Genomic DNA, 144179 nt, shown 5'->3' on the forward strand with positions numbered 1-144179 from the left:
TGCGCGATGACGTGAACGGCACGTACGACGGGACGAAAAATACGACGTCCTATACACTGCAATGCAACCTTCCGACGTGGAAATCCTTTCTGAGCATGCGCGAGACTTAGTTGGCCGAACAAGCCTACACACGAGCGAACAGTCCGCTGAAACCTTGTTTCAGCGGACAGTTTTTCGGAATTTCCGTAAGACCTTGTTCGTCCAACTGTCCGCTGAAACTGTCCGCTGAAGCCCCACACACGAGCGGACTGTCCGCCCAAACACTGTTCAGCGGACAAGGTTGGGCGAACAGTCCACGCGTGTGTACGCGGCCTAAGTGTATCTAAAGCTTCATGCACACACTTCGATTTTCGAATGAGCGAACGTCTGTTTTTTGAGGCATGCTAGCCTCATGTCGAAAGTGAAGAGGTTACTTACAATACGAACATTTTTGTACAACAGAATACAATTTCAGAAGTGACGTAATGTGCTGAATAGTTTTATATGAATTCTTTCATTTCTGATCATGCATAGTCTTGCTCTTACGATTTTTTTCCGTACGAAAACCATACTGATGAAATGAAAATCGGATGTTGAGGTCACACCCGACAAAGATTTTTTAGTCTGCACATCCAGCTTTTGTCAGATGAAAAAACGAAATCTGCTGTCGAAAGCACCATAGTAACGATACTAAAATCGGCAGACAGCTCTTCGTGGTGCCCCCTGTTCTCATTCCTCCAGAGTTGTGTCTCACTAATACAGTAGGTGTGGTACTTGTCAGATAACCAGGTGAAAACAGAGGTAAAAAGCCTAAAGAAATAAAACGAATGCAACCACCACATCTAACGATTGGTATGCTGAAATATATTCAATTTTTGGTTTTGGGTTTAATACCACTTTAACTGTGCTGCTTTAACCGGTTCCCGACTGGCGCACTCTGATGTACATTGGCAAAATGGCACGGGCAGGTAAATGGGCATACAGGTATGTCATTTAAATTTGCCGCCGTGCCATCATGTGCCTTACGGTTCACTGCGAATTTTGCTCATTCGCGATTCGCCAAACCGGCAGACTTCTGGCACTGCAGACATATTTATTTACATTGTGAAGAACTTTGACCCATGACACATCCATCATGGGGTACAGGACAGCCAATTGAGATATTTCAGCACATGGACAATTGGATATACCCCCTACCTTATAAATAGACCTGATCTGACAGACATTTTACATTCTGTCTTTTGTCAGTGTAGGGAAAGGACGCTGTGTGGAGCAGGGACAGTCAGTTTAATCACTAGCTAATAGCTATTACTATTAGGTCCACAAAAGTCCTTTTAAGGACTGGTATACGTGTACAGTATATAGGGTTGTAATACACTAAGAATATACTTTCTTTCAAATATAGAAAGTATATTATGGTGCACTGCTGACTGCTGTGCTGCTGAGTGCTCGCCGATTCTGCAGCTGTCTTTTATCAGTGTAGGGGCTGAGGGACAGTTTGGTGTTTTGAGCAGGGACAGTCTGCAAATCACTAGCTACTAGGTCCACAAAGGTCCTTTTAAGGACTGGTATAAGTGTACAGTATATAGGGTTTTAATACATGTCTAATATACTTTCTTTCAAATATAGAATGTATATTATGGTGCACTGCTGACTGCTGTGCTGCTGAGTGTTGTCCGATTCTGCAGCTATCTTTTATCAGTGTAGGGACTGAGGGACAGTTTGGTGTTTGGAGCAGGGACAGTCTGCAAATCACTAGCTACTAGGTCCACAAAGGTCATTCTAAGGACTGGTATAGGTGTACAGTATATAGGGTTGTACATATATAATATACTGTCTTTCAAATATAGAAAGTATATTGTGGTGCACTGCTGACTGCTGTGCTGCTGACCGATTCTGCAGCTGTCGTTTCTCAGTGTAGGGAGGGACAGTTTGGTGTTTGGAGCAGGGACAGTCTGCAATTCACTAGCTACTAGCTAGCTACTATTAGGTGCACAAAGGTCCTTTTAAGGACTGGTATAGGTGTACTATTTGGTGTGCAGTATATAGGGGTGTAATACACGTATAAAATACTTTCAAATATAGAAAGCATAGTATAGTGCATTTCCACTGTGCAGCATTGTGACTGCTGAGCAGTTCTGCAGCGATACTAGTGACAAACGCAATTAAAAAAAAAGTATTATAACTGGTGTGATAGACCAGTGGCCCCCCAAAACAACAGATTGAAGCGGAGTGTTATATACCTTCTTCCACATACATACTGCACTTCTCTAGAGACTTTTGTCACAGGGTCATTTAAAAAATCACAGGCAGAGGAAGAGGCAGGCCCTTCCGCAGGGCGGTAGGGGTACGGCAGGAGCAACAGACTTCAGCCAAAGTGGCAAATTGCAGAAGATGCATTAGATTACATCAAAGGACACACCAGACTTGGTTGAGTGGCTCACTCAGCCTTACTCTTCTGCACCCTCCTCATCCTCTCGATATGCACCCTCTTCTTCACTCTCTGCTATGTGCACCCCATAGAAGCTACCACCAACACCACCACCATATACCCTCCGCTTGAGTCACAGGAATTATTTTCTGATCCATCACAAGACATTGCCGATGTACAGCCACTCTTGGCATTGGATCAGGAAGAGGAGGTAGCAACAACCGCCACTCAGCAGTCTGATGACAGTACCCAGATCAGCCCAAGAGGAGGTTGGTCCCCGATGTTGCTGCCTACTCCGAGATCTCTAATTATAGAGATGGGGAAGGTGACGTCGATGATGACGTGTCTAGTGATGTCACGTGGGTGCCTACAAGAGAGGAAGAGGAGGGGAGTTCAGAGGGAGATATGGACCAGCAGATAAGTAGAAGAAGCAGGAGGAACTTAGATTGCACAGGAGGGACAAAGCATACTGCTAATGTATCAGGGGTGAGGCATAAATCATGTACGGTCACATCTAGCGCTCCCAGGACACTGACACATGGCTCCACAGTGTTTGCTTTTTTTAACGTGTCCGCTGCTGACAATGGTGTTGCCATCTTCAGCCTTTGAAGTCAACGCATAAGTCGCGGTAAGCCCAACACTCACCTAGAGACGACCGCCTTAAGAAGGCACATGAGCTGCCATCACCGAGCCCAGTGGAAGCAGCAGAACCCACAAAGCCACACTCCAGGCTCTCACCGTCCAGCCTTGTCTTCTACTTCTCTTTCTCTTCTCTCCTCACAATTGTCCTCCACTCCACCTTTCATCATGCTGCCCTCACGTTTTTCTGGAAAAAGCAGGTTTCCGTGGGCCAAATGTTCAAGCGTAAATAAAATGATTACGCCGAATAACCCTCTTGCTCAATGGTTGATGGCTGGCTTGTCAGAACTGATAGCCCGCCAACTACTGCCATGTAAACTGGTGGACTCGGAGGCCTTTTGAAAATTTGTGACCATTGAAACACCACAATGGGAGGTCCCAGGAAAGAAGTATTTCTCACAGAAGGGCATCCAAGAACTATATGGCCATGTTCAGCGGCAAAGGAATGTATCTCTGGCACACAGTGTCGGTGCCAAGATAAATCTCACCACAGACACGTGGTCTAGCAAACACGGGCAGGGAAGGAATATAACTTTTACTGCCCACCGGGTGAACCTTCCTTATGGCCGTCAAGCAAGTAACCCGTGGCACCCGTGTAGATTTGGTTTTACCGCCACAGATTGCATGCAGGCCTGCCTCTTCTTCTCCTCCTCCTACTCCATCCTCCCTTTCCTCCCCGGCTGACTCCTCCTTTTCCGCTGCTGTCGTCTCTTCCGCTGCACCGCCCAAGATCCCCAGAACCTATTTGACATGCCAAGTGAGACGTTGTCATGCTGTGCTGCATCTGTTGTGCCTGGAAGCCAAGAGCCACACTGGCCCTACACTCTTTTCAGCTTTGCGTTCACAGGCAGATCATTGGCTAACACCGCTCAATTTGACAGTTGGTAAAGTGGTGTGTGACAACTGTGCTGCTTAGCGCATTGAAACAGGGCAAAATTACACATGTGCCATACAAGGCACACGTCTTAAACTTGGTCGTGCAACAATTCGTTGTCAAATACCCTGGGGTCCAGGACATCTTGTGGCAGGCAAGGAAAATCTTGGCCCATTTCAGAAGATCTTACACGGCCATGGCTTGCCTTGCTGACATTCAGCGGCGACACAATCTGCCGGTCAGACGTCTTATTTGCGATTACCCGACACGATGGAACTCAACCTTCTATATGCTTGATAGGCTGCTCCAGCAGAAACGTGCAGTTAACGACTACCTGTACGAAATCTGCGGCAGAACAGGTTCTGGGAGCTTGGTTTTTTTTCACCTCGCCAGTAGCTGCTCATGCGCGACGCATGCAGACTTCTGCGGCCATTTGATGAGATCACCAAACTGGTCAGTCGCAGTCATGTCGCCAACAGCGACATCGTACCTTATGCCTTCTTTATGGAGCGTGCAATGCGTCATGTCATTGATCAAGCCATGGAGGAGCAGGAAGATGAGGAAGTCGCAATGCTGGATGAATTCCCAGGGGTGGGCTACTCTATCTGAGACAAGTCAACAACAGGAGTCTGAAGAGGAGTCAGAGGAGGAGGGTGCCGGGGCAGATGAGGAGGAGCAAGAAGAGCATGCTTTAAACCTTTCTGGGATCCCTGTTGTTGTCTGTGGATGGGCAGAGGAGAATGAGGAGGACGACATTATCCTGGATGATGAGCAGGAGCCAGGCCACCACACCGCTTCCAGTTTAGTGCAAATGGGGGCTTTCATGCTCCAGTGTTTTAACAGGGACCCCGTATAAAAAGCATAAAGGTCAAGGACCAGTACTGGGTGGCAACGCACTTAGACCACCAGTACAAACACAAAATGGCAGAAATGTTACCACCATCACAGAGGGCTGTCAGAATGGAGCACTTCCGGGCCTTGCTTCAAGAAATGCTGCATTCTGCTTTTGCGTGCGCTGGCAGAGGAGGAATTCCCACTCCCAGAGAAAGTTGCAGGTACCAATACAAAAGCGCCTGCAAGAAGGGGGCGGTTTGAAGATGTGTTGGTGACTTCTGATATGAGATCATTCTTTCAGCCGACCCATTGACAGGTCTCATCTGGATCCAGCATCAGGGAACGCCTAGACCGACAGGTGTCCAACTACATCGGGTTAACGGCCGATGTGGACGCTCTGAGGAGTGATGAACCCCTGGACTACTGGGTGGGCAGGCTTGACCTCTGGCCACAGCTTGCCCAATTTGCAATGGAACTGTGGGCTTGCCCCTCGTCCTGTGTCCTGTCCGAAAGGACGTTCAGAGCAGCAGGGGGGATCGTGACCGATAAGCGTACTCGCCTAGCTCACGGCAGTATTAACTACCTCACATTTATAAAAATGAATGAGGAATGGATCTCGGAGGAATTCAACACATGTGACCAATAGACTATGTATATGCATAACTCTATAAACGATTTATTTAATCTAGCACACAGACCTTTTTTCTACCTTTGGCTCACGTCCTTGTACAAAAAGAGCACAATGTACTATATGCCCATACCCTCCTTTTTGAAGAGGTTGAGCGGTGTCATATTTTTGAGTCCCGCAGCGAGTTTCTGGTATCAGTGCTGGTGTCGGTGCTCTCTATCTTGGTGCTGGTGTCAGTGCTCTCTATCACGGTGCTGGTGTCAGTGCTCTCTATCACAGTGCTGGTGTCAGTGCTCTCTATCTCGGTTCTGGTGTGGTCTCAGTGCTCTCTATCACGGTGCTGGTGTCAGTGTTCTCTATCACAGTGCTGGTGTCAGTGCTCTCTATCTCAGTGCTGGTGGGGTCTCAGTGCTCTCTATCACGGTGCTGGTGTCAGTGCTCTCTATCACGGTGCTGGTGTCAGTGCTCTCTATCACGGCGCTGGTGTCAGTGCTCTCTATCACAGTGCTGGTGTCAGTGCTCTCTATCTCGGTGCTGGTGTCAGTGCTCTCTATCATGGTGCTGGTGTCAGTGCTCTCTATCAGGGTTCTGGTGTGGTCTCAGTGCTCTCTATCATGTTGCTGGTGTCAGTGCTCTCACGGTGCTGGTGTCATTACTCTCTATCACGGTGCTGGTGTCAGTGCTCTCTATCACGGTGCTGGTGTCAGTGCTCTCTATCTTGGTGCTGGTGGCAGTGCTCTCTATCACGGTGCTGGTGGCAGTGCTCAGTCTGTATTGCGTGCTGGTTTCAGACAGTGAGGGAGATAGCAGCAGAGAAGCCAATCAGCAGGCAGTGCCAGCACCATGGCAGAGGATCAGCACTGGACTGGCACCTCTGGACCACCGCAGTGGAGCCCTGCATAGGTGGGGGTAAGGGCCGGGCAGAGGGAGGGGCTCAAGCACATGCTCCTCATTTAAAGTCCCAATTCCCTCCATATATTGCAAACATTTATAATAAGGGGCCCCCCAGATATTCAGCCTCTTCCTAGAGAAATTAGTATAGGGTGCAGTAATACCCACAATAGCTTATTCCCAGAAAGAGATACATGTAAATAAACACACCAACACCTTGGACAAAGTCTTTTGTTACATAATTAAAAAAAGTAAACAATGTCATCAGGTGATGTAGATACCGCATCAACCACAAAGTCCTGCCGCCACAACGACCCACCTCTCATTGATGGTAAAAATATAATGAGTTTGTTTTAACACTTTGCTGTACTGCTAACAGGTTAGGTCTCTAAAGCTTATCCCTAGTGGGAAATGCCCCCTTTCATTTGTGCTTAGTAGTGATGTGGCCTTTTATGTTAACCACTTTAGGTCTGTCGTATAGCAATTTTACTGCTAAAGGGCAGCACCTGTGCCTGGATCACGTATGTATATGCAATCCGACACTTACAGGTAGGGGCGTGCATGCGAGCCGCTGGCAGCTCGCTTTTCCTGTGACTACACACAGTGGAATCTGATCGGTGGGTGCAAGGTACTCAATTACTTTTTTTGTTTATAGTGCAAAAAAATAAAATATTTAGGTACAGCGTTACATGAACACGCAATTGTCAGTTAAAATTATGCAGTGTTGTATCGCAAAAATGGCTTGGTCATGATGGGGGGGTAAATATTCTGAAGGTCAAGTGGTTAAAGGTCGTTGAGCGCTAAGCTAAACACTTTTTATTACAGTATTTATTTGAGAGTAGATATGTTTTACTGCTCATATGATGCTGAATCTACTGATTTAAGCCAACTCTGGAACTATTCGGGCACTGCTCCTGCACACAAAGTGGCATAATGCATATGTAACTTCCTTTTGAAATAAGTGTGAGATATTTCTAAGCTCATTCATTATAGATTCATTTGAACTGCAGTTGGCCTCCCCAATAGACCTGGCTGTTGGCATTCCCATAGTAGTAGTAATAGTACTATACAGGGAGAAGCTGTTCTGATATCAACATAAGTCGGTACACATTAACAGGTGGTTTTAGACTTTCAATGTGGAGGGAAAGTGTCAGGGAAATAGGCGTAACCTCGCGAGGTACGATCGTGTTAACGCGCATCAGCGCACACGGAGGCGCAATGTGGTTCCTAGACGAACGCCCGATGCTGCGGGACGAACGCATAACGTTACACGTCGTAGGCGTACGAACGCTATGGCGCGCACACGACGTAACCCAGGCACCGTGCCTATTTAAACGTTCACCTGACAGTGCCACATCGCTGGATTATCGTCAGCTTCTCCTGAGTACCTGTGCCCGTGATTCCTGCTGTTTGATCTCCTGTTTACCGACCCGGCTTGTTTGACCTGCTTCTGTTGTTCTCGTGGCTCCGACCTCTGGCTTGTACCCGATATTCCTTGTCTGCTCCCGGCACCCGACCTCGGCTTGGCTTGGCTCCTGCTCTCCGGTCTCCAGCTCAGGACCCGTTGCTCTGACCTCAGGACTGATCTCCCGTGTTTGACCCTCGGCCTGGCCTTGATCCTGCCATTGGACTTCCTTGCACAGTTGCCCCCGGAGACTGGTCTTCTCAGCTCTTTCATCTATTGCTGCTACCTGGCAACCTGTGCTACTATGGGCACTGCATCCCTGTGTCTTCTTCAGGGTTGTACTGCACTCGGCCGCAAGGGGAGCCCTCTCAGCATCTCGGCCTCCCTACCTTGATTGTGACAGTATAATCCAGCCATGTCAGAGGCCGACAGAGGTAACTCCCCGATGGAGGCCATCCTACAGGAAGTTATGGCCCTTACCCCAGCGATTGAGGGACTCCAAGAGAAGTATCTCCGGCTGAAGGAACATCTGCAGCACTCTCCTGAGTCGCCCATCCCCTCCGGCCAAGGTTCTACCACTATAATTACAACTCCTCCAGAGCCACGAGTCCCTGCACCAGAGTATTTTCATGGGGACCGAAGAAAATTTAGATCCTTCAGAAACTCATGTTATTTATATTTCTCCCTGCAACCTCAGACTTTTGCTTCTGAAGTAACCAAAGTGGGTTTTACCATTTCCCTACTAAGGGACGATCCCCAGACGTGGGCCCACGGCCTACTAGAGCAACGCAGCTCTTTCATTAATACTTTGGATCAGTTTTTTCAAGCTTTGGCTCGCTTATATGATGACCCCTTTCGGACAGCTACAGCCGAAGCAACCTTGTACTCCCTTCGCCAGGGTGAGCGGCCTGCGGAGGACTATACAGTGGAGTTCCGTACATGGTCTACAGATTCTGGCTGGAATAAGGCAGCTCTAAAATATCAATACCGGATGGGGTTGTCTGAAGTCCTCAAGGATGAGCTAGCCAGATTAGAGGTTCCCCCAACACTTGAGGATCTTATCCGACTTACCATTCAGCTTGATAGGCGTCTACGGGAGCGCCAGTCTGAACGCGCTCGGACTCTTTATCCTATCCAGGCTCCACCTTCGGTCTGCCCGATGGCAACCTCTGTTCCGAATGGCCTGTTCCGTCCCTCCTTAACCACTGAAGAAAGACTTCACCGCCGACAGGCACACCTTTGTTTCTATTGTGGGGAGTCAGGACACCTTATAAACAACTGTCCCACAAGACCAAGTAAACCGATCCTCTGTACTCCATTTCACCTCCAAGTAACGAAGCCCGCTTTGGCCCATATCACCCTTCCTGTCACGTTGATGGTGGCAGGTCAAGAAGTTCGCTTACAGGCAATACTTGATTCTGGGGCCTGCAGCTGTTTTTTGGATTTAACCTTAGCCAAGAGTCTTGCTCTCCCACTTCTTCTCAAAAAACAAAGACTGACTGTCCGTCTGGCCGATGGCTCCCTACCTAGCTCTGGCCATGTCACCAGGGAAACAAGACCCATTCTAACAACCACAGATTCGGGTCACCGGAGGTTTCTTAAGTTTGATGTCCTGTGTTCTCCTATGTTTCCCGTCATCCTAGGAATCCCATGGCTGCAGGCACACAACCCTCGGATTGATTGGTTCAAGAAAGAAATATCCTTTACTTCCGCCTACTGCCAACAATATTGTCTGGATTCCGAATCTAGAGACTTGTCCAGTTGTTTGACCGTTCAACCCATATCCAGTCCAGCTCCTAACATACCAGCAGCTTACCAGGAATTCAGAGATGTGTTAGACAAGAAAAAGGCAGATATCTTACCTCCACATCGTCCCTATGACTGCCCCATCGAATTATTGCCAGGAGCTCCCATTCCCTTGGGCCGGATATTTCCTCTTTCTGAGACTGAACTTGGGGCCCTGAGACAGTATATAGACGAGAACCTGGCAAAGGGATTCATTCGTCCCTCTTCATCCCCTGGCGGTGCAGGCATCTTCTTTGTAGAAAAAAAAGACAAGACTTTAAGACCATGTGTGGACTACAGGGAATTAAATAATATCACCCTTAAGAACCGCTACCCACTTCCGCTCATCCCCAAACTTTTCCAAAGATTCCACACTTCCCGTATTTTCACCAAACTTGATCTACGTGGAGCCTACAACCTTGTCCGTATCCGGGAGGGGGCACGAGTGGAAGACGGCATTCAGAACAAGATTTGGGCATTTCGAATATTTAGTCATGCCTTTCGGATTGTGCAATGCCCCAGCAACCTTCCAGCACTTCATTAACGACATCTTCCGGGAGTACTTAGACCACTTTGTTGTCGCTTATCTTGACGACATTCTTATCTTTTCGACCACTCTGGAACTCCACAGAATACATGTTAGGAAAGTATTATGCATTCTTAGGACCCATGGATTATTCGTTAAAGCCGAGAAGTGCGACTTTGAAAAGGAATCCATTCAATTCTTGGGACTCATCATCACCACAGGTGGAATTGCCATGGACCCCCAAAAAGTGAAATCTATCCTAGACTGGCCCGCTCCTTCTGACAAGAAGGGCGTTCAGAGATTTATTGGGTTCGCAAACTTCTACCGAAGATTCATAAGGAACTTCTCCACCATTGTAGCACCCATCACTCAGACCACTCGTCAGCATACCAAGTTCCTTTGGTCCTCAGCAGCACAGTCCGCCTTTGACCAGCTCAAGACCCTCTTCACTACTGCACCAATTCTGCAGCATCCAGATCCCGCCTTACCCTACGTGCTGGAGGTTGATGCCTCAGAGGTGGCAACAGGGGTGATTCTATCCCAGCGTCAAGGCCCCAAGGCATTACTGCATCCCGTAGCTTTTTTCTCACGAAAGATGAGCTCCCCGGAAAAGAACTACGATGTAGGGGACCGGGAACTTCTGGCGATCAAGACCGCCCTCGAAGAGTGGAGGTATCTCCTGGAAGGTGCCGCTCACCCCATTCTGGTTTTTACTGATCACAAAAACTTAGAATACCTCCGCACGGCCAAACGTCTAAGACCTCGACAGGCCCGATGGGCTTTATTCTTCTCGAGGTTCAACTTCCATGTAACCTATCGCCCAGGATCAAAGAATGGCAAGGCAGATGCTTTGTCCCGAATGTTCCCAGATTCCCCAGAAAGAATCCCACCCAGTACAATTTTGTCTCCTCAAAATTTCCTACTAATCCAACCGGATCTAAGAGCTTCAATAGTGCAGGCCTCTAGCCAGTGTACGGAAACAGAAGTTTCTTCCCTGAGAAGCCAAGAAGGGCTTCTATGGCATCAGAATAAAATTTTTGTTCCTCAGCAAGCCAGGTTACTCGTATTAAAGACCTTTCACGACCATCAACTAGCCGGCCACTTCGGAGTCCGGAAGACGATTGATCTTGTGCAGCGGTCCTTAGGTGGCCTACCCTAAGATCTGACTGTAAGAAGTACGTTGACTCCTGTACAACCTGCCAACGTAACAAGGGGTCTAACGCTAGATCCTGGGGCCTGCTAAGGCCACTACCAGTCCCAGAAAAACCTTGGAAAGAAATCTCCATGGATTTCATTGTGGAGTTACCTCTCTCTGAAGAGTATACTACCATCTTGGTGGTGGTGGACCGTTTATCCAAAATGGCGCACTTTTTGCCAATGAAAGGGACCCCCTCTGCCTTGGATACTGCAAAAATCTTTATAAAATAAATTGTCCGATTACATGGTGTGCCCGACAGCATTGTATCGGATAGAGGGGTACAGTTTACCTCCAGGTTTTGGAAGGAGCTCTGTAAGTTGCTGCCAATTAGAATATGTTTATCCTCGGCCTATCATCCACAGAGTAACGGTCAAACGGAAAGAACCAACCAGACGCTTGAACAATACCTACGATGCTTCTGTTCTTTTTCCCAGGATGATTGGGTTTCCTTGCTACCTTGTGCGGAATTCGCTTATAACAACTCAGTGCACGCCTCTACCAACCAATCACCCTTTTGGGCAAATTATGGGTTCCATCCTTCATTTTTACCCAATACCATTCCTGAATCCACTGTCCCAGCAGTTCAAGATAGAGTAAACCTCATCCAAGCAAATTATCAAATGCTCCAGGATACCATGAAGAAGGCTCAGGAAGAGTACAAGAGACATTATGACAAGAGGAAGAGAATTAACCCTACCTTTAAGATAGGGGACAAAGTGTGGCTTCAAGCAGTGAACCTGAAATTGTCATGTCCATCTCGGAAGTTGGGACCCAAATTCCTGGGTCCTTTTGAGATTAAACATGAAATTAACCCTGTAGCATTTGAACTTGCTTTGCCTAAATCTTTCAGAATCCATCCTGTGTTTCATGTCTCTCTTCTCAAACGTGTCATCTTCAGTCCTTTTTCAGGGAGAGAAGAAGTGCCCCCGCCTCCGGTTCAGGTTGGTGACGGAACTGAATTCGAAGTCGAGTCTATCCTTGACTGTCGTCGGAGAGGTAGGACAATCCAATTTCTAATTAAGTGGAAGGGGTATTCTGCTGAAGAGAATTCTTGGGAACCTGCAAGTTTTGTACACGCCCCTAGGCTCATACACAGGTTTCGTAGCCTTCATCCCGAAAAATGGGCTCGTTTAGGCATCCGGAGGCTGCCCCTTGGGGGGAGGCACTGTCAGGGAAATAGGCGTAACCTCGCGAGGTACGATCGTGTTAACGCGCGTCAGCGCACACGGAGGCGCAATGTGGTTCCTAGATGAACGCCCGATGCTGCGTCTGATCGAGTGCGAGTACGCGGTGTAGGACGAACGTATAACGTTACACGTCGTAGGCGTACGAACGCTATGGCGCGCACACGACGTAACCCAGGCACCGTGCCTATTTAAACGTTCACCTGACAGTGCCGCATCGCTGGATTATCGTCAGCTTCTCCTGAGTACCTGTGCCCGTGATTCCTGCTGTTTGATCTCCTGTTTACCGACCCGGCTTGTTTGACCTGCTTCTGTTGTTCTCCTGGCTCCGACCTCTGGCTTGTACCCGATATTCCTTGTCTGCTCCCGGCACCCGACCTCGGCTTGGCTTGGCTCCTGCTCTCCGGTCTCCAGCTCAGGACCCGTTGCTCTGACCTCAGGACTGATCTCCCGTGTTTGACCCTCGGCCTGGCCTTGATCCTGCCATTGGACTTCCTTGCACAGTTGCCCCCGGAGACTGGTCTTCTCAGCTCTTTCATCTACTGCTGCTACCTGGCAACCTGTGCTACTGTGGGCACTGCATCCCTGTGTCTTCTTCAGGGTTGTACTGCACTCGGCCGCAAGGGGAGCCCTCTCAGCATCTCGGCCTCCCTACCTTGATTGTGACAGAAAGTCTGGAAAGTTTAAACTGTTCTCTCTTTGAAAGCAAAATTAAAGGTGAGCTCCAAAGAAAGTCAGTCTTTTTTATTAAGACACCAGACCCAGACAACACATCTAGGTACTGTACTCTCTGAGAATTTTTGCAGACTATATTGTGTTATGCAATTAAGAGTGGACTAGCACCTGCCCTGATTAGGCAATAAAAAAACAGTAGTACTGATGAGGTTGTTGCTTTGCTCAATCTATTTAAGAAACTTCTATTGTTAGGTAGTCAGTGCCTAGCAATGCAATTGTGTACAGTGCTACCTCTCCATGTCCCAGTGTGACTGTTAACCATAAACAATATTGCAGGAGGCTAATATCAAGAGAAATTCTGCTGCTTTGACTGGTTTATGCAGATATACATGTAACATTTTTAATACCAAGGAAAGACTTTAGTTTAGACATTGGAAATGGGAGGAGAAGAAGAGCTGAAAGTGTTAAACCATTTTGCATTGCGGTACAATGTGGCAACAAGTGAGTTACATACGTTCTTTAGCAGAGGATAAAGTGTTCATATAGTTTCAATAGATGTATTTGTGTATAGAAGAGGGGCTAACCAGATAATAAAAATAATCTGTAAGGGTCTTCTTGTTTTGAAGTCCTATGCTGAGTTCCCTTCATTATTGAGAAATTCAATCAAGAGTTTACATTTGGAGCAGCAGAAGTGCCAGCAAAGGCCTTAAAGTGCATGCTTCATATGCCCATTAAACTTTATAGCTGGGCCAGATACATGCTTAATTTTTTTTCAGCAATGCTGTAAGATATAAACACATCACCAGGCCAAACCACTGTATTAAGAATATACCTTTGCATGACCTAAAGTCCGTAACTACATTTACAAAATATATGAGGAAAGCATGGGTTATCATTAAAGCAGAACCGTATCTAATCTATTAAATTTTAAAAATATAAATACCTCCCAAAAATCTCATCAATCTTGTAGCCCTGATCATTAAGATCCCTGTTTCCCATTTATTGCAGCGATATCCTTACTCTCCCTTTTTAGGTAGATAGCAGTTTCTGATCCTGGAAGAGGGCAAAGCAATCTACTTGTGCATCAGTAAATTCCTAAGCATGCACACAGTGCCAGTGCTGATCTTTGCTATGTGGTATCCTAAGAACTTACACTGATACACCTCTCCAGATGCCCTGTCCCACAGAGGCCTTCTTTGGACTCACTCCCTCAGACCCAGTGGACGAAAAGGAGGTGGTGTCGGACTTCTCCTCTCCCCACAATGCACCTTTCAGGTACTTCCCACACCTCCCTCTCTTTCCCCCTGCTCTTTCGAAATGCACTGCATTCGTCTTTTCTCTTCAGTTTGTCTGAGGGTCGCAGTTATTTATCGACCTCCTGGACCAGTGTCACGCTTTCTGGATGACTTCTCTGCATGGCTACCCTATTTTCTCTCATCTGAAGTACCTGCCATCATCCTAGGTGACTTTAACATCCCAATCAATGTTAATACCGCTACCACTTCTAAACTACTCAACCTAACCTCCTCTTTTAACCTAACACAATGGCCACAAACCACCACTCACTTCAACGGTAACACTCTCGACCTCGTATTCTCCCATCGCTTCACCCCCTGCAATCTCTCTAACACACCCTTTCCTCTCTCTGATCACAACCTTATCTGTTTCACTCTCTCCTTGTCTCCTACATCCCATGCTGCCAACTTACAAACCACTACCTGCAGAAACCTTCACAACCTAAACCCTTCCCTTCTTCACTCTGCTACCTTTATGAGAAAATCGCACCCCTGTCCTGCCCAGACCTAACCACTTCCATCTACAACAACACGCTGTCATCCTCCCTAGACGTACTTGCTCCTCTTTCTACACACAGAACAAGGCTCCGTCTGCCACAACCCTGGCAAACAGACGACACCAGAAGTCTCAAGAGACACAGCCGTGCTCTTGAGCGAGCATGGCGTAAATCTAAGTGCCTGCAAGACTTTACCCTCTACAAATATGCCCTTCTCAAATACAACTCCTGCCTCCACATTGCTAAACAAACCTATTACAACACTCTCATCAAAACCCTCTCATCCAAACCTTGTCAACTCTTTTCTACCGTTAATTCCTTACTTCACCCCCCACTGCTTCCATCCACCAACTTGCTTACCGCTCAACAGATTGCCAACCATTTCAATAGCAAAATTGACACAATTCGCAAGGAGATATCCAGCATTCAACTCCCTCCCCTACCCAACACAACAGGTCCAACACCACACTCAATACTCTTCTCTTTTTGCCCAGTTACCAAAGATAAAGTAAATAAACTCCTCTCCATGGCCCACCTCACTACCTGTTCCCTGGACCCTGTCCCCTCACAATTACTGCTACCACCTTCCCACTCTATCCTCAACTCCCTAACCCACATCTTCAACCTCTCCCTCTCCTCCGACACCTTTCCTTCCCTGCTCAAACATGCACTGGTTACCCCCATACTCAAAAAACCCTCACTAGACCCCACCTGTTTGAACAACTTAAGACCCATCTCCCAGCTCCCATTTGCCTCCAAGCTCATCAAACGCCTTTTCCATGACCAAATGAGTTGCTACCTCATGGACAACAACCTTCTCAGCCCCCTACAGTCTGGCTTCCGGCCACAACATTCCATTGAAACTGCCATACTAAAACTCCACAATGACCTACTAACTGCTAAAACCAATGGGCACTCCTCGATACTCATACTTTTAGACCTCTCTGCTGCCTTTAAAACAGTTGATTAACTGCTCCTCCTCAGCAAATTACGCTCCCTTGGCCTCCGCTATTCTGCTTTATCCTGGTTTTCCTCCTACCTATCTCAGCACACTTTCAGTGTCACTTACAACTCCATCTCCTCCGCTCCCCTTCCTCTTTCTGTTGGGGTACCCCAAGGTTATGTCCTTGGGCCCCTCCTATTCTCACTCTATACCTCTTCCCTGGCCAAAGACACCCAGATCTATCTCTCCATTCCTCAACTCACCCCCTCAATCTCCTCACAGATCTCCAACTTACTGAATGACATATCAATATGGATGTCACACCACTTCCTCAAACTCGGTCTTTCTAAAACTGAGCTTGTTATATTTCCTAATTCACAATCCCCCCCCCGTGACTTCACCATTAATATCAACAACACAAACTTTGGTCCCTCCACACATGCCAGGGTCCTGGGTGTAATCCTTGACTCTGACCTCATCTTCAGACCCCATATACAATCACTAGCTAAATCCTGCCACCTTCACCTCTGCAACATCTCCAGAATTCGACCCTTCCTGACTAATGACACCACAAAGCAACTCATTCTCTCCTTGATTATTTCTCGCCTTGACTACTGCAACTCTCTCCTTAATGGCCTACCCTTAGGCAGGCTATCCCCACTTCAGTCTATTATGAATGTTGCTGCTAGACTAGTACACCACACTAATCATTCCGTGACTGCCGCCCCTCTCTGCCAATCCCTTCACTGGCTTTCCCTACCCCACCGTGTAAAATTCAAAATGCTAACCATAACATACAAAGCCATCCACAATATCGCCCCCAACTACAACACCAACCTCATCTGCAGATATCGCCCAAATTGTCCCCTCCACTCCTCCCAGGACCTCCTGCTTTCTAGCTCCCTTGTTACCTCCTCTCATGCTCGCCTTCAAGACTTCTCCAGAGCCCCTCCCATCCTCTGGAACTCCCTGCCCCAGTCTGTCTGATCAGCCCCTACCCTGTCCACCTTTAAGAGATCCCTGAAAACTCATTTATTCAGGGAAGCCTATCCCACACCCACCTAACTGTCCCCGAGCCACCCCCATCAAATTATTCTCTGCAGCTATTACCTTTTGTAACCCCACCCCCTCCCTTTAGAATGTAAGCTCTACGAGCAGGACCCTCCTGTACCTTTGTATTGTACTGTAATTGTGTTGTCCCCCCTTATACATTGTAAAGCGCTGCGTAAACTGTTTGCGCTATATAAATCGTGTAATAATAATAATAATATCAGTGGAGAGACAGCCTACATCTTTATGGCATAAAAATCCATTCCTGCTCAGCACTGATGCCAAAAATTAGGAAAATGTGTACATGTGCAATGTGAAGCACAACATTCCAACAGATGACTCACAAAATTCTGGGCTGCTTTCCCAGCCAAGCAAACGCTAAAAGCATTATCTTTTGTGGATTAATGTTCACACACTTTCTCTGGTTGCAGTTTTTTAGCCAATACACTTTATACCACCACTGCAATCACCACCATTCATCACTTCACTCACTTCACGTGTATAGATGTATCTCATTAATTAATACATTTATTTCACATGGTTTCATCTTCATACTGATACTGATTGACTTCATACTGATTCACATGGTCGTGACATGGTCGCCTGGTCTTCACCTGGTTGTTGTCTCTGGTCTGGATGGGACTCCTCACCTCAGCCCTGGGGGTGATGCTCATCCTTGTCCTCTGCCATCCCTTGGACCTAAGATTGGGCGCCACCATTGGGCCGTATTGTAAGTTACACACCTTTATTTTGAGAGATTGTCCTCCGTTTAAAGGATATCCTATATTTACAGATATTATTATATATTTAATTTCAGAGCATTTTACTCCAGATGATTGGCATGAGCCATGAAAAGTGTGTTGAGTTACATCGAACTGATGCCTAGACAAGTTTGGCTCACCTTGAGCAAATGATTATGTTCATTGAATTTTCTTGAATGGATGAGTGTTTTTATGTAACGGTACTGCGTATTATGTTTTACCTTATTCTGTATAACTATATATTCATACAAGTGTATCATAGTATATTGTGTCCTGCATTTACAGATTGACACTCTCTATAATGTGATTTGTTATTAATAAATACATTTATAAATAATTTGAATAAGGTATCCATTCAGTGACCTGCCTCACACACAGTCCCATTCCGTTCTTCTTTCTGTTGCTAAAAGCATTATAATATTTATTATTATTGCTCCTATCACCTAATACCAAGGTTCAATAAAGGTCTTCTTTAAATAAAGAACTAGTTTAAAAAAGTAGAAACAGAAGGGATAAATGAAAAAAAAAATGAAAGTTGGAGTAAGATAAGTGGTGGAAAGTGTTTAGGTTCAAGCTAACCTGGACAAAGTTGGCCATTCATTCAAAGATTCCATTTTCTAAACCAAACTGGGCTCAACCTTGAGTGGCCCCATATATCACAATGTTCCTATAAATGTGCACGATATGGCGATTTGACACTTCAGTGACATTTTTAAGTTAGAAGAAAAATATTAATTTACTCACATCTACCAGGTAATTTGATTATTCAGTTAAAATCTTGAAGCTCTCTGAAACAATGATCAGCAGATGAAGATGGCAAATGGTCTCCTATGCCCATTACTCTAAGGATTTTTTTTTATTCTATTCCTGACCATTCTCTAGCTAAAATTACTCCCCCACCCCCACCCGCATAGCCTTAACCCTCATCTAATCATCTTCTATTTGCAACCAAACAATATTTATTACTTTTTTAGTGCTATGCTATCCTGAAAATTCATTCAAATAGAAGTATTGCATATTATATTAGACCAGTTTGGCCCAACACAGGTCCCAATTGAGCGAGGCATTTGTTTTTAGTGCATCATTGTCATATACAGTAAACATTTACAGAAATAGACCCCAAGATGATTAAAAAAAAAAATTAATTGCTAATTATAAATAATAATAATATTAATAAAAAATATTTTTATTATTATTAACCACTTGCTTACTGGGCACTTAAACACCATTCTGCCCAGACCAATTTTCAGCTTTCGGTGCTCTCACAATTTGAATGACAATTACTCAGTCATGCAACACTGTACCCAAATGAATTTTTTGTCCTTTTTTTCCCACAAATAGAGATTTCTTTTGGTGGTATTTGATCACCTCTGGGGTTTTTATTTTTTGCGCTATAAATGAAAAAAGACCGAAAATTTTGAAAAAAAACGCATATTTCTTTGTTTCTGTGACAAAATTATGCAAATTATTAATTTTTCTTCATAAATTTTGGTCACAATTTATACTGCTACATATCTTTGGTAAAAATAACCCAAATTAGTGGATATTATTTGGTCTTTGTGAAAGTTAGAGAGTCTACAAGCTGTGGTGCGAATCGCACAAAATTGATCACATCTGATGTACTGGTGACCTATCTCGCTTCTTGTGACCCGAACAAGTCAGAAAAGTACAAATACCCCCCAAATGACCCCTTTTTGGAAAGTAGACATTCCAAGGTATTTAGTAAGAGGCATGGTGAGCTTTTTGATGTTGTCATTTTTTTCCCACAATTCTTTGCAAAATGAAGATTTTTCATTTTTTTTATTTTTCTCCACAAAATTGTCATTGTAATAGGTTATTTCTCTCACACGGCATGTGTATACCACAAATGACACCCCCCAAAAAATTCTTCTACTCCTCCTGAGTATTACAATACCACATGTGTGGGACTTTTTCACAGCCTGGCCACATAGAGAGGCCCAACATGCAGGGAGCGCCATCACGTGTTCTAGAAGCATAAATTACACATCTAACTTGTTGACTATTTATTACACTTTTGAAATACCAGGACAATGACACGTGACACTGATGACAGATGGCACTGATACGTGGCAATGATGACACTTATACGTGGCACTGATGACACGTGGCACTGATGACAGATGGCACTAATATGTGGCACTGATGACAGATGACACTAATATGTGGCACTGATGACACGTGGCACTAATACGTGGCACTGATGACACGTGGCACTAATACGTGGCACTGATGGCACGTGGCACTAATACGTGGCACTGATGACACGTGGCACTAATACGTGGCACTAATACGTGCCACCGGTGACAGATGGCACTAATACGTGGCACCAATGACGCGTGACACTAATGACAGATGGCACTGATAAGTGGCATTGATGACACGTGACACTGACAACAGATGGCACGTGACACTGACAGGTGGCACTGATGACAAATGGCACTGATACATGGCACTGATGACAGATGGCACTATGTGGCACTGACACGTGGCACTGACGACACGTGGCACTGACGACACGTGGCACTGGGGGCAGGTGGCACTGGGGGCAGGTAGCACTGGGGTGGATGGCACTGGGGGCAGGTAGCACTGGGGTGGATGGCACTGGGGGCAGGTAGCACTGGGGTGGATGGCACTGGGGGCAGGTAGCACTGGGGTGGATGGCACTGGGGGCAGGTAGCACTGGGGTGGATGGCACTGGGGGCAGGTAGCACTGGGGTGGATGGCACTGGGGCAGGTGGCACTGGGGTGGATGGCACTGGGGCGGATGGCACTGGGGCGGATGGCACTGCTGGGGGTGGATGGCACTGCTAGGGGAGGATGGCACTGCTAGGGGAGGATGGCACTTTATTTTATTTTTTTACTTTTTTTTCTTTCACAGGCAGAACGGCTGCCGCTGCAGCCGTTCATCTCTCCCCTCTCGCACTGTCTGTGCGAGGAAGGAGAGCGGCGCTGAGAGATGATCTCATATGTAAACATATGAGATCATCTCCCATTGGATACGCCGATCACGCTGTAAACGGCCGCTGTGATTGGCCGTTTACAGCGATCTGTGTTTGCCTGTCCCCGGGGGACACGGCGAACACAGAACTTCCGCGATGCGCGCTCGCGGCGGCGCGCATTGCGGAAGTAAACATCACGCCGTCCAGGGACGGCAACCCGGACGAAGGCGCCTGCTCTACTGCCGTCATTCGGCAATAGGGCGGGCGCGAGGAGGTTAATATTAGTATTATTAATAATATTATTATTATTATTATCTACATAGTTTTACTATAAGCTAATGATGAAGGCATAACATGTAACAATGTCATTAACTCACAAATATAATGTCATATATCTACGGTAGTTACATTTTTATAATATTTTTTAATATTCAGCACCTTTAAAATGACAGTAACAAATATAATACACATCAAAATGTCAAGCAGTTATTCTTCCTTCACCATTTACATTATTTAGTAAGTAAACATTTACATTTTATGCAATTTTTCATGGTTCGTTTTTTTCATGATTATTTTTTAGGAGGAAAAAAATGAACATCTCTATGAATAAACTATATCACAAGAAGCACATAAAAAAGCCTGCTGTGCAGGTCATCGTTAAACTTCTCTGTCCGTAATGACAACTGTGACCTACAGAGGTAGCCCTTTCCTAATAAAGAGATGGCAGAACAGTACATGGGTTCATTGTTTCTTTCCAAAATGAATAAATTGCTAAGCAAATACATAATCATCACAGCACTGACTTTTTATTGAATAGGCTGCAGTGATGACTGTCATTTTAAATGCTGAATTTCTCATTTTCTCTGTGCAGCAGAGGCCATCTAAATAGTATGCAGATCACTGCTAGTCAAATAAATTGTCAAGGAATGAGGGCACTGTAATATTGATACAGGAGAAATTAATACATATCTATACTCCCTGTTCTAATTTGCCTTTTTGTCAGGCTTCTCCTTTTTTAAACAAAATACTATATATATATATATATATATATATATATATATATATATGTTTTACACAATCAGGTTTTCAATTAAGGTATGCAAAATCACCAAGGATAAATAAATATACATACACATTGATGGGCAAAATGAATGTCTCTAATATTGATAATAAATAAATATCATTATTTTAAATGTGTATGTAACAAAAATTGTTTTATTTACTAAATATGTCATTAATTAATATCTATAATTATACACCATTTTCACCATGGCATTTGGACAGTTTGAACCATTTTTTTTAAGCCTGACATTTATGTTTGCATGTAAATAAAGGCAAAATGACAAACAAAGAATACAATCTCATATAGTAGAATTCAGCAGTAAAAGAGAGATAGCCCGCTTGCTGCTCCCAATCACCAAGTGGTTGCTATAGTTACAAGGTCAGGAAATATGCCTTATCCCCAGTTGTCCAAGGCTTGCACATGTCACTTCTGAAACTATGAATTTTATATACAGGTCAGGATAAGAATGCCTAAGAAATAAACAGAGAACTGGACAATAATTGCAGATAATGCTTTTATATCTTTGCATCTTTTGGAGATGCAATTTTTTTTCAGGGTTATGTGTAAAACCAGATAGTTGTTTTTAATTTTTCAGTTTACATTTACTTATTTTTTACTACAAATTTCTCAGTGTCTTTATATATATATTTTTTTACATTTTTAACTATTTGCTCACTAACTTATTGAAATGGCAATCTACAAACCTAATTTACAATCTTAAGAATCAGCTATTTTAATTATTTTATAAAGAATTTTTGTTGTTACAATATGAAATCAAAAATGGAATAATCTACTGACATGCTATTTGTCAGTATATAACCTGTAGTCAGTGTATGTATGCATAATATCCTGTGTACATAATTTTTAACTCAACTAAATTGGAGATTTTTGAAAATATTCAGCAATGATAATTAAAAGGCCCTAAGGATACTAAAAAGTGCAACATCAGGTAGGTCAAATACATTTAGAAAATTACAAATGTGCATGTGTTATTATATATATATATATATATATATATATATATATATATATATATATATAGTGTTTTATTATTAAGGACATATATAGCATGCTTTGATACGTTTTTACTGATATACATAGATATGGTGCATGGATATTTATATGCTTTCAGTAACTTAACGGTAAATGTCCAATTGCTGTTGTTTGAGATTTCTGAAAAAAAGCAATAGAAAATATTAAAAGAAAAATATTTTACTATTAGTGTTTTTTTTTTCCATTTATAGTTTTTTATGTGGTGTTGCTTAACTTGCTTATATTTTTTCTAAATTTTAAAGGCGTCCTTTTCTACATTGTTCATAATTTTAAAATCCTTGAATAGAGCAAAATGGGCATATAAGACATAATGGTAGATATATTGGTCCACCTTTCCTTTGGATTGATGCCTTTGTTCAGATGAACCTGTTTTTCCTTTCTTTTATGTTGGTCAGAAAAGATTAGTCCTCACATTGATAACAATCCTTCCTATTTTTTTTTTTTTTTTTTTTTTTTAGAAAGCAGCATTCAAATGAGAAACTAAGTACATTTCTTTTCAACAGGCAATTTACCCCATGATGAGATATGCTTTCACTTTATTCTCTGACATTCTAGCATCTAGCAGCACAGCAGGTATCCAGAGGTTAGGCTTCAAATAAAGGATAACTACATTCTTACATTAATAGATGCCATTGTATGAATTTGTCATATTATTGCAGCATTTAGTCCCTTTAATTGTGCTTTTAAAATTATACATGATAAAGCTGTCCAGACTGAGGTTACAAAATATCCTACCCATTCTTTAATAATAATTGCTCTGTTTCTAGAATGCTCTTGTGGGTTTTTTCCACACTCTTTATATGATTGAAGACCAAAGACGATTTGAAGCTTCTTACTTAAACACCATTTTAACCTTTGTTTTTCTTTTTGGAATATCATTTAATAATATTGTAAAAAATAGTGTGATTTTGCTACTGCAGTATGCACACGAATAAATACTTTTTTCCCCTCATTGTACACATACATATACACAAACTATATATATATATATATATATATATATATATATATAATGTTTACATTAGGTTTAATTATATTTACTAATTGAACAGTATGGAACTTGTTTTTTTTTTCTATGACCTTTTTGTATGGTCATGCGAGGCTAGGTTGTATGTCTTCTGGCCTACATGCAACCTTGCCTATTAGTCAGTCCCCAAACCATTGATGTGAACCATCAGCCCTATGATTTCTGTGGTTCATTCATTTTGTGGTTCTCTAACGATCTCTGCCCTAGCTCTAAATCCTGCTTTTATTGTAGACAGAGCTGACAACAGGCAGCCTTGTCTTTCATTTCCTTGATGTACTTTGTACTGCAGTATGGCTTTTGTTAGTATTGATGCAAACATTACCATAAACCACCACCTAGGGACCAGAAACAATTGACTAACTGTTTTCAAATCCAATACACTTAAGTTGATCAGACACAAAGTTTAAGTACAGTTTGCTATAACAGCAACTATGCTGTGTGGCCTCAACCTTTATAGACTGAAAAATAAAGGTCAATGGCACGTAGCTACTTATGTCAAGACAGAGTACAAAGCTATGTATAACAGAAGTGTACATATAGAACCTGAAATCATTTCCTTTGCCAGCCCTGCTTTCACCAGTGTATCACCCTCCATGTCCTCAACACACAGTTGACAAAAATATAAATGTGTTAATATAATATTTATTGAAAAGGTATGATTTGATTTTGATGGTGCACTGTTATTCATTTCAAATTGACTTGCATAGAATTTTTTCCAGTAAAATACTAAACAGCAGGCTAACAATCACTGGACTCATTAAAACAGAATATTTTGCAGCATATGGACAATTTTCAAAGTTAGCTGTGTGGTAAATGCAAAACAGTGGCTGACCCTTTTTGTGTAAAGAGCAGTGAAAGGGTCATTTGCTTTTTAAGCATCGTTAGATCCAGATTCAAGCCTTTGTAAAAAGGGCCATTCACTTTCCATATGATGCTTCAAAGATGTCAGCTGAATCTTTGAAGTTTTTCCCTAAATTAAGCAGAGAGAAACATAGAGTAGAAAAATTGCAAATATGATGTTATAAGAAAAAAAAACTCATAATATTATGGTAAAAAATTCATGGCGTTCGTAAAAAAAAAAAAAAAAAAAAAGGTGTCTTTTTTGCAACTTCTGAAACTTACGAAATGCTAAAAGCGAATCTGTGCAATCCTGTAATTTTCCATGTTTTCAAAAGGCAACAAAAATATTTTAAAGAATGTTAAAAAAACATGTCATGTTGCATTTTAGATACTATGATCAATACATTTAGTGTTATTGTTACACACAATAGGTATTTTAAACATATATAATTAAGCTTAAAATACTGCACATCTGTATAAAACCAATGTCTTAAATACATATGGTATCTACTACAGCTTACACTGAATTCACATAGACAGCAAAACCAATACTTTTGAAAAAATGTGCTTGCATTAGGAGGCATTTAAGTGGCTATATATTATATATTTATAATTTAGTAAAACTGTACAGTATTTAAAATAAAGCTTCATATAGCAAGCCAAATAATAATAATAATTTATTGTGTGAACATCTTAAAAGGATCTCAGTGAAGTTTACTCCATCCTCACAACAGATGCTGGAAAGTAAAAATGATTTAGGCTTTGAGTTCAACGTGTCATACCCTCTTTGACATCATTTTATTTTTTAAGCATCATCCAATGGACCGTGTAAGATATATAGGGGTTGATAGCTTTGGCTATAGAATTTATATTCAGCTCTTTGGACTGAAATACCCTGTAATAGGATTTTGTGATAGACTTTCCCATGTTTTTTTTTTAATTTATATCCAAGGTAAATACTTGGATGAATGGTTCTTAGTTACATATGCATCCTAATTTAATTTATAAGGCATAATTAAATTCAAAATATTAATGTAGTATTACTGTATTTTACAGTCAATAGGAGGCATCATAATTCCACTTCATAAATGTAGTAAGTGAAAAAATTTAAAATGTGTTGAGAAATTCAGTGAGTGTATTATGCATTTTGCTGGGGAATGTATGCAGAGGAGTGTTAATTATACAAGTGCACATTTTTTTTATATTTAAATGCATTTTTTATGTAATCAGTGATGGCTAATAAAACAATCAATATTATTACATTTAGATGATTTAAACTGTATTTCAGGGCAAAATGTAAAAAAAAAATGATTTGGTACATCTCTGCAATACAAATTAGCTGTTGATCTGTCAGTAATCAGGTGTGTTTCTAACTTCCTGCTTGAGCAGACAACAGATTTGCTTAGCTGAAATCCCAAGCAGCATTTTTAGCCTTAGCTTCTGAACTACGGAACTCCACCTATTCCTGACCCCTCTCTGTCCCATTCCCTGTGCTTACAATAAATTCTGCTGCCTTGACTCCCAGGAATCTGTCTGCTCACTGTGTGTAAGAAAAGGCATTTTGGGAGATGTAGTTCTGGGGGCAGACTTATGTCAAAAGAAGTTGTCTACCCAGCAGCTACCACTTGACAAGTTTACAAGCCTGATGATGATGTCACAGGGAAAATAAAAGCTGCTTCTGACTATAGAACAAAAACAATAATGCTGGGACATACTCTAGAGATGGCGAGGGAGGTTGGAGTATAAATCTGAGTAATTCCCAAGTTGTATATATTTAAGCCCAATACATTCTCATTTTAAACTCTCTTCCTTCTTCAAAGCTTGGTAGTATCTAATTGGGCACAGTTTTCCTTATCCATAGTTATATGGGAAAATCAATAAGTGATTTGCAGGTTTAATTTCAAACATCTATTACCTGAACAAGATGCTTCCAACAGAGAATCATTCCAGGTACAGCTTTAAGCAAACCTCCTGGCAAACAACTGCATACACAATTGGCATACATATAAGTGATTTGTAATTCTGCTCATCAAGCCATGTGATTCTCACATCTTTGTCACACTGCAGTAATTTTGTTCATACATTCAGATTGTCACAGTGTGGGATAAGGCTCAGTCTAGTATAAGCAGTAGTAGCAGCATAAGTGTTCAAGCCAAATTCAGTAGCTAAAGATTTCAAGAATGCATTTTTGCAGTAGCAACAAAGAGCAAATAACTGGCATAAGCACGATAATCTGGCAAACAGGAAGTGTAGGTGCATGGTTTAAATAGGAAGCTCATAGGAGGAGCTAGAGATTCAGAATTCAGAAGACAACTGGGTATCAGTGAAGACTGATCAAGAGACCAGTCAGGGTACTATTCAGAGCTTCAGGTGGCTCAGTAGGAAGTTCCACTTCCACTTCCAGGCACAATAGAGACCTTGGGTTCGGATCTGGATTCTGAAAGTGCCAACTTCAATCCAGAATTTTTCTTTGATGTCTTAGGGTCTAATGTGTGAGGAAATATCTGACAAAATTCTCTTGTTAGCCTATGAGCATGAACATATTCTTCCTGTTCCAAATCTTCTGATCCAATATCTCCAATAAACCCAATATTGTAATTTTCTTAACCATAAATTCTTCATTGCCTTGTACATCAACAAGTGAATGGGGTGAAAACATTATCCCAGAAAAAGGATTTTTGCTAAAAGGGACAATATTGAGAAATGAAAAACAGGGGGAATCTTGATACTGCCAGGAAGTTATTTTTGTAATAGTAAATGTTTATTTAACATTTTTAGTACAAAACAAAGTACAAGAAGGGTACAAAGAGTTTACATGTGCTACAGTGTATGACAAATCAAATGAAAGAACAATTATTAAAAGGCAGGAATGAGCGAAACATTCCCAGGTTTGATTTGATGCAGATGCAGTGAACATTACCAGTTACTGGTAAATTCCAGATCCTAAATGTGAACCCCCTTGAAATTAAAGTGTTTCTAAAGGCAGGATATTATTGTCTTAATGCATTCCCTGCATTAAGGTAAAGCATGTTCCACTAGTTCTAATTGCCTCCCTGACCCCCCTCTTATATTTATCTGAGAAATAAGAGATGAGCGGGTTTAATCATGAATTCAGCTTTGGCTGTTTGTGTTTTGGTGAACACCTGAACTTTGCCTGTCTGGCCCCTGTTTGCCAAAGCCAAACATATATAAAAATAGTGAAATAAAAAAGGTATGGCGCTAAACCCTATCAGTGATAAAATAAATTAACTTATCAAGCCCTAGTGTTTGTTTTTTATATATAAAAAAGGGGAGAGGAAAGAAAAAACTGTTAGTGCTACCGTGCAAAGATATCCTAAAGCAATTTTGTCCAAAGCAAACTATGTGTAGATAATGTGTAAATAATGTGAAATCAACATTCACATTTCATTATAATAAAACAACAAATGAGTGTTAATTGTCCTGTGCGTATCAAGTTATTAAAAACATTCATTAAATGTGCAAAAAGGTGAAATTGTTATTAGTATTCGATGATATATTAGTTGAAAACAGATTGTGCAAACATGTGCAAGAAATTGTGCAAAAAGACAACTACAGATCAGAGCAACCAAGGATCAGAAATCATTCAACCAAAAAACCGCATAAAGGCGTTAAATGTGCAGATCAACAATGTTTTCAACCAATAATCGCATGAAGACGCTTCTGAGTCCAATATAAGTCCAAAATTAATATTTGGCTTGATAGTGCTGCCTCTTCGGATTATTGTTGTAATGATTACAAAAAATCAATGGGGGGTATTTGATTCACTTGTGCAAATAGTGTGGACTTTCACTTAGAAAACTTCATCCCCGGTGCGCCACTCTGTGCTATGGTATATAAATGCTCTCACCAGAGTTAATGCCCTCGTGGGGCTAGATGAACCTTCACAATGTAAGCCACTGTGTCGCTCTCTGGCTGCTGCAGGTGCACTGGGTGAAGCTTCGTTGTTCCGTCCGTGTAATATCCGACGTCGGATATTACACGGACGGAACAACGAAGCTTCACCCAGTGCACCTGCAGCAGCCAGAGAGCGACACAGTGGCTTACATTGTGAAGGTTCATCTAGCCCCACGAGGGCATTAACTCTGGTGAGAGCATTTATATACCATAGCACAGAGTGGCGCACCGGGGATGAAGTTTTCTAAGTGAAAGTCCACACTATTTGCACAAGTGAATCAAATACCCCCCATTGATTTTTTGTAATCATTACAACAATAATCCGAAGAGGCAGCACTATCAAGCCAAATATTAATTTTGGACTTATATTGGACTCAGAAGCGTCTTCATGCGATTATTGGTTGAAAACATTGTTGATCTGCACATTTAACGCCTTTATGCGGTTTTTTGGTTGAATGATTTCTGATCCTTGGTTGCTCTGATCTGTAGTTGTCTTTTTGCACAATTTCTTGCACATGTTTGCACAATCTGTTTTCAACTAATATATCATCGAATACTAATAACAATTTCACCTTTTTGCACATTTAATGAATGTTTTTAATAACTTGATACGCACAGGACAATTAACACTCATTTGTTGTTTTATTATAATGAAATGTGAATGTTGATTTCACATTATTTACACATTATCTACACATAGTTTGCTTTGGACAAAATTGCTTTAGGATATCTTTGCACGGTAGCACTAACAGTTTTTTCTTTCCTCTCCCCTTTTTTATATATAAAAAACAAACACTAGGGCTTGATAAGTTAATTTATTTTATCACTGATAGGGTTTAGCGCCATACCTTTTTTATTTCACATTTCATTTCCCTCTCCTCCCCAACAAGGAAGTGAGGGCTTCAGGCACAGGCAGCTCTAACCCAGCATATTTCTTTTCCTTCTTTTAATTTTACCACATATTCCTATCACAGCGGAGATTTGTTTGTCCATAGCGCGACTTTATTTATTCATTTATATATAAAAATAGCTTTTCTACTGCTTTCTATATAAGTTTCTTGCTGTCACTGGAAGCCATGGGTTCTTGCACCTGCAGCCTCCCTAGGAGCCACTGACATCATGAGGGCAGTGATAGCAATGACATCACTGTGAAAATATGAGCACTGGCCATTTTTGGTTAATAATGTCACCACTATCCCTATCTCCTTAGTTAGAGAGAGAGAGAAAGCACAGACATTAAGCATGCATTGGCAGGCTGTAATTTTTGAGTGATTAAGCATAAATGCTAACTGGAAATAAAAAAATTAGTCTTGATTCAGAGACCAAAGAGGGAAATATATTAGCGTTTAGCAACACAGCTAGTAAACTTTTTTTGGAAGGCCTCATATTCTTAGGAAATGTGCAGACATATTGCATCTGGAAAATATAAAATGTGCATTTGTTTAAAATGTAAAAGAAAAATAAAATCACTAATTTGTAGTATACCTTTGAAGCCTTTGTTGGATTGACCACAGTTTCTGAGGGAGAGGGGGGACAATTGGAAATAAAAAATATATATATATTCAATAGAAGACTGAAGAAACATTTTTACTGATTTGCATCACAAATATTAGGCCTGTATGGACAGACTGCAATTTCTGATTGGAAATATTACATCTGGAAATCTGTACATTTAAATTTAGATTGCATTCACATGAGCGACCAGGGGTAGATAGTTTTCTGCATTCAGAAGTGGCCAAACATTGCCCCTGGATGCAGCTGCACCCAGTGCTAAGGGCATATGCAAACAAATTGATTAGCTGTGACCAGCACCCAGGGTCAGTTGGAACCTCTCTTTGCATGTAATCGCTTGGAGGAGAAGTTACATGTGAATGAACAGTGGTGGTCCTGACTACAGGCATGCCCCAGTTTTAAGTACACAATAGGGTTTAATTACTAAAGCTGGAAAGTGCAAAATCAGGGTCCCTTCTACATAGAAACCAATGAGCTTCTAACCCCAGATTGTTCAATTAAGCTTTGGTAATAAAACCCAGCAAGCTCATTGGTTTCTATGCAGAAGTGAGCCTGATTTTGCACTTTCCAGCTTTAGTAAATAAACCCCATTGCATACTCAAAAGTGGGGTATGCCTGTATTGATTTCTACAAAGTAGAAACGTGACAGCTACTACTGATAGCCACTGCTGTTCACAAATTGTGAGGTTGATGTATTAGGTAAATAGACTGTGTGCTTTGAAAGTGCAGTTTCACAATTTTTTCTCAGAGCTTAGTGAATGTAGTAAAGCTCCACTGATTTCCATGATCCAATAATGTGCAAGCAAACATGCTGTTTTTTTATATATATATATTCCTTGCACTTGATTAAGTATTCTTTGCAAAGTTAGGCTACACCACGTTCACTAAGCTCTGGGGAAAATGAGTGCACGTGTACTTGCAAAGTGCACAGTCTATATGCTTTTAGTAAATCAACCCCACTGTGGGCATGCAGCTTGTATGTATCCCACCTGCAGATTCTTGCTAGCAGCCATCCCTGCCCACTTATCTGGTTGTAGCTTTGGTGTCTTGATTCAGGGATTGATGAGGCAAACATTGTATAGTTTTGCATCATGGATATTAGGCCAAGCTGAAATTTCTGAGTGGGTGAGCATGCACATTGCATCTGGAGTAAAAAAAAAACAGTATCTTGTTTTGGAGACTGAAAATGAAAAAATGTTACAGATTTGCATCACAGATATGATATTTGAAATGGACAGGCTGCAATTTCTGAACAACTGAGTGGTTACATTACATCTGGAAATAAAAACATAGTATCTATTCATATAGAATTTAAGAGAAAAAAAATCACAAATTTGTAGCACACATTTGATTCCTGTATTGGGTAGACCACAGCTTCGGAAGAAAAGAGCAAGTATATTGCATCTGAAAACAAAAAATGAACACATTTATTAGAAGACCCAGGATTGAAAAGTGTAACAGATTTGCACCACAGATATTAAGCTTGCATCAACAAGCTACAGTTGTTGAGTGGCTGAGAGTGCATATTGCATCTGGAAATAAAAACATTGTGCCTTGATTGAGAGACAAAAAAAGGAAAACATTTTGTAGTTTTGCAACGTAGCTATTAGGCACTTTTAGAAAGGATGCAATTTCTTAGGGAATGAGTAGGCATATTGCATTTGGAAATATGTTAGTCTGTTTGTTTAAAATGTAAAAGAAAAAAAATTGTGCAGATTTGCAACCTACCTTTGAAGCCTTTATCCAAATAGGCCACAAAGTATCAGAGTGAAAGCAAACACATTGTAAAAAACAATACATTTATTTTTAAGGAGACAGAAGATGGGAAAATGTTACAGACTTGTAAGAACAGGCTGCAATACTGAGCAAGTGGGCTGGCATGTTACATCTGCACTTAAAAAAAATGTGTTTCGTTTCAGACACTGAGAAGGGAAAAAAATTACAGTTTTGCACCATGGATATTTATTCTTTTTGGAAAGGCTGCTATTTATTAGAGAATGAGCAGGTATATTTCATCTTGAAATATAAAATTAGTGTCCATTTGTGATTCATTGATCAAAGAAGAAGTCAATTGAAGAACTATTTACAATGATCAGAAGCAAAAGTTACATAGTCCCTCTACCACAGCCGATGAAGGGATTTGGAGTAGAAAACCAAGGGTTTCCCAGAATGATAGGACATTTGGGTGATTTATTCAGCTGAAAGTCTCTTTTAAAGGTTGGGCTATATTTAAAGTTCAATAGGAAGAGTTTCATGGGAAATTGGCTCTGTAGATGAAGGTGAACTATCAACAGTCCTAGAGGCGATTCAGTTCGCATTGTGCGCTATAGTATTTCATTCATTCATTCAGTCTCCATATCAATAGTTCCAGCTTTATTTCTTGGTTATTTATCATTGCTGTAAGCAAATTCTATGTTCATTAGCTTTCCCAGGTTTCAGAGTCCAACATAGAAGAACAAGGAATTGTACAGCTCTCAGGGATGAGTGGGTTAGGAATGATGAAACGAGATGGTAGAGAATATATACGCATGTTTTTCTTGAATTAATAGTTAGACAGACTGGTTAATGGAGTTTTTTAATAAACACTTTAGAATGACTCATGGCAAGTGTCTCTTTAATTTGTTTGGACAATTAATCGCTTAATGTCCAGAGTCACTGCAGTAAAGACATACGTTCTCAGAATGCCATCTCTCTTTTTGCTGAATATAAATAAATATCCTTTTTTTTGCATGAACATTTATGTTGGATTGTATGTTGGATTGTAGGAAAATGTAGGACCCTTCTGAACTGAATGGCTAATGGAAAAGCGTATGCCTCCTTTACTTTTAAACATTCCTTGTCTCTTCTCCTTTCAATTAGTCTTTAATACATGTTTACACATAATTGGATGAACATTTCAAGGTCATTAGAAGTCTATACTCAAAACCTTGTATTTATAACCCTTTGTACAGTGGCTTTTTTGATGTTCTGGAGAAAGGTACACTGTAAGTGCATTGGAGTCCACAGAGGCTCCATCTTGGGAATATAAATCTTGTACTTATCTCTGCAGATCATAGCTCTCCTCTATTTTAAACTTTCTATAAATTTCGAACTTCAAAAAATGTTTCTTGGTAAGTAACACCAAACTTTTTCAACTCTTCAATCTGCACCTAAATGGACCATGGAGCTGCTACAGTGGATTCCATGTTGTGGCCAGATTACTCTCTCACAATATGGGATCAGGATTGGTTTCCAGTAGCTGTAATAGCAGTCTAGTTTGTGGTTATTAACTGTCTGGATTCACTACACAAGCAGGTGGTAGCAGCAAAGATAAAAGCAGGACAAAGGTTGGTGATAAAGCTGAAGTCACCAGCCATAAGTATCAAGTTTATAATTGGGAGTGATAAGATGTATTGGTAATAAGGACACAGTGTAGCAGTAGCAACAAGAAAGAAGATACTTGTATAGGCACAGTAATTGTATAAACAAAAAATGCAAATGCATGGCTTAAATACAAAGTTTAGTGATAGAGCAAGGATTTCAGAATTCAGAAGAAAACTAACATTTGAGACTAATCAAGAGGTCAGGGATGGCGTCATACAGAGTTTCAGGTGACTTAGTAGGAAGAGCTAGTGCCTGGCACAACAGAATGGATCTGGATCTCAACACGTTTTCTACACCCCTGTCTCACTGCATAGAAAGCTTTTTTTACTTATTGCAACTTCATGTCATTGCCAGCTGCTGGGTTATATAATATTACTGTTGTTAGTTGAGATGAATGAAGTGTTGAGTTTTAATTTCTGTACAAAACATTTGCAAACTTTCCAAACTTTTGACAAAATTTCCATTTTGTCAAAATGTATTGGAGTCAATGGGACAGGTAACATTGAAGTTATTTGTGTTTTAAATGGCTCCAATGCAGTAGATAAGCTCTTTCAACTATCATGAACCTGTTCTTGTGCCAAAATATGGCCCCTATTAGGCTATTTTTTTTTCCACAGAAATAAAAAAAGCTGTGAAACCAAAAACTGGCAAAAATTAATACCGTATATACTCGAGTATAAGCCGAGATTTTCAGCCTCTTTTTTGAGGCTGAAAGTGCCCCCCTCGGCTTATACTCGAGTCATCGCTGTCTGCCCGCTCGATCAGCGTGTCGAGCAGACAGACAGCGGCCATTCTGATTCAAAAGCCGCGCCTCCGGCTCCCCCTTCGCCTGTGATAGGCGGAACACTGAATTTCCCAGCAGCCTGTGTTCCGCCTATCACGGACTTCGTATCATCCTCGTACTACGGACGAGGATGATACGACGTCTGTGATAGGCGGAACACAGGCTGCTGGGAAATTCAGTGTTCCGCCTATCACAGGCGAAGGCGGCGGCGCAGCTTTTGAATTTGACAATGGCCGCCGAGGCGCCGACGAACGAAGAGGGCACGGGACGGAGGCAAGGCACAGGACGGCACGGCACGGGACGGGACGGGACGGGACCGGAGGCAAGGCATGGCATGGCATGGCGGCGAGGCACGGCGGCGAGGCACGGAGGCAAGGAGGCTCGGCACGGGACGGAGGCTCGGGACAAAGGCTCAGGACACAGGTAGGCTGGACACACACACACACACACACACACACACACACACACACACACAGATGGATACACACACACACAGGGATGGATGGATGGATGGAGACACACACACACAGGGATGGATGGATGGATGGAGACACACACACACAGGGATGGAGACACACACACACAGGGATGGATGGATGGATGGACACACACACACACACAGGGATGGATGGACGGACACACAGGGATGGACGGACACACAGGGATGGACGGACACACAGGGATGGACGGACACACACACAGGGATGGACAGGCATGTCTTACCCTCGGCTTATACACGAGTCAATAAGTTTGCCAGTTTTTTTGGGGGTAAATTGGGGGCCTCGGCTTATATTCGGGTCGGCCTATACTCGAGTATATACGGTAATCAAAATTACAACAACACTATTAAATAAACTAAATTACCATAAAAGGGTTGTAAAAATATTTTTTTTTTTAATAAAAATAACAAACATGCCTATACTTACTTGCTCGTTTTGCACAGAGCAGCCCCAATCCTCTTCTTCTGAGGTGCCCCGCCAGTGCTCCAGGCCGCTCCTCCTCATTGGGTGCCCCCACGGAAAGCTGCTTTCCCTGGGGGCACCCATGTGGGCTCACTCCTGAGTCTCGCTGCTGTGTCCATTCACACAGACAGCTGAACTCAGCCCCGCCCCCACTCTCATGTCACTGGATTAGATTGGCAGCAGTGGGAACCAATGGCCCCTGCTGCTATCAATCTGTCCAAAGAGGAGTGAGACAGTGGCTGGAGCTACTGCATTCATGCACGTTGCTGAATCTGATTGGGATCAGGTAAGAAAAAGAGGGGGTCTGGGGGGAGCTACAATACAGAAGATTTTTCACCGTAATGCATAGGATGCATTAAGGTGAAAAACCTTGAGGCTTTCCAACCACTTTAAGAAAAGCAAAAACAATAGCAACCATTTAATTTCTACTATTTACCCTAACCATCATGTAGTTCATTCAAAATGTTTAATGCAACAGGCATTTCACAGAGTCAGCCTAGGGAAACGGTATATAGGTTTCATATACTGCATTTCAAGCTAAGACTATGATGTGTGGGGATGTGTTTGTTGACTGTTTGTGTATATGTGCATGAGCGGACCTAAACAGAATGGCTAAATGTTATTTTTTTATCAATTGCAACTTCATATTAGGCTGTTTCAGATCTATTTCACTGATAATTCACTAAAAATATATTCATGTTCATCAATAAAAAATATTCATACTGTTGACCAAAATCTGGTCCCCATATTCATCTGGATTTCTTAGCAAAGCATATTGACAAATTAGTTCCCCACTTGTTTAGTAGATCAATCCCAATATTTTAGGTGTATGGCTTTCTTAACAAATGTCATATAAAGCTATTGATGGGATGCTTCTGTTCCTTCTCCAGATACATTTTATGCTGGATGCTTTTTTTAGGGTAACACAAATACCAGTGTATCAGAAATTCCAAAAACAACATACAATTAAGAATATAAAGCACTGTTCCTGTAACACCTTTAAACTTAAACAAGGCATCGTCTAGGACTAAATCCAATAATTTCAAGATGAAAACATATAAGCATATATGTATGGTAAAATTAAAGATTTGTAAAAAACAAATTTCAAACAGAAAAGTTCATATAATATGTTTTTAGAAAGCAAATGTTGCATAATGAGTTCATACTCTGAAGCATTTTATTGATCCTCTTTACTCCATGTTGTGCTATAATGGAGTGTAAACCCTACCAACGATGGTCACTAGTGTGTCAATGTACTTGTACTTTACTTAGTAAATGACCCTGAACAACTTTATTCCTGCTGCGAAAAGTGTCCATGTATAATAAATGTAATGAATAAAATAAACATTTTTTTTTTTTTTAAATTATGAATACTGAACACAATACATTAAAATGAAAAGCCACAAAGTTAACAAATTAGCAGGATCTTTGTATTCTTGACAACTAAAACCAGATAACACAAATTTATATTTAAATTTTAAAGCATGGTTTGTTAAAGCTAAAATTATATTAGGCGTATTTGTTTCATAAATAAAAGATGTGTTTAAAATTATTTATATACTGATAGACATAATATATGAAATATAAACTGGTAAATATAACTGTAAACTATCTAGAAGAAACATTGCTATAAACATTAATGGACTGTTTAGTGAAATAAACAGACTATTTTTAATGGCTGTGATGAATTTGTGTTTGCTTTACTCATGAAATCATTTACATATGTCCACTTCTGGAAACAGTCATGGCTCTGTTTGGTCCACCTCTTCCTGTCTTCCTCACTTCCATATCCCACAGAAGGTGTATAGGGCCTTATTGTTCAACTGACAAAAGTGTGACCATGTATTGAATGGGCAGAATATGAAAATGTGTGTGCCAGTAAATGCAAGAGTGTGCGTGAGTGTAGTGGCAGTGAGTGTAAGAGTGTGCAGGGGTGCAGTAGCAGTGAATATAAAAATGTGTGTGGGTGCAGTGGCAGCAGTGGCGAGAGCTGCAGTGGTGGCAAATACAAGAGCGTGCATCCAGTGCAGTAGTACTGGAGTAAGTGTGATAAATTTAAGTATCCCTGTTAGTGCAGTAGCATCCACTGCAAAAGTGTGTGTCCTTGCAGTGCAGAGTAGTGGCAGAGAGTGGGGTTGTGAGCATTGGTGCACTGGGGAGGCGAGGGGTCATGCACAGCCAGGAGTTGAGAGACAAAGCGAGCTGTGCACGCTGTTCACTTCCTGGCCAATAGCAGAGTGAACTCAGCATGGACATGAGCTGTTGACATTTTTTTATCATAAAAGTGGCCACGGTCAGCAGTGAAAGTCCAAAATACTACTGTAGTAAACACACCTGTCTGTAGCTGGCTGGACATAGGGGCTAATTGCTTGTAAATAAAACCCAACTATAGCACCTATTTTTTTATTATTTAAGATATCTTTAGCTGCTTAACCACTTGAGGACCGCCGTATTGCCATTGTACGTCAGCACAATGGCACAGGCAGGCACAATCACGTACATCTACGTGATTGCCTTCCAGCGGGTGGGGGGTCCGATCGGACCCCCTCCCGCTGTTTACGGCGGTCCGATTCGGTCCAGGAGCGCTCCGTGATGAGGGGATGGCCATTGGTTTTCGGCCACCCCCTCTGGATCGCTCCTGGCCAATGAGAAGCTTCCTCCCCTGTGTATTGTTTACACAGGAAGGAGGAAGTGATGTCATTCTCCACGGGGCGGTCTTTTTGACCGGACTACGAGGAGAAGAGTAAAAGTAAGTGTGCACCAACACTACACTGACATGTAGGTACACACAGGCACACAAACCCCCCCCCGATCCCCCCCCCGATCGCCCCCCGATCCCCCCCCGCCCCCCCTCCCCCCCCAGTCACAGTGTCACTGATTGCATTGATCATTTCTTTACTGATCAATGCATTCAGTGTCAGTTGTGACAGTAAAAACTGTCAGGACAGTTAGTGTTAGGTCCAGGGTAGCCCCCTATCACCCCCCAATAAAGATTTAACCCCCTGATTGCCCCTAGAGTTAACCATTTCACCCCCTTTTGCCAGTGTCACTAAGCGATCATTTTTCTGATCGCTGCATGTGTCGCTAGTGTCGCTAGGTAGCTAGTTATTTTTTTAGGTTCACCGCCAGGTTTTTATATCGCTAGGTACCCCGATATACTACCCAATAATGTTTTTAACCCCCTGATTGCCGCTAGTTAACCCTTTCACCCCCTTTTGCCATTGTCACTAAGCGATCGTTTTTCTGATCGCTGCATTAGTGTCGCTACAGTCGCTAGGTAGCTAGTTATTTTTTTAGGTTCACCGCCAGGTTTTTATAGCGCTAGGTACCCCGATATACTACCCAATAATGTTTTTAACCCCCTGATTGCCGCTAGTTAACCCTTTCACCCCCTTTTGCCAGTGTCACTAAGCGATCATTTTTCTGATCGCTGCATGTGTCGCTAGGTAGCTAGTTATTTTTTTAGGTTCACCGCCAGGTTTTTATATCGCTAGGTACCCCGATATACTACCCAATAATGGTTTTAACCCCCTGATTGCCGCTAGTTAACCCTTTCACCCCCTTTTGCCAGTGTCACTAAGCGATCGTTTTTCTGATCGCTGCATTAGTGTCGCTACAGTCGCTAGGTAGCTAGTTATTTTTTTAGGTTCACCGCCAGGTTTTTATATCGCTAGGTACCCCGATATACTACCCAATAATGGTTTTAACCCCCTGATTTCCGCTAGTTAACCCTTTCACCCCCTTTTGCCAGTGTCACTAAGCGATAATTTTTCTGAACGCTGCATCAGTGTCGCTAGTGTCGCTAGGTAGCTAGTTATTTTTTTAGGTTCACCGCCAGGTTTTTATAGCGCTAGGTACCCCGATATACTACCCAATAATGGTTTTAACCCCCTGATTGCTGCTAGTTAACCCTTTCACCCCCTTTCACCAGCGATCACAGTATAAGTGTCACTGGTGACGCTGGTTAGCCAGTTAGTTATTTAGGTTTCCCGTCAGGTTTTTATATAGCGCCAGGGACCCCCATATACTACCTAATAAAAATTTGAACCCCCTGATTGCCCCTAGTTAACCCTTTCACCACTGATCACCGTATAAGTGTTACGGGTGACTCTGGTTAGTTTGTTTTTTATAGCATTTTATATTCAAATCCGGAAGGCAGTGCTTGGTTTTCGGGGTCCCGTACGTGGCTAGGCTCCCAAAAAGTCCCCCACATGTGGTATCCCCGTACTCGGGAGAAGCAGCAGAATTTATTTTGGGGTGTAATTTGACTTCTGCCCATAGCATGTGTGAGCAATATATCATTTAGTGACAACTTTGTGCAAAAAAAAAAAAAGTTTGTAATATTCCCGCAACTTTTGGCAAAATATAAAATATTCCATGGACTCAACATGCCTCTCAGTAAATAGCTTGGGGTGTCTACTTTCCAAAATGGGGTCATTTGGGGGGGGTTTTGTGCTATTTTGGCATTTTATGGCCTTCGAAACTGTGATAGGTAGTGAGGAGTTAAATCAAAAATTTGCACCCTTAGAAATCCTGAAGGTGGTGATTGGTTTTCGGGGTGCCGTGCGCGACTAGACTCCCAAAAAGTCCCACACATGTGGTATCCCCGTACTCGGGAGAAGCAGCAGAATGTATTTTGGGGTGTCATTTCACATATGCCCATAGCATGTGTGAGCAATATATCATTTAGTGACAACTTGGTGCAAAAAAAAAAAAGTTTGTAATATTCCCGCAACTTGTGGCAAAATATAAAATATTCCATGGACTCAACATGCCTCTCAGTAAATAGCTTGGGGTGTCTACTTTCCAAAATGGGGTCATTTTGGGGGGTTTTGTGCTATTTTGGCATTTTATGGCCTTCGAAACTGTGATAGGTAGTGAGGAGTTAAATCAAAAATTTGCACCCTTAGAAATCCTGAAGGTGGTGATTGGTTTTCGGGGTGCCGTGCGCGACTAGACTCCCAAAAAGTCCCACACACGTGGTATCGCCATACTCGGGAGAAGTAGCGGAATATATTTTGGGGTGCAATTCCACATATAACCATGGCATGTGTGAGCAATATATCATTTAGTGACAACTTTTTTTTTTTTTTTTGTCATTATTCAATCCCTTAGGACAAAAAAAATAAATATTCAATGGGCTCAACATACCCATCAGCAATTTCCTTGGGGTGTCTACTTTCCAAAATGGGGTCATTTGGGGGGGATTTGTACTGCCCTGCCATTTTAGCACCTCAAGAAATGAGATCGGCAGTCATAAATTAAAAGCTGTGTAAATTCCAGAAAATGTACTCTAGTTTGTAGACGCTATAACTTTTGCGCAAACCAAAAAATATACGCTTATTGACATTTTTTTTACTAAAGACATGTGGCTGAATACATTTTGCCCTCAATGTATGACTAAAATTTAGTTTATTTGATTTTTCTTATAACAAAAAGAAGAAAATATCTTTTTTTTTCAAAATTTTCGCTCTTTTTCCATTTATATCGCAAAAAAAAAAATTTGCAGAGGCAATCAAATACCATCAAAAGAAAGCTCTATTTGTGGGAAGAAAAGGACGCAAATTTCGTTTGGGTGCAATATTTTTGTATTGTAGGCCTGTAAAACAAAAAATGTTAACAATATCCATTGTAGAATTCCCGTCAAGGTATTAGGGCTTCAGACATAGTCTGTATTGTCCTACAACCATTCTATTTTTTGGACACTAGGTGTCGCCAGTGTATCCATCCTCCAGTTGCTGGTTGTGACTTGCCAGGCATTGCTAGGTCATGCTCTGGCCTTGTTCTCCCTTTCAGACCGCACCGGAAGTTAGACTTGTTTACTTCCGATTGCTGTATCATTGCGAACAACCAGCGTGGGTGCACTTCCGGTTCGGGGTTATTACTATAACAACACTAGGTATTGTATTATGTACATTTACATGTTCTCCATATGCCCTGATAACCTGTCTAGCTGGTTATGATGCCGTCCGCTTTCCACGCCCTATGTCACTGCCATATGTGCTTAATTTGTTTGTATACTACGAAGTAGTGTTTTTTGTCATAGAACTATATGGGTGGTATACATTGACATCGAGGCGTGGAGCGCACGCCGGGCTGCCATTTTGCCCGAACCGGAAGTGGGCATTCATTATTCACAATACGAATCCAATGTCATCATTATGGATTATATGGGTGGAACGCATCCGGACCGAGTCGTGGAACGCACGCCGGTCCGCCATCTTGCCCGCTCCGGAAGTGGGTATGTCTGACACACAGGGGGGATTTCAATTGTCTTACTGTGTATTATCTATATAATGCAGTGGACAGTGGTTGGAGCCCACCCCAGATGATGACCTGTAGGTCGAAACGCGTCGGGAGGACTCCGCCACTGCCTATTTTTCCTCTGACATGCTTATTGATTACAACAGAAATGTGAGTTTGATATTTATTCTTATTAAAGCCATTTTTTGAAAAATGTTATTACGCTATGTCGGCTCTACCTTTTTATTTTCATGCCTGAATTGTTGCCGGAGCTGTTTATATATACAAAAACGGTGATCACACGCAGCCTGTTATACCGAATGAATCGTTTATGTTTGGACTCCCCCTGTGGTGGAATGCTGAATCTAAAGTTGCAGTAACTGGGATTACAAGCTATTACTGACCCCTTAGGCATATGTCTATTCGGGTCATATCCATCTGGTAAGCCTGTGCTTCTTACGGTGGTGGGAGCTACACTGGGTGAAATCACTTCTGGTCACAGTAAAGTGGGATGCCTGTGGACACTGAATTTCATTGGGACTTGCACTTTATATGCCTTTTGCTTCACCAATTGACCACCACCTATGAACTTTAGTGTTTTTATTATTTATATATTTATGTTGATGTTCACTGCACATTTTTTTGTTACCCCCTTTTTTGGGGTTATGTCACAGTAAGGTTGGAATTTTTTCTGATATTATGATATATATTCACATGTTTAGTCCTATCGATATATAGATTTCAATGTTTATATACTCACTTCTTTGTTTTGTATACATGTTGTGACATCCCCATACCTGGGGCCACGTTGCATTTATTTGTTACAGGTATATGTACACAGTAGTACTTTTTTTTTCACGTTTTGCTAATTTCAAGGGTTACATTTATATATACTTGGCGCTTACACTTTACATTCTTGACGTCTTCTGAGCTAAAAAGATCCCAGTTTTAGCGTGTTAGCAGCCTTGTTTTCAGTTTTCCTTTCTCAGCTTTTCTCTGTTGTTGACTATTGCACAGTGTTATTGTGTACATCAGGCCTGTAATTCTTAGCAATAACACACTTAAATCTGTCGAAACAAGAGTCTAGTAGATATCCTGGGTATGATGAACTTTGAAACACAAAATCATAAATTATAATATCATGAATAAATATAAATAATTATAAAAAATAATAATATAATAATAATAAAATAAATTTCCCCACTATTCACTATCGCTCAATTCTGCAAGTGTTCTAATTTATTATCGCTGTTTTCTAGCTGGTCTAAAACCACTTTTGACGTAAAGGGACACTTTTTGGTTGCTATGGACAATCTCCAATTTCCAGGCAGAAAGAACAGTATACCGTATATCATATAAAACTGCATGCAGGGTATTGGACAAAGCCCTAGGGACAAAAGGGATGTGAAATAATTTCATACAGTAATGTAATCTGTAAGATTACAGTGTACTGTATGTGTTATGATTTTTCACTTTTTTGAATTTGCCACCAGGCTCCGCCCCATGTGTGTCGATGCTCACTTTGGGCAGAGGAGAGAGCCTACGGATACCGCGGAGGGACATCGCAGGATCCTCGGGACAAGGTAAGTATACAGCAGCAGGATCCCGCAATGCAATCCCAAATGTGGCTCAGGGTTACTGCTAATAGTACTGAAATTTAACCCCAAGCCACACTCAGAAAAACCATCAGGGAGGTTAAGCTGGCAATGCACTAGTGGATTTTGGAAAAAAAAAATTCATAAGAATATTTGTACAAACATTTGTACAAAGTTTCTCATTAGTACATTCAATGACTTAACTTTAAAAAAATGGTGTGTAGGAATTTTTTTCTCGGCCCCTCCCACCCTCTTGAATTATTTGTTTCAGTACTTTACTCCCCCCTCCCCTACACTCCCTGGCCCCCTCCCCATTTTTTGGGGTTTACCTCCACCTCATTTTTGACACTGTAGTTTCATTGTTCCTATTTAGCTTTGGGACCTCGAATCCCAGAACCCTTATTCTGGTATTTCTCCATGTTTCTGCCAACTGAGGGAATGAGGGCATTTATAATGTAAGAATCTATACATTGGGCAACTAAATGATATCATTCTTAGTTTAAGCCTCCAGACAGAAAGTACTGAGTCCCATTCTTTATTTACATGAGCCACCTGTAACATCCTGTAATATCCATGCAACTTGCGGGATACTGTGACCTTGTGTATTTATGTTCAAATGTCATTCTGTATGTTCCTTTGCTTTTCATTGCTAAACTGTAAATGGAAGAGCACTGCTTGTGTGTGAGCCTATATGCTTAATAAAGTAATATGTATTGGTGATGCTTTTACATGACTGTATTGCTATGGAACAGCCTTTGCAATTGCACAATGCTTAAATAACACATTTTAAAATGTAAAAATCTGTACACGATGTAAAGAAAAATGAAAGCATAAAAGATAATTGTAGTGGAGAGTGGGAAAATGACTGGTCTGAACCAGTGTTTGGTTCTCATGTTTCTGCTCTAATCTGTGTCAAAGATCAGCAGTAAAGAAAATATGATATATGTGGTTATATTACTAGTAGATATATGTAGATATCTCCTTCCTTGTTACAGCATTCTTTGTTCCAGGATTGGGAGGTGAAAGCATCACCAGAACGCACCTGCTGGTTTATATAGCATTTCCAGGATAGGTTCCTGCCCTGTTTGTAGATCATGGTCCCTATTTAGCTGTATTCAGACTAACAACTGTTGACTGAGCATTACATTTATTTCCCAGCCCATTTATGTTATTTTTTGCTTTTCTTTTTCTCCTTTTACCAACTTTAGCTTATATCTGACTGTGCTTGTTCACTACCCAGCCTGACCTTTTGCCTGTCTCTGTTTGTGATATTGCCTGTCAACTGTGTACATTGATCTGATTCTAATTCTCTTTAGCTGCCACCTGCACAGGTGTGTCAGGCACCGGTGTGTCTGAGGATCCCAAGCTGTTACACCCATCAAAAAAATCCATCATTCTTTGAGGCCATTCTCTGGTGAAGATCTGGTGTATGTGCCTACATTCTTTGCCTAATTGCAAGGACTCTTTTCAGAGTACAGATAGCAAAGATTGTCCAATATCTATTTTTTCCTGAGACTATCTGGTTCTCGCTGCCCTTCTGACAGAACCCTTTTAAACCATTAGAGACATTCCCCTCTACAAGTATCTACACAAGGGTAAAAACCTAAAAGACTGGGGTATCTGGCACTACCTCTTGTTAGAAAAAATCCGAAATACCAGAAAAAATAATATATAAACATTTGTAGGTGAACCCTGATGACACCAGTAATCCCAATATCACATTGACTTATTGAATGAACTCTCCTGTGTCTCAAATGACAATCTCAAATATCTAGTTTCCACACCATGGAGATATTGACCTCTGTCAAGAGAAACACGGTTCAATAATCCCAAACCCACTGATTGCAAAAAAATCTATGTAAACTAAGTAGTGTGATACCCCTTGCGATTCAAACCTAAAATCGCATAGGTTTACTCCTTGCGATTCAGACTTAAAATAGCACAGGTTTAGTAAGTGTGACCCTATCTTAAAAATATTATAATAATAATATATAAATATATTTTCATTTATGTTAAAGGAAACCAAGTTCTGGATTTCCAAAAAGTGCTATGTAAAAAGGATCTATCTAAATAACAAATGCGATACTCAGTGCGACTTGAACTTAAAGTTATACATCAATACCCTGTTCTATTTCTACTTGTTCTGCTTTCTTAGTTAGTAGACCTTTATACTATTGTGATGTCTTTACTTGTTGGCTCTTGTACCCTTTAATTAAAATTAAAAAGACCAAAAAAAAAAAACTCTATCCATGATGAAGGCTCCCCGCTGACTGTCGGCTCCGCTGACTGACATTTCTTAAATAGGTAAGCGACAGGGCCACCTGCCAACATCACCGGGTGGCACTGCCCCCATGTGACATCACTGACCCAGCATGCATCCGTTGGTAATATTTCTATGATGTATGTTAGAAATATATTAGTAATTGATAACTTTTCAATAAAAATTATAATTTTCCAAAAGCTTGTGGCACAATATGATATTTTCAAAAGACTTACTATGCCTTTTAAAAATTACCTTGGAGTCTTTGCTTTACAAAATGTGGTCAATTTGTGGGTGTTTCTCCTGTCCTGGCACTTAAGGAAATATGATAGGTAGCCAGTAAATTAGACACATAATTTAGGATCCTTGAAAGCCCAAAGTTGATTTCTGGATTTTGGTCTGAATGTATTATACACCTGTGTGTGTACACATATGTATAGAGTGTTGCGCTATTAATCGCAAATTACTTGTGATCTCCTAATTGTGATAATCTTTAAAATATATAATATATATGTGCATAATCCATATACATACAAACATATGCAACTCCTAAAAAGTGCTCGTGCACAAACCTGTAGCGGTGAGGGGGGATAGGAAAAACCTATACCCCGGATCTAGGTTTTTTCTATCCCCCTCACCGCTACATGCACTATATGAGTATTTTTATTAGTGGAAATGTGAGTTGAATGTATAACATGTTTTAAAGGATTAAAGTTTTAAAGCAGTATTACACTATGGTATGCCTCATTGCTTTTTATATGTGAACCATGAGGAGGCTTGGTGGATAAAATTAAGAGACAGCTGTGAAGTCTATGGTGGAAAGAGAGTCACAGTGAGAAGGATCCATGTGCAGGAGAAAGGAGAGATCCAGATCAGCCACTGTTAACATTTCAGGCTTAAATCTGAAGCCCTTAAGGTGAGGGTACATCTGATGGGGGGAGGAGAGCACTGATGCATGAAGGCACCTGTCACTTTATCTGCTAAAACTGATTTTTTTGTTGAATAGATGGACTTGATAGTTATATATATATATATATATATATATATATATATATATATATATATATATATATATATATATATATATGTATGCACATTTTTATCACTTTGTTTGAAATTCACGGATGCACAAGCACTTTTTAGGGCAGCACAGTGGTGTAGTGGGTAGCACTCCCGCCTAGCAGTAAAAAGCGTCGCTGGTTCAAATCCCAACCACATCGCTACCTCCCTGGAGTTTGCATGTTCTCCCTGTGCCTGAGTGGGTTTCCTCCAGGTGCTCCAGTTTCCTCCCACACTCCAAGGACATGCAGGTAGGTTAATTGGCTTCTATTCAAATCAGCCCTAGTATATGAATGGGGTACTTGGATTGTGGGCTCCTTGAGGGTAGGGACTGATGTGAGTGTACAATATGCAGGGATAGGGACAATTGTAGACACTCACTCAGGATAGACTAGTGTCTTTATTCAACCTTACTAACTATGTATGCATATGGATTTTTATATTATATATTGTAATTTCTTTTAACGTGAATCGCAATTAGGAAATCGTAAGTAGTTTGCGATTAATAGCGTGACACACTATACATATGAGTACACACATAGGTGTGTGCACGAGCACTTTTTAGGAGTTGCATATGTTTGTATGTATATGGATTCTGCACATATATATTATATATTTTAAAGATTATCACAATTAGGAGATTGCAGGTAGTTTGCAATTAATAGTGTGACACTCTATACATATGTGTACACACACAGGTGTATAATACATTCAGGCTTTAGTTATTCACACTGTGGGGAGGTGTGGGAAGTGTCAGCAGCTGAGATACATTTAACCTATAGTTTCAACACTAGCAGCGCACAAGGTCCCACCCATTTTGCTTTTTCTGGATTTTGGGCCCATCTATCTAGACTGTGAAAAAGTCTCACAAGTTTTCCCAAAAATTGTGACAAAAAATGACAACATCAAAAACCTCATCATGTTTCTTACTTGATATCTTGCACTGTATATTTTCCATTTGGGTAGTATTTGTACTATTCTGGTATTTTAGAGCCAAGGAATTAGATTAGATTTGGCAGGCAGTACATCAGGATAAATCAATTTTCAAATAAATATACCATAGTTTGTAGATTCGATAACTTTTACACAGACTAAATAATAATTTTGGCCTACGTTTATGAAGAAATATTATTCATTTGGAAAATCTTATAAAAAAAAAAAAAAAAACTAAGAACAACGTATTTTTTCTCAAAAGTTTAGTTCTTTGTTCCTTCATATATAAAAAAATAAAAATAAAAACTGGTTATTTACTACCGCCAAAATAATACTTTATCTGTCCCAAAGAAATCATATTAGATTAATTTGGGTAAGGTGTTGCATGACTGGCTAATTGTCGTTCAAGTGTGACAGCACTGAAATCTGAATAATTGCCTTGGCAGAAAGGGGTAATACAGTCCCGTCTTGAAGTGGTTGATTCCTAAATGTATTTTGTAAGCGCATAATGTGTAAGAACCTGAATTTGTCTTAGTATTAGTTGTTATCAGTTCAGCGTACAGTAGAGTTCCAACTGGGCAGAAGAGCAGGCACTAGAAGGAAGCTAGTCCATTGCACTGCAGTGCTCATGTACTAACAAGGGACATGCTGATAAAAGGAGAGAGAAGCGTGACAAAGAGATGAGTTCATCAGTCTGCTACTCCTCTTTTCACTGTCCACTGAGGGATAGGAAGAGACCTCCAAGTGTTACTTAACTACAGCTTAAAAAAATCCAGACAGAATTGTTCTGTATGACAAAGCTTTGTAAATTCCAAGACTGGATAGACAGAAATAGACAGCTTTTATACATGTGTAGCATGTGTGCATCTAGCTGTTTTCCTGGGGTTAAGCTTTAAAGTGAAACTGCACTCTATTTACACCCACCAAGGGTCAAACTTCAAAGGATGCCTGTTGTTATTTTTATTAAACAAGTCCTTTTTGTGACTCTCCCTGATTCAGTTTAATTGTGTTAGTGGGGCATTGCTCCTCCTGACTTTAAGGCTAAGTTTAAGAAAATTATATTCCACTGAGAGAAATAAGAGTGCCAAATCCTGGCCACAAGGCAGTCTCAATGGATGGTGGAATTGCAGTTTGCAACAGTTAGCCAATAAATCATATAAAGTCAGGAATCAGTAAATAAGTAAAACTAAACTGGAGAAAGACACGTTATTTTTTATTGGTAAAACAATGTGGTAGGAGGTATCTTGTGGCATCTGCTTAAATTTAGCACAGATTTATTTTACAGTAGCAAAAAGAGCAATAACGCAAATATATGTTGATGCAAAGTGTTATCATAACCCTCACTCACTCCTCCTGCTTCATGATATTCTACCTATATTCAGTAATCTAATCTAAACTATGTACACATCTTCTTGCTGATCCATACTTATTTCTGCTTCATTACAGTACATACTTTTTTTGTAACTATTGTTATTCCCGTTTGGCTGTTTGTCTTTTATGTTTTTACCCTTTGGGAAAACCTTATTGTAAATCTCTGGTATCAACTCATGTCACAACTTTCTAGTGTTTGATACTTGCCATAATAAATATTTGATCAGTTTATCTTGTATCTTACCTATTGTTTTCAAGACCTTGCATGGACACTATTGTTGTTAAACTTTTTTGTAGACAAAATAAAAATTATTGCAACAGAAAGAAGCAGATAAAGCATCCTTGTCTTAGGTAAACACTCTGTAATAGTAATCAAATAAAAATGAGGATATTAGCCCGTTAACATTCACATAGTATGCTGCGTATTGGTTAAAGTCATCTGTATTGATCAGCAACCACACACATTGTCTAAAATAAATACTGAATATGTAAATTTGTATATGTTTTCTAGTATAATTTGTAAAACATTTTTCTAGATACAAACAATTAAAAAAGTGATAGTAAGAAAGATGCTATTGTAAAATGTTCATAAAAACAAAACAAAGAAAACATGATTTATCTGTCCAATCAAAAGCAGGTGCCTGTTTGCAATGGATATTTTGTCACCATTGATTGAACGCTAAACAGTAGTGCAGCACCAATATGCAAAGTAAGCAAATACATATGCAATATGTAGCATATAGTGACATATGAAATAACATATGCAAAATTGTGAAATAAAATAATTGAAAGACCAGAAGTGACAACAAATAAAGTCCCACAGTGTGTTTAGGTGAAAAAAAAATAAAGGCAAGAAGATCTTGTTCCAGCAGCACCGATGAGTATGGATGTATATCTCAAGTGGTGTTCAAATGACCAAACACCATCATCAAGTGAACTGAAAACTCATCAGAACAAAAGACTGCCATTACAGTAGAATATTCGGCTGAAAATAAATTAAGTCAAACAGTGCTCAAGTGACCAGTCACCAACATCAAGTGAATTCAAGACTCACCAGAGTTAATAACAACCATTACAGCAGCATAAACACCTTGATAAAATCTTGATAACATCCTATTGGACGAAACACGTTGGCTGGAGATGCTGGTTCTGATGCCACACTGCTGCGTGATTTTTGGTTGGCAGTTGCTTTACATGTGAGTTTCTTGGATTGACTGCTCTGCTTTTATGCAATTTTATGTAATTTTATATGTATGGTGAACACATTTACAACACTATGAGATACTCCTTTTGGCTCCTGGTGAAATGTATTCCTAGCTGGAATGTACTAGAAGGTACCACTGGGAGCGAGTTGCCACACTGATTCCTATTGGATTTTATACATATTTAGGTATTTATGCTGCTGTAATGGTAGCCAATAACTCTGGTGAGTTTTGAATTCACGTGATATTGGTGACTGGTCACTTGAGCATCGTTTGACTTAATTTATATTCAAGTGAATATGCTGCTGTAATGGTAGCCTTTTGTTCTGTTGATTTTTGAATTGACTTGATGTTGGTGTTGGGTCATTTGAACACCACTTGAGATATACATCTGTAATCATTGGTGCTGCTGGAACAAGATCTTCTCGCCTTTATTTTTTCACCTAAACACACTGTGAGACTTTATTTGTTGTCACTTTTATTTCACAATGTTGTATAAGTTATTTAACATGTCATTATATGTTACATATTGCATATTTATTTGTTTACTTTGCATATTGGTGCTGCATTACTGTTTAACCTCCCTGGCGGTATGATTAGTTCTGATTTTAGGTGCTGAAAGCGGTACAATTATTTTGCATGGAAATTTGGCGTTTTATATTGTAGGCCTGCAATTCTTAGGAATAACTCTCTTAAATCTGTTCAAACCAGAGTCTAGCAGACATCCCGGGTATGATAAAATTTATAATATAATAAATAATGATAATAAATAATAATAAAAATTATTCCATATTGTAATCAAATCCAAAAACACAGAAATGTGCTAATTTGCAGAATTGTCGCTGTCATTAGATTTAGTGTTTGATGATGAATTTCCCCACAAATCATTATCGCTAAATTCTGCAAGTGATTATAATTTATTATCGCTGTTTTCTAGTTGGTCTAAAATCACTTTTGACATAAAGGGACAGTTTTTGGTTGCTATGGGCAATCTCCAAATTTCAGGCAGAAAAAACTGTATTTATAATATAAAAGTGCATGCAGGGCACTGGACAGACCATTAGGGACAAAGGGGGTGTGTCATTTTTTTATACAGTACTGTAATCTGTAAGATTACAGTACTGTGTGTGTTTTGTCTGTTTTTACTTTTTTGAATTTGGCGGTGATCTCCACTCCCGTGCGCCGTAACGTCGCAGGGAACGGAGCTCGGCGGCACTCGGGCACTGTGTGAATCGAGCGGGGGACAGCTCGCTCACACAGCGCGGAGGACATCGCTGGATCCAGGGGACAAGGTAAGTAAGTCTCCCTGTATCCAGCTATGCGATCCCGAGTCTGGCTCGGGGTTACCGCTTATGGCACTGAAATCCCAGCCCGAGCCAGACTCGGGATCACCGCCAGGGAGGTTAATACTTATGTTTTGAGGTTAGCTATACTAACTTCTGTGCTAGAAGCCTACCTACCACTTTTAAAAAGATATTTTTTTCACAGTGTAGATTTCACCGCATTCATTAATGGAATGGTATTGTTGGTTTTATTGTAGATCTTACATTAAAAAGCCTTAAATTCAGCAAACTTTAATGATGTTTTTTGGATATACCTAATTACTAGCATACATAACATACATAGCATACATACATACATTGATACATACATACATACAAACATAGCATACATAGCATACATAGGACATATATGAGCAGACACTGTAGAAAAGAAAAAAGTATTAAGTCAGAATATATACATATATAATCATAATATCAAAGAAATGATGGTCTATGACCCCAGCCCTCTTAAATAAAAGAGTTGGGGCAGATTTTTTAGTTGCATGGTGCTAAGATATATATCATTGATGGGCTTTATAGCTGAGGGTCAACAGAGGTCCAGGGACCTCTGCTTGGAGGCCAAGTGCAATCTCATAATAATATATTATATTTATTAGAAAAGCTAATTAAAATTAGGAAGCTGGCAATATGCTATTTGCCTGAAATTGGTGAGTTTAGTGATGGATGACAAGCTTTAACATCTATTTTACCAGTGGAACCCTATGAAATGAACTAAGCATTGTTGTCACATTAAAAAGAACAGTATCTGTAAATAAAATCTATTTTATTTCTAATTTTGTAAATTGTGTTCTCTAGTTATGGAATTTGTCTATTATAATATATAACTATTGCTTACTCCCTGTTTGCATTTACTGGTGTTGATTTTACTAAGGGAGCAGCTACTGTAGTGGTTCTCAACTCCTGTCCTCAGGACCCACTAACAGGCCAGGTTTGCAAGATAACTGAAATACATCACAGGTGATATCAATTGCTGCTCAGTGATTGCAGTATTCTAGTCTGCATCTCCCACCCCAAGGTAATACAGGCATTCCTCACTTTTAAGTACACAATGGGGTTTATTTACTAAAGCTAGAAAGTGCAAAATCAGGCTCACTTCTGCATAGAAACTAATGAGCTTCCAGGTTTTATTACCAAAGCTTAATTGGACAATCTGGGGTTAGACGCTCATTGAAATACGATTTGAAAATTGAACATTCTCTATTCTTTTTACACATCGACCCCAAAACTTTCTGCAATATTTTCAGCCATCAGAAGCACAACAACAATTTGTATGTGGTCAGTGCGGGGGGGGGGGGGGGGGCAGAACTATCACACAACCCATGACGATCACTACAAAATTAAAGATAATGTAGATTATACTGTTAAAATTTTACTTTTTGTGCATGAACAGATGTCATTTAATGAAATCACTGACTAGGTTTTTAGTACTTTCTGTAATGGCTATAAAGGCTTTACCATTGAGCTGATAAATGTTCTCACCTGCCATGAACAGTAGGAACCTAACACATTTTAGTAATTACAAAATTTATTTTACATTAAAGTAGAAGTCTAGCCAAAACTTTTTCACCCAGATAAAATAGGAAGGGTTACAAAAGCGTATCAAGTTTTTATTGATATCTGTATGCTTGCTGGGGAGATTTTTCCTTACTCTCTGTTACAGGTGGCACCAGAAAAAGGCATGAATGAAATTTTTCCAATAGGTAGCAATACAAAGCTTGTACAAATCCCTGAAAGCTGTAGACCGGTTTACCTTATATATATATTTCTTGCTGTATGGGTTCCTCCATTTATTTAGACTTGAGACTTGGAGACTTAAAGCGATATTAAAGCCTTATTTAAAAAAAATTATAATAATAAATAACAAACATGTTATACTTACCTGCTCTGTATAATGCTTTTGCACAGAGCAGCCTGGATCCTCCTCCTCTTGGGTCCCACGCCAGCAATCCTGACTTCTCCTGACTTCTCGTGGCTTCTCTTGGCTTCTCCCTCCTTGGCTTCTCCCAAGCAGATGCACTCTAGAGCCGCGGATTTTTATGCCCATTCACACATGGAGCAGTGGCTTGGCCCTGCCCCCTCCATCTCTTGGTTGGCTCACTGGCTGTGATTGACAGCAGTGGCTGCCAAAGGCCAATCAGGTGTGAGTCCCCAGAGAGGGGACATTGCTGGATCGCGAGGGGACTGCTGCACACAGAAGATTTTTTTACTTTCATGCATATAATACAAGAAGGAGAAAAAAACTTGTGCCTTTACAACCACTTTAAGGAGGTCCTGCCCCCTTTAAAATCCACCCCTAACTAAAAAAAAAGTTTTGAACTGACAGTGTTCTTATGTCTTTGTTCTATGTCAGGGCTCAATATAAATGCCTCTTTCAGTTTTTAATGTTTCAATAGTCAGTCTTCTGCTTTTTTTCTGAATCTCAATATTAAGGCTAGGTTTAGGTTCACACATGTTCAGCTGCGGTTTGCAGTCAGTTTTTAAAAGGAGTCCAGTGCAGCTTTGTTCACTGCTTCAGGTGCGGACCTAAAAATGCACAAGACTCTATACATAGGTCCGTAACCACGAACCCACTCCATTTCAGGCTGGTTTGGTTCACATGTTATGCGAATCAGATGCAGTTCAAAATGCATCTGATTCACATATATTTTTTTTTTCTCAAATTTTTTATTTAACACAAGACCACCAGTATACAGGGATCAGAACAAACAACAGTATAGACAACAATACAACTGTAGTTAAACAAACGGCTATACATCTATACCGACTCAGGCGGGATGCTTGTCTCTAAGACTTCACCATGAGGTGGGCCTAGAGCGTAAGGCCACCTGAACACAAATTACTTCCATGGCCGACACTGTCCCCTCCGGGGAGGGGTATGGCTCATCTAGGCGAGGAGAGCGGTGGCGTGGCTGACCCTGTAGGTGTGGTCTTGTCTCTTTTTTCTCTAGGGTCTTTTCTAAGGTTAGAGTTCTTACAGATTAGTGGACCGGGGTGGGTCCGGGGGGGATGTAACAGGGCAATATGGGTTGGGTCATAAGAAGGGGAAGATAAAAAGGGGGGGTTGGGAGGGGGGTCCATCAGGGGGTACTGTGTAATTATCCTGAGAGGGTTGTCAGTCAACTCTCCTGAGAGCACAGCCTTCATTAGAGTATCTGAAGACATTCCATGCCTGCCAGGTTTTAGAATATGTTTCCTGCCGGTGTTGGGTGGTGAGGATCAAGTCCTTCAGTCGGCTAATATCATCTACTTTATGTAGCCATTGGGCGGTAGTTGGTGGGTTCGGGGATTTCCAGTTAAGAGGTATGCACGTCTTAGCTGCATCCAGAAGGTGCCGTATCACAGATCTTCCATATTTCTGGGATGGTATATCCGTCATGTGGAAGAGAAAATAGGCCGGTGAGAACGGCACCACTCGGTCAGTGATTGTCTGGGTGATAAGCCACACTTCTCTCCTAAAATTATACAAACTGGGGCAGGACCAGAATATATGCAGGAGAGTGCCCTCGTCCGAGTGGCACCTCCAGCACCGGTCCGAGGTCGTCGGGAAGATCTTATGTAAAAGAGCGGGGGTTTTGTACCAGCGTGAGAGAGTTTTAAAGTTTGTTTCCTGTTGCCTGGTGCATAATGAGGATTTGTGGGTGAAACTAAGTATTTGTTGTTTCTGATTGTCTGTGAAGGTACTAGCTAGGTCTCTTTCCCACTTAGTAAGATATGGGGGCTGAAATCTTTCGGGGGTTCAATCAGCATCGCGTATGTTATGGACAATGCGTGGGTGAGGGTCCCGCTCTCCGTGCAGAGTTTTTCTAGGTTTTTTAAGGGGTCTCCGTGAATCATTGGGAGGTGGCGGTATGTTCTTAAGAAAATGGGTAAGCTGGGAAGCTCGCAGAAAGTCTAGGTTGTATGGGCCCCTGGGGTCCATCAGTTCTGTGTATGTCCTCCACCTACCCATTACACTAAAATGGGATGCTTGGAAAAGGCCTCGCCTACTAAGGTCCCGGAATTGTTTGTCCGTGAGTCCTGGGGCAAAATTCGGATGTCCAATTACAGGTCGCACTGGCAAGTCATGTGTTGACAGTTCTTGGTTAGTCAAAGGGTGCGAGCAAATTTTCGCAGTATTGCCTATCAGGGGGTGTCGTTTAAGCCCATTGGGTATTCACATATATTTTAACCAAGCCTAAATTCTATATATCACATACATTTTATAGTAATAGCTAAAGTATGTACAATGTAGATGGCACATAACTGATATATGATTGGTCTCTTATACAACTGGAAATCATTCATGATATTATGAATAGAAGTTTTACATTTTTAATTCCTCTCAGTGCCAAAACAGAGCAAATTGAATTGTGAACCTGAACAACTAAGCACAGTCCTTATGCAAAATTGTGTTTGTTTTCATTGTTTAACATTTCTATGATTTCTACTATTAGGCAGTTGATGTGTAGCTTACATATACAAAACCATTTCCTTTTGGTTTGTGAGACTGTGATTTATTTTATTGTATTTACTAGCATTTTTTCATTTTTGTGATTCATTATGTCTCATATACCTCATACAAAACTAAGAAAAATGGTTTCTTTTACCAGACGAGTTTATGAAGTTTCCAGCCTCTCTAACAATGAATGCATGAAACATTTTTTTTTTTAATCATAGCCACTGTATTACTTTTCCCATCTTACCTCCATCTACTGTCTCCTCAGCACCTGTCAATCACAATGAGTTTTTACCCTGCCATAATTTAAGGTTAGCTTCAAAGAAAATTAATCTAGAAAAAATAACATGCGGTTTGTTCCACAGAAATAACATCCATTTCACTTGTTCCTCTTAAAACTAATCTCACTGTCTATGATATTGGCTATTTTCGCTAAATGTAGCAAAATTGGAATCTGAATCAAAGCCTACAGAGGACATGGAGAAAATAAAGTGCTTGTTTCACAAGTGTTTTGTATCAAATAAATTAAAAATTGTTTCAAGTGCAGTAACTCATGAGAATCAGAGCTTTATGACCTCTGATTCCTCTTTAATACAACTTGATTGCTGCAGGCTGAATTTGACATTAGTGAATACTATACAGGTAGGTTTTATATATAAAATGTACCCTATATAAACATTGACATTGTATGTAAACAACTATATATATATATATATATATATATATATACATATATATATATATATATATATATATATATATATATATATATATATACATATATATATATATATATATATATATATATATATATATATATATATATATATATATATATATATATATATATATATATATAAAATGTGTATGTGTACCAAATGACACACACATGCACACAGTGCATCGCTACTACATTGATAATTCAATGCTATAGTTAGTGCTATGTATACATGCAATAAAATTCAAATCCATTAAAAATTGACAATAAATGTCCCATGAATCAATATCAATCTTGATAGTAGTACTCCAGTGTTATTATCATATCACTGTGCTTCTCAATAATTCGTATTGCTTGTGCACACCACCACCAGCTATTTAATCTGCTCACCACAAGGATGAGTCAGGAAGACTAAAATTAACTCTTTATTTTAGCTCCCCAAACGTCTTTTCTTTCTCTCAGGACTCAGCTGTTCAATTTCTCCCTTTCATGATCTCCACTCCACCCAATGTGTTCTTCACAGATAGGGGGTTGATCGCTGAGATTATTCAGCTGTTCCTCCACTTCATGGGACTCATGTATCAGATAATCAAATACATAGACAACATAGTGCTCTCTGCTATAAGGCTCCATGCACACTGGAGCTCATAAACTGCAGTTTATTGGAGTTTGGGAGTTTTTTTTAAAAGCCCATAAACTCCACTCTATGTTAGCCTATGTGTCCATGCACACATGGGCGTTTTTCAGCTTTAATGAGCAGTGGAGTTTATGGGCTTTTTTCTGAACGCCAGAAATTCGCGTTCAAAGTGCCGTTTTTCACTGCCAAAAAACGACAAACGCTGATAAACGCTTATAAACGCTCATAAACGTGCGTTAATTAGTGTTCGGCATTCTATTTTTTCAATGCATTGTGGGAGTTTGGAATGTACTGTGGGTTTTTTGGAGTGTCCTCTGTGTATTTTTATTGAAAACGCCCATAAACGCTAACGCTAATAAACGCTCATAAACGCTAGTACAAAACGCTGTTAAAAGCAAGTTTTTCAACCAGCGTTTTCTGCCAGTAATCTGGCGTCCAGAAAAAGCTTTTTTGAGCTTCAGTGTGCATGGAGCCTTAAACTTTTATTTAAAACTTTAAAACCCCGCTAAAAGAGGACACTTACTAGATATAACAAAAAAATTAGCTTGTTACATGTATTGAGAGTGTCCACTCACTCACCACTGTGGCTGTGCAATGTCACAGGCTCGGAATCCTCTCCTCTGCACATGTATAGACCTCTGAATGATCTTGCTCTGTCTGCTGAGGAAGACAAACCTGTGATGTTGTGCAGCCACGGTGCGTAACACTGGAGCACTACTATCAAGATCGATATTGATTTATGGGACATTTATTATGAATTTTTTATGAATTTGAATTTTATTGCATGTATACATAGCACTAAATATAGCATTGAATTATTAATGTAGTAGCACTGCACTGTGTGTATATGTGTTTGTCGTTTGGTACACATACACATATAATATATATATAGATTTTTAAAGTGTAGTGATTTCACTTAAAGTGTACAGCGGCTGCAACTTTGCACTTGATTAGTTATTAGGGTGGCGCTGATTATTTCACACATTTGTATGTAAACAACTCTGATTGTAAATTGACATGCCTAAAATGTGTTCAAGTTCAAACTCAGTAAATATTTTATTTATTTGCTTACCAATAAAAAGCACTGTCTGTTAGTTAAGAAATCCTATAAAATGGAAGAGAAAGATTTAATTCACACTAGTCACAACTTTCAGGTTTCAGCTTGCTTTGAATGGCTCTATGGCCAAATATGATTTTTCTTAAAGAATAAATAAATGCATATAAAAAGATAAATAAATAAATAAAAATAATATGTAGAAAACAACTCTACATGCCCTTTAAGGCTATGTTTTCACTAGTGCAACTCCAAAGTTGCCTGATTTAGAGTGCGACTTTGATGGAACTCTGAGAGTGACTTTGATATGTCTTTACACTCTCTGAGACAGAGTCGCATCAAAAGTTGCATCAAAGTAGTACAGGAACCTTTTCAAAGATGCTGAAACTTTAAGTCGTAAAAATTGGAATGGGTGCCATTGAACTCAATGGGTTGTGACTTGTCATGTGACTAGTAGAAATGGAGCCTAAAGTGGTAATAAACTTTTAAAAATAAAGAAACAAAAATGTTCTCTCATGCAAGGCCATATCTTATCATGCGTTAGTTTAGGAGGTGCATGTTTAGGAGATATTAATTTTACCTACAGGTAAGATTTGTTATAAGCTTACCTGTAGGTAAAAATGAAAATGTGGAGTCTACTACCACTTTAAGACATATTAAAGTCAGCGCGTGTACAAAAAGTAAAAAAACAACCCCAAGGGATCCCACTGAGGTAAGTTAAAGCCTCGGTCTGTTTTTTTATTGCCATGTGTTTCCTGACTGCAAGGGTAGTAGATGATAGGAAATCATTTCAATTGGAAAACAGGCAATAATACACTTTTGGCAGAGTGAGGAAAAGTTAGATATTTGGACAACTATTTTATAGCTGTCTGCGCCTTCCTGTCCAATGATGCCTATCCCCAGCGGACACAAATAGACCTAAAAACCTGACATCAATTTTAATTATTTTTAACATTGCCCTAGTCTGTCCAAAACTCAGACAAATTTGCCTAACATCAGGAAAGAAAATAGCCTGGACTAGGGTTCCCAATCACAGAACTTTGGAGTTTTTTTTTATTTTATGGGAATATGTTTATGTTTTCAAGTACATTCTACCATTATTTGACATGAACACACATTCAGGTTAATATATAGGTTAATATATTTTAGGATGGAGACATTTTTAAGGCAACATAATTATCATCAGATTTTAGGCCATGAAGGTCAGATAATAAAATAAAAACAAAACAAAACAAAACAAAACTGATCTAGGTATGGCAGATACAAGTATCTAGGTATAACAGATTCCAGAAACCACTGAGGTTTTTTCAAATGTGGCCAAATTTGGCCAAAACTTGTCAAAAAAGCCCCCAGATCCTGAAACTGAAGTAGAAATATATTTAGGGAAAACATTTATTCACAGAATATGGCTAAGCCACAGGAAAAACTACGGTGTACAACCTTGAAAATCAGCATGTATGCTGGTTTTCTGTTTAAAAATTGAAAAACAAAAAATTCTGGTGGTTCTAAAAGTAAGAACATCAACAGAAGAGCAGCACAAGACAGGAAGGCATGAGCAGATAATTTTTAATCCCCTCCTAGTGCAAATCAGCATGATCTAGATTGAATTTTAAATGGGGCAGGCCAGCTTTCTTATCTCTAGCTATAAAGACTCAACAAGTGGAAAGCAGCATATAATGAAGATAAACAAATAGGCATAAAAATGGACATGATTTCTTACCTGACATCAGCTATTGATGAATTACAGTTTTTTTTGTAACAGTAGAGATGTCTGCACTGTGTCTAAAATGAAATTATAGTTTACCTTCAGGTAACCTGCTTAGAGTGAAAAGATTTACAGCAAACTTTATTGGAGATTCTTATTTGCTCCATCTAATAGATATCTGATTCAAACTGACTGCTATGCGAGATGATCTTCCTTTATTATAACCAAGAATTCTTAGTGTTGTAGCAAGGGATGGAACAACTGTGGCACCCCTTTAGTCTTAGAAGTCTTTGAAAGTATTTAAACAGAAAACAAACTTCCATTACAATGGATGCTTGTAATTTAACCTAAATCACTCTATACATTTTTTAATAAATCAGTGAGGCTTTAACACACATATGAAATTTGATTTTTTTAGCAATGCTCTGCACACATCTATTGTAAAAAAATACTCTAATATGCTATATTTTTGAGAAAATATTTGTATTTTGGTAGTATTAGAAAATTATGGCAGTGACAGATTGAAAGGAAAATATATTTTGAAACTTTAAATTGCTAAATGGCGAGTGCAGTATTTATATGTCTTTATTATTATTTTGCAACCTGCTTTAACAGGTAATGCACAAAATCACATGCATTATTTATTGCTTAAGAATAACAACACACTATTTATTTTATCTTTATTTCATTTTTTACTTGTACTGATGTCTGTCATGTTTTCTGAAGCATGGTATAGCCCAAAGCCCCATACATATGATCAGAAATTCTTCCAGCAAAAGTCGGATGTATGCTTTTGGTCAGAAATTCCGACCATGTGTATGCTCCATCGGACTTTTGCTGGCAGAATTCCAGCCAGCAAAAGATTGAGAGCAGGTTCTCTATTTATCGGTCGTAAAAAGTTCAGATTCGAAATTCCGATCGTCTGCTGTGCAAAATTCCCACGCATGCTTGGAAACAATTCGACACATTCTGCACATCTCGGCTTGTTGTAGTGTTGTACGCCATCGCGTTCTTGACGGTCGAAAGTTCAGAGAACTTTTGTGTGACCGTGTGTATGCAAGCCAAGCTTAAGCGGTATTCCGTCGGAAAAAAGACCCACATTTTTTCCAAAGGAAAATCCACTCGTGTGTATTAGTATTACTGGGAAGCTTCAATTTGCACATGAAAAACTTACCAACAATAGTAATGCTCAAAAACAACAGAATAATAGTCATGGTAATAGTTTATCTTCATAGTTATTGTAGTTATCGCAGTTAGTCTTTCCTAGAGTAAACCATTTGGATACCGAGTTGAAATGTGGATACATGTGGAACAAGCACTGTGAGCAGAGATGAAGGTTTTGTTCAGCACTGCTTCAATAAATGTAGGATGAGGATAAACAAAAAATGGAGAGAGTAGTGTAGGCTTTCAACAGCGCTGCTAACCTATGGCGGTCTGATGACAATTATAGGTATACAGAACATTCCATTTCCCTAACCATAAAAGCCTTGCCAAGGAAAAGGAAATATGTACTTTACCTATTGTATATACTCCTGCATTGCAATGAATCATGACAGATGTTACAACCCCTCCTATTAAGTTGAGTGATGAGACAGAAAAGACAAAGGTTAGGCCTTTAGGTTAGGATATTGGTGTCTGCTGGATATCATCCAAAATCTTAAAATGCTAGCGTTAATTGAAGCGTAAAGTTTGTGAATCTCATTCAAGGAATCAATCCATATTTGGAGGATTGTTTCACAATCCATGGCCAAAAGGACAAACTTTCAAGCTTGCAAGCTATAGCAGCCGCTAGTGATAATTGTAAGAGAATCCAGCAGGTTGGTTGTACCCAAGTTGATCAGTCGACTTGGTACATTCAGCCTGCTCATTAATGGTTTGAATCTCGGCTGGTTCCATGTAAGGCCGGCCTTAGGTATAATAGTAGGAGAAAAGGAGACTGTCTGACTGCTAATTCACTGTGCTCTCAGACTACCATTGTATGTGCATCTCATCTTGACTGCCAATCCATGTGCATCTCATCTTGACGTGACTCCCGATCGCTATCCTACTCCAATCCAGGGCTACAGCGGGAGGGCCTGAGCAGCCATTGACCTCCTGGTTAACTTCAGAGGGAGATCTCAGTTCTTACCGCTGTAGCTCAGGGATGGGAGCAGCAGAGCAGCCAGGAGTCATGCGATTAGCCTGAAGATCCCTGAAAAAAAGGTATTTAGAGGCATTGATTTAAAAAAACACTTACACTGTGCATTATCACTTGATGCAAGAGAGAGGCTGGCAGTGAAATGGGTTATTGAGGTTACAAAAACTTTAATTGAACAGTAGAAGCTGATTGGCTACCATGCACAGCTGCATCAGATTCTAAGTGCACCAGTTTTAGTAAATCACACCCACTGCATCTTATACAATTTTACTGTAATGCTTTAAAGCAAACCCAGGGTTATGTTTTTGCTTTTTTTGCTTTTTTTATCAAGCAATATTGGTACATCCATTAAGGGCGCACGGGCGCCACCCCCTCTCTACAGCAACCACCCTCTATAACTCATGCCTTTTCGGATGCCGGACACCTTAATTATAGTGGTGAGGGGTGTTTTTGAAGCACCTGAATAGAGCCATAGGCTCTAATAGGCTTCAAAAAAGGTGGACTTGTGGCACAAAGCATTGCACTTGGAGTACACCCAGGTGTGTTAGAAAAGCAAATGAATATTAACATTAACACTGAACCACCTCTCTGCCAATCAAGTGCGTGGGTCTGTTACCTGTCACCTGATTACCTGAGAGGACATGTGCTGCAATTGGACACCTATTATGAAGAGGGGGAGGTGCATGGAAGACACAGGAGCCGCTGTCTGACCTGCTGTAAGGTCCCACAGTGAGCATGCGGGGGGGGGGGTCACAGTGGCAGCATTTGATGGGGCACAGTGGCAGTATTTGATGGGCACAGTGGCAGCATTTGATAGGGCACAGTGGCAGCATTTGATGGGCACATTGGCAGCATTTTATTGGGCACAGTGGCAGCATCTGATGGGGCACAGTGGCATTATTTGATGGGCACAGTGGCAGCCTCTCTCTGCATCCATACCTTTGATAACTAAAACATCAGGTGTCTCCCGCTGTGTCATGCAGTCTGTTTGGCAGCCATCCATTGTAACAAATCCCCGCCTCCTCCTTGTCCATGATAGATGGAACACTGATACAGTTTCCCAGCATTGTATTAATGTTCCTCTATCATGGACGAGGAGGAGACGGGGCTTTGTTACAATGGACGGCTGCCAAACAGACTGCATGACACAGCGGGACACCCGCTCTTTTAGTTATTAAAGGTACAGCTGCAGATGAGCACAGTGAGGCTGCAGATGGGCACAATGAAGCTGCACCCTCACTTGAGACCATCAATTGAGTATAAGGGGGTTTTCAGCCTAAAAAATGTGCTGAAAAACTCGGCATATACTCGAGTATATATGGTACTTTTGAGGGGACAGCAAATTTACACTGTTATACAAGCTGTACACTCACTACTTTACATTGTAGCAAAGTGTAATTTCTTCAGTGTTGTCAAATGAAAAGATAGAATAAAATATTTACAACAATGTGAGGGGTGTACTCACTTATGTGAGATACTCTATATGTTGGTTTTTTCTGCCACTTTCCCTGGTGAAGGGTAGCTTTGTGTTTTCAAAACATTGCATTTCTTGTATGACATGCAGAACTAATCTCAATAAAGGTGGTTTTATTGCAAGAAGACTGAGGAGTGCTGGCACAATCTTTTCTAATCAGTGAAGTTACAGATTTCTTACCAAATAGCAACCTCATCTCAAACTAAAAATACTCAGAGGACAAACTATATCAGAGAATAATGGAGAAATGAAGATATTCATCAGACATAAGACTCTCATACAAAGTGTCCATGCAGTCAATAAAGTCATCTGGATTTGTTTTCAGCTCAAATATCCACAATAACCAAGCTAGGAGTACTTAATTGCTATGAGTATGTGTCTGCTTTATAATCCAGAGATAGCTTTTTCATGTTTAGTTACTCACTCATTTTATTTTACTTTCCCATTCTCTCTTCGGTCTAACTGTGCTTCAGACAATTGAAGTTCCACATTTCTCATAGACAAAACCCCCTTTGTCAAAAGCAAAACCCTTCTAATCCCCGGACAGGAGACGCTTCAGAGGGCATATCATCTCAATATACACATCTTTGAATGGTGACTCCAGCATTGGGAGGAAACTATTTAACCTAAGGTCTCTAAAAATCACATGTGACCACACAATGAAGTTGAATAAGAAGTGGTTCAATCTTAAACCGCATAACGGCTTCTTTACCCATAATGAGGTAGGCATGTGGACCTTTTAGTGTAGAGTGTAGATAAATTTAAAAAAAAAAAACTTTTAGATGTGCTTCTTAGCTAGTGTAATGTACCGTACAGTGATATAGAAACTAGTAGTCACTCACATACATACACACTTTGAACTGGGTGTTCTTGTGTCTTTATACAACCTTTCCAACTATCTAATTATGTAATCCACTTATTTAAAACTTCTGTGCAAGGCACAAATTCTATTGATATCACTTAAAAGAAGATGTTCATTATATAACCCCTGGCAAAAAAATCTAGAATCCCCACTCTTGGAAAAAGTTCATTCAATTGTTTAAACACTTCAGCCCTGGAAGATTTACCCCCTTAATGACCAGGCCATTTTTTTGCGAAACGGCACTGTGTCACTATAACTGACAATTGCGTGTGACGCTGTACCCAAAAAAAGGACGTCCTTTTAACCCACAAATAGAGCTTTCTTTTGGTGGTATTTGATCACCTCTGTGGTTTAAATTTTTTGCACCATAAACAAAAAAAGACTGACAACTTTGAACAAAAAAACAATATTTTCTACTTTTTGTTATTATAAATATCCCCAAAAAAAATACAAAAAAAAATAAATAAAATGTCTTCACCAGTTTAGGTCAATATGTATTCTACATATTTTTGGTAAAAAAAAAAATTAATAAGTGTATATTGATTGGTTTGCACAAAAGAGTCTACAAAATAGAGGATATATTTATGACATTTTTTCATTATTATTTTTTTTTATTAGTAATGGCGGTAATTTTGAGTGGGACTGTGACATTGTGGAGGACAGATCAAACACTTTTGACACTTTTTTGGGACCAGTGACATTTATTCAGTGATCAGTGCTATAAAAATGTCCTAATTCCTCTATGAATTACACTGGCAGGGATTAACACTAGGGGGCAATAAAGGGGTTAAATGAGTGGACTGACAGGGAGTACAGAGAGATTGCCGTTCCTAATCACTAGGAGCAGACAATCACACTGTACTCCCCTGACAGAACGGGGATCTGTTTGTTTACATTTACAGATCCCCATTCTGTATCTCTGTGGAGAGATTGCTGATGGCCGGTGGTGCACCTGCTATAGCTGTTAAAGGGACTGACATACAGCTATGGCAATTTGCAGGATCAAACCGACCTGCCGTAGTATAATGACAGCGACTGGTCGGCAAGTGGTTAATTGTGTAAAAAACAAACTAATTACAAACATGCCTCAAAACTATTTTTGTTTAACATTCCAACCTTAAAAGAATAAAAAAGAATTAAAAAAAAAGAAAACTTTAGTCAATTGCAACAGTTTTTGCAGATTAAGCAGAGGAAAAAATAAGAAATCACTCAGTTCTATAGAAAATAAAATGGAATCATAAAGAAAAACGCTACATCACACCACTAGTACATGGATGGCATGGATTTAACTATCAACAAACAGTAGTCTTCATCAATCCAGCTCCACCTTTCTTTTATTGCAGTTGCCAGGTCAGTTTTGCAGGTTTTAGGCATGTCTGTGATTATATGTTTTTTCCTTACAAAATTAAACAATTGAATGCACATTTTTGAAGAGTTGTGATTTCATTTTTGCCAGGGGCTGTACAAATTTCATAGAATAAAATTGTATATCACAAATACAAACTTCCAGCCCAGGTTTTGTCTAGCATAGTGTTTTCTTCTTCTTCATATGGCTTTTTCTCGGTGCTGCAAATATGTTTTCCATCCTATGGCACCTTAAAAAAAATTTTTTTCTTCTTCAGCACCTCATCTATACACCTCTACAGTCGTTAATGGTTGAGTTACAAATAGTGTTAGTTTATTGAGGTTACCTCATTATACTTAAAGTGACTGTAAAGTCTTGTTTTTTCTTCCTATAAAAATAACAAATACATTATACTTACCTGCTCTGTTGCAGTGCATTTGCACAAAGCAGCTCTGATCCTGCCTCTTCTGTGATCAGGGCTGGTGTAAGGATTTTTGACACCCTAGGCGAAACCTCATTTTGCCTCCCCCCTGGCCCCACCCGTGACTCCACCCTATTTGCCCTGCCCATGTATACCCAACCTTTTTAATGAAGCACCCATCAAATGCAGCCTCCCCAGTGCCCATCAATGTAGCCTACCAGAGCCCATCAATGCAGCCTACCAGTGCCCCTTAATGCAGCCTCACCGGTGCCCATCAATGCAGCCTCCTCAGTGCCCATCAATGCAGCCTACCAGCGCGGATGGCTGAGACACTCGTAGACATTGCTGGACAGAGAGGGACCTCAGGTAAGTATTGATTAAGATAAGTGCTACATTTTGCATCATGTGTACTTTTGAGCAACATATTGGATTATAACTAATATTTATAAATAACAGTGATTATGGTTCAAAATAACAGGTGGGCAGGGACAACACAAGTATGGCCCTTTGCAACAGTGACAATTGGGGATTTGAGTAGCAAGGCAGAATGAAAGCTGTTTAGACCCAGCATAAATGGAATACTTTTATGTTTACTCAATTATACATTTTATGTGCAGCATTGTAGCTTACTATGTGTATTTAGAACTCTTACCTTTTAATACTGGGACCCTGGGTAAATTTCCCACGGGTTTCTCTCTGTGTAAAACTTGTTTTTTGTTTCATCATTTATGCATATGTGAGTGTTTCCATATGATGCTGAATCAAACTGTCGTGTAAAGCTGAACTCTAGAATTCTGAAAAAAATAACCTTGCATTGCCCCCCACAATGCAAGTAACGATGAGCCAAATGCATAGGGTCCAGATTATGGATCCGAAAACTCATTGATATAAAAGGGAACTGAATCTTACATGTCAGTAATGGTCATTTTCTAATAGGCAAAGGATTGTCAAACAAAAGGCATGGGGAGCTGGGCAGTGCCCTGGGATACATACACCAATGCAGAATTTAATTTCAGGTGGCTTAAAGAACAACATTAAAAATAAGAAATCCCTTTAAATTACATGCTTGGGGATCCATAAAAGCTGTATGCGGTTTTACAGACCATTACAATTCCCAGGGGCAACATCAGTGACACTGTATTGTGACATCACCTTATTCATTGGCTTACATGCAGCAGCAGCAGCAAACCAATAATTGATTTTCATTCAAAAAAACAAAAAACAAAACCTTCATTAGGTAGTAGACATGCCTTTTTTTGTGTGCAACAGTGATAGACTAAAATTGAGCACTGGAAGTAACAGAAACAATATAAATAAAAACCATTGCAAAGTATATTCTTTGAAATAATATAAAGCTAAAAATGTCAACGTCAAATAAATTGCCAAACAGCATCAAAACAATTCACATTGCATAGCTTGTTATCTATTTTCAGTACCACACTGTATTGTGTACAAAGTCTAAAAAAAATGTCAACCCAAACTGTGTCAAGATACCTCAAAGCCAAAAACCCGCATTGCAGAGATAAGGCAGCTGTAACAGCATACAAAAAAATTGCAGTGCTACAGTATGTTTCAGAGTCAACCGCATATGGCAATGTAGCCATAGTAAATGTAAGCAGTTTGATTAGGGCTCTGAGACAGCAATGTAAGAAGAAGTGATGGCCATGGTAGAGTTCAATCACTTATTAGGCTGTTTGTTAGCAGATGTAGTTCATGCTGAATTTTACCCAGCTGAGGTATGAATATCTAAAATATCTACAAACGCCTCTGGCCTGCCTCCTTAGGTTTTGTAAGCCAGAACACCTAACCAGGAAGAGCTTCACCACCAGGGTGAGGATGTGTGCTAGGAAAGGGATGTGTGTGAACTTTCCATACTGAAGGACAGACAACAGGTTGGTGCCATTGTCACACACAACATTTCTTGCAACAAGATAGTGTGAAGTTAGCCACCTCTGGGCCTGCCCCTACAAAACTGACAATCTTTGTCCCAGTGTGGCTCCTGTCATCTAAGCATACCAGCTGTTGAAAAATTGCATGCCATTGAGCCATCATATAGCCTCTTGGTTGCTTGGAGGGAACTATTGGTTCTGCGGGAGACTCACCAACAGAAGGCATTGAGGAAGAGGATGTGAAGAATACTGGTCTGTCACTATGTGTCAGGAAACACAGTGGAGCAATCAACTCCAGTAGCGTGCCTCATTCTGAATCCTTCCTGGCCACCTACAAAGTGACCCACTGGGCAATAATCAAGAAGATCCCCACCCAAATTTGCTGGATCATGTGTCAGTGGTCAGGTGGACTCTGCAGCTGATTATATGGTCCAGCATCGGGGAACATTACCTTCCATGTAATGATCAATGGCAGAGTTGGCCTTATGGGTGAAAAAATGGCAGCCAGAAATCTGCCACTGCACTGTACGTCACAGGCCACAATTTTCAGTCTACACCAGACTCCACAAATTGCTAATAGACCCCTTCCTCATTACTATACCACTTCTATTACTTTCAACCTACTTTTTCCTTTAAGGTGGCCATAAACTGTACCATTTGATTGTACAATATATCCTTAATATCTACCATCAGCAATGTACTGCAAGGGCCTGCCTGATTTGATACAAATTGAATTGATTGTTCAGGTGGGTTCCCCATTAGATCATTTTGGTAAATCTAAAGGAAATTGTACAGAGATTGTACAATCAGATTGCATAGCTTATGGCAAGCTTTATACAATTACATGTGGTGAGCTATTCAGCTGAGAATGTTCTTGCAATCAAGGTCCAGCTTAGGAAGGGGGCATGTGTAAACACACCAATTTCACTTCCAGGTCCTATTTACACAGCATAGTGGGGGGGGGGGCATGTTTTTGGTGCATTTTTCCTGTGACATGCATGACAAATGCAGCAAAGTAGCTCATGGGGCATTTTGGCATGTTTCGTTTCCACATTTTGTCCATTTGACAAAATGCACGTTTGCTTCTGTGTCTGGGGTGCCATTAACACATAATGGCACCAAAAGTACACCTAGTTCCATTTAGGTGTATAACGGTAGCCAAACACCACATAATGTGATTGTACAAGCTCCTAGATTTCCCAGAATTATATAATAGGAGGACACATCTATCTATCCAAAAATTCTGTATCCAATTAGGCAGGTCCTTGCACTACACTGTCGGATTATATAGTGTGTGGTGAGCTTTACAGACTTCCAGGGACACACTTCTCCTGTTATGTGACCCCTCAGCTCCTGCACACTCTGCCAAAATGATCTATGCAAAAAGAAAGTATAGTAGAAAACAATTGATCAGCAGAGAAAGACACCGGCTGCGTATTTCATGAGGATGGTGCTCACTGGCGTTCCCTTGATTGGAGAAGCATGAAACTACAGAAGTGGGGGGAGCAAGCTCCTTGAGGGAGAGGGCAGGTCTGTGGTGTGTTTAAATGAGGTCAGGAAGTACTTCCTTCTAATAATTTTCCTTTCCCAAATACCAGGACGAATAGCAGGAAGTAATGGAGGAGTTTTCGATAGGAGACACAAAAATCTGAGGTTAAGACTGTTCTTTCTTGCAACAGAGGCGCATTAAGGGTATATTGGTACATAGGGAAGCTAAAATTTATAAAACAAAAAGTTGTACTTAGTCTTTAACTTTTTTGTATTTTCTTTTACAGAGCATTTGTTTTAATAATTTGCATTAATATTGTTAGATAATGTTAATTGTTAATTGTTAGATAATTGTAATACATGTTAATGTTAATTGTTAGAAAATATTTAGCTACAGCTATTTTATTCAACAGGGTATTTGATTTCAGAAAATATATAATTTGTGGGAGGGGGGTTAACTAAACTTCAGGCCTAAAATGTGCATTTTAACATGTGTGCAAAAAAAGATATTACAAATGAATGAAGGTGTAGTCTTCAGCATGTAACCTTGGTGCTAGATTACGAACGCCGCACAAGCTAGGGAAGTCAAACTAGTGCAGTCATATTGTGAGGTCTCATTCCCTGTGTTGAGGATAATATCACGGGGGGAAGCACAAGAGTGGTGGCACATTGATTATGTTTGGAGAACTATCACATGGATCAATCCTAATTAAGATGTTCACTAAGAACACTTATTGACACACTTGAAATTTATGAGCACTAAATAGTGCATGTATTGGGAAGAATTTTTAGCTATTGTTATAATTCTTGTTTTTCAAGTTATTCAATATTGTCATGCACTTATATATGTTGTTTATATATGTTGTTTTGATTTAATTCACTGGATATATTTGGATACACACTACAGCGCAACACTATTTTTGTTTTAAAATACCGCAGTCACCAGGGAGAAAGGTGCAGGCTGCTAAAGGTGCTTATCTGAAGCACTGCATGTATAAATTCAAAGACACGGTGCACTCCCATACAGCCAACCTAGTGTAGACTTGAAAACCTCCTCAGCCGATGAGTCTCCACCAAAGCCACACCCCATGTGTTTTAAGGGTGGCTGCTCAATCTACTCCTCTAAGAGCTGCCTTCAGATGACATCCTGCCTTGCTGATGTTGTGCCTCTCCCCCACTTTCCTGCTACATTATGCCTGGTACCCAGGGATGGTTGGAGACCTTATCATCGCCCCCTCCAACTCCCCTCCTCATTGCTGGAGCCAACTTGGCAGTAAGTTGTAGCTACAGGAACGTTAGTGCCAATCAGCTCCTCCCTCTATGCTCCCGTTGCTCTCTTCCTCAACCCCAGACACAATTAATGGCTGCACATTCTACTGAAGCAAGTAGCTGACACTGTGCTCAAATAATTTAGCTGACTCTAAGCCAGTTTTCAGGGCAATTTTCTCTAACTAAACTCTAACACATTGAAAAATTTACTCCTGGGAGGGCAGCCTTTTATGATGCATGGGCTGGGAATTTGCTCAAAACTGTTATTGGCCAAAGCCTTGCACCTGAGTTTTGGTCAGGTGACGTACCAGAGGACAGGTGCAAGTCTATGGTCAACAATGGCTTTTTGCAAAGCATTATGGGATGTTTAGCTGGGCAATTCCAAAACAGTGCCTGGGAAGCTCAGTTTGGTCTGAACCTGGTTTCTGTCCAAACCTTGAGCTCATCCTTAGTTGAAAGGGTTAGTTGCTTATTTTGTCCAAGGGGTAAGGAATTTGGTGAAATACTTACTTTATTATATGCACATGCATGCCTCTTTATACTGTAATATGGAACTTTTAATTTCTGCTCCATGGGTTGCAGCATTGTCAGTGCTATCACAAGAGGACAAGGGGGCCTGCCCACATACCAAGAGAGCAGGGCAGAGCTCTGTATGCAAGGGGAGCTCGGAATAAGGTAAGTGTTGTGCTTATTTCAATTCTACTAGACAAACTGTGCAATTACAATTAATTTGTGCAATGTGGGAGGCAACTGGAAAGTGAATTTTTACAGAAGACTGAAGTTCAGCATTAGCTGGTCTCCAACCAAAGTAGCCTAGACTTGCATGGCTGTTGAAGGGACACTTTACTTATAAAGTAATTGTATATTATGTTATTTTCATATCAATGTAGAAATAAATGTGCTGATGTGTATAAATGATAAATCCCTTTTTAATATTAGAACACACACCAGTATACTTACAATTGTTGGCTGTTAGGTTTTTAAACCAAAAAAAAAAAAATTCCAATGTAGTTGCAATGCAAACATTGATTAAACTCTTTAGTGTTCATGAAACTGACAGGATTTCAAAGAAGGAATATAAAACTTGAAGCTCTAGTACCACAGTGACATTTCACGCTATAAAGCTGCCAATACTGCAATCCAGCACGTAAATCATTTTCCCCAGTTCAATTTCATATCTTAACTTGTGTGGTAAATAGAGTATTCAATTATTTGGCATTTTATAAATAAAATGAACTCATTAGCTATTTTGCATAGGAATACTTTGAGGAAAAGCAAGATCTGACTTTTAATTTCACTTAGTTGACAATTGCAGGAGAAGGGCTGTGCCCTGTAACATAAAGGATTTTACTCTTTATTGGTTTGGCGTTTCTTCATGGGCAGCATTTTATGGAAACAAAGTATGATTTTGTGAATGATTGATATGGGAATTCCTAGTGTTTGTTTGAAGCAATATCTATCAATAAAGAGGCTAAAGACTCAAATAGTGCAGTGATCTGAATCTGTTCCTATTGAAGATCTTTCATATGCCTATTGACTTGCTGTCCAAATGTTGTTACTTACCTGATGATTTCACTGTTTAAGTGGTATAGACACTGATATTGAGCAAACCTTTTACAATGTGTGCCTTACTGTGTGGATTCAATGTTTTTATACACTACTTTATGTTACATTACTAGAAAAGACAGACTGCACGTGGCATCTATGCAGATTTGACTGATTTATGAGTCCAAGGCACACACACACACGCACATATAAATCTTGTGCATTAACAATCACTTTGATTGCATCATTCTTCAAGACATTTTATTTTTTGGTGTCTTTCTGAAATGAATGCTGAGTGGATGTTTTTCTTTTTTTATTGATTAATTGTACGTGATTTATCCAATTAATTTGTTTGCATTATGGAGCTGTAAAGGCAGGTTTTACAAAGTCCCTGGAAAGAAGAAACAATAATAGACTGACATCCCCCACTATCCTGTCTTACATTTTTTTTCCCGATTCTGTTAGTCAATAAGGACTTCTTAGAAGTCACATGTTGGTATGGATAAAAAATTGCCTGATTCAATCCAGTGTATATTTTATGCTTGGGAAAGGCTCAATTGGCCACCTTTATCGCCCTAATATGGCTATACCTATGTTATATGTAACCATTCATTACCTATTGATTCAGTGGAGAGAGGCTCAGCTCTTATGCACAGCGCTGGATCAAGATCTGGCTCGTGTATTCTTTAAAGAACAACAGCAAGTAATATAAAGTACTGTGAACTATATATATGCATTATACCTGTCTATACCAGCAGGTGGCACTGCAGTGTTATGATTTGTATTCTATGACAATGTAATGAGAGGAAGTGCTTGTCTTTCCTACATATATGTTCTTGTTTATTCCTGCTTCCTGTTTCTGTCTACTTTATGTAAAACCATGATAAAGATATCCTCAATTAAAGTAAAGGTGTTCTGCTGTATACAAGAAACTCCAAGTGCATTATTTCAATACTCTGCACAATAGGTTATGGGCCTAGGCACAGCCAGCAAACTCAGCAGCACACAGGCACTGGAAAAATAATTCTGAATGTCTGGGAGTACTGTATGCAAACTGCAGAAAGATGGCAAGCAGTTCAGATGTGAAGTTTGTAATTGCAAAGCTGAACAATGCCAATTACCAGCTGTGGAAGTTTAAACTACAAATGATTCTAAGGATGACTTGTGGCAAGTGCTAAATACAGACAGATCAACAAATGGAGAGATGGAGGACTGAGACAGGAAGGATAGACAGGCAAAAGTTACTATAAGCTTACTAGTGGAAGATGACCAGCTTATCCACAAAAGAGCAGAGAACGCAGCCAAAGGTATGTGGACTTCATTACAAAAACTGCATGAGCATTAAAATCTAAACAGCAAACTGTTTCTACTAAGAATGTTGTACAAGATGAGACTAGAAAAGGGACAGCAAATGTGTAACCACAGGAAAGCTATGCTAGAGATCATAGAGCAGCTACGCACTATCAGAGAGGATGTCAAAGATAGCCATACTGTTGCCCTGCTCCTCTACAGCCTTGCAGAGACATATACTGCTTTTAATAACACTTTAAAAACCAGACCCGAACAGGAGCTGACACTGGAATATGTCAAAGGTAAGTTAATTGATGAATATGACAGAAGGAAAGAAAATACATACCATGATGACAAAGCTCTCAAGATATACAAAGGCACAAAGCACAACAAAGAAAGCAGAACCTGTTTTCACTGTAAAATAATTGGTCACTTAAAAAAGGACTGTCCTGTCTGGGAAGTTGAGCAGCAAAAGCTACAGCTATCAACAGCAAGAGTCAAAGCAGCCATAAAGGAAACTGCAGACACATCATGGAGTGGCACTTTTAAAGTGACACAAAGCGACAAGCCACGCGGCTGGTGCATAGACTCAGTTTTCCTAGCAAACGGGAAAAGCATCACATCCGAAGGTAAAGGCCAGGGCTTCCTGAACTGCATTACACCACAAGGAGATGAATATAGTATCCTTGTAAAGAGAGTGCTGTATGTTCCAGAACTATAAGGCAGATGTCTATCAGTGAAAAGTCATGCAAACAATGGTCTCACAGTTAAGTTCCAGGGTGTTGAATGCACAATTCACAATAATAAGCAATTGCTTGCAAAAAAGGAAAACTGGATGACCACCTATACAGGCTCATCACCACAGACCAGCAAGCCAATATAGTCTCTAATGACTTACACAGAAAATTTATTCACTTATGGCACAGGTGGCTGGGGCATAGAAGCCCAGAAGCTATACAGGACATAGGCTTATCAGAAGATTTGACAATAGCATCTTACAAAGTGCTCATGAATTGCAAGTGCTGTATTGAAGCAAACGCAACACGTGCTTCCCTTCCATAGGCATGTCATAGAAAAGCTACCCACTCCCTGCAGCTCATACACAGTGATGTATGCGGTCCAATGAAAACTCCCACATCCCACGTGAACAGATATCTACTGACTTTAATGGATGATTATTCCAGGTACACAACTACTTATGTAATAAAACACAAGAATGAAACATCAGAGAAACTTCAACAGTTCATTGCCATGTCTAGCAACAAATTCCAACACAAACCAAGAATAATACGTACCGACAATGGGGGGGAATACATAAGCAAAAAAGTGGCCTCATATCTGAGGAAACAAGGAATGGTACACCAGACAACTGCACCATACACTCCTGAACAAAACAGTGCAGCAGAAAGGAAAAATCGCACTCTTATAAAAATGGCCAGATGCATGTTGTCAGATGCCAACCTACCTCACCAATTCTGGGGAGAAGAGGTCATGACTGCAACTCACCTATAGAACAGACTACTCTCAAAAGCCATTAAAGGTACTGCATCTGAAATGAGGCATGGATCAAAGCCTAGCATGGGGAACATAAGAGAGTCTGGATGTAAAGCATATGCCTATATTCCAAGTGAAATGTGATCCAAGCTGGAGAACAGAGCCATAGAGGGCATTCTAGTAGGCTACAGCGAGTTACAAAATCCTACACCCAAAGACTGACAAAGTGACAATAAGCCATAGTGTTTATTTTGATGAGAACCCATCATCAGAAACACAAATCCCTGAAACCTGTGAAGTAAATATGCCAAGAAAACCAGAAAAAAAGGTCAACCAAAGCAAACCTGTCTCCTTTGAGCAAGCAGACAACTTGTGCGTAAACTTCAGAAGAGCATCTATGGCAGAACAGAGACTCTCTGGGACAAAGCAGCAGTCACAAGATTTCTCAGGAGGGGCATGGATCTGAGCAGCAAGAATATTGTCATGTAATTGAAACTAGACAAGAAAAGAGCCCAGGAGAGAGGTGTTTAGCCTCAGACAAGAATGTGAGATTCTTATGGTCAGTAAGAATGAGAATAGGCACAGTGATACCTTTGAGGAGATGTCTTCATTCTTTTAGGGATAAAATGATTGCTAACAGTTTTCTGTCACCAATCTTGTAATTGCACTGTGCAGGTGACAATTTCTTGGAAAAGTAGCCACAAGGATGCATAGTGCTCTCAGAGGTAGGACATGGCGACAGAAGGGCGCCAACTCCAGTCTCAGAAGCATCAACCTCAAGGATAAAAGGTAAGGTGGGATCAGAATGTGCCAACACAGGAGCCGAAGACTCCCAAGACCAGCTCTGTGGGTTACTGCCCTTTCCGGTCATATCAGTCAGGGGCTTGACCAGAGACAAGACGATACAAATAAACTTCCAATAATAGTTGGCAAAGCCAGGAAAATGCTGCAGAGGACATAAACCCATGGGTCGGGGCCACTGTAATACCCTGTACACACGGTCAGACTTTTCAACGGAAAATGTGTGATCGGATCTTGTTGTTGGAAAATCCGATCGTGTGTGGGCTCCATTAGACTTTTTCCGTTGGAATTTCCAACACACAAAGTTTGAGAGCAGGATCTAAAAATGTTCCAAAATCTGATCGTTTTAAATTCTGATCATGTGTAGACAATTTCGACGGACAAAGTGCCATGCATGCTCAGAATAAATTAAGAGCATAAGGCAGATATAGTTTCAAGGTCTATGCAAAGCACCATCCCCATGTTGAGGGCATGTGTCCTGGTACAGTTCAGGAGGGGCAGGCACTCTCTCGCCCCCCCCCTCTTTTCCTGCAGCCTGCCAGGTTGCGTGCTCGGATAAGGGTCTGGTAGGGATTTTTGGGGGGACTCCCACGCCATTTTTTTTACATTTTGGCACGGGGTTCCCCTTTAAATCCATTCCAGAACTGAAGGGTCGGGTATGGATTTTGAGGGGGACCCCATGCCATTTTTTTTATTTTGGCACGGGTTCCCCTTAATATCCATGCCAGACCTGAAGGGCCTGTTATGGAATTTGAGGGGACCCCACGCATTTTTTTTTTTTTATTTTAGTTCAGGGTTCCCCTTAATATTCATACCAGACCCAAAGGGCCTAGTAATGACTGTGGGGGAATCCCATGCCATTTTTTTCAATGACTTTTATGTGTATTGCAATTCATTATAGCCGCGAGTAGTTTTAAATTACTTTTTTCCTTTAGAAATGCCATTTTGTGCAGGGACTGTTGTAAACACTGGAAACATGCGCCACTTTACAGGCATACTATAGACACCCCCTAGGTATAAAATTTAAAGGAATATTTCACTTTTATTGTTTCACTTTAAGCATTATTAAAATCACTGCTCTCGAAAAAAAAGGCAATTTTTAAAACTTTTTTTTTGCATTCATATATGTCCCCTGGGGCAGGACCCAGGTCCCCAAAACTTTTTATGACAATACCATGCATATAAGCCTTCAAAATTAGCACTTTTGATTTCTCCCATAGACTTTTAAAGGGTGTTCCGTGGTTTTCAAATTTGCCTCGAACACCCCAAATTGTTCGCTATTCGGTGAACAGACGAAGACCAGATGTTTGAGTCAATTGTACGTTGAACTCGAACATCGGGCACATCCCTATTTATCATCATAACAGGTGACATTAATTTCAAACCGTACACCCTGGTCACTTTAAATGCACCCAACTCCCATCAACTAAGGTTCTTGAGGAGAGTCTTCATGGCCATCGCACCTCTCCGATATGGCCAGCTATTGATGTGTGGAGGCTTCAATCTCACTGCTGATCCACAGTTGGACTCCAGCTCCCCTACGAAAGGGCGATCTCCATAACTGAGAGAACTTTTCCATGCAGAAGAGGTCTATGTATGGAGGTGCCAACATTCCACAGAGAGACACTACACTACTACACCTCCAGACATCATACTAAAGCCCCATACACACTATCAGATTTTCTGCTGATTTTTGTCTACAGATTTACCAAAACAATGTAGTGCAAGGGTCTGCCTGATTGCATACACATTGAAACTCCTAAGGTTTGACCTCATATTATATGATTTTGGTAAATCTGAAGTAAAAAATCAGCAGAAAATCTCCCATAATGAGCATTCCGTTTCAGACCCTTGTGTCCTGTGGACTGCAACGAAAAGCCTTTATACAGGGCATTTGTATTCAACAAAGCTCCAGGGCCAAAAAACAATACAACCTTACTTTAACTAGACTCTCGGAAATTCACAATTTAGAAACTTGCAACAAATCTGCACCCTCTCAGTCCATCTATAATTTTCTTGCTAAATTGTGAGGGGAACTAAGGTCCCACTAAACACCACCCAGGTGAAAGCACGCATTCCCCATCTCATTCACCCTTCTCTAAAACACAAGATAATTAATCCACAGGAAATTGTGGATGAATTTACTAATTATTACAGTGCACTATATAACCTCCGCGAGGATCCCAATACTCCCCAGCCCTCAGTGGAGGCCAGTGGTATTTTTTTTTGGGGGGGGGGGGGGGGGGCGGCAAACAGTACCATGCCCCATTGGTGGGTGGGTCTGATGCCCTTACCCTATATATGCAGCACTTCACCAGCAGCTTTCACTTCCTCTGCTCTCCATGGGCAACAGCGGCTTCTTTTTCCTCCCTCCTCCTGAGCAGCCACTTGAGAGTCTTCTCTTTTCAGCCAATCGGAAAATGGGTCTCAGACCTGCTTCTGATTGGCCGGATTGAGGATCAGTGTTACAACAGCGAATATTCGCTCACTCTTGAAACACCTTGGTGGGCTCATGGCTCAATCTGCTATTATAAATTCTGAGGGAAACCGCGCTACTTATTCACAGGTAGAGGGGAAAATGGGTGGAAATTTTATTTTACGAATAGAAAATGTCCTTACGGTAAGGACTAGACAGGTTGCAGCCCTCTCATGGCGCAATCTGCGCTCCAAGCCCTTTCTATTTTGAAGCATATTAGAACCTATGGCTCTAATCAGGTGCTTCAAAAAACACCCTCGCTGCTGTAATTCAGGTGCCCGGCATCCTGAAAGGGGGATGGACGCATGAATGGGGGGGTGGGGCATGGCGGCCATGGATAGATCATGCTTTTGCCTGAATTTATTCATTATTCATATAGGGGGTGCCGTGGACAGAGGGGGTGGCGCCAAGGTGCCCCTTATGGACAGGCCGCCCCTGCCTCATCATCTGACATACAGCACTTGCTAACTAATTTAAATCTCCCCACACTGTCAGACGAAAATACCCTGGTGCATAATGCTCTGATTTCCAACTTGGAAGTTGCCAATATCATATCCTTATGCCTAATGGCAAATCCCCTGGTCCTGACTAGGGATGACGCGAACACCCCCTGGTTCGGTTTGCACCAGAACTTTCGAACGGGCCGAAAATTCATGCGAACTTTAGAACCCCATTGAAGTCTATGGGACTCGAACATCTGAAATAAAAAGTGCTAATTTTAATGGCTAATATGCAAGATATTGGCCTAAAAAGGGTTTGGGGACCTGGCTTCTGCCCCAGGGGACATGGGTCAATGCCCAATTTTTTTTTTTAAACGGCCGTTTTTTCGGGAGCACTGATTTTAATGACAAGTAAAGTGAAAAAAGTGTTAGTATGCCTATGAAGTGGCACGTGTTTTTGCTGTGTTTAGAACAGCCCCTGCACAAAATAACATTTAAGGGAAAAAAAGTCATTTCAAAATTGCTTGCGGCTTTAATGTAATATCTGATTCCGGCAATATGGATGAAAATCGTTGAGAAAAATGGCATGGGTAGCCCCCCTGCCCATTACCAGCCCCTTTGGGTCTTGTACGGATATTAAGGGGAACCCTGTACCCATATTTAAAAAAAGGAAAGGCGTGGGGCCCCCAGGCCCTATATACTCAGAACAGCAATATACAGGTGGTGCAAACAAGACAGGGACTGTGTAGGTTTGTTGTGTTAAGTAGAATCTGTTTGTAATTTTGAACTGGTACGTTTTTAAAGTGTAGCTCCAGTCAAAAAATCAATTTTTAAGATTTTTGGAAAACATAGCGAAGGGTTATCACCCCTGTATAATTTTTTTTGCCATCCGTCTTTTTTCATCTCACTTCCTGTTGTCTCCTTCCATTTGCAAGTAGGAGACTTTGTAAGTTGGATGTTTGAAAGTAGGGGCCTGCCCTATATGCTCTGCAGAAATGGGGGCCTAAGGTGTTGGTGTTGCCACAACACTGTAAGCCCTCAAAGTGACTCTTGGTGGGCGCTGGAGGACCCTGCTGTGAACGATTATATCAAGAATTATAATTACATGCCATTGTTGAACAGTGGTAGAAAAATTGGGCCTTTGGTGGTTGTGGTGGTGGTGCTGGTGCCACAACACTATACGTACTCACAGTTACTCTCGGTGGGCACAGGAACGGGCCCTGCTGTGAAATACTATATCAAGAATTATAATTACATGCCCCTGTTAAACAGGGGCTGAAAAATTGGGCCTTAGGCACTGCTTTCTGGTCCCACAACACTGAAACCTCTCCCATATACTCTATTTGGAGTGCAGGAATGAGCCCTGCTGCAAAGCATTGCATCAAAAATTGTAATTACATGCCCCTGTTAAACATGGGCTGAAAAATTGGGCCTTAGGCACTGGTGCTGGTGCCATGACACTGCAACCTCTCCCATATACTCTATTTGGAGTGCAGGAATGAGCCCTGCTGCAAAGCATTGCATCAAAAATTTTAATTACACTCCCCTGTTAAACAGGGGCTGAAAAATTGGACTGGTGGCATCACTCAGAACCAAAAATGTTCTTCCAAGATATCAGCGGGATCATTGAGGAGGAAGAGGATAGTCAGTCAACATAACAGGACAGTCACTCAGCATCAGCAAAGACAGTCTTGAAGGGATGTGACATTTCCAAAAAAATTATTCGGTTACATCAGCTTCAGGTGCTTGGTAGCTGGTGTGAACCAAGACTGATTCATCTTTATGAAGGTCAGTCGATCAACCGAGTCAGTGGACAGGCGCACCTTGGGATTGGTTACAAAGCCACCAGCAGCACTGAAGGTGCTTTCCGAAAGAACACTTGATGCAGGACAGGCCAGTAGCTCAATTGCATACTGTGCAAGCTCTGGCCAGTGATCCATCCTCAAGACCCAGTAAGCCAGAGGATTTTTGGTGGGAAAGGTGTCCAAGTCTGACCTTGCCCCTAGGTATTCCTGCAGCATGTAAATCAGACGCTGGCGATGGTTGCTAGAACCGATTATACCTTGGGGCTGCGGACTAAAAAATTGTCTGAACGCATCGGTAAGACGGCCACCTTCTCCACTGCTCCTTCTGACCGAAGCCTCAGCAAAACATTGTCCAGGATCAGGAGTTTGTAACCTCCCAGTCTCTGGGAAGGCATTGCACAGACCTTTCTGCAAGGCCTCCCGGAGATGTCTCATCCTCTGCTCCCTCTGCGATGGCAAGATAAGGTCGGCAACCTTACCCTTGTACCGTGGATCAAGGAGAGTGGCCAGCCAGTAATGGTCCCTCTCCTTGATCCGAAGAATACGAGGATCCTTCCACAGGCTTTGCAGGATCAGGGAAGCCATGCAGCATAGGTTAGCTGAGGCATTCGGTCTGGAGTCCTCTGGGTCACTAAGAACAACATGATCCGCAGCCACCTTCTCCCAGCCAAGGGGGCCTTGAGAGGCAAGGAATTCCTCCTCTTCCTGCCTCTGTGCTGCCTCAAGTGCCCTGTCCATTATTCCACGCAGCGTATGCTCCAACAGGTGGACAAGAGGTACAGTGTCACTGATGCATGCACTGTCACTGCTCACCATCCTTGTGGCCTCCTCAAATGGTGACAGGACAGTGCATGCATCCCTGATCATGCCCCACTGGTGTGGTGAGAAAAAACCGAGCTCCTCTGACCCTGTCCTGGTGTTGTAGTTGCACAGGTACTCATTGATGGCCCTCTGCTGTGTGTGCAGCCGCTGCAGCATGGCCAACAATGAGTTCTACCTGGTGGGCATGTCACATATAAGACGGTTCTTGTGCAGGTTCAACTCCTTTTGGAGCTCAGCCAGCCGAGCACTGACATTAAATGATCAGTGGAAATGCACACAGACTTTCCTGGCCTGCTTCAGGACATCCTGTAAGCCTGGGTACCTGCCCAAGAACCGCTGCACCACCAGGTTAAGGACGTGAGCCACACAGGGCACATGGGTCAGTTGTCCCTGTCGCAAACCACCATTCCTGGCTTAAGCTGGCGTGGCATCAACCACCTCTTGACCTGCCCCTGCAGAGCTGACAAAATATCTGCCCCAGTGTGGCTCCTGTCCCCCAAACAAATCAGCGCAAGCACGGCATGGCATCTTTTTGCCTGCGTACTTGCGTAGCCCCATGAATTCCTACGTAGAACCACTGGTTCCGAGGACAGAGCACTGGAAGAGGCCATGGAGGAAGAAGAAGAGGAGGGGGTGGAGGAGAGAGGTGTGTCACAACCCGTAGTAGCATTTTGGAGGCGTGGTGGCGGAACAACCTCCAACACTACTGCACCTTGTCCTGCATCCTTCCCAGCTGCCAGAAGAGTGGCCAATGGGCCATGAAAGATAGGTAACATCCCTGTCCATGTATGCTGGACCATGAGTCAGTCAGCGGTAATATGCACCTTACCGCTGACCGCCCTGTCCAGCGAGGCAAGGACATTACCTTCCACATGTCGGTAGAGAGCCAGAATCAGCTTCGATGAGAAAAAGTGCCATTTGGGGACCTGCACGGAAGGGGGCCGAGTCTACCAACTGAAAAGGCAGCAGTTGAAGTGCTAGCAATTTAGCCAAGCTAGCATTCAACTGCTGGGCATGTGGATGGCTGGGAGTGAACTTCTTTTGATGGTCCAGCAGCAGGGGCAGGGAAATTTGCCTGCTACAATTGGACGTGGGTGTACTGCTAGCAGAGTGCCCGCAAGCACTTGGCTGTGACACACCTAATTCTACACCTTCATTCCTCTCAGTGCAGGTTTCAGAGAGGACTGAAGGTCTAGTGGGGTTGGAGATCCCAGCTGTTGAGGAGTAAGGAGAGGTCCGCTTTGTTCTTTGGTGTGGTTCTTTAAGGTATGAGCTGCATGGCAGGTCAACATATGTCTAGTCAAGCATGTGGTGCCCAAGCGGCTAATGTTTTGGCCACGCGAAATACGCTTGAGACATATGTTGCAAATAGCAGTGGTGCAATCTGATGCACTCGTCTCAAAAAAGGCCCACACCAAAGAACTTTTGGAATAACGCGCAGAGGCAGCGCCCTGCACAGGCGGAGCTCTGCGGTGTGATTCAGTCGGTGTGCTGCCCCTAATCTGGCCCCCGGAGGGCATACTGCCTCGTTGGAGATGTGCCTCCGCCTCCTCCTCTCTCCTATCAGGCACCCACCTGGAATCAGTGACCTCATCATCCCCTCCCTCTTCATCACTGGAGCAAGCCTGACAGTATGCTGCAGCTTGTGGAACATGACTGCCAGATTGCTGTCCTTCTTGAGCATCCCCTCTCTCTGCGCTCACGCTACTGCCTTCCTCTAGCTGAGTATCATCATCAGAGCCTTCAAAACACTGGGTATCCTCCTGGAGCATATACCCAACACTGTGCTCAAACAGTTTGGGGGATTCCTCAGGAGGACATGGTGGGTCTAGAGAAGGAGTGACTGATGATGATATTGAGACAAGGGAAGAGGATGCGTTGGCAGCTGCTTTGCTAGTACCCTGAGCCTGGGTGATAGAGGATGAGGAGGATGAAAAGGGCTTGGTCATCCACTCTACCAAGTCTTCGGCATGATGCGGCTCAACACATCCAGCTGCCAAAAGTAAGGACAAGCATGTCCCATGGCCACGTGCTGATGACGATGCACCGCATCCACGACCAGCACTGTTGTCTCTAGACACAGAGCCTGCTTGCTCTCATTTATTGGCTCGTGACTGTCTGCCTCTCCTTGTTGGCCTACTAGATATAGTAATGGCCGGCAGGGAGATGGGAAAACCAGCAATTGGGTAGTGTATATTGTGCTGGAGGCACACAACACCCACTAACTCCTGCAGATGCCTGTATGATAGAACACCAGCAATAAAGGGTAGATACAGGTGTATACTGTGCTGGAGGCACACAACACCCACTAACTACTGCAGGTGCCTGTATGAGAGAACACCAGCAATAAAGGGTAGATACAGGTGTATACTATGCTGTGCTGGAGGCACACAACACTCACTAACTCCTGCAGATGTCTTTATTATAGAACACCAGTAATAAAGGGTAGATAAAGGTGTATACTGTGCTGGAAGCACACAACACCCACTAACTCCTGCAGATGCCTTTATTATAGAACACCAGTAATAAAGGGTAGATAAAGGTGTATACTGTGCTGGAAGCACACAACACCCACTAATTCCTGCAGATGCCTTTATTATAGAACACCAGTAATAAAGGGTAGATAAAGATGTATACTGTGCTGGAGGCACACAACACCCACTAACTCCTGCAGATGCCTTTATTATAGAACACCAGCAATAAAGGGTAGATACAGGTGTATATTGTGCTGTGCTGGAGGCACACAACACCCACTTTCATTAAAAATATTATGTGGCGCTACCTAACTAGAGAATAAATTATTAATAAAAAAATATATAAAAAAGTGCGTCAATACCAAATAAATATAAATATGTGCAAAATAAGCAAATTTGGATGTGCAATGTGCAAACCTTACGGTAAAAGTGCAACAATTATTAAAGTGCAAAAAATCTCATAAGGGGCAATGAACAACTTATTTAAAAGTAAGCTGTATGCAATAATCATAACTGTGAACACCCACTAACTCCTGCAGATGCCTTTATTATAGAACACCAGAAATAAAGGGAAGATACAGGTGTATACTGTGCTGTGCTGGAGGCACACAACACCCACTAACTACTGCAGATGGCTGTATTAGAGAACTCCAGCAATAAAGGGTGGATACAGGTGTATATTGTGCTGTGCTGGAGGCACACAACACCCACTAACCCCTGAGATGCTGAAGGCTCAAGTGGTTACTTTGCCTAAGCCCAGTAAAGAGCCCACTACCCCTGCCGTATTTCGACCAATATCATTACTGAATAATGATATTAAGCTTTATGCAAAACTCCTGGCTAAATGTCTGATGCCTGTCCTACCCTCTTTGATTAAGAAGAACCAAATGGGTTTGTCTCAGGCAGACAGACATCGGACACTACCAGGGGAATCTTGAATGTTATTCAACATGCTCAAAATACACCCTCTCTGCTACTGTCAATTGATACAGAGAAGGCATTCAATAGGGTGCACTGGCTCTAAGTGTCCATGGTTTTGAAAAGTTTGGCTTTAGGGGACCATTATTATCTGCTATCCTTGCGTTATACCCTAATCCTAAAGTCTAAACCCTTTGGTATAACAAATGGTGCCTGACAAGGATGTCCACTGTCTCCCACAATCTTTAATTCAATGATCGAACAACTAGCAGAAGCAATACGTTCAAATCCACTAATCTTAGGCCGCGTACACACGGGCGGACTGTCTGACGGACTTGGTCCGCTGAAACGTGTTTCAGCGGACAATCCGCTCGTGTGTGGGCTTCAGCGGACTTTTTCAGCGGACAGTCTGGCGGACTAAGTCTTTTGGAATTTCCGTAATATTGTCCGTCCAACTTTGGTTTCAGCGGACAGTCCGCTCGTGAGTAGGCAAGTTGGACGGACTAAGTATGGCGCATGCTCAGAAAGGATTTACACGGCCGAAGGTTGCATTGCAGTGTATTGGACGTTGTATTTCTAGTCCCGTCGTACGTGCTGTACACGTCATCGCGCAAGCTTTCAGCGGACTGTCTGTTCATCGTGTGTGGTCAAGTCCGTTCATTCAAAAGTAGGACGGACTGTCTGTCGGATTGTCTGACGGACTTAGTTGGCCAGACAGTCCGCCCGTGTGTACGCGGCCTTAGGATTTTAATTTCATGATTTGCCACACAAAATTAACCTCTTTGCAGATAACATCCCCATGACTAATCCTGATTGTTCTCTTCCACAGGCATTCCAAACCCTCACTGAGTTTGGTCAAATATCATACTATAATTTGAATGCAGTGAAATCTCTGATTCTTGATCTGGGAGTTAAACAAACTATGAGATCTAGCCTTCAATCTCAGTTTCCATTTACATGGAGCTCTGAGGGGATCCAGTATCTTGGCATCACCCTTACAGCCTCCCCTAAATCCTTGGCCCCTACTAACTTCGAACCCTTGATTTCTAAGATTAAGAAAGCGCTCAAACACTTTGCACAATTTGAATTGTCATTGTATGGTAGACGATAAACATTCTTCCCCAAATCCTGTACATTTTTAGGTCTTTGCCTATACCTATTGCAAATCATCTTATATCCCTGTTGGGTATCATCATCAAGGCATATTTATGGAAAGGGAAAAGTGTCAGATGTCCATACTACTGTCTGATCAAACATAAAACAATAGGTGGAGCAGGATTACCAGATCTCAAAGACTATTATTGGGCGGCCCTACTAGACGAGCTCAAACACTGATTCCCATCAGAAGAGAAACCATTGTGGGTAGAGATAGAGTCATCCTTTACACCTAAGAAAAACTTTCACTTGTTCCTCCTGAGTGACAGCTGGTGAACACATGATCTTAAACCCCTGTCCCTGCCTGTTTAGGCATCGCTATTGGCTTGGAGACACATTAACTCCCCAAAATCAAGTCAACCATCACCTCTAATTAGCATTCTTGAGACTTTAATCCCCTCTCTATCCACTACCTCCCTGCCACATTATGGTATATCCAAAGTGTCTGGTCTCCTTAATGAGGATACTCCCTATACGATTGTGGAATTAGAACAGAAACACCTTATACCTGAGCAACTACTGTTCACTTGCTTTAGAATGCTCTACTTCTTATCTAAACACCCTATTGCCAAACTCAACCTACACCCAAAGCCTGGGGTTTCTATAACATGTCCAAGCCCAAAGAGAGAGGCATCTCCCTTTTTTATACTATCCTCCAAGATAAACTTACCTTCTGCAAATTCAAGTCCATGTCACTATGGGAGAAATAACTCCATACCCCCCTCTCACCCTTTCAGTGCCAGACCACTCTGAGATCAATTCTGAAAGCGACCTACTGCACTAATCATATTGAATTGACATTGAATATCCCCAATAGATGGTACTATACTTCATATTGTATGACATGATGTATTTGCGCGATGGCGGCCACATAGGAAACTTAGTTCATATTCTTTGGGGATGGCCTAGTCTCACTAGTTTCTGGAGACAGATGTTCCAGCTACTGGCCAAATGCACCGGGATCTTGATGAGCCCTACCCCTGTTCTAGCTTTGCTAAATATGGGGATAGATTTGTATCCATCTTCGTACCAACCAGTTGTGACCCACATTTTACTTGCAGCTCGCCTAGTGGTGTTATGAAATTGGAAATCAAACCTAGCTCCTAATAACTGTGATGTGGAGAGATTGGTTGATCATAACTATGCTTTTGAGCGATTATTGGCTATTATTGCCTTGAATTACACTGCCTTCTCCAAGTCAAGGAAAAAGTGTGGCTATTCCATGAGTAATGTTGTACTCCCATTATCATTTATTTACCCACCCAGCCAATAAGTTAAACAAGTTCTGAACTGTACTTTGTGTTATGCAATGTTTGTATTTCTTTCATGCTAAATCAATAAAAATGTATTGAATAAAAAAAAGTGCAAACTTCATCCAACTCCAAATATATCTAAGGTATGAAAACTTGTAATCAGGGACAGTTCCATTATTCCAAGGTGGTGTTCTAGCATTCTTTTCAGTGAACATCAAAAATGATAAGCCATTTTCAGCTACCTGCTTTTAATTAGTGGACTTTAACATCCCTTCTATCTAATGATCTAATGATTGCAACTATTATAATATTGTAATTATCTTTTGTTGAATCTGCAATATTCTTCCATGAATTTCTAATTTCTACCTTTAATATGTTCCTCTGTTTAATAGCAAAAGAGCACAAACAACCCACTGTATAGAGTGTGATCTTAGTTATTAAATCATAAAACAAAACAAAAAAAAAAAAACATACTTACATTCTACTAGCACATACAGAAACGACAAGTACAGTGCCTTGCAAAGGTATTCACCCCCCTTGGCTTTTTACCTATTTTGTTACATTACAGCCTTTAGTTCAATGGGTTTTTTTTTAATCTGAGTTATATGTGATGGATCAGAAAACAATAGTCTAAGTTAGTGAAGTAAAATTAGAAAAATATATACATAAAACTATTTTTCAGAAATAAAAAACTGATAATTGTCATGTATGTATTCACCCCCCTTGTTATGAAGCCCATAAAAAGCTCCGGTGCAACCAATTACCTTCAGAAGTCACATAATTAGTGAAATAATGTCCACCTGTGTGCAATCAAAGTGTCACATGATCTGTCATTATATATACACACCTTTTTGAAAGGCCCCAGAGGCTGCAACACCTAGAGGCAAGAAGCACCACTAACCAAACACTGCCATGAAGACCAAGGAACTCTCCAAACAAGTAAGGGACAATGTTGTTGAGAAGTACAAGTCAGGGTTAGGTTATAAAAAAATATCCAAATATTTGATGATCCCTAGGAGAATCATCAAATCTATCATAACCAAATGGAAAGAACATGGCACAACAGCAAACCTGCCAAGAGATGGCCGCACACCAAAACTCATGGACGGGTAAAGGAGGGCATTAATCAGAGAGGCAGCACAGAAACCTGAGGTAACCCTGGAGGAGCTACAGAGTTCCACAGCAGAGACTGGAATATCTGTACATAGTCCGACAATAAGCTGTATGCTCTACAGAGTTGGGCTTTATGGCAGAGTAGCAAGAAGAAAGACATTACTTTCAGCAAAAAAAAAAATGGCATGTTTTGAGTTTGTGAAAAGGCAAGTGAGAGACTCCCAAAATGTATGGAGGAAGGTGCTCTGGTTTGATGAGATTCAAATTGAACGTTTTGACCATCAAAGAAAATGCTATGTCTGGCACAAACCCAACACATCACATCACCCAAAGAACACCATTCCCTCAGTGAAACATGGTAGTGGCAGCATCATGCTGTGAGGATGTTTTTCAGCATTCGGTACTGGGAAACTGGTCAGTGTTGAGGGAAAGATGGATGATGCTAAAAATAGGGATATTCTTGAGCAAAACCTATACCACTCTGTGTGTGATTTGAGGCTAGGATGGAGGTTAACCTTCCAACAGGACAATGGGCCCAAACACACTGCTAACAATGGGCCCAAACACACTGCTAAAGCAACACTTCAGTGGTTTAAGGGGAAACATTTAAATGTGTTGGAATGGCCTAGTCAAAGCCCAGACCCCAATCCAATAGAAAATCTGTGGCTAGACTTAAAGATTGCTGTTCACAAGCGCAAACCATCCAACTTGAAGGCACTGGAGCAGTTTTGCAAGGAGGAATTGGCAAAAATCCCAGTGGTAAGATGTGGCAAGCTCATAGAGACGTATCCAAAGCGACTTGGAGCTGTGATAGCCCCAAAAGGTGGCTCTACAAATTATTGACTTTAGGGGGGTGAATAGTTATGCACATTGACTTTTCTGTTATTTTGTTCTATTTGTGGTTTGCTTCACAATAAAAAAAAAACTTCAAAGTTGTGGGCATGTGCTGTAAATTAAATGATGCAAATTTTTAAACAATCCATGTTAATTCCAGGTCGTGAGGCAGCAAAACACGAAAAATGCCAAGGTGGGTGAATACTTTTGCAAGCCACTGTATATACACCTCTCTTGTCTACATTCTTCTGCATCTAAAGAACACCACTGTGTGGTGAAGACCAAGCTTCCAACACTTCCAGAATCAGTTTGGGATGTGCAAGAGAGTGAGGGTTTGAGGAGGGGGCAATGGAATATATATGTATAAACAGCTTTCTTTCTTAGAAGATGTCAAACATTATAGAATTTTCAATAAACAAAGTAGCATGTTTTTATACAATAATTGTGACTTATGAAAAGGGCCAATCCAGAGAGTAAAGCCCCATAAACACTATCAGTTTTTCCTTAAGATTTACCAAAACCATATAATATGAGGTCAAACCTTAGTTTCAATTTGAATGCAATCAGGCAGACCCTTGCACTACATGATTTTGGTAAACCTGAAGGAAAAAATCAGAAGAAAATCTAATAGTTTGTATGGGGCATTACAGTTCTCCACTACAAACACGATATGTATGGGGCTGATTTACTAAAGGCAAATAGGCTGTTTGCCTAGACTTTGCAAGGGAAATTGCACTTTTCAGTGGAATTTCCCCCACAACATAGTGATTGTGGTGCAACTCACTTTGCAAAGAACACCCATACAGGGAACATAAATAAAACAGCATTTTGCTTGCACATGATTGGATGGTGAAAGTCAAAGCTTCTCATTCACTAAGCTTTTGGGAAAGTTCCCTTGCAAAGAGCAACTTCCCTGGCAAATGAGCAGTCTATTTTTCCTTATTAAATTAACCTTATATTGTCCTGCCATTGCTATGATTTGCACTTAAATCGGTAGTAAACTGCAAAAAAAAAGAAAAAACTTCTACCTGCAAATTAATGTCATAATGTGCTGATATGCATCGCCACAGCGCGTCTCTCTCTATGGATGGCACGCCATCCATAGAGAGCACAGTGTGCAATTACCGGTGACATCACCGGCACTGCTAAAGTAAGTATCTCATCAACAATGCACATTTAGAAGATGTTTACTGTATCTACATGTAAGCCTTATTATAGTCTTACCTGTAGGTATCAATTAAAAAACTGCCTTTACTACCACTTTAAGGGTTTCTTATAATTATAGAGATTGACTATCCATTATAAATCTTTTTGGTTAGACAGGACTTTCACCTATAAGTCATAATTTTTGCCAGAGTTTTAATATTGCTTGAAAGCAAATATATTATAAGAGACTATGTTAAATCCTGATAATTAAATCCTTGTTAAATCTCTGTCTAGTTTTATTTGTTTTTTCCTTCCAGTTATACAGTTGCCACTCAATTGTTAGCAAAGGGCCATCACAGAGGATGTCCTCATAGTCAAAGCTTGCCAGCTTTTTCTAGTGCAACACAGTACCAACTTGAAAGCCAGTTTTCTGGGCGTGGCTTGCCTGCAGTGCTGATGGAAGCTTGAACCTACACCTTTGCAATCTACCCAGACAAAAGCGACTCTCGCCAGCATTAAAACAAGGCAAAACCTACCGCACACAACTCTGGAGACCTCCCGCAGTGCCTGGACACAACATCTAAGTGCAGGAAGCAATGAAAAGGACTGCAAAATCTGACAAAATTCTTCCCCTTCTCTGAACCAAGCCAAGGGCAAGATGGCGCCAGTGGCCTGCTCGGACACACAGCGCAGCTCCTCTCATCTCACACTGGCTTCACCTTCACTCCACAGAAGGACTGCTTTCTCTCCTCAGTGGAGAACGGCGAGTCCTCTCCCCCTGCTTCCCCCTCCACAGCCAGCCCTGCCAAGTCAAAGCCTTGCAGGGACAACACAGACTCATATTAGCCCACTAGTCTCCCTTTCACTCTGCCAGCCACTGATCCTCAGCAGCCCAGAGCAATTGATGCTTTCCCTGCCACAGACCAGCCAATTTATGAGATGACAATGGAAACCATGTTGCTTGCACTAAAGCATACTCTGTATACAGATTTATCAGTATCCTCTCTAGCTACTGTAGTACAGGCACAAGACCAGTGCCTACTACATGTGGAAAATAAAATGACAGACCTCTACACTGCTCACAAGAAGCTGATCGATACCTATACAGAACAAGAAGATGAACTACACCTAATTAAACTTGAATTAGCAGATTTGGAAGACTGTTCTCGTCAAAACAACATAAAATTCCAAAACATACCAGAATCGATCGAACAATCTGACTTAGTCCAATATCTGCAGAAACTAACTAAATCCATTGTACCTGATCTGACCGATCGGAACTTGGAAATCGATCGGGCACATAGACTCCCAAAATCGCCCTACCTCCACAAATCCAAGCCCAGGGATGTTCGCGCCCTTTACAGCAAAAGAAAAAGTGATGTCTGCTGCTAAACGCACACCTACCCTTCCAGAACTGTTTACCACAATTAAACTGTTTACTGACCTCTCGAAAACAACAATGGAAAATAGACGGCAATTGGCCATTATTACAAAACCGCTACAGAACCACTGCATACCTTACAAGTGGGGCTTTCCTGTCAAACTGATAATAACCCACCAAAGCAAAACATTCACAATGAAATCACTTACCGGGGTCTCAAACTATTAAGAGACTGGCGCCTCATCCCACAGGAACCTAATTCCCCCATGGACCCATGAGCATCACAAATGGACACAGAATGGTCCCTTCAGGACACATAATAAAAGTGACTTGCCCTCACTCACTATTTCCCTGCCCGGCTGGGTAGTAGTGGCTTGACCTCCAAAAGCCAATATTGTTTTTTCTTGCAGAGCCTACTTTCCATAGAGAATTATTGTTTTCCCCCTAGCAAGTTAGCAGTAGTTACTGCACATTATTTTTTTTCTTAATTTCCCTCTTCCCCTTACTGCTCCACTCCCTTCATACCCCTAGGATCACCAGACCTACACTAACACCTTGAAGAGTACAATTTCTTGACCCACGTCAAGATCACAGAAGCAGTTTCACATCCTAGAGTGAACTCCACTGACTTGAGAGATCCGAGCTCTCAATCTTCGCCACCTACTTGGCACATAAAAATGCCCATCAAGCTTGTATCACTAAATGCAAGGGGCTTGAATAGCCCACAGAAAAGACTGATGTTACAGAAGGAAACTGCAAAGTGACAACCTGACATACTTTTTGTGCAAGAGATGTACTTTGCGTCAGCCAAAACACCAGCAATCAGACTGAAAGAGTACAGTCAGCTTTTTCTCGCATCAGGGCCAAAAAAGAAAAATGGAGTCCTAACAGCGATCAAAGACAGCATCCAATTCAAGCTCCACCAACCACATGCGGACCCCCAAGGACGCTACGTAGTTTTGATCTGTGATATAGGATATTCCACCTATACTCTGGTCAACGTATATGGGCCAAACACCAAACAACTTAGCTTCCACAAACGTCTATACAAAAAAATTGAAAAGATGCTGAATAGAGGCCTTATTATAGGAGGAGACTTCAACATAGTTGGAGACCCCACCATGGACACCTATGCACAGAACCAACAACAACGAGGGCTTTAAACCCCTTCCTTCCAACAACAGATCTTTATGACGCATTGCGGTGCCAATATGGATCCGAAAAGGATTACACGTACTTTTCCCTCTCGCAGAAGATTTATTTGCGCATAGACATGCTCATAGCTGACAAATGGACCTTACAAGATATCAAAAGTTCTGAGATAGATATCATCTCCTGTTCGGACCATGCTCCGATAACGATAACTCTGAATAACCACCGCAGGGGACCCCCACGAATATGGAGACTCAACGCATCACTAATAGGAAATAAAGAAATCTGTCAAGAAATCACCCAGGAACACCATTCGTTCTTTGAAATTAACACTCTCCCTGAAACTAACCCATGTACCCTTTGGTCTGTTTACAAAGCATATACGCGGGGCTTTCTTATAAAATTGAATAAGAGATTGAAAAGCCAGAGGGGTAGACAAATTGATGAGATCATGCTACAAATTAGTAAGTTGAAGCAACAAAACAAAACCCATCCCTCCCATAAATTGTCCAACGACCTCCTCGAATTGAGGCAATCACTACTCCTGTATAAAGTTGAGAATAATCTAAAATATTCTAAGGCCAACTATTACGCACTTAAACCAAAAATAAACCAGGAGCCCTGCTGGCTCGAATGGTCAAAGAGAGACGTGCGAGAACCAAAATTTCTTCTCTTCTCCACCCCACATCTAGGCAACCACTAATAGACCCACAAGACCCACAAGATATCGTTAAAGCCTTTAGTGAGTACTATTCTACCCTATATAACTTAAAAAACTACCCTTCGACACACCAACCCTCTGACTCCACTATCCAAGGATTTTTAAACTCTATAAACCTACCCAATATCTCAACCTCTCAACTCGAGTCACTATCCCGACACTTCATCATAGAGGAAATTACTGAAATCATCAAGGAATTAACCCTACACAAATCACCTGGAGAGGATGGTTATTCAAACAAATTCTATAAACAATTTAGCGATATTTTAGCACCCCAATTAATGACCCTCTTCAGTTTTGTCGGCTCCTCTGGCTCCCTACCAACAGACTTGCTACGCTCAACCATTGTGACCATACCGAAACCAGATAAAGACCCCTCTCTAACAAAAAACAACAGGCCAATTTCCTTGTTAAATACCGACATAAAAATTCTAGCCAAAGTCATTGGCAAAAGATTACTACCATACCTTCCATCTCTAGTACATCTCGACCAGGTCCAGTTTATCCCAGGTCACCAGGTACCAGATGCCACTAGAAGAGTATTAAACCTAGTATATCATGCTACCCAAATGCAAATGCCTTATCTGCTCCTATCTCTGGATGTAGAGAAAGCGTTTGATAGAATACATTAAGGCTTCCTCAAAGGGGTCCTAAACAAATTTTGAATCACGGGCTGGATTCAAAATGTAATACTTTCTCTCTACTTTAACCCCTCAGCAACAGTACTCACAGGAGGCGCCCTATCCACTCCCTTCACCATATTAAACGGCACACGACAGGGATGTCCCCTCTCCCCACTTATTTTTGCCCTGCTAATGGAACCCCTAGCGACTAAAATTAGAACCGATGAACACATTTCAGGAATTAAAAGTAACACCATGGAACATAAAATAAGTTTATTTGTGGACGACGTGATACTAATGGTCACCAATCCCAAGCATTCCCTACTGAAAATACAAGAGGTCATCCTTCAATTTAGTAAAGTCTCCTTTTATAAGCTCAACATATCGAAATCTGTAATAATGCCCCTATGCCTCCCCACACATTTGGAATCCCATCTTCGGAAAACTACACCATTCACCTGGGTAAGTAACTCAATTCCATACTTAGGAATACACATAGCACCTACACCAAAACAACTGTATACTCTAAATTACCAGGCCTTTCTCCAAAAGGCCTGGCCTCAAATACTCCGCTCCTTGTGTGCAACAGCCCTCTCTATGCTTGGTAAGATCTCTGCAGTAAAGATGTTAATACTACCAAAACTTTTGTACTTATTTCCTACACTAATAATGCCCCTCCTCCAATCATTTTTCACTTCCAACCAAAAAGTAATCTCCAAATTCATATGGGGAGACAAACACCCTAGATGTGTCAATTATATCCTAACCAGGTCATACAAGAAAGGAGGAGTCGGTCTCCCCCACATAGGTAGCTATTATCATGCCTCTATTCTAGATCAAATATACTACTGGTGGCATCCAATGGAGGAAAAAATCTGGTTGATCATGGAAACTACGTCTCTCCAGAGAAAACATCCAGTGCATTCCCTACTTTTAACAGCAGCAGGCCGCCCTCCCTCATACCAGGACTCACCCAGTCAGTTGCAGCCTATATAATTACATGGGGGAAGACAACATCTAAACAAAACCCCAACCCCTCCAATCGCTCGATACTTATTCCCCTTAGAGCCCTGACCAAGTATCTTGATGACCTCCTTCACTGTGGTATAACCATGGCATTATCAACCTCATTGAACTTGCTAACCACAAGACACTTAAAACATTTGAGGGTATTAGATGAGAATTTAACCTCCCACACTCAGAACTTTTTACTTATTTTAGAATTTCCCACTTTCTCAAATCCTCGAAACTTCAATACACAATTACAATACCAGAACCAATATACCAATTCTACACATCTTCCCCATACCCTAAGAAGGGAATAACCTGTTTTTACAACCTGTTAATTGATAATTGCCCCCTCTCACAAATCTCCACCTTAACTAAATGGACTGAACAATTAGGGGTTAAAATAACCCCGGATATATGGCAACGTTCCTTCAGGAACACCGCCATCGCCTAGCATTGCTCCAACCCCTGGGAGATATATCAAAAAACCCTCCACAATTAGTACCTAACACCCTACCAGCTCTCAAAAATGTACCCAGGTAGCCCATCATGCTGTTGGAGGGAATGTGGTAGCATAGGCTCCATAGCCCATGTACTATGGTACTGCAGATTCCTCATCTCCTTCTGGAGACAAATATATACATTAATCTCTACTACTTCTGGCCATCCCTCTTCCCCTATCCCAGCACTAGCACTGCTCCATGTGGGACTGGACAAATTCCCCCCCTAACACAAGAACTATCATAAAACATTTGCTGCTAGCAGCTAAACTAAATATCACTAGGCTATGGAAAACTGCAGAAGCACTCTCTGTAGCTAAGACAATAGCAGATCTCAATCAACAATGCGAACTGGAAAAGATAATTGACAGAAAAAACATGTAAATGGATAGATTTTTGGTACAGTGGTATCAATGATTGGCGCACTCAAAATGTAAAGTAAAGTAAAATGTTGCTGAATGGACTATTATTGATGTGCTGGTGATCCTTTCTCCCCCCCCCCTCCCTTTTCACCTAACCCCCCTTTTTGCCCATTCCCTCCCTGCCTGACCTGGTTATTACCAAGACAAGTTCAAATAAATGAGTAGTTGCATATGTTAGTCCACACAAATAGATTTATTGTATGATGAAGAAGAGAGAATAATTGGTATGGGAGTGCCGGGGTAGCCGCTCACGCTAACCCTTGAGCACTTCCAAAACGCAATAGCAAAAATTGGACTATGTCGGTACTTAGGTAATTTAAACAAGCAGAAAAAAATGCATTAAAATTTCATATTTAATAAACACATACAGAAATAACAAAACATCACTTATTAAAAAGTAATAATTAGTAAACCACAGTTAGAGCATTATCAACGGATTCCCCACGGGGAGGGTTCAAACTTGGTGGCGCACAAATTTTCTCAAATTTCCTCTATTAGTTTCATGGGGCAAAACCGCTTCTTCAGGAGGATATCTATACAGAGTATAAGTAAATAACATTTTAATAATTAACAAACAAGAGCAGCATTTTATTAAAAAAAACAAAAAAAAATAATTCACATAATTGAGAGAAAAAGGAGGTCAGCTCACCACAAACTCGAGAAATGGGTTGCAGGTAGGGAGGCCCCTATATTCCCCCTATGGTGGACATGGGGGATAGTTGGCTGGTTCTAAAAAGAGTTTATATTTATTAATTTGTAAAATTAAAGAAAAAGTTTATTTGAGAAAAAAAAAAAATCTTTTTATCAAAAATCCCTTGATAGAAAAATTTACTGAAAAGGCTTACCCAAAAAAAAAAAACATTGCTCAAAAGTAGGGGCCGAGCTGGGCTCCTTGCACAATAAAAATTTACTTAGTACAAAATAAGAATATACAAATATTATTTATATCATGTTACAGTTATAAATAAAACAATTTGCATATTCAGGCTGTGACACCTGGATAGTAGTGCCAAATGCAGTAGACCAGGTAACTATAGTAAGGGAAAGGAATTAAGAAATAAAGATGATGTGTTGGATCGAGTATTATAGAAAAGGTTTATAAGAAATTGTCTCATTGAGGCCTGGGGGTAGGGTGGCATTGGGAGGGTGGGAGGCTTGGTGAAGAAGAGATAGACCTGTATGTATCAGGCGGACCCACTGTTATGACAATTGAAACATAACCTACCAGTTTCTGTTTTTGTTTTTTTTCTTGCCATGAACAATTCAATAAAACTCTTTTGAATCATGAAAGCCAGTTTTCTTCTCCACATAGATATCACCAATTAAAAGAAAAAAAAAAGCATGCTTTTTTATTTCTGAAAATCCCACAAATAATAAATTCCACCCTAAACCAGGTATTATCTATTATCTGCAACAGAACTGTCCATGGACAATCTGAACCCATTTAGCTGGGGACACGAAAAATGTTAACAATAATATGGACAACTTGCAATGGTAATACAAAGAAAAAGGGTTTATAGCTCCCAATGGTAGAATTTTACAAACTACAGACTGCAAGCTACAGATCATTTTAACTTAACTATGCATTTTTATACAAAGCTATTAAAGTCCCAGGTTAATGAAACATTTCAGCACAGAATTCAACCTGCAAGTGCAAGATGACATATTCCAAATGGATTGAAAACTGTCTCTGTCTTTAGCTTACTCCAAATGAATTTCCCACATCTAAGTTGTTTTTTTTTACTTTAACCACTGGAGCTCCAGAAGATTTACCCCCTTCATAAACAGGTTATTTTTTGCAGTTCGGCACTACTCAAATTAAACCTGCGATTGTGTGGTCATGCAGTGCTGTACACAAATTAAATTTATATCATTGTTTTCATGCAAATAGAGCTTTATTTTGGTAGTATTTGATCATTACTGGGTTTTTTATTTTTTGTGAAGCGAAAAAAGACTCACAATGTTGAAAAAAATAAATGAATATTTTCTACTTTCTGCTATAAAAAATATATCCAATAAAAAAAAAAAAAAAAAAAAAAATTCTTCATAAACTTTGGCCAAAATGTATTCTGCTACATGTCTTTGGTGAAAAAAATACCAATAAGTGTATATTGATTGGTTTGCATGAAAGTTATAGCGTCTACAGTCTATGGTATAGATACTGGAATTGTATTCATTTCTTTTTTTTAATACTACTTATCAGTAACTTATATTCGTACTGTGATGGGTAATCTGACACTAACTACTGCTGGGGGAAACTGACTTAGACCCCTTTCACACTGAATGCCACCGGCGTCAGCGGTGCTATTTTTAGCACCGCTTAACCATTGTTTTAACGGCCCTGTTCGGCCACTAGCGGGGAGGTTTTAAGCCCCCCGCTAGCGGCCGAAAAGGGGTTAAATCTGCCCGCTATGCGGCGTTTGGCCGGCGTGTGGCTGGTGGTATCACGATGCCTCATGGATTTCAATGGGGAGCAGCAGTGGAGGATCGGTGAGTTCACCGCTCCTCCACAGTGGGGGGGCTGCCATGGGTCGCCCCCATTACTGGGACGACTCATGGCGGCTACACACGAGGTATGATATATCAGAATGTTAATATGTATAATTGCCTGCTATGATTAAAGTGGAAAGTATTACGTGGAATGTGAGGGGACTCAGGGCCAAACCCAAACGTAATGCAGTGCTGTCATACCTCAAAGCTCAGAAGGCTGATATTGTGGTATTAGTGGAAACCCATCTTATGCTCACACTGAAAAAAACATGGGTGGGTTGGGTATACAAGGCCCCGCATACCAACAACTCCAGAGGGGTCACCACATTGGTGGCCAAGCAGACGCACTTTACCCTTCTGCTGCTCAAATCCGAACCACAAGGCAGATAATTATTCTAGCACGCTAAAATATATGGCCTGGAGGTATTGATTATGGCAATATACATTCCCCACTCTATCAATTCGCAGTGTTAAACAAGGGGTTGGCATTTATGGCCCAGTTCCCCACTGTCCCTACTATATGGTTAGGAGACTTCAACAACATTGTAAATAGAAACCTTGACAAACTCACGACAAACCCCCCAGACACCCCTACCTGACCACTAACTAGATTTGGCCAGTTTATCAGTGACATAGCCCTAGTAGAGACACCGATACCCACTGGAAAAGAGATTCTCATGTTTCTCCACAACGTACAACGCAATGTCGCGTATAGACCTCATACTGATTTCCCAGACCCTCCTCCCTAATCTAGGCAATATTGGCTTTAATCCCTGTATTATATCGAACCATGCCCCGTACTGGATAGAGCTCCAGATTAACACTTCACATATGTTGGAAACTTAACCCATATTGGTTGAAGGTAGTCCCCGATTTAGATGAAGCTGGCAGCGAATGGGAATTTTACTTTCAGAACAACAAAGGCACCGCACCAGTAGAACTGGTCTGGGATTCTTTTAAGTCCCATGCCCATATGTACCTATCTCAACACATTTCTAGATATTATAAAACCTCTTCACAAGTGATCAGACAGGCAGAACAAGTATTAGAGAATGTGGAAAAATAATTCACTAATAACCCATCCCCAGCCACGGCAGACCAGTTAAAAATGCAATCAAGGGTGGTGACCAATCTTTATTTTCAAAATGGCTGAGAGGAAAATATTCTATAACTCACAGATGTCATATGATTGCAGAGAAAGGGCTGGACGCCTGTTAGTTTATTTGGCTCATATGGACCATAAACCTCCAACAGTGTTCACTCTCTGTGCCTCGGACGGGTCCCTGCTAACCGACCCTGAAGAGGTTGCTCGGGAGTTCAGAACCTTCTTCGCAAACTTATACTCCTCTGCTGTCAATGACCATGGAAAAGAGATAGCCACACTCTTCAATAACACAGATCTACCCACACTCACGCAGTCCCAAGTCGAGATGCTAGAAGCACCCATCACTAAGGATGAAATAGTGAAGGCAATGTCCTTACTTAACCCATCTAAAGCACCTGGCTCAGATGGCCTCCCCCTTGAATTTTACACCACCTACACTGAGACCCTAGCCCCCAAGCTCCACAAGCTATTTACCCATATATTTGAGTCTGGATCCCTACCACCCTCTATGTGTGAAGCCAATATTGTGCTCATCTCCAAACCTGGTAAAAACCCATAACTCCCTGAATCGTACCGCCCAATATCCCTACTCCAACTTGATATTAAGATCCTGGCCAAGGTCCTGGCGATACGTTTAAATACAGTGATCCTCACATTAATTCACCCGGATCAAACAGGATTTATGCCCACCAAGAATACGGCCTATAACTTGCTGAGGCTCCACATGAACATGCAGGCCAGACATAACCGTATGGGATCCAGAGTTGTTGTGTCTCGCAACGCCGCAAAGGCCTTCGATTCAGTCGAGTGGGACTACTTGTGATCGTGTCTGGCTAGATTCAGATTCGGACCCCACTTTATCAGATGGATTCGCCTCTTGTATCAGAACCCCAGCGCCAGGATCTTGGTCAATGGACAGAAATCTGAACCCTTCCCTCTAAGCAGAGGCACCCACCAAGATGCCCCTTATCTCCCCTTTTGTACGCTCTTGCAGTAGAGCCCCTTGCGTCTGCTCTTAGAACGCACTCAGACATTCAAGGCTTACAATGTGGGGACCTGGAGGAAAGAATATACACAGGTGACATGCTGTTGTTCCTAGCAGATTCAGGACCTTCCCTCAGCGTAGCTCTTGAAACCATCCAAACCTATGGCAATTACTCCGGACTAAAGATCAAGTGGGGAAAATCCTAAATCTTACCTATAGATGTAGATGTCCCCTGTGCCTACCAGGCCTTGTCCCCACTCATTAGAGTAAGCTCCATGAAATACCTTGGAATCATAATTACTAGATTCCCTGAAGAATTCATATAGAACCCTAATAGCTCATTTAAAAGCCAAAATACTAACCTGGGCCAAATTACTCCTAGGTGTGATGGGTCGGATAAACCTAATAAAAATGGTAATTCTCCCCAGGCTCCTATATGTACTCTGGCACTCACCGGTCTATTTACTCCTTAGATTTATATTTAAATCCATTGAGGCTATCCTCAACTCCTTTTTTTGGGGTACCTCCCGACACAAATTTTTATGGCAAACACTGAAGAACCCCACTGAACTGGGAGGCACAGCTCTCCCCGACTTCAACCTGTACTACCTGGCAGCACAGTTAACCCATATATTTACTTAGACAAAATTGACAAGCACCGCTATCTATCACTAATTTGCTCTCCCTACACCCCCGGGCTCATCCACCTATTTCAAATCATTCTCCAAGACCCCATTAATGCTTGTGCACTTGGAAACCATAAGGGGTTACTATATCATCACTGCAAGATCTGGGAAGTAGTGAAAAGCAAATTAAAACTGCCAACCACACACTTTCACACACCCCTATGGAACAACCCCAGTCTACAGGAACTACAAACTCTACCTGACTACACCATGTTGTTAAACCAGAGGGTGACGCCTACGCCTACAATTGTAATGTCTGACACCTACAATTGTAATGTTTTGAAATCATTTCAGCAATTCAAAGATGACTTTTCCCTTCCCTGATCCATGCATTTTCGCTACCTCCAGCTCCGCCACGCTCTCCAGACACAATTCCCTGACGCACCCCCCAACACAGAATATCTGGATATCATATGCATTATGACGGGACAAGAACCCCGCAAACTAATCTCGGCCCTATATAATTCCCTCCTCCGCCCATCAGCAGTGATACTTGCATACGGGCTGAAAGATCGGTGGCTGGGAGACGTGGGTGGGCTGGAGGAGGACGAATGGGAAGACGCACTAGTCTCTTGCAAAAAGGTCTCCACCAGACTGTCCGACTGCCTCACACAACTTTACATATTGCACATATTGCACAGAACATACCTAGCCCCGGGTGCAGCAGTCCCTCTAGCACATTCTTTCACATTATATGGTCATGCCCAGTAGTGATGGACGAACTTCCGATGGGACGTTTTGCGAACACGGACCGCGGCCGATAGTTTGCGAACCGGAGCGTTCGCGGCAGGCCCAATTGACTTCAATGGGAGGCGAACTTCGCAAACCTACAGGTCAAACTTGCAGCCACAAAATAATTAATAGCTGTGCAAACATAGTTCCACCACATGGCCAATGACATAACACATGTATGAGGTGAATCTGGGATCGACAACTACAAGCATTCTTTTTTTATATGGGAAATTGTTGTGACAATTCAGGACTGTGGAGCGCATGAAGGCAATGGAGGAGAGGGAAGGTCAGGGACCAGGGTAGGCAAAGAAGAGGTTGCAGGAGATGATCACCAGCTGCGTGACATACAGCAATGACACCTGCACCGTGATAGAGTCATCTGACAACAGCACCGTGATAGAGAGCACTGACATCAGCAGCGTGACATAAAGCACTAACACCAGCACCGTGATATACAGCACTGACAGCAGCACCGTGATAGAGAGCACTGACATCATCAGCGTGACATAAAGCACTAACACCAGCACCGTGATATACAGCACTGACAGCAGCACCGTGATAGAGAGCACTGACATCAGCAGCGTGACATACAGCAATTACACCTGCACCGTGATAGAGTCATCTGACAACAGCACCGTGATAGAGAGCACTGACATCAGCAGCGTGACATAAAGCACTAACACCAGCACCGTGATATACAGCACTGACAGCAGCACCGTGATAGAGAGCACTGATATCAGCAGTGTGACATAAAGCACTAACACCAGCACCGTGATATACAGCACTGACAGCAGCACCGTGATAGAGAGCACTGACATCAGCAGCGTGACATAAAGCACTAACACCAGCACCGTGATATACAGCACTGACAGCAGCACCGTGATAGAGAGCACTGACATCAGCAGAGTGACATAAAGTACTAACACCAGCACCGTGATATACAGCACTGACAGCAGCACCGTGATAGAGAGCACTGACATCAGCAGCGTGACATAAAGCACTAACACCAGCACCGTGATATACAGCACTGACAGCAGCACCGTGATAGAGAGCACTGACATCAGCAGCGTGACATACAGCAATGACACCTGCACCGTGATAGAGTCATCTGACAACAGCACCATGATAGAGAGCACTGACATCAGCAGCGTGACATAAAGCACTAACACCAGCACCGTGATATACAGCACTGACAGCAGCACCGTGATAGAGAGCACTGACATCAGCAGCGTGACATAAAGCACTAACACCAGCACCGTGATATACAGCACTGACAGCAGCACCGTGATAGAGAGCACTGACATCAGCAGCGTGACATACAGCAATGACCCCTGCACCGTGATAGAGTCATCTGACAACAGCACCATGATAGAGAGCACTGACATCAGCAGCGTGACATAAAGCACTAACACCAGCACTGTGAAATGCAGCACTGACAGCAGCACCGTGATAGAGAGCACTGACATCAGCAGCGTGACATACAGCAATTACACCTGCACCGTGATAGAGTCATCTGACAACAGCACCGTGATAGAGAGCACTGACATCAGCAGCATGACATAAAGCACTAACACCAGCACCGTGATATACAGCACTGACAGCAGCACCGTGATAAAGAGTACTGACATCAGCACCGTGATATACAGCACTGACACTTGCACCGTAAGCAGCCCCAGGAGAAAGTCAGCATAGCACAGGGATGGTGGGAGCCCCTCATAATGAGCATAGCACATGGATGGTGGGAGCCCCTCATAATGAGCATAGCACAGGGATGGTGGGAGCCCCTCATAATGAGCATAGCACAGGGATGGTGGGAGCCCCTCATAATAAGCAGCCCCAGGAGGATGTCAGCATAGCACAGGGATGGTGGGAGCCCCTCATAATAAGCAGCCCCAGGAGGATGTCAGCATAGCACAGGGATGGTGGGAGCCCTCATAATAAGCAGCCCCAGGAGGATGTCAGCATAGCACAGGGATGGTGGGAGCCCCTCATAATAAGCAGCCCCAGGAGGAAGTCAGCACAGCACAGGGATGGTGGGAGCCCCTCATAATGATCATAGCACAGGGATGGTGGGAGCACCTCAAAATATGCACAGCAGAGGTACAGCCCCAGGAGGAAGTCAGCACAGCACAGGGATGGTGGGAGCCCCTCATAATATGCACAGCAGAGGTACAGCCCCAGGAGGAAGTCAGCACAGCACAGGGATGGTGGGAGCCCCTCATAATAAGCAGCCCCAGTAGAAATATGACACCTCTCAACCTCTTCAAACAGGAGGGTACGGGCATATAGTACGGTGTGCTTTTTTTGGACAAGGAAGTGAGCCAAATGAAGAAAGAAGGTCTGTGTGCTTGATTAAAAAAATTGTTTCTAGACATATACATGGTCTACTGGTCACATGTGTTGAATTCCTGTGAGAACCATGCCTCATTCATTTTTAGAAATGTGAGGTAGTTAACACTGTCGTGAGCTAGGCGAGTACGCTTATCGGTCACGATCCTCCCTGCTGCGCTGAACGTCCTTTCGGACAGGACACTGGACGAGGGGCAAGCCAACAGTTCAATTGCAAATTGGGCAAGCTCTGGCCAGAGGTCAAGCCTGCCCACCCAGTAGTCCAGGGGTTCATCACTCCTCAGAGCGTCCACATCGGCCGTTAACCCGATGTAGTCGGACACCTGACGGTCTAGGCGTTCCCTGATGCTGGATCCGGATGACACCTGTCGATGGGTCGGCTGAAAGAATGACCTCATTTCAGAAGTCACCAACACATCTTCAAACTGGCCTCTTCTTGCAGGCGCTGTTGGATTGGTACCTGCAACTCCTTCTCTGGGAGTGGGAATTGCTCCTCTGCCAGCGCACGCAAAAGCAGAATGCAGCATTTCTTGAAGCAAGGCCTGGAAGTGCTGCATTCTGCCAGCCCTCTGTGACGGCGGTAAAATTTCCGCCATTTTGTGTTTGTACCGGGGGTCTAAGTACGTTGCCACCCAGTACTGGTTCTTGACTCTTATGCTTTTTATACGGGGGTCCCTATTAAAACACTGGAGCATGAAGGCCCCCATTTGCCCTAAACTGGAAGCGGTGTGGTGGCCTGGCTCCTGCTCATCATCCAGGATAATGTCGTCCTCTTCATTCTCCTCTCCCCATCTACGCACAACAACAGGGATCCCAGAAAGGTTTAAAGCATGCTCTTCTTGCTCCTCCTCATCCGCCCCGGCACCATCCTCCTCTGACTCTGACTCTGTCCTTATAAGGACCTTTGTGGAACTAGTAGGTTATGAATGATTAGCAGACTGTACCTCTGTCCCTATACTGATAAAGGACTGCTGCAGCAGAAGGGCAGCAGTCAGCAGTAGTGCACCTCAACCCTATATATTGTGGACCTATACCAGTCCTTAAGGAATAGCAGCCTGTACCTCACTCAACCCTATGTACTGTAGTACCCTATACCTTACCAGTCCTTATAAGGACCTTTGTGGAACAAGTAGGTTGTGAATGATTAGCAGACTGTACCTCTGTCCCTATACTGATAAAGGACTACTGCAGCAGAAGGGCAGCAGTCAAGTATAATATTCTTTCTATATTTGGAAGAAAGAATATTATATGTGTACAAGCCTATTACCATACCAGTCCTGAAAAGAACCTTTGTGGACCTAATAGTAACAGCGACTGATTAAACTGACTGTCCCTCACTGCCTCACACACAGCTTCCTGCCTGTCCCTATTTAAACTGACAAAACACAGGCTTTTGGAACAATAACTTGAATAGCACTTTTGTGGACCTAATAGTAACAGCTAATGATTAAACTGACTGTCCCTGCAGCACACAGCGTCCTGTCCCTCTCTCTACACTGACAAAAGACAGGCTGCTGCAACAATCAGTAGCACAGCAGTGCCTCAAACCTATATCCTGAACTATACCTAACACCTATACCAGTCCTGAAAAGAACTTTTGTGGACCAAATAGCTAGCGATTTGGGTCACTGCAGTCTATTCCCTGCTCCACACAACAACCTCTCCCTATAGTGACAGAAGAAAGAATGTAAAATGGCCGCCGGATCGGGTCTATTTATAAGTTAGGGGGAATGTCCAAGTGTCAATGGGCTGTAATGTCTCAATTGGCTGTCCTGTACCCCATGATGGATGTGTCATCATAGGTCAAAGTTCTTTTACACAGTAAACACGGAAGTCCGCCGGGCGAACGGCGGCAATAGTCCACCGATCGGGCGGACGGCGAACAGCCGAAATTCGCCGCAAAACAACCGCCGGGCGAACCGTTCGGCCATCCCTATCAATGACTATCAATGACTACATGCTTTTTAATTAACCGGATTTTGTAAGTGTTTTTAATCTTGTATGGGGAAATAAAAAGCTACTAATTCTACACTTGGAGGCGCCTCTCTCTTCTGACTTATTTTGTTTTAGAGTTTGCTCCTCTTTTCTGAGTGCAGCCCTCAGTGTTGGATATATATATCATTGGACCCTTGCCTCTCTTTAGATACTGGGGTTATTTACAAAAGGCAAATTCATTTTGCACTACAAGTGCAAAATAGTTGTGGTTTTACATCTTGACCCCATATCTGGCACGCTTGCTGGGGAGTTACTGTTTGATAGACAAGCAGCCAGAAAACATAATCAGGGACTCATCAACGTCGACAACTTGATCAGTAATAAACAAGGCTGCAGACTGTTGGTTGAAGTGGAACCGAATTTTGTAGAGCCAAACATATCCAGGGTCACCCCGAGGATGACAGAGTGTATTGTCATTGAAATGCATGAAGCGGAAGATCTGTTCATATTGTGTTTTGGTCATGGAGGCAGAGAACACAAGCATATGGTGAATTTGGTCAGTGGACCAATATGAAGCAACTCCCTTTTTTAAATTATGCCCATGAGGAGGGATGTTACTGCAGTGCTGGATGTACGACCAGGATGTACTAGGCCACTGGTGCTTGCCCATTCACCAGAAAGGTGAGCGGCACTAGTACTGGCTCTCTGCTCCATACGAGAGCCCTGTAGTTCTTGCACCTCAACAATAGAAGAATTAGGTTGGGTACTCCTGACCTTGGCAGGGACAACTACTCCATTGTCAGAGCTATCTGTCAGGGTGCTGCTGCTGTCTACTGGTTTGTATTCTGAGCCTGAATCAGGCAGAGGGGTGACTTCCTCTTCATTCTCATCTGTCAGGCCCAGAAACGTGTAGGCCTCTTCACTAGTGTACTTTCGATTGGACATTCTGGCCTCTAAATTTACTGGCACACTAGTGAGACTCACAGGAAAAAAGAGCACCTAACTGTCAGCGACTGCTTCAAATGCTACCAAAAAAACTGTTAGCATTCACAGGGATCAGGCCTGACTCTGTGAATGCTGCAGTTTTGTGTTTAGTGTTTTGTAAGTAACAGTGATCGATTGATACTGCACTTGGGTGGGCTGGGCTGGGCAGATGGGCTAAAAGTAGGTGCTAGCAGGTATATGGGCTGATCCCACTAATGCTGCATTTTTGGGAACACTAAACTATTGGGGATACTAATATAGTTCTGATTAGATCAAAGCTATTGATCCGTTCAGACACTATACTACTAAGAGAGGTGTATGGTGGGTGTTAGCACTACTGGCACTAATCTGATGCCGCCTGGGGTGATGCAGACCCTAACTGACACTAAAACCTATGTCAACCGCCAGTTGATCAGGGGGTTAAACCTTTAGGTAATATACGATGGGTACCCTGATGCTTTAAGAAAATAACTAACTAACCAGCATCACCTGTAACACTAATACGGTGATAACTGGTGACAGGGGGTGAATGGATTAACTGTGGGGTGATCAAGAGGTGAAAGTGTACTGGGTGACACTGTGACAGGGAGTGAAGGAGTTAACTGGGGGGCAATTGGGGCATGACAAGTGTACCTACGTGTACTGGTGTTGGTGCAATTTACTGTGAGATGTCTTCTCTCCTCTCTCTGGAACGAAAAGCATTCCATGAGGGGAGATGACATCACTTCCCCTGCCTGTATTTACACTTACACAGGCAGGGGAAGGATTTCATTCACCAGAACCAATCACCAGGTCCAGGCCTGGGCCAGGAGACTGATCAGTTCTGAAGTGAATCCGATTGTCACAGCCGCTTAGGGGGTACGCGCGTGCCCAATGTACAGCTACGACATTTCACCAAGCCGAGCCAACCTTCCGCAGTATAACTGAGTATAACTAACCAGCATCACCCGTAACACTAATATGGTGAATGAGGGTGAACGGGAGTGAATGGGTTAACTGTGGGGTGACCAAGGGGTTAAACCTTTACTAGGGGGGTTTGGGGGTCCCTAGGCCTGTCTAGGGCTACTACTAAGTACCCTAACACTGATTATTGTTACAAATGACACCAGTACAGGGATGAAAGAAAAATATGAACACTGTACTGGGTGACACTGTGACAGGGAGTGAAGGCATTAACTAGGAGGCAATTGGGGCATGATCGAGGGGTGACAAGTGTACCTACGTGTACTGGTGTTGGTGCAACTTACTGTGAGATGTCTTCTATCCTCTCTCTGGAACGAAAAGAGTTCTACGAGGGGAGATGACTTCACTTCCCCTGCCTGTATTTACACTTAAACAGGCAGGGGAAGGATTTCATTCACCAGAACCAATCACCAGGTCCAGGCCAGAAATCATTGGCTTGGGCCGGGATATTGATCGGTTCTATGGTATCTGAGTATGGAGAAGTGTGGTAATTTACACAGAGGAACACTTGTTATGATGGACTTTTGATTTAATTTAATTTTTGAGCTTTAATTTAAGTGGTGTAAATTTTGACACTGATTGGTTTATGGTAAGTGCATGCACATGAATACAGTAGTCTGAAAGGTGTAGGCAGCTAAAACAACAGATAGTTTAGACCCAAAGAACCTTACCTGTGCCTCATTCTATTACTTATATAGTTATGCCCACTGCCCATCTCTGGACACCCATCAAAATTTCAAATTGATTCTACATCAGGTGACATTAGAGCAGATAAAAAGCCCCACCTGAACTCTTATTGATTTTCATAGAATTTCAGCTTTTAGCACAAAATGGCTATACATATGCATATAGTCTGCCCAAGGCATTTAAAGGGTAGACAGTCTCATCGATATCAGATTTTGATAGAAACTGGGACATTCAGTATCTACAGCAATCCTCTAATAGCAGTCATACCAGAACCACCATTATGTTTTGATGTTACCCTTTTACAACCACATCTTCCACCCAAGAGCATATCTGCTAGCTTCTAAAACACAGCTAGATCATTGGCAGTTTCAGTGATACATGTCAATAATTCAGCACTTGTATAGGTATCCTGGGAAGTCATCACTCATTGCGGTACTAGTGACTGGCAAGTTCTTACAATTATTTGGTAGAGTCACTTTTATAGCTAGATATACTGTTGTTCATGGTGGGGGAAGGTGTAACAGTGTTAATGAATACTGAAAAAACATGTCAGAGACTATCTGATTATAAGTGATCACATCAATAGTTCATGAATATAATAATATAATTTACAGAAGTTTATCTTTGCAAAAATCATTACTCCTCTATTAAAGCAGCCTAATTTACAGTAATTATAATACAATTACCTTAATCCTCTGTTAGATTAATCATAGCAATTATAGGATATTGTAATTACTGAGAAATCAAAGACTCTATTTGAAATTGTTAAATCTGTAAGCTAATATAATTTCAAACAAATATAAACTAGGAAATTTTATGGGAGAAAGTCATTCCGTATTCCCCCTGAGGAGATTAAGATGAGTTTTTCATAAACAATATGGAATACAACCCCTCAACAATAGCAACAATGATATATCATTAAGATGGCTTTAGTTGTGTGGAAATTATTTCATTTTTTTTTCCTCTGGCGTGACCATAGGGTTTATTTATTTTAGAAAAGAGGCAATAAACAGGACACTATGCACTTTTCATGTTATTACTTCCGTGGGATTGCAAAATATGAGAGATATATGAGTGCTATAAAAAGAAAGGATTTTTATATTGCTGTAGATTTCTTTTAACATAATGAGTCCTTTATACAAGGCTTATGAACACTAGTCATGACTGGACAGGGAAAAATTGACTCTTTTAGACCAAAAAACAAGTTCACTTTTTTCACATCATGCTTGTTGTTTATTATTTATTTTTCCAGTTTTGTTACAATATCTTTTCTTTTGCTATTTTCATAATTATTTGCCTTGCTGAGCCTTTCTGACTTTTTTTTAATATTCTACTGACTGTTCCTATTAATTTGTATAGTTAAGAGTTTTTCTTATGTAAAAGAAAAAATGGTTGCCATATACAGCTTTAACATGTGACTATCCACCATGAACAGTAAAATTTTCAGCAGCCTCATCAGTGTATTTCGAGACATCTATTTTTTTTTTATATTTAGCTCAATTCACCACCAGAAAATGAGAAAATGAAACACACAACATAATTTAAAGATTTACAGCTAAAGCTCAACCGAGACAAATAGTGTTACATATATGATACATAGGAGTTGTTCTAAAATGTACATATCACTGCCACACAGCACAGCCCTATCTTCTGGCAGGGCAGGATATCTGAACCTTTTTTGCTTTAGTTAAATAAGACATACAAGTAATTACCTTCCACCTGTCACTGGCCAGTGGAAGGAAAAGTAGCAGACTTAAAAGATCATCTCTTTGTCACTTTGTTCTATCCTCAAGAGGCTGATTTGGGTAATTACACTGCTTGTATAAAATAAAATTAAAATTAAAATTAAAGGATGTATTAAGAATTTTAAAGCTGTATTAATTTGTGCGTAATATCTAGAGTTCAGTCTTAAAGTTTTATAAAGTTATGTTTAGTTTGAAATGATTTAGTTAATTTAGACAAATATACTTTTCATTACATGTGCATGTGCTGCTTTCCCTGATCCTCTTATCTAATTGCAGAGTCTGACAAGCACAACTTTTTAAGCAAAAATGTATTTCATGCATAGAAGTACTTTTTTAATTGTTGAAAACATGTGATGTGAAGTGGTATAGCTAATGTGCCCTATTGTTTCAAGTGAAGTATACATTTCATTGACAGGTCCACCATTTCAAACTTTATCAACATAGGTTTAAACCCATTTTATTTAATCTTCCTTAATGTAATGCATAGAAATGAATGATGTATGTGCATTGCCAATTTATTCTGACTGACAATACAAATACATGTACAGAAAAAAAAAAATGCACCTGTGCTATAGTATACCACACTTTTTTGTCATTCAGTTATTATTGGACAAAACAAAAGTTCAAAGATACCGCTGGTGGCGGATTTAAGAAAATATAGGGATATCACTGGTTATACTGAACTAGAAGTATGAACATACTACATATCGACAAGCCATTAATATGGCATTAACAGGAAATCAGATATATACACATAAAAAAACAAGTAAACATAAAAGACCGGGTATAGGCACAGGTGTGCTATAGTCACTTGTTCTTATTGATCCATGTGGACCAAGGCTCTCAAAATGAGTCAAAGGCTGCTACCCAACCATTCCATAGGGCTAGTGTGCGTTCATTGGAATAATGGAGGTTAACTGACGCTATAGCTTTTGAGGCGTTTGGAGTGCATTCCGATTTCCATTGTCTGGCGATCATGAGCCTGGCTGCAAGAAAATTGTGTGTGGTTACTGTGCGGACCAGGGTGGGAACTTTGTCTATATCCAAATTCAAGACGGCCAGAGGTAGATTAGGTGATAGGAGGACTCCCGTCACTTCTGAGATCAATTGAAAAGGACCAAAAGATGTGTAAAAGGTTTCCTATTTGGCTCCAACAGCACAAACATAGAGGAGAATGAGAAGGGGACAGCTGGACTAGATGGCAAGGAGTGAGGTACCAATGGAGGGCAATTCCCAGTGTGGCCATAAATTACTTTAAGGACTTTGCACCACTGCAGTAGGGAGTAGGAGGTGGAGAGATGCTGTTTCCATTTTAAAAAGGGCTTGGATATAGTAAAGAATCATTTCTCTTGTAAGATATTATAAAACATTGAGATGCCTCTGCATTTGGGTGGGGAGGAGAAGTAAAAGTGCATTACAGGAGCTGGCAAACGCAGGTCAGGGGAAGTTTAGAACAGTAGTAGCAATCCTTAAGTATCAACCCAAATTCTTCTCAGGTCCTCCATGCTCTGAACTACAGGTACAATGTTGTATGTTTAGACTTTTTATTTGCCTGTTCAAAGTGAATGATGCCTTAACACAACACACATTTTGGCAACAAGTGCACATTAATGCACACAGAGAGGTATGAATGGGTTTAAAAAAAAAAATAATGAAACATTTTCTTAATGATTTCAGTTAGGTTGACTGCACAGTTGTATCTTGAAAACTCTAAGAAGTTGATTTACTAAAACTCGAGAGTGCAAAATCTGGTGCAGCTGTACATGGTAGCCAAGCAACTTCTAACTTCAGCTTGTTCATTTAGGCTTTGACAAAAAAACTGGAAGCTGATTGGTTTCTATGCAGAGCTGCACCAGATTTTGAACTCTTTAGTAAATCAGCCTCTAAGATCAATAAGCTCAGAATGAACAGGGTGAATATAATTGGATCCTAGAGCAGCTCACTTCTCTCCATAAAATGCAAAGTCTTTTTACAGCCTCCCATTTCTCTGCCTTTTAATTCTGTTACACTGTATAATTGCAAGACAGGCAACAGAATGTATGTCCAGTGGTTTGATGGATGGAAATATTTGTGAACAAGCCATATATAGATAAAACACACATTATGGCCATAACTTCAACCCTTATGTACATGTTTTTATATTTTGCCATCCTTTAAACAAATAACTTAATAAAGTAATTTAAGACTATTGTTGTTTGTTGCTGCTCTTTTAATTGCTGTGTTTGATTGACTTAGAATTAGTCAACACATTGAATTTCTGGTCCTTCATCTTGTCAGCTGTGGATAGATTGATAAAATGCAAATGAACAAATCATTAATGAGTACGAGTTATGAATCTCTCAGGCAGTTCAGGACCCTATCAAATCCTGCACCTATTACTTTGTGTGATTGATGTACTATTGTAAGTGATTGTTCCTGATCTTATTAAATCTTATTGATTTTTTCCCGGTTTCTATTTTATGCAGGACCAGGCGTGGACTATTATGAATGTTGCTGAACACCGTTAATCAAGCTTACACAGCTATTTTGATGGGAAACAATTAAAACTCCTGTGCTATACCTTGCAATTGGCTTCAGAAATATGAACCTCAGCTTGATAATATAAAAAAAAAAAAATACTCCTTCAAGTAATATAAACCAGTTTACATGTATATCTCTGAAATAGCAAATTATATAAGTATATGTATAAATTGCATGTATGATTCAGCATAAAATAATCAGCAATTATTCCACAGCTTATGATTTTTAAAGGCCATAAAAAACAATGATAGTCTGCATTGATTTATATATTTTTAGGCCTGTAAAGTTGGGATTTATTAAGAAGAATCTTAAGAAGAAAGTTCATCTTCCCTTTTACTCGTGAAGAAGTTTTTTTTTTTTAAATCTGAGCATATCTTTGAATTTATTCAGTGTTGAGACATGCTGGTTGTTTGAGAGATGCTCTTAAAGATATTTATAAAACTGATAGAACAGAACTGTACATGTCAGACTGACCGACTGATATCAGAAATGTGATCAGACTGGAAACAGACCACAGGTCATGAAATGCAATGGAACCTTTGTGCCATCTACTGAAGCTGGATAGTTCTGAGGTGCCACTCTGGGGTGTCAGGTTTTCCCCAGACCCACTGAAAGTGCAAATGTTGCACTGTCCAGAAAGCACCAACACTCAGAGATCACTGACAGTTGACTTATGTTGGCATAAGTCAACACAAGTCAAACACAATACAGAATCATACATTAGGAATTGAGTCAGACAAGCTGTATATCAAGGTAGGTGGTAAAGAAGTGTGCTTAGGAAATAAGCTAAAGGTCAGAGTGGGCAGCAGGCAAATACAGTCAGTAAGGGAAGTTGATATTGAATGTAAATTCAAAGCACAAGATAGCCACATGGGTAGCCATATATTTTTTGTCCAGACACTGAGTGTTTTAGACTGGGACCAGGCGGGGAGCTGAAGTGTGACCATGGCATGGTGCTGAGTAATGTTCTCAAGATGACAGAGGTAAAATTGGAGAATCTAAGCTTTTAATGCACTTTAGAAGAAGTGAAGGAGCTAAACACATGCAATCTGTTCAGGTTGCTGGTTTTCAGCATTGGCCAGATTAATAATACATTTGGAAGTTCATGAGTTGTAAATAACTCAACAGCTTTCCTTTGTAATTGAATGAGAAAGAGTTTAACACATTCCTGAATAAAATCAGTAAAGCATTTTATGGGGAAGCAAAACTGATTAGGGCAAATCAGTTTAGTTGCATGTTTGAAAAAGTTATTGTATTTTTTTTTCAAATTCTAATTTCTACGCCTTCATAATAAGTTGGATAAATAACCTGTTCTCTATAAAACAGGATCTGACTTGGTTCATTCTGCTTAGTGTAAGTTCTAATTGGGATGGTGCTATGAACCATTAAAGTGTGAACTTTGTACACCTTTATGGAAACTTCATGTGTTTTTCAGCACAATGCATATATCCTGGAGAACATCCTACACTTTAAACATACCAAAACAGATAATGAAAAATATTTTTTGAAAGGTGTTTATCATCATTACTCAATAAAAATGAAATTTGCTGTACTACAACAGTCACTATCTAAGGTTGGATTCACACTGTTGCCATTTGCAGCTCACAGCAGGGGTCCTGTACATCCCTGTTATCCATTTCAGGGACGAATTCAGCCCTGAAATTAAGTGAAAGATGCACAGGACTCCTGTGCAAGCCGCTCCACAGCCACCACAGAGATATGTGAACTGGTTCCATAGAGAGCCGGTCACAATCTCATGTAATGCGAATTGGATGCGGGGATATTCACATCTAATTTGCACTAGTGTGAACCTAGCCTTAAGGGCTGGGTTTACAACATGGGAGACTGCAGGAACACATGTTTTAGTAAAGCATCTGCTAGGATTACTTCTATTACTTTAGACATTTCCTTGTTTACCTGGTCCTAACTAGTATTGTTTTTTTTCTTCTGGATTATATCTTGGCTTATATACAGCAGAATCTCAATACAATTCAATATAACTAGAAAAAATAACCATTTTAGGTTGTATGTGACAGATGATTTTTCTGTCCAGCTGTATAGGCCATGGGCGTGGAATCCATAACAGATCTAAAAGCAATAGGAAATTGCATTCTGATAGCATACCCTTCCACTAATCCCGATGGAGTTGCACATACTTAGTCTGTTACCAGGGAGGGAAGTAGGAGACAAAAACCTTTTCTCCCTCCCCTCTTTATCCCCCCTTTTTTATTTATTTTATTGCCCCTCTCCCTCCCCTCTCCCCTCCCCTCCTCCCTATTTTCTCCCTCATGCCAACTCCAAAAGCCCACTGTGCATACACTACACCTGACTATCTGACTTTTTTCCACATTCACCCAATCTATTGCAAGACATTTCCCATTGTTGGAACTGTTCCATCCTCCACCTCACCCCTGTTCACTCATTAGCATCCCAAGAACTACAAATTACAGTCCTTACTCTTACATCTACAAATGGAAAACCATAAATGGCTCTTAATTTTCTAACATCATAACAATGCTAGACTATTTTCCTTAAGGACTATAGATACCTGCAGAACTCAACCTCCTTTTCAAAACCCTGAACAAGCTCTCTTGTTTAGCTTGCATGTTGCTTTATACCTATGGTTCATTACCCTACCATATGATAGGAGACTAGTTCCAATTCCATAAGGGTTATGCAAGGTCAATCAGACTTCATTTGTCACGCTACTGTGTTTCTTTTATTTTCAATGTACTAACTACTCTTTAAGCTATTTGTATGTTACTTTTTTACCTAAATAAAGATCACTATGAAAAAAAAAAAAAAAACAGCTGACTTTACAGGTGCTTCAATTCTAGCTGGAGGAGTCACCAGTTTATGGTCCTCAATGCAGGTATCCAAATGCCTTCTTTTTCCCCAGAAGGCCATGTCTGCTCATCATGCATCTGCAAGGCAATATAGTTTTATCACTAGATAGACCATGCAGTCCGTCTACAGGATCATATACATGGGGTCCAGGAAGCATCGGCAGGACAGATATTAAAGGGCAGGCCAAGAGGTGGTTGGATCCATGGCAGCTTTTGTCAGAACAAGTTGTATGTGATCATCGCATCAACCTGATAGCCACACTCTGGTAAGGAAAATTCACTCATGTACCTTGCCTGGCACTTTAGATGAACCTGGTGGTGAAGCATTTCCTGGTTTGGTACCCTACCAACTGTCTAATGTGCACTAGACCCATAAGCCTGATCTTGATGTTGGCCATGCAGCTACACAAAGACAGACTCTGGGAAGCTGGGTTTTCTTTTCACTTTATCAGTAACTCCTGATTGAGGATACATGCAACATATCAAGCAATGTCAGGGAGTTTTTGGCTGCTGACATCACTTTTTCTTTCACATGAAAAAAATGTATACGTGCAATACATTTCTGGGCATTGACGCAAGTAGATATTGGGGTTTTGGAATTCTAGGGGCTCTATTGATTTCCAGTTCCAGATCAGTGAGAGATCAGTAATTGCTGGCTAAATGGGACAAGATCAGCCTGTGGCACAGATTCAGGGATACTCCTAAATTTGATGTTGTTTCTGTGCAAATGGAACTTCTAAATCCATCAGCTTTAATTTTAGTTACTGTAATTCTGACTCCTGATTGGCGTGGGCATCCACAAAATCATTGTGGGCAGAGAATAATTCCCCCATTTTCAATGTGGTGAAGTCACTGATCATGGCCCTGGACAGCTGTAGAAAGGGAGAAGACCACTGCAGAGAGATTAGCATTAATGGTCTGCCTCAGTGATAATAACATATTTTCCATTGTTAGTTGAGAGATAGGCTGGTCTGAAGCTGGGAAGGATTCTATTGCAGAGACAGTTTATAAGCAGTAAAGTAAATGGCTTAGATGGTGTTGTAATCATAAGGCTAAAGGTGTGCACCCTAATCCCAGTAGGTAAAGTTGAAGGAAAGTGTTAATATCTCTGGTCTCCTATCAGAGACATCAACAAAAAGGGGTGAGCATGGGGACTATCACGGGGCACCTATCAATTTATTCACAATAAATTAATATCAAAACATTGGATCATATTAAAAACAATTTATTCAGAAAAAGAACCATATACAGAAATATACAGATAAAATATCTCATAGTACAATTGGTAGAGACGCGTAAGGTAATTGCTCAACTAGTTTCACTTCACAGCTTCATCAGGACATTACCTAAGTCTGAAGATATATAAATTAGTATAACAGTATTATTCAACATTAATCATTACAGTATGGAAATATGATCATATTAATACAGAGACATAGAACATTTCATCATGAGAGTGCGTTCCTACCTCTCCAGCCCTATTTCAACCCCTGGTCAAACTCAATGGCGGAGAAGGAGGATAAAGATCTTTCCCGGCGACTGGGAGGGGGATATTTCAAGGCACCGACACAGATCCGAACATAATATAATAGATATTTGCTGGGTAAAAAAAATATATATATATATGTAAACATAGTTTTTAATTAAAAATAATGAGTGGGAAATATGTGAATGAAGGAGAAACCGCAGAACAGAGAAAATGTGCAAAAGGTGAATAGAAGTAACCGTGAGGAAAAATACACCGGTTATTAAACATCCTAAAGAGCTAAGTGAACGCTAGATAGTGCTGGAAAACCGTTTTACCAGATTAAGAGTGTGTACCAGTGTGACGAATACCGACCCAATAGAGAATAAAGTATAAAGAATCACCCATAAAATCCCCAGTCATGGGGGTGCATAGTGTATCAGAAAGATATCAGAGGAATGTTTAGATATAATTGCCCCGTATTTGATTGAACAAGGATAAGTAAATGGTCCCCGGAGGTACAGGAGGGTCTGATTTAACCAAAAGTATGACACGCTAGGGGTCTATATAGGCAGCAATTACAGGAAAGTTTTCCCTTTAGATCAGTTAGATAATATGTATAACGACTCCATTTACCGCCGTATCGTACTGTTGAAGTAAAAATTAGACTACATTCAAGGTCACCTGTACAAATATTCATGAATCAGTAAACTGTCCTGTAGAAGTTTTATGCTGCTGCTGCTTACCCATCCATCAGGTGCCCTCAATCTCCTCCGGGTCCGGTCGCCATAGTAGCTTGGCGTGTAACTCGCCGTTTTATACCCCTCAACCCCGCTGCAATCACAGCGCCGTGTCGCCGGCGCGTGACGTCAGCGGGGTCAATGATCTGGACAGAGAGCGCGCCGATATCCGCCGTGCGCATGCGCCCAGTCAGGCCAGACACCAGAAATATGGCCGCGCAGCTCAGATAGATGCGTCGGTCCAAGTACTGTTTCCGGCCTGCGGCGCACGCGCAGAGGCTGGACAGAACGCGCGACTGTGCTTAGCAAAGAGGGGGGAGGAACACCCCGCCCTCTGTTGTGTCAGCAGGTCAGGAGGAGAAGGCAGGATCCCACAATCAATGTAAGACGTGGGTCGCCGCCTCCGCCCGTCCCCAGACCAAACCAGCAGCCGGGAAAGGAACCTCCCATCCACCAGAGAACACTCCAGTTGTCTAGAAACAGGGCTGACATGCAGGAAATAGCTGGAACGCACAATCATATCTTCAAGAGAAACAATGAGTAGAAAATGTAATAGCACATACTATATATTAAATAGACAAAAACAAGTACAAAGAACAATAATAGTTTAAAAAGAACATCATATTTATACGAAAAGAACGAATTATACATAGATACTAGATTGATATATCAACAAGGGTCTCCACAGGAGTGGGGACGACTATGGGGGTGTCACATCAAAGGTTTTTCAGCCCAGTTATTAGGGGACTATGTTGCAAGTAAGGGACAGGTAATCCAAGAAGGAGTACAGCAGACTGGGGGACCAACATTAAGGATTACAGCACCGATATATAGGTATATCATGGTTTTTATAAAAAGGCTTTAAATGAATTGGTTTCATTGAGCCCAGGTGGGACGACTGTGTTCAATTTTTCTATCCATAGGGCTTCTTTTTGTAGTAGTACTTTGTCCCTATTGCCCCCCCTGATGTCAACTGAAACCACTTCCAATGCCACAAATTTGATAGTCCCTACTTTATATCGGTGGTGCAATCCAATATGTCGTCCAATAGAGGTTAATTTCCCATTAGTTGTATAATATATGTGGTCTCCCACTCTTTGTCTGAACTCACGAATGGTTTTGCCAATATAGTAGGCACCGCAATGACACAGCATTAAGTATACAATGCCAGTGGTGCCACAATTGGCTGAAAATTGTAATTTGTGGTTCTCCCCATTGGGAAGAATCACTGATGTTCCAGAATATATCCAGGGGCACATAGAACATTGGCCACAGGGAAAAGTTCCTTTTTGGGTGGATCTCTGAGTGGATTTTGTCTGAAAGTGGCTGCTAGTCAGCCGGTCTCGAAGTGATCTAGCCTTGCGAAAAACAATTTCGGGGGTTTCCCTTATATATTGTGTGAGTATGTGGTTTTCTGTAAGTAAATGCCAGTGTTTAGAGAGTATACTTCTGAATGTATCGTGATGGGCCGAAAATTGTGTAATCACTTTAACTGTTTCTGTCCTGGTTTTTGTCTTAGTATTGGAGTACAGTAGGGATGTTCTCTTATGGCCTATAGCCCGATTAAAGGCCTTTCATAAGTTTGTAGAGGAGTAACCCCTAAGCAGAAGGCATTCTCTGAGGGCTGCTGCCTGTGTAAAGAAATCCTCATCCCGTGTACAATTTCGGCGAAGCCGTAAATATTGTGCAAATGGAATGCTACGTAACAAGGGTTTAGGGTGGGCACTTGATGCATGCAACAGGGTGTTGCCCGCTGTTGATTTTCGATATAGACTTGTTTCAAGAAGTCCATCTGGATTTTTTGAAATGTATACGTCTAAAAAGGGGATCCTCGTCAAGTTAAAGGATACCGTAAAAAAACGCAAATTTAGATCATTGTGATTAATTAGTTTGCCAAATTCCATGAGCTGGTTACTTGAGCCTGTCCAAATAATGAACAGGTCATCAATAAATCTAAACCAGCATAAAACATGTTCCAGATGGGCTTGAAACCGGTCACTTGAAAATACTTGCCTCTCCCAGGCTCCTAAATATAGGTTCGCGTAGGAGGGGGCACATGAAGTGCCCAAGGCAACGCCCTGTGTCTGCAAAAAGTATTGTTCTTCGAATAGGAAAAAGTTACGGGTGAGGATAAACTCCAGTAATTGGAGAATAAACTCATTTAGAGGCCACGAGGAATCCTCCTGTTCCATCAGAAACATCCTGGCCGTCCCGACTCCCCCCTTGTGGGGGATACTTGGGTAGAGCGCCTCCACATCCAAGGCCATGAGGAGGGAGTCAGGAGGAACCAGGATGCCATCCAAATGTCTCAACAGATCTGTGGTATCACGGATGTACGACGGAAGACTAGAAACATGTGATAATAAAAAGCTGTCTACAAATTTACTGGCATTATCAATTAGTGAGCCTATGCCCGAAATAATGGGTCGGCCAGGAGGTTTATTTAAGTCTTTGTGTGTTTTGGGCAAGCTGTAAAACGTTGGGGTGCGAGGATATTTAGGGACAAAGAAATATATATAGATATTAATTTATTGTGAATCGTTGATAGGTGCCCCGTGATAGTCCCCATGCTCACCCCTTTTTGTTGATGTCTCTGATAGGAGACCAGAGATATTAACACTTTCCTTCAACAGTTTATAAGCAGCTGTGTTAGTTAAACTAGGTGTGGGTTCCTTCCTCCTTGTGAGTGGAGAGCATATTGGGGAGCTTTAAGGGGGACTTTTACTTATCCTCTATAGAAGAGGAAAATCAAATTGGAATCTATATGTCTATCAAAGAAGGAGAACAAAGTATTCCACTCTGAGGTAGTGTGGCTGTTGGGGCTTAGTCTACCTGTAACGTGGCAGATCTGTACCATGTCTAGAATCTGCTGCAGAAATAATTGCATTTATAAAGACAAAAAAATGAAATTTTCCCTGCAAGATGCCTTTATTTTGCTCAGCAACAGCTGGGGAGCCAGTGTGTATGATGAGGTCACAATGTAGTGCACTGGGAACAAGATTAGAGTTTTTTTGGGTACATTCTGGTGTCACTTTGACTTTGTATATGTAGCGGATGACATTTTGGACAAAATGTCATACACATTGTAAATGTAGTTTTTGCCTCAGAACAGTAGGGTTTCCGAGGGTTGATTACATAGGTTGGCCTTAACATCAGTCTGGCCAGGCTGTGTTTGGAAGTTTCTTCCTGGTCGTGTGAACGGTGAGGTGCACATGACAGGCCGGGGCCAGGCCTGGTTGGATGTTTAAGTATCAGTCTTCTCTGAACCAATCAGTGGGAGTGTCGGGGCCCACTGAGGAGTCTGGGAAGGGGTACTTAAGAGGTGTGGGTCATGTGTTCAGAGGGAGGAGTTTGTGAGACCCGTGTGGTCTGTTCTGGTTCCAGGACCGGGGTAGCCCCGTGAGGGGTCCGGGTCACGAGGTGTTCGACACCCCGCAACATGTTCCTGTTGAAGGCCCCTGATAGACCTGCCTGGTCTGGGGTAGAGATCCGTCTGTTCCCGAGTCTCAGACCCGGCTGGTCTGAGGCGCAGTAACTGAGGGAGGATTCAAGGTGTCCGCGTGTGCTCTCGGCTTGGAGAGGCACCACAGCTCATGGAAGTGACTGGGGAGGATTCTTCGGAGGAGGGTCGGCAAGTGGCATCCTGGGAAGTGCGTGGTTACTGAGTTGAGAAACACATTGACGAATTCATGTTTTTCCAGTACCAGTGAGGAAACGAAAAATGTTCCAGGTACTGAGGAAAAGGTTCCTGTTCACCTTTAGTTACAACTCGCCCAGTTTTGAGTTATTTGCTGACTGCCATGATCTCTGGCTAGAGATCTGTTCAGCCTTGAAGTACCCAGCTGCGAGTGGCTACTCTCTGGGTGGAATTGGAGACTTTGCTAGGCTGCAGTTCAAGGTGCCTGAGTTCTTCACCTGTGCCCTCTGTTCCCACAAGAAACTGTGTTATTGGATGTTATTGCTGCAAAATAAAATCTTTGTTAAAGGACTTCATCTGTGTCAGTGTTCGAGTCATTGGGTATCAACCCTGGGAACCCCTAGATGTGGAAGAGCAGGCCGAGAGAAGGTAACTGGTAAGCCCAACATATCAAGGCCTCCTAGCAAGGATAGTGGCCACTACATATAGAAGTAACAAGTGTGTAAAGATGGGTCTTTGGGTGTCCGTGGCACCTTCCCACCATAACCCTATAGAGGTACTCTTGATGAAAGCAAGAATTGGCCTTGTTGTAAAAAATTGCAATGATATGCACCTGTCAAACAGGTGTACAAAAATTTCTCTTTAGGTGTCGAGGGCGCCTTCCAACCCTAACCCTATAGAGGTGCTCTTGATGAAGGCAAAAAAAATGATATGCACATGGTTGGTGTTTTTTCCACGTTTAATGTGCCTGAGACACAGTTTGCAGATAGAAACAGTGTGATCTGCTGCAGAAGTGCTGAAAAAGGCAGCTGAGCTTTGGGGAGTGGACCGGGAGATAGCTGCAAATTGTGATGGAATAGGGTGGCTGCTCTCTACTCTTTCTTGATGTCGGCCTCCTTGGGGTTGTGCTGCCTCACCTTCAGTTTCCTCCTCTGTTCTATCTGGCACCCAAGTCCCATCCCTGACCTCATCATCATCATCTCTATCTCCTCTATCTTCATCATTACCACTGGAGACAACTTGGGGAACATAAATTCCAATTTGTCTACCAGTGTTCCTCCCTATCTCTAGGCTCATTTTCCTGTCATCCTCAACCTCAGAACCAACATCTGAATCCAGTAATGGCTGGGTATCATCAAGGAGCAAGTGGCTAATGCTGTGATCAAATAACTCAGCTGACTCCTAAATGGCTGATGTTGAGGCTGTGGCAGGAATAGATGTGGACAAGAAGGCAGGTTTATCTATTCTGGCAACTGCAGAGGACTGCACACTTGTCTCTACTTGCGTGACAGAGGATGAGAAGTATGAGGAAGTTTTAGTAAGCCAGTCCACCACCTCCTCTGCATGCTGTCGCTGGATAGCACAGTCAAACTCACTAAACAGAGGAAATGATGCCCAGCTTGAGGACGGACCACCATGTCCACCTTTGTCTGTGGACATATTTTCTGCTGGAACCCTTACAGTGCCAAGGGTCTGCCTCTCCTTGTTGTTCTTCCAGACATTATTGGGAGGGGGTGTTGCCTATAACTAAATGTAAAGAAGAAGTTGAAACCTGTTAAGAGGTGTTTGGTACACTTTCATTTGAGTACTCACACTACACAGACACACTGCATGGATACACTATAATATACTGCAATATAATGTGCCAAACATACACTTTGCAAATACACATATGACGTCTCCTCAAAACATGTGAGAAAATTTGTTATGGTCTGATTAAGCCAAGGTTGAACCTTTTGGCCAAAGATACGTTTGACGCAAAAACAACACTGCACATCACCAAAAGAACACCATACTCACAGTGAAGTATAGTGGAGGCAGCATCATGCTTTGGGGCTGTTTTTCTTCAGCTGCCTTAGTCAAGGTAGAAGGAATTATGACCATTTCCAAAACCCAGTCAATATTGACACAAAACCTTCAGACTTCTGCTAGAAAGCTGAACATGAAGAGGAACTTTATCAGTCAGCATGACAACGACCCAAAGCATACATCCAAATCAACAAAGGAATAGTTCACCAGAAGAAGAGTAAAGTTTTGGAATGGCCCAGTCAGAGCCCAGGCCTGAATCATATTGAAAATGATCTGAAGAGGGCTGTGCAGAGGAGATGCTCTCGTAATCTGACAGATTTAGAATGTTTTTACAAAGTAGAATGGGCAAATATTGCCAAGTCAAGATGTGCCACACTGATAGACTCATACCCAAAAAGACTGAGTGCTGGAATAAATTCAAAATAGGTGCTTCAACAAAGTATTAGTTTAAGGGTGTGCACACTTCTGCAGCCTTTTTATTTTATTTTTTTATTTTTACTTCACCCTCCACCTAAAAGATTTCAGTTTGTTGTTCAATTGCGTTGTACAGTTTATAGGTCAAATTAAAGGTGGAAAAAGTTCTGAAATGATTTATCTTTGTCTCTTTTTTTACATCACAGTAACCTGACATTTTAAGAGGGGTGTGAAGACTTTTTATATCCACTGTATACAAGAAGATTTAGTAGCCTGCAATTTAATAGAAAATAACTAGGTAGGTTTTATCAAGAAATTTAAAAAATAGGAGACAAATTACAAAATCACTTCACGTTGGTACCGTACCCCCTCCATCTTACACAGATTTCATGCATCCTACCCAGACAAATGCTGGAAGTGTCAGCAGGAACCGGGTGACATTTGGCGGTCTTGCCCAATTATTCAAGCTTACTGGATACAAGTACATAAGCTAATCGGAAAAATCACCACATATGCTATGGACTACACACCTGCACAATTCATACTCCATCACCACAAACCAAATGATGCATTATATTTTAAATCACTAGCCATGATGCCTGTTAACGCAGCTAAAATGTGCATACCCACACTGTGGGGCACACCTAGAGTACCCTCCATCTCTGATTGGTACAAAAGAATAAATAGAATTGCAAAAATGGAGGCACTTATCTCAATTTCCCAAAATTCCCCACACAAGTTCTTTCCCTCCCCTCCCTATTAAATCCCTAGACCAGACCAGATCCACACATGCGACTACGAGTAAACAACTACAGTATGTATTATAGACTCCAAAGTGTCATATACTAAATTAAACACACAATAAGCACAAATTAGGAAAGGTAGGGAATAAAGGTATCATTAACCACTTTCAGACCGGACCATTTTGCTGGCTTAGGACCAGACCACTTTTTGCTATTCGGCACTGTGTCGCTTTACCTGACATTGTACAGTCTTGCGATGTGGCTCCCAAACAAAATTGATGTCCTTTTTTTCCCACAAATTGAGCTTTCTTTTGGTGGTATTTGATAAACCCCCGCGGTTTTTATTTTTTACGCTATAAACAAAAAAAGAGCGACAATTTTGAAAAAAAAACATTCTTTTTCATTTTTGCTATAATAAATATCCTCCCAAAAATATATATAAAAAAGTTTTTTTCCTCAGTTTAGGCCGATATGTATTCTTCTATACATTTTTGGTAAAAAAAAATGCAATAAGCGATTGATTGGTTTGCGCAAAATTGATAGCGTTTACAAAATAGGGGATAGTTGTACGGCATTTTTATTAATCATTTTTTTACTAGTAATGGCAGCGATTTTTATTGTGACTTCAACAGTATGGCGGACACATTGGACATTTTTGACACATTTTTGGGACCATTGTCATTTATACAGCAATAAGGGCTATACAAATGCACTGATTCCTGTGTAAATGACACTGGCAGTGAAGGGGTTAACCAGGGAGTGGCAGTGTAGGGGTTAAGTGTGTCCTAGGGGTGTGTTGGGCATGGCTGTGTGTTAGTGAACACTGATCTAGAGCAGAGATCAGTGTCACTTGTTGCTAGGCAGAATGGAGAGATTCAGCCTCCCCGTGAGACAATTGCGGGTATCCCCATGGCAATCGAGTCCACGGGACCCGCGACCAGACTCAAGGGGGTCCCAACTGGCAAGAGCGTGCACCGCCACTGGTGCATACACGATGGCACGGTGCCAATTTTAAATGGACATACTTGTATGCCAATTTGCCTGCCCGTGCCATTCTGCCGACGTACATCGTCGTGCGCTGGTCGGGAAGTGGTTAAGCGTATTCTAATGCCCCGTACACACGAGAGGGATTAAGTCTGACAGACTTCCGACGGAGTTCTAGCGGAGTTCCGCCGGAGTTCTGGCGGACTTTTCGACCGAACGGACTTGACCACACACCATCACACCAAACTCCGACGGAGTCGAACGTGATGACGTACGACTGGATTCGACGTAGGAAGTTCATAGACAGTAGCCAATAGCTGCCCTAGCGTCGGTTTTAGTCCGTCGGAGTAGCACACACACGAGCGAATTTTTCGAAGGGGACCGGGTCCGGCGGAGTTCCGTCGGGAAAATTTGAAGCATGCTTCATTTCTAAAGTCCGTCAGACTTTTGCGAAGCTAAAGTCCGTTGCAGCCCACACACGAGCGGATAGTCCGCCGGACTCAGTCCGTCGGAGTTTGGATGTCGAAAAGTCCGCTCGTGTGTACGGGGCATAACATTTTTATTTCAAAAGTTTACAACCACTTTAAATGCTAGTACAGTAAAGATAGATATAAGCATGCTACCTAAATAAAAGTACCAACAAAAATTTTATTTATAGTGTCCATAAACATTAAACATGAAAATTATCACTCAAAGAAAAAAGGAGGAAAAATGTTTTCAGCAAAGGAAAGATTATTCGAAAAAAAAGTCCAAACAGTGTTCAAAAACTCAACCAGGTGAAAAAAAAAATCAATATTTACTTGATGTGTTCTCCTTCAAATAAAAACACAGCCGCTTACCAGATCTGTTGGATCAAATTATAGAGATCAAATGCGTTTATACAAATAAATCCAGCACAGAAAACCCTCTCCTCGTAATCCTCTGCCCACTGCACCTCTTCACTGGGACCAGACTATTTAAGGAAGGATCTTTCTTGCATATGGATCATCTGTCTCTGAATCACCTCAGATAAAGGGAGTAGTGGAAGGAAAAGACTTCATGGTGTAGTAATCCATATGCCAATTTATAAAATGTATTAAAAAATGTATTAATTTATTAAAAAATACATAACAATCACATTCAAGAAGGTGGTAAAAATTAAATAAGTAGCACAGCCATGGATCTTGCCAACAAGCTAATCGTGGTGACGTCTAAGGAATGCTGCTCCATCCGATGCGTTTCCAGGTGTCAAAGAGCCTCCAGTCCCAGCTTTAAATGATAATTTTCACATTTGATGTTTATGGACACTATAAATAAAAAATTTCTTTGGGTAGTGCACGTATATCTTTCTTAGCCCCCGTACACACGGTCGGACATTCCGACAACCAAATCCGTCGGATTAATTCCGACAGATTTAGTCCGGAAGAGGTCCAGAAGTGATGTTGCATACACACGGTAGGACTAAGTTGTCGGAATTTCCGGTTGCCAAGAACGCGGTGAAGTAAGCCGCGTATGATGGCACTAAAAAAGGGAAGTTCAGCACCACGTCCGGCACCCTTTAGGCTCCTTCTGCTGATCTCGTTTTTATTGCGTGTTAGTAGAAGTTTGGTGAGAGACGATTCGCGCTTTTCAGATTTGTGCTTCAGTTCAGTACTGCTCTTCAGTTTTTGCTTGTCTTTGCGTATCTGACTATCAGTGCGTGTAGTCAGTAAGCATTTGTTTCTCATTGTGGACTATATCTTGGTATAGTACGCTTTGATTTGCATTGCATATTGTCTGCTTGCTTCTGCTTTTCAGGTCATTCTTTCAGGCATTTCTGTTTATTGGTGCTTTCTGTTGTCCGTTCTGACCAGCCAACCGTTTTAAACCATGTTTTGTGTACATACTCGTCTGAGAGTTTGTGTTGTGCAGGGGCTTGGTGTTGGGCTTTTAGCTTTCACACAAGCCCGGTCCATGAACAGGGAGGGGGGGCGTTTGTGGACCAAGAATTGGTTGAGCCAGCGTGACCAGTTCTCGCACATGCCTTTGCTCCATGAGATCCGGGAGAATTATCTCCGGATGACAGACCCCATTTTTCACCGTCTGCTGGCTTTGCAGTCCCCTTATATCACCAGGCAGGATAGCTGCATGCGGCAAGCCATCACTCCGGAGCAGAGGCTCATCGCCACGTTGCGCTACTTGGTGACAGGAAGAAGCTTTTAGGACCTGAAGTTCTACACAGGCATCTCCCCCCAGGCTCTGGGGATCATTATTCCAGAGACCTGTTCTGCCATCATTCAGGTCCTGCAGAAGGACTATATGAAGGTAAGTTTTCTCCTTTAACATCACATTCTATGTATTTAATGATTGCTAATGTCTTGGATTTCTTTCCTTTCCATTCTCTAATTACCATGATTGCAATATGCTCTAATTGATATGCTGTGCCCCTTTGTCCTTATGCATGCTGGAAGCTTTTCAAGTTCCTTTTTTGTCCTTCATGCATATTTGCCTTCACTAACGTCCCCAGTCTAGTCACTTAGCAATGTCTTTTTTCAGCTCCATAGTATTGCTTTCCCCTAAACACCCCCTATAATGTCTACAAATGTTATGTGTGTGCTTCAATTCATGCAGAGTGATTGGGCCTAACTCATTAGGAACCCCCCTCCCCCCAACTGCTAGGTCAGCTGATAGCAATCCTCTATCTGCTGACTTTACCAAACTCAATACACACTATACCTACCTCTTTTGTGATCAGATTTATGGATGAATTCACCAAAGCATGTAGTGCAAATGCTATATATTTTTTTTCTCCTATTATTATCTTGATAGGTAATAACAGAATATCAAAATGTGCTTACATTCTTTCCAATTTTTGGTCTTATGACATTTCTTACCTGTCCGGTGGGCTGCCAATAGTATAAGTAAGGAGGGGCTGCCCAAAGTATCACACATTATTTATGCATTCAGCTCTCAATCAAGGGGAGAGGGTTACTTGTCCAAAACATCCCCCCCCCTCATTGTTTACAAGGGCCCATCAGATGGGGGGATGGGGAGGTGATGAGTCTGATAAGATGACCTTATACTTTAGGCTTTAAATACTCATTTCCCAAAATGTTTTACTGATCTTGGCCAAAAATGTTGATGTCTAATGTGCTTGCAATGTTGATATGCTAAATTACAAATTTTTTGTCTTGTTTCACTAAACAGTTTCCTTCAACGCCACAGGAATGGCAGACTGTGGCCTCCCACTTTGCCAGCCGTTGGGACTTTCCCAATTGTGGAGGTGCAATTGATGGGAAACACGTCCGCATCGTCCCACCCCCCAACTCGGGGTCGTACTATTATAATTACAAGGGGTTTAATAGTATCGCGATGTTGGCGGTGGTGTCAGTGACCTATGACTTCCTGTATGTGGACGTGGGGCAAAATGGCCAGATGTCGGATGGTGGAGTGTTCTCACGGATGGAATTCTACTGGCGTCTCCAGAGTGGCAGTTTGGGCTTGCCACCCCCAGAGGAGAATCAGGAAGGACTCCCGTTCGTCTTCATTGCGGATGAGGTGTTTGCCCTGGCAAACCATCTGATGCAGCCTTTCCCGATGAGGACACTCACCCTGGATCAGAGGACCTTTAATTTCTGGCTGGCCAGAGCCAGAAGAGTCGTGGAGAACACTTTTGGAATACTGGCCAATTTCTTGAAAAGACATTCAGCAAACTATGTGGTCTCAGTTGGCCCAGATGCAGACTTGCCAGAAAATGAGACTCTCACTGCCCTTTATGCTGCTCGTCTTGGCTTTACCCCCCCCCAAAGCGCCCGCGAGGTCCAAACCTAATACATGGAGTACTTTGTGGGTAGGCGGGCCATTGATATGCGAGACAATGTCTGAGAGGCATTTTTGTAATACATTTTTCTTTGAAACTACAATAATCTTTGTTTTCATTTACTGCTTGGCTTGGTTTTAGGTGTCTCCTAGGTATTTTAGCTTTTTTTTGTTGGGCCTTTTCTACAACAGTGCAAACCCAAGTTCTGAGCGAGACGAGGGGACAGTCTCTTCTTCAGATAATCTTATTATGTTGTGGGTCTGGTACACACACACACCTTGTTTTTGTTACTAATGTATGTAGTGCATTACTGACAAAAATCTTTTTCAGCACCATGGCAGAAATATGTGGGGTCAGGAACATGGCGTGATTGTGAAAATTTACACATCACTGTGGGTGTTATTTACTAAAGGAACATCCACTATACACTACAAGTGCACTGCAAAAGTGCACCTCAAACTGCACTTGGAGTGCAAAGTAGAGTTGCCTTTAGTAAATAACACCCATTGTCACCGAAAACAACAATTTTACTCCAAATACTGCTTTTGCGCATTGAAAAAGGAAGCCACACATTGTTGATAATTTAACTTTTTAATCAAAGCACATTCACATGTGCGTTTAGAAAAGGTTTTTACAACAAACCAGCATATTGGATGTATCAAAAACATTCTTTTAGGTAACTTTATTGTACCTTGGCGTTTTTGTGTCAACAGGCATGTATCAATGCGTAACATACAGAACACAGGAACTTACAAAGTTCAACTTTGAAAAGTGAAGACAATATCAGACATGAGTATGTACAAACTGGGCTGATATTGCCTTCATCACATGGGGTGTCACCCCTGGAAAAGCCAAAATTAGAAGATGCACACAGTGTGTCAACATGTGCTATCTCCCATCATGGGGGATCAAGGTACATGTTTTGGGGGTGCAACATCTCTGCCACTTTCCACAAAACACATACATTGATCCCCCATGATGGGAGATAGGGCATGTTGACACACTGTGTGCATCTTCCAATTTTGACTTTTTGAAAAATACAAAAGTTGTTTAGTAAAAACACAAAACTAAAACCCTAGCTAGTTTGGGCTGTTTCAGACTCTCCCCAAAACATCAATGATGTTCTTCATTTTATTTTGAACATCATTGATGTTTTTCTGTATATTTTCTAAATCGCGATTGCACCCCATTATCTCCCCAATCAGGATCTGGGCACTTTCACTGGTCAAATGTGATTCTTGTTCCACATCACCTAAAAAAAAAAGCACAAAAAAACATGTATTATAAATATGACGACATACATTGATTAGCTTACCGGAAGCTGTGGTCTCCAACACTCACCTGTTGTGGTGACAGTTTGTCCAACTTCAACAATCTCTCCTCCTCCTCCTCTGCTTCTGGTGTTAGAATTTCGCCTTCTTTGCAAGGTGTGGGGTCCCTGGTGTCCTCAGACTTCCCGAGTCTTCTCTCCCCTATGAGAATGTAAAAAAGGAATACTTAGCACACAAAGGGCAGAAATAGGAATATGAAACATTGCTTGGAAGTGTGGTCCAATTGTGTTTTTTGGCCGAGTTCAAAGGTGAGAACATTATTTTGGACACTTTCTAAAGCTGGAATACTTACCTGCAGTGTGAAGAAATGTAGTGAAGTGTAATTTGGGAAAACGTCGTGTTGGGAGTGGGCTAACGAACAATGTTTTTTATGAACGATTGAACCCATGAACTTGAAAGTGGCCATTTTAAACTGTACAACAATAAATCAAAGCACATGGAGCAGTATGCAAGCAAGAATAATCATATGAACACACAACAACTACTTACTTTTTTGAAGAACATGCTTGATCCTTCTGTACTGATCGTGCCCCCTCAGTTTCAGGTCTGACCAGCGTTTTCTCAGTTGATCCTTGGATCGTCGTACCCCAAAATTCTTCTGAAGACTCTTCACAACTTTAGTCATGATCTTGGCCTTTCTGATATTTGGGTTTGGGTAAGGTCCATACTTCCCATCATAGTCGGTCCTCTTCAATATGTCCACCATCTCCAACATCTCTCCAAAAGACATATTTGAGGCCTTAAATCTTCTCCTCCAGGATCGTGACATTTCAGGCTCCGGGCTTTCCTCACTCTCCTCCTCGTTAGTGGAACTCTGATTGCGCACCTACGTTCTCTCCGCCATGTGCTCTCCCCACTGCACCAAAAGAGAAGGGGCGGGGAATAGTCTAGAAAAAACGTCAGGGGCGGGCGGAGTTTCACGCATGCACACTGTATATAAAACGCAACACGCGTGCGTCGTATGTACGATCTGTGAACACAGTGAGGAGCTGACGTGCCGATCGTGCAAACGAAGGTACAATTTTGAACTTGGTACTTCACTAGCCTAGACTGCTTCTATATAGGCCTATGTTGGGACAAGATTTGGAGGGTTTAGCATGGCATTATTATTATTAGGGTTTGTCTTGTGTTGTGTCTTGCAGACAAGATGGATCCCTTCAAGAACTCAAATTGTATGGGGCTATTCCTTGATCTGCTGAGGGAGCTGCCCTGCCTGTGGCAGAAGAACAACCCCTTTTATACTGACCAAAGAAAGAGGAAGGCAGCGTTGGAGAAACTTCTTGCTTTGGTGCGGATCATGGTCCCCACGGCAGACATGACCTATGTGAAGGGAAAAGTTGGTGCCCTGAGGTGTATATATCTCAGGGAGCGAAGGAGCACCTGGAGTCCCTGAGATCAGGAGATCCAGATGCCATTTATTACCCCAGGATGAGAGGCTGCATTTTATGGCAGACCAGGGGGAACACACGCCACGACTCTCCAGTCTTCTTTCAAGGCTTCCTTCACCCCCAGCTGAGGCTTCCAATGTCCAACCTGGGCCTTCCAGGCAACAACATGTGGAGGGACCCAGCTTGAGACAGGTATAGCATTGTTGAACATATTTCTTGTCGTACATTTAATGATGTTAACTAGATGTTATTATTGATCAGTAAGTTGTGATTTAACAAAGTGGTTTACATCTCAATAGACAGTAGTGGCCAAAAATGTTTTGGACAAGAATGAAAAATGCAGGGCTCAGAACGATAGTCTGTTCTATTTGGTAACATTCAATTTGCAACAGTCATGAGCACAAAATTGTGTGATTGATGAGCAAAAAACTAAAACTATATCCCATTTTCATACACAGGAAGACCTCAGCTGGGGGGAGGCTGTGGCAAGTGGCAGCCAGGAGGTCGACCATTGCCCTCCTTCTCCTCCTCCTGCCACAACTACAGGAGCTGAGCCACAGCCTTGAAGGATGCCTGGTGGGAAGTGCCTAAGGAAGACTAGAGAGTGATGGCCTGGGTTCAGTCTGGTCTGACATAAGATGCAGCCTCTTGTAGAACCACATCCTGGGGACATAGATGGCATCTGCTCTTCTTGATCTCTCGGACTTCTGGACCAGACTTCTCTCCCTGAGATATGTACTCCTCAGGCCACCAATTTTGCATTTTCAAATTAGTTCATGTCTGCCCTGGGGGCCAAAGGCTTCGCCAAATTGACAAGTTTCTCCAGCACTGCCTCCCTCTTTAGTTGTTTGACACCTAAATAAAGTTTTTTTTGTTTGAAGAAATACTTGCGTATGTGTTTTACTTCAAAAAGGACAGTTTATTTGTGAGCAGGCAGGTACATTTCAAAAAAACAAAGTGAAATGAATAACAAGGGGCACCAACACCAAAAAACCTTCTGTAGATTAAAAAAGAAAAACAAAACACAAAAAAGATAATAATGGTGTTGTGGTAAGTTGACACACAAAACACACCCAAAAAAAATGCAAAGATGAGCAAACTTTCAAAAAAGGAGATGTTGATTAAAAAAACCAACCACAAAATTATAAAAAAACAAAAAAAGATTGTGTAGATGTGATGATTTAAAATATTGTATTGCTGAAATGAGTAAAAAGACTAAAGAAATACGTTCGAGAGAAGTGTGTGTGAATATGAGCATCAAAACAAGTTCATTCTTGCAGCATTGTAAAGAACAAGAGAATGCGCTGCATGAAAGAATTTTTAACATTGCAGCGTGACGAATGTGCTATATCGATTACGAGCAGTAGTTCTACCTGAGCGAGCGCTTCCGTATTCGAATTTGATTGTGAGCATGCGTGACACCTTGTCCGTCGCAGTAGGCTACACCTGATTGGACTTTGTCCGATCGGAGCATGTTGTCGGAAAAATTTATAGACAAGTTGGAAAACTTTGTCCTTCGGATACTCCAATGGAAACAGTCCGATGGAGACCACACACAGTCGGATTATCTGACAACACGGTCCGATCGGACATTGTCCATCGGAATGTCCGACTGTGTGTATAGGGGCTTACATTGTACAGCTAAAGTATCCAGGCTACCTTAAGCAGCATCACCTTCAGTATATCGTATTCACATCACTTTGTAGGAGAAGCACAGATATATTTTTTATAGTGCAGTAAAACTTTGGATTGAGAGTAACTTGGTCTGAGTGTGTTTTGCAAGACAAATAAAATTGTTTTATACATCTTGACTTAATATAGGTACAACATTTAGCAACTTACATGGTTGATGATTAAAACAGGAGCATTTAAGTATGCCGGCATCCGGGGTAAAGCTGTCCACATAGACCATTCTCTTCACCGCCACGTCATTCCTTCCAAGCTGCGCTCCACACTGTGCTCCACGAACGCTTTAAGCCTCGCTTTCAGGTCGCTATACTGCGGAGTAGTCTTCCCAGTCATGATTGTAGACTAACAGCGGGGCAGAGGATGGTCTATGTGGACAGCTTTTCCCTGGATGCCTGCATACTTAAATGTGTCTCTTTTAATCATCATCATGAGTTGCTAAATGTTGTACTTTCTTTAAATGTAACCATATGGATCTCAAGGGCTGGGGTAGGATGTGTAGCCTTGAGTGAAGGATAGCCTTGAGATTATATGGGGACACCAGGGCACCCTTCAGCATGTAGTTTGAGTAACACGATTTTTTGCTCTTGTTAAAATTAATCTGGAGCCCCGAACAGGCCCGGAAGGTCACAAACAGGTCTCAGAGGAGAGAAATATCCAAAGAAGGATTGGTTGAAAATAGAAGAAAGTCATCAGCGAATAAAGCCGAGCATAGGACTTGGTTGCCTACCATGACACCACTGACCCCTGATGGTGAATTTAAAAGTCTTGAGAATGGTTCAATGGCTATGTTAAAGAGAAGAGGGGATAGAGGGCAGCCTTGGCGAGTGCCTTTAGTGAGTGGGATGTCAGGGGACATGAATTTAGGCGTAACGAGGTGGGCCATTGGTGAGGAGTACATCTTTTGGACAAATTGCAATATGGAACCAATCATGCCGACCGCTCTCATGACCATGAACATCCAAGAGAAGCTGATGTTAACTAAAGCCTTCTCGGCATCCAATGAGATAATGGCTGTGTCATGGTCAGGGTGCATTTTGGCAAATTCAAGGGCCAGGAAGACTTTACAGATGTTGAGGGTGGCAGACCGCCCTGGGACAAAACTTGATTGGGCCTGATGGATAATTGATGGAAGGGTAAGCGACAGATGGGACGCATCAAATTTCAAAATAATTTTCTCGTCAATGTTGATTAGAGATATAGGCCTATATGAACCTGGGAGAATGGGGTCTTTGCCCCTTTTGGCAATGAGTTTTATGTATCCCTGAGTGCCCGAGGGAAGGTATGCCCTCTGCCCACATTGCTTTGTAAACATGGGACAAGGTATCAGGAATGTACTCGGATGTCAATTTGTAGAACTCTGCTGAAAAGCCATCTGGGCCAGGGGCTTTTCCAGTAGAGAGGGATTTGATGGTAGAGCAGATGTCCTCAGGGGAAATGGGGGCATTTAAAGTCTCAGGAGATAGGGTAGGCAGTTTAATTGTTGCAAGTATTTTATTTGCCGCTTCCATGTTGATAGTGTCTTCCGAGTAAAGGGTGGTATAGTAATTAGTGAGGATGGCACTAATCTCAGAGGGCGCATTAGTAATATCTCCACTGGGGGAGTGTAAAGCTCCAATATGAGTTGGCCGGTGGCACCCCGAGCATAACTTCACTAAAAGCTTGCCTGCCTTATTGCTGTATTTATGAAACTGAAGAGCAGAGTGGGATTGCCAAATAAGCTCTTGCTGTGCAGACCAGTGGTCAAAGACACGCTTAGCTGCTTGCCATACAAGCATATTGGCTATGATATAGCAATACGACAACCTCTTATAAAAGCTTTACCCGCCTCCCAAATCAAATTAGGGGTGGGGAGATGGACCCATTGGTTTCTGTAAATTCAGCCCATGCTGTGTGAAGGGTGTGTTGGAAATTAGTGTTGTCAGACAGAAAAGATGGGAAGCACCAAGTGCCTACTCTGTGGGGGGGGGGGTTAAAAACCCAGAGATCTGGACACTAATAGGGTAGTGGTCAGAGATAACCATGTCTTCGATGATCAGCGAGGACATAAGAGGGAGTATACCCGGCGAGCAAAAAAAAATTATCTATACGCAAAAATGAATTGTGAGGGGGTGAGAAAAAAGTTAATTCCCGATCGGTGGGGTGGGAGACGTGCCAAATATCCATAAAGACAAGCGAGGAGGTCGATTGAGCTAGCATGCTGGGAGAGTCACCTGTGTGGGCTTTGGATTACAGGACCTGAGGTACGGTCTTCAGCCGTGTGCATGACTGTATTGAAGTACACCCCCAATAAGGTTAAAGTGTTCAGGAAATTGGAAGACCCAGGAAGTGAGATCCTGAAAGAAGGGCTGTCCTGGGGAGTCAGGGGCATAGGCATTAGACATAGCAATGTCACGTGTGGACACCATCAGGTGGAGAGTCTGTCTCAATAGATTGAATGGTATAGTGGAGGTTTTTGTGGCATAGAATAGCAACCCCAGCTTTAGGCCCCACAGCTGGTGAACCAAAAGCCTTGTCTACTCATAATTTGCAGGAGGAAGGTCGTCTGCAGCTAGATGGGTCTCCTGTAGGAGAGCGACTTCTGCTCACAAACGCTTAAGGTGTCTCAATATCTGCATACGCTTATGAGGGGAGCACAGCCCCTTGACATTCCACAAGATTAGCTTTAGGTGATTCCCATCATCTGAAGGAGCCATGGCCCTGTCAGGGGTTTTGCTACTGCAATCATTGCCCCATCAGACCCAGAATCATCAGAGCTCTGGTAGAATTCTGACAGTAAATCACAAGATAAAATATCAATTGACCAGATACATAATACAGTAACAAGGCCTCCAACAACATTTTATGAACTTTTTCCTCATGGAGCCACAACCTAGAATGCCCCCGCCAAAGAGCACCTCCTCAGTGTAGGACAACATGAGGTAGCTCCGAGGAGGGGGTCTAGGAAGATGGGGGGAAGAGGGCAAGGGAAAGAGGAGTAAATCGGGGTGGGGGTGAGAGGATAGGGAGGAGAGGAAAAGACAAGGGGGTAGGGGAAGGGGGTGGTAGGGAGAAGGGGAACCAGAATTCAGGCAGGGACAACCCATACAATTATCATGTAAATTAGGGATGGTCAGATGCAACAGAGATTAAGGTTCACCAAATGGGGTGAGTCAGAGGTGGCGGGCCAGGACCACTAGGTAAGAGAGGGCCAAAGCCATCAGGATCAAATGGAGAAGGAGCAAACTGTGTAATTTATCAGCAACGTGCAATCAGTGGTGTGTAGAATGGTCACCTGGAAGGCCAAAGCACACCCTTTTGTAGGGGGATTTTTGAGGACTTAGGTGGTCCTTAGAGGTCAGAGGGGATTTCCTGTATGGAGAAGACTGGTTAGAGGTAGAATATTCCTCCTGTTCCATGTAGGAAGGTTGTGTCGTGTTGAGGTAGTGCTCTGCTTCGGATAGAGAGGTGAAGGAAACATGTTTGCCTGTTGCAGGTTGGATATGTAGGATCACTGGGTATGCCAGAGAACATTTGATGTGATTGTTGTAGAGGGATGAACAGACAGCCAAGAAAGCCTAAGGCCGCGTACACACGGGCGGACTGTCTGATGGACTTGGTCCGCTGAAACGTGTTTCAGCGGACAATCCGCTCGTGTGTGGGCTTCAGCGGACTTTTTCAGCGGACAGTCTGGCGGACGAAGTCTTTCGGAATTTCCGTAATATTGTCCGTCCAAACTTGGTTTCAGCGGACAGTCCGCTCGTGAGTAGGCAAGTTGGACGGACTAAGTATGGCGCATGCTCAGAAAGGATTTACACGGCCGAAGGTTGCATTGCAGTGTATTGGACGTCGTATTTCTAGTCCCGTCGTACGTGCCGTACACGTCATCGCGCAAGCTTTCAGCGGACTGTCTGTTCGTCGTGTGTGGTCAAGTCCGTTCATTCAAAAGTAGGACGGACTGTCTGTCGGATTGTCTGACGGACTTAGTTGGACGGATAGTCCGCCCGTGTGTACGCGGCCTAAGGCAGACTGTCTGATGGACTTGGTCCGCTGAAACGTGTTTCAGCGGACAATCCGCTCGTGTGTGGGCTTCAGCGGACTTTTTCAGCGGACAGTCTGGCGGACTAAGTCTTTCGGAATTTCCGTAATATTGTCCGTCCAAACTTGGTTTCAGCGGACAGTCCACTCGTGAGTAGGCTAGTTCGACGGACTAAGTATGGAGCATGCTCAGAAAGGATTTACACGGCCGAAGGTTGCATTGCAGTGTATTGGACGTCGTATTTCTAGTCCCGTCGTACGTGCCGTACACGTCATCGCGCAAGCTTTCAGCGGACTGTCTGTTCGTCGTGTGTGGTCAAGTCCGTTCATTCAAAAGTAGGACAGACTGTCTGTCGGATTGTCTGACGGACTTAGTTGGATGGATAGTCCGCCCGTGTGTACGCGGCCTTACGTTGCCGTATTACTTCAATGGAGTAATCAGTGAAAATTAGTAATGGATGGTCATCCAAAGAAAGGCTGCACTGATGGCGGAATTTTTCAAGTATGGCATGTTTATCTGCATAATTTAGGTAACTAACAATCACAGGGAGGGGTTGGAGTGAGATTTCGATGGTTGTCCGACACAGTATGCCATTCCACTAGGCAGGGAGTGCGTAGCCCCAGTTGCTCCAATATGGTGGTGGAGCAGATGGTGGAGAGCGAGGAGGAGGAAGAGAATTTTGGTAGTCCTATTATGCGCAGATTATTGCATCTGGAATGATTTTTTTGGGTCATCCACTTTGTCCTGGAGTTCTGGATGGAGGAGAGCTTGGCTACAGCAGGGGACGTTGCAACAGTATCATATGCACATTATGCAGGTGCTCTAGCCCTTTAAGGACTGTATTGTCTACAGCTTTGGTCACCATTGGGGTGAGGAGAGCTACCACAGCTTGGGCAATGCTGGAAGGAGAGGCAGGATCCACCTGTGAGAGTGTGGAGAGCACCTGAGAGGGATGGGTGCTTGTGCTGATTTCATAGCAGGAGATAAATCAGTGGGTGCCATGTTGGCTTCAGCGTGTGCTGTGTCCCCTGACAGGGGTGGAGCGGGGGCCGCTCGTGCCACAGATCGCTCCACAAAGTGATCCATGGTGTTTCCCCAGGTAAGAGGGGAACCTCGGGAGCTAGCAGGCTCGGCAGCCGGTTTGTAGAGGAACGCGGCAGGAGCTGTAGTCTTCTAGCTCCTCTCCATGGGGAACCGCAAGCAGAAGTTCCCTTATTTATTATGAATTCTATTTTGATATACGAGGGCTTTGTATTACAAGTATGTTTCCAGAAAAAGTTATGCTCGCAATCCAAGGTTTTGCTGTATAGTGATATAACTAAAATAATTGGGCCTGCAAGGGATATAAAGTGTTTGAAATGCATGAAATAGAAACACAAATTATATTGGATGCTTTTGCTTCATATAGGTTCACAGGTACCACAATCTGCTTTCCACCAAACATGTAGAATCACTATCCAAATAGAGAGATGGAGAGAATCCAATTCTGGAGGCAGGTTTCAAACATGACATTAAAGTAATAATGTGTTACTTCACATAAAAAGGACAGAAAAACATTGAATATTATGCAACATTATAACAACCATACAACACTTCCTTCCTCCCCATTTTGATGACTCATTTCAACCTCCTTCATCTATTTCAGTGATCCCTGATAACTGTACAGTGTATCTACCTGACTATAGAGCCAAATGTATCCCCTTTTTCTTTCTTTGCACTTCTACCTCCATTACACTACTGTGAGACATGGTATCACTAAGAACTTCTCTTAAAGGGGTTGGAAAGCCAGAAGTTTTTTTTATTCTTATGCATTTTATGCATTAAGATAAAAAGTCTTCTGGGTGCAGCAGCCCCCCTTGCCCCCCCCCCCCCCCCCCAATATGTACTTGATCCCAATCTCCATCCACCTATGTCCACGAGTCCCTTGGATATCCAAGACTCTCTCCTGATTTTCTGAGACACAACAGCAGCCCCTTTGGCTCTTGTTGCTGTCAATCAAACTCAGTTAGTCAATAAGGAGAGAGAGGGGGAGGGGCCAGACTGCAGCTCTGTGTCTAAATGGATACAGAGAGCTGCAGCTCGGGTGCCCAATAACAAACTGCTTGCTGTGGGGCAACTCAACAAGAGGGAGGGGCCAGGAGCTCCAGCCAGGGACCTAAGAAGAGGAAGATCTGGGCTGCTCTGTGCAAAACCAAAAACCAAACAATTAAAAACATACAAGTGATTGTAAACAATCCCCTTGTAAAACAACTCATTCAGTTTCAAATAGAAATGAAAGGCAAAACATTTTTATAGATAAAAAAAACCTTATAAATATATAAATGGGGGGGGGGTTTAGTCAACAGTACACTGCATGAGCTTCCCAGTGAATGGCTCTGCAGATAAATAGGGCATTTTAGTTACAACTAGAGTGCTGTGAAAAAGTATTTGCCACTTCCTGATTTTTTCATTATTTTGCACAGTTCTCACACTTAAATGATTCAGATCATCAAATAATTTTTATATTACACAAAGATATCGTGAGTAAATCAAAGACGCAGTTTTTAAATTATTATTTCCTTTACTAAGGGATAAAAAACTGTTCAAACCTGCCTGGCCCGTGAAAAATGGGAAAAAAATGATCTACCCACCACTTCCATGCTGAATCATGAATGAACTGTGATAAAGTACAATTTTTTGGAAAGCTGAGTTCAATTTCACTTGCCACACCCAGGCCTGATTATTGCCAGACCTGTTGCATCAAGAAATCACATAAATAGAAACTGTCTGACAAAGTGAAGCACGCTAACAGATCACAAAAAGCCACACATCATGCCACAATCTAAAACAATTCAAGAACCGATTAGAAACAATCTTGTATCAGTCTAGGAAGGGTTTCAAAGCCATTGCTAAAGCTTTGGAAGTCCAGTGAACCACAGGGAAAGCCATTATCTACAAATGGAGATAACTTGGAACAGTGGTTAACCTTCCCAGGAGCCGCCATCCTACAACAATTTCTCCAAGACTGTGACGACGACTCATCCAGGAGGTTATAAAAGAACCCAGAACAACATCTAAAGAACTGCAGGCCTCACTTGCCTCATGTAATATCAGTGATTCAACAATAACAACCATGGAAGAGTTCCAAGGCCAAAGACACTGCTGACCAAAAAGAACACAAAGGCTCATCTCACATTTACCAAAAAACATCTTGAATATCCCCAAGACTTTTAGGCAAATATTCTTGGACGGCTGAGACAAAAATTTTACTTTTTGGAAGGTGTACATCCCATTACAGCTGTCATAAAACGAATATAGCATTTCCTAACAAGAACATCATGCCAACAATCAGACAGTGGTGGTAGCGTGATGGTCTGGGGCTGCTTTGCAACTTCAGGACCTGGATGACTTACCATAATTGATGGAACCATGAAGTCTGAGCTCTACCAGAAAATCCTAAAGGGGAATGTCCCGTCATTAGTTTGTGACCTCAAGCACTTGGGTTATGCAGAAGGACAATGGTCCAAAACACAACAGCAAGTCCACCTCCAAATTGTTTAAGCAAAGCAAAATTTAAGTTTTGGAGTGACCTAGTCAAAGCCCGAGCTTAAAACCCAATTGAGATGCTGTATCATGACCTTAAACAGGCCGTTCACGCGGGAAAACCCTCCAGTGTGGCTGAATTAAAACAACTCTGCAAAGAAGAGTGGACCAAACTTGCTCCAGAGCAATGTGAAAGACTCATTACCAGTTATTGAAAACGCTTGATTGCAGTTGTTGTTGCCAAGGTTGGCACAGCCAGCTATTAGGTTTAGGGGTCATTCCTTTTTGACATAAGGCCAGGCAGGTTTGAACAGTTTTTTTGCCTTATTAACCACTTGCCGACCGCCGCACGACGATATACGTCGGCAGAATGGCACGGGCAGGCATATGGGCGTATATATAAGTCCCTGCCTGCCCGCGGGTGGGGGGCCCGATCGGGCCCCCCCCCGGTGCCTGCGGCGGTCGGCATTTCTTCGAGAGCGATCCGGGATGAGGGGGCGGCCATTCATTCATGGCCACCCCCTCGCGATCGCTCTCGACGAATGGAAATCCCCCGTGACATCACTTCCTCTCCTGTAATGTAAACACAGGAGAGGAAGTGATGTATTCTCTCCTCCGTGTCGGTATTTTCCGTTCCGACACGGAGGAGAGCGGATCGGTGAGTTGCACCAACACTCTACACACACAGTAGAACATGCCAGGCACACTCACACCCCCCCTTTACCCCCCGATCACCCCCCCAATTACCCCTGCCCCCCAGTCACAGTGACACCAATGTCATTTTTTTTTTTTTTTGCATTGGTGTCATTTGTGACTGTAATAACTGTTAGGGCAGTTAGAGTTAGCCCCCTTTAGTTCTAATGTACCCCCCTAACCCCCCCAATAAAGGTTTAACCCTGTGATCACCCCCCGTCGCCAGTGTCACTAAGGCTGGGTTCACATTGCAGCGGTTTATGAGAACGAATGTGATTCGCACCGCACTGCAGTGCAAATCACATCCGATCTCTGTGCGATTCGAGTTCAGCCATTCGCCGCACCCGCCGCACCCGCCACACCCGCCGCACCCGCCGCAAATTCGCACGGGACCCTTTTTTTGGCCCGCAGCAGAATCGGATCGCATGGGTGTTCACACCATGCGATCCGAGTTTGCAGATCGCACTGCGATATGCGAACTGATCTGGGGGTGTCAGTAACATTTCACTGACACTCCCAGCAGTTCGCATAGGGCAGTGTGAACTGCCGCCGGGAGGCATGCGATGCGGGAACCCGCCGCGGATTCGCGGCGTTTCCGCATCGCTCCAGTGTGAACCCAGCCTAATAAGCGATCATTTTTCTGATCGCCGTATTAGTGTCACAGGTGACGCTAGTTAGGCAGGTAGGTATTTAGGTTCGCCGCAGCTTTTTATAGCGCCAGGGACCCCCATATACTACCGCATAAAGCCCCCTGATTGCCCCCTAGTTAACCCTTTCACCAGTGATCACCATATAACTGTTACAGGTGACGCTGGTTGGTTAGTTATTTTTTTATAGTTTCAGGGCACACGCCATTTATTACCTAATAAAGGTTTAACCCCCTGATCACCCGGCGGGTGTCATTTGTGACTAATAACTGTTAGGGCAGTTAGGGTTAGCCCCATTTAGTTCTAAGGTACCCCCCTAACCCCCCCAATAAAGGTTTAACCCCGTGATCACCCCCCGTCGCCAGTGTCACTAAGGCTGGGTTCAGATTGCAGCGGTTTGAGAACGGATGTGATTCGCACCGCACTGCAGTGCAAATCACATCCGATCTCTGTGCGATTCGAGTTCAGCCATTCGCCGCACCCGCCGCACCCGCCACACCCGCCGCACCCGCCGCAAATTCGCACGGGACCCTTTTTTTGGCCCGCAGCAGAATCGGATCGCATGGGTGTTCACACCATGCGATCCGAGTTTGCAGATCGCACTGCGATATGCGAACTGATCTGGGGGTGTCAGTAACATTTCACTGACACTCCCAGCAGTTCGCATAGGGCAGTGTGAACTGCCGCCGGGAGGCATGCGATGCGGGAACCCGCCGCGCATTCGTGGCGTTCCCGCATCGCTCCAGTGTGAACCCAGCCTAATAAGCGATCGTTTTTCTGATCGCTGTATTAGTGTCACAGGTGACGCTAGTTAGGCAGGTAGGTATTTAGGTTCGCCGCAGCTTTTTATAGCGCCAGGGACCCCCATATACTACCGCATAAAGCCCCCTGATTGCCCCCTAGTTAACCCTTTCACCAGTGATCACCATATAACTGTTACAGGTGACGCTGGTTGGTTAGTTATTTTTTTATAGTTTCAGGGCACCCGCCATTTATTACCTAGTCTCACTAGTGTACCCCTAAATTTAGGGGTGTCTACTTTCCAAAATGGGGTCATTTGGGGGGGGTTTGTGCCATCTTGGCATTTTATGGCCTTCAAAACTGTAACGCCCTTAGAAAGCCTGAAGGCGGTGCTTGGTTTTCGGGGCCCCGTACGCGGCTAGGCTCCCAAAAAGTCCCACATATGTGGTATCCCCGTACTCAGGAGAAGCAGCAGAATTTATTTTGGGGTGTCATTTCACATATGCCCATGGCATGCGTGAGCAATATATCATTTAGTGACAACTTTGTGAAAAAAAAAAAAAAAAAAAAAAGTTTGTAATTTTCCCGCAACTTGTGGCAAAATATAAAATATTCCATGGACTCAACATGCCTCTCAGCAAATAGCTTGGGGTGTCTACTTTCTAAAAT

General features: G+C 41.9%; 1 long non-coding RNA gene across 1 annotated transcript; it reads left to right on the top strand.

Annotated features, from left to right (window-relative positions):
* Positions 1-22065: 22065 nt before the first annotated feature.
* Positions 22066-115899, top strand: LOC143997328 (uncharacterized). The gene is made up of 3 exons (XR_013277673.1): positions 22066-22567; positions 71097-71189; positions 113014-115899. It is a non-coding gene; the product is annotated as an uncharacterized LOC143997328 (long non-coding RNA).
* Positions 115900-144179: the final 28280 nt, after the last annotated feature.

Source organism: Lithobates pipiens, unplaced genomic scaffold (genome assembly GCF_037356315.1).
Source record: "Lithobates pipiens isolate NorthernLeopardFrog02 unplaced genomic scaffold, aLitPip1_a1.2 Scaffold_19, whole genome shotgun sequence".
NCBI classification, from domain to species: Eukaryota; Metazoa; Chordata; class Amphibia; order Anura; family Ranidae; genus Lithobates; species Lithobates pipiens.